This window comes from Ovis aries, chromosome X, assembly GCF_016772045.2.
Source record: "Ovis aries strain OAR_USU_Benz2616 breed Rambouillet chromosome X, ARS-UI_Ramb_v3.0, whole genome shotgun sequence".
Lineage (NCBI taxonomy): Eukaryota > Metazoa > Chordata > Mammalia > Artiodactyla > Bovidae > Ovis > Ovis aries.
In genome coordinates, this window is record NC_056080.1 from 125,560,501 (window position 1) to 125,704,679 (window position 144,179).

Genomic DNA, 144,179 nt, shown 5'->3' on the forward strand with positions numbered 1-144,179 from the left:
GCTTTCTATTTTGTTCCATTGATCTATATTTCTGTCTTTGTGCCAGTACCATACTGTCTTGATGACTGTGGCTTTGTAGTAGAGCCTGAAATCAGGCAGGTTGATTCCTCCAGTTCCATTCTTCTTTCTCAAGATTGCTTTGGCTATTCGAGGTTTTTTGTATTTCCATATACAAGCAACTCATGCAGCTCAATTCCAGAAAAATAAATGACCCAATCAAAAAATGGGCCAAAGAACTAAACAGACATTTCTCCAAAGAAGACACACAGATGGCTAATAAACACATGAAAAGATGCTCAACATCACTCATTATGAGAGAAATGCAAATCAAAACCACAATGAGGTACCACTTCACACCAGTCAGAATGGCTGAGATCCAAACATCTACAAGCAATAAATGCTGGAGAGGGTGTGGAGAAAAGGGAACCCTCTTGCACTGTTGGTGGGAATGCAAAATAGTACAGCCACTATGGAGAACAGTGTGGAGATTCCTTCAAAAACTGGAAATAGAACTGCCTTATGACCCAGCAATCCCACTGCTGGGCATACATACTGAGGAAACCAGAATTGAAAGAGACATGTGGACCCCAAAGTTCATTGCAGCACTGTTTATAATAGCCAGGACATTGAATCAACCTAGATGTCCATCAGCAGATGAATGGATAAGAAAGCTGTGGTACATATACACAATGGAGTGTTACTCAGCCATTAAAAAGAATACATTTGAATCAGTTCTAATGAGGTGGATGAAACTGGAGCCTATTATACAGAGTGAAGTAAGCCAGAAAGAAAAACACCAATACAGTATACTAACACATATATATGGAATTTAGAAAGATGGTAATGATGACCCTGTGTGTGAGACAGCAAAAGAGACACAGATGTGTAGAGCGAACTTTTGGACTCTGCGGGAGAGGGAGAGGGTGGGATGATTTGGGAGAATGGCATTGAAACATGTATAATATCATATAAGAAATGAATCACTGGTCTAGGTTCAATGCAGGATACAGGATGCTTGGGGCTGGTGCACTGGGATGACCCAGAGAGATGGTATGGGGAGGGAGGTGGGAGGGGGGTTCAGGATTGGGAACTCATGTGCACCTGTGGTGGATTCATGTGAATGTATGGCAAAACCAATACAGTATTGTAAATTAAAATAAAGTAAAATAAAAAAATAATAAAATAAATAAATAAAACTTATAAAGCAGTTAAGAAAAAAAAAAAAGAACCTGGTAGGGCTCCAGGAGATAAAACTCACAAAAGTGTTGGGTCTGCCCTGGAGTTTTTAACTCATGGAATTTTCCACACTAAGCCTCCAGCAGTTCATCATTTACATCTCAGATTTTCCCACCCCAGTACCCAGTACAGGTTCCACCGGAGGTTTCTGCTTTGATAAACTGTGATTCTCTACATCCGCCTGTCTGTTTCTGCAATTTTCAGAGCAACATTTTACCCTGTGACCTCACTTCTTTTGTGGATCTAAGAAAAACTGTTGATTTTTCAGTTTGTTCAGCTTTTTACTTTTTGTCAGGATGGAATGCCGACTCCCAAGCTCTTTACATGTTAGACAGGAAACCAGAAGTTCCTGTTATGTTTTTAATGCCACCTTTTAGTGTAGATGTTATCTCTGCAATCCTTAGATAAAAACTTTAAAAACAAAAAAGTAATTTGATCTGTGTTAAAGAGTGAATTACTTATTGAAATCTTGGTAGGCTAGAATAATATGCACTTTGTTGTACATTAACTGTACAACTGATCAAACAGCTATCATTGCCCCCAGGCAAGAGTTAAGTTTTTTGTAAGAAAAGGACTTCAACTATAGCCCTATGATTAGGTCTCATTCTTTTATGAACCTGTACCACTGGGATATATAAAATTCACTGATGGTTAACTCTCAGATGACAGGGACTACACCCTAAGCCACTCTTACCTATGATTACTTGACTCCATCTCTGCATCATCATTACCTTCTCTTGTATTATTTAAAGATGCCACTATTGGCAGAGTCCCCCATATGCGGAAAAGTAATTGAAGAGGCTCAAAAGTGAGGCAGTTTTCTCTACACTCGTGTGTGTAAGGAGATGGACTGCAAATGAGAATAGACCTTTAGAGCTGTCAAAGGCCACAGAAATAACTATTTTTAGTTGTCTATTTCCATGATAATCTCAGAATGTTATGTAATGTTTCCATTGGTATATCTAATATATGACCTCAGTAGTATTTCTATTTATTTCCTTGATCATTGGCATATCATCTTGTGAATATTTTCATGGCACACATTTGGACTACAGGAGCACTTGGATCTTGTATGAATTATATGCTTATTGAGAAGAAGAGTGAAAGTTTACCCCAAAGACAAGTTTCTAAACCCCTTGCTGGGTTATGTCTTGGCTTAGCTTCCCTGGTGGCTCAGATAGTAAAGAATCTCCCTGCAATGCAGGAGACCCAGGTCCAATCCCTGGGTCAGGAACATCTCTTGGAGAAGGGAATGGCTACCCACTCCAGAATTCTTGCCTGGAGAATCCCATAGTCAGAGGAGCCTAGCAGGCTAGAGTCCATGGGGTTGCAAAGTGTTGGACATGATTGAGCAAGTAATACTTTCACTATGAAAGATAAAAATGGACTTATGACACAATCTTTTTTTTTATAGCCTTAGTGACTGAGGGGAATGTTCAGGATTGTTGTTCATTGCTCAATCACCTACTTGTGTCTGACTCTTCACCCCATGGACTGCAGCATGCCAAACCTTCTTGTCCCTCAGCATCTCCCGGAGTTTGCCCAAGTTCATGCTCATTGCATCAGTGATGCTATCCAGCCATCTCATCCTCTGACACTCTCTTCTCCTTCTGCCCTCAATATTTCCCAGCATCAGGGATTTTTCCAATGAGTTGTCTGTTCGCATTAGATGACCAAAATACTGGTGGTTCAGTCCTTCCAGTTAACACTTAGGGTTGATCTCCCTTAAGATTAACTGGTTTGATCTCCTTGCTGTCCAAGGGACTTTCAGGAGTCTTCTCCAGCACCACAGTTTGAAGTCATCAATTCTTTGGCATTCTGCCTTCTTTATGGTCCAGCTCTCACAATTGTATGTGACCACTGGGAATACCGTAGCCTTGACTACACAGACCTTTGTCAGCAGAGTAATGTCTCTGCTTTTTAACACACTGTCTAGGTTTGTCACTGCTTTCCTGCCAAGAAGCAATCTTCTTCTGATTTCATGGCTGCAGTCACTGTCCACAGTGATTTTTGGAGCCCAAGAAGAGAAAATCTATCACTACTTCCACATTTTCCCCTTCTATTTGCCATGAAATAATGGGGCTGGATGCGATGATCTTAGTTTTTTTAATATTTAGTCTTAAGCCGGCTCTTTCACTCTCCTCCTTCACCCTCATCAAGAGGCTCTTTAGTTCCTCTCTGCTTTCTGTGATTAGAGTGGTATCATCTCATATCTGAGGGTGTTGATGCTTCTCCCTCCTATCTTGATTCTGGCTTATAACTCATCCCCTTCATGGATCACTGCCTTGCCATGGCAAAGGAGCCTGCATAACTCAATGAAGCTATGAGCTATGCCATGCAAGGACGCCCAAGATGGACAGGTCACAGCAGAGAGTTCTGACAAAATGTGATCCATTGGAAGAGGGAATGGCAAACCATCTCAGTATACTTGCCATGAGAACCTCATGAACCGTGGTCATGGTGGTTTAGTTGCTAAGTCCTGTCCGACTCTCTGTGACCCCATGACTGTAGCCTGCCAGGCTCCTCTGCCCAAGGGATTTTCCAGGTAAGAATACTGGAGTGGGTTGGGTAGCCATTTCCTTTTCGAGGGTATCTTCCCCACACAGGGATCAAACCTGGGTCTCCTGCATTGCTGGTGAATTCTTTACCAACTGAGCTACCAGGAAAGCTAAAAAAGACATGTTCAGGATACCAATATCTATAATATAATTGACCATATTATTATGGGATATTAAATGGATATCATCTGAATCTTAGCTGTAAGACAGGGGATTAGGCTTCAAGAAATTTGTGCTAAATCTTTTGTCAGTGGATAATATGGTCTAGAAATCTTAGTGTTCATTGAAATTTTTTTCTGTATCTGTCGCAATGCAAAGAAAGTGAATGCTTGTTATTCCACAGTAAGTAAGCAGTTCAAAGAAAATGAAGAAAGGAACAAAATAATGTTATATTTATCCAAGAGTTGCAAAAGTCTGGGTTTTCAGCAAAGTAATGGTTTGAAGATGTCTGCTTTTATGAAAAGAAATACTGGTCATTGAGAGAAGCAAGTGGCTCCCTGTGTGAAGTGTTTATAAAAGGATATGTTTAGAGCTTACCACAGGAGATAAAAAGAATCCTTGTTGACTTAAGAGACTATCTGAGGAAGAGTAACTCTTGGGAATTTACAGAGGATAAGAACTATAGCCCATTAATATGACATTAGATAAGATAGCTCAAAGGACTCTCAATGAAAACTGTAGTGGAATTCCTTTAACTGTGGGATGGGAATGATGGCTTAGGCCTGGAGAAGTAGCAGTCTTCTATGATGGAGGTAAGCTTAAGAAGTGCGAGTTTTTATTAGAAGTGAGGGCTAGATAGCAAGAATTATGTAACACAAATATGCCAGATTTTTCCATTTGGTGAAATGAGATCACATGAATGCTACTATCCAAATTTCATCAGCTGCAAAGCCCCACCTGCTCTCAGAGGAATTTAATCTCCTTCCAAAGACTCTCCAGTTATTTCTAACCATCCTCTGCAGAAAGCTTTACCACATGTGCTTGTAACAATATCATTCATATTCTTATGGTCCAGCCTACCAGACAAGGCACCTCATCACTATCTCTGTTGCTGATACCCTTTGGGTAAATAACATTGAGCTTTCAGTCCTTGAGGTATTGAGATTGGGACCCTCACCTAACTTTATATTAACTTTATCAATTTGGCCCTAAACAGCAACATTTGAGCTCAGAATCACAGAAGGTCCTTCATGAAAATGGTTTGTTTGTTTGTTTGTTTGTTTTTCAGTTTTTGGCTCCATCTTCCATATTGAGCCTTGAATCCAAAGGGCTATCAGGAGCACCAACACTCTACCTTTCCCTCTGTTCATTGAAACTTTCTCTCCTCTTCTGTGTGCCCCAGCAAAAACCCAACAAACAAAAACCCAACTTATCACTCCTTTGGGCAAAACCAGAAAGCCTCAATGTGCACAGAATTATGCTATTAGATAAAGGAAATAATAGGGGTAGGTGTCATCTGATTTGTTTCAGAAAAAGTTCTATCACTAGCACCAGCCTAGTCAAGATAATATGTAACACATACGATAAAAACACAGGCTATGTTTCTGTTACATCCTGAGTGGGAATAGGAAGAGCATATCAAGGAAAACCGTGGTATAAAGGAACCACCACTTCAGAAAGAGAATTAAACCTTTAAAGAGTGATTGACTGTCTTTGTCATTCTTTCTTACTGCTCTCTTTCATTTTCTCAGCTTTAATTTCAATATTGAGTCAAACTCTTTTGTTCCTTCGTCTCCTTCATCTTTAGATACAGGAGAGGACAGAGATTAATTAGTATTTATAACTGAACAACCAGGAGTTAAGATGAATTTTCATTATGAAAGCTATGAAAAATGATTGATGACGTTAAGTTTGATAGACCTCTTTGCTTTAAGTTAATTCTACTTTATAGCCAAAGCAGAAGGCTTCTGTTCCATAATTCAGTGGAATATCTTTTTAGACAAAGCAGCCTTATAATGAGGACAAGATCACACTTGAACTATGATTATTGAAACAGTAAGGACATGCAAGTACTCCCCCATCCTGTTTCTTGGAGCAGAGGAAGGATTATTGCATGGCCATTCAAGGAGAACCAATGGCTCATATTCAAATGACCCAAACTCCAACAGTAGCCCTGTTAAATTAGTCATATCACTGAAGATTTTCATACCATAAAAAAGAACAAATAGTTGAATAATTATCTCATGTCTTGAAATGGAAGAATTTATAGACTTGATTTGTGAGATATTATTACCCATGAGGGAGATGACGATGAACCTCACTTCAATAGTTATGTTGTGGATTGCCAGACAAAAGTGGAGAGGAAGAAAGTTCTGGAAGCTGTAGGTGAAGACTCAGAAGATTTTAAAGTTTTAAGAAAAATTCTTGAACATCAAGAGTTGCTGACAACATAGAGAAGAATCTCGAACTTGGTAAAATACTATAAGATGTTGTTGTGCTGTTTAGACATTAAGTTGTGTCTGACTCTTTTGCGACCCCATGGGCTGTAGCCCACCAGGCTCCTCTGTCCTTGGGATTTCCCAGGCAAGAATACTGGAGTGAGTTGCCATTTACTTCTCCAGGGGATCTTCCCTACCCAGGGATCGAACCCACTTCTCCTGCATTGGCAGGCAGATGCTTTACCGCTGAGCCACCAGGGAAGCCCAGTACAGAGGGTGGAAGTGCTATAATGAAAAAGCAAATGATTAGATTGAGTTAGAGCTGTGGTTCTCAACTGAGGAAGGTTTTGCCCGCTAGGGGACATTTGGCCATGTCTGTAGACATATAAAAAATAACCTTTCAAATATTAGTATATCTTTAGAGTTACAAAAAAGTTACAGAGGACAGAGACTTCCCGAATACCTCTAGTTTCTCCTGTTAACCACCTGGTGGCTTGGATGGTAAAGAATTCACCCACAATGCAGGAGACCTGGGTTCCATCCCTGGGTTGGGAAGATCCCCTGGAGAAGGGAATGGCTAGCCAAGTCTAATATTCTTGCCTGGAGAATTCCATGGGCAGAGGAGGCCAGCAGGCTACAGTCTATGGGGTAGCAGAGTCAGACACAACTAAGGGAACTGTCACGTACTAGTATGATATATTGGTGCTAGATAGCATATTGAAAAGCAGAGACATTACTTTGCCAACAAAGGTCCGTCTAGTCAAGGCTATGGTTTTTCCAGTGGTCACGTATGGATGTGAGAGTTGGACTATAAAGAAAGCTGAGCATTGAAGAATTGATGCTTTTGAACTGTGGTGTTGGAGAAGACTGAGGGACTGAACTGAACTGATGATATATTATTACAACGAAAGAAACAATATTGTCATTAACTAAAGTGGATTCTTTATTCAGAAGTCCTTAGTTGTTATCTAACACTTCCTTTCTGTTTCAAGAAGCTACATTGTATTGATTGTCATGTCTCCTTAGCTTTCTCTAAGTGAAGGTTTCTCAGATTTTCCTCCCTTTTGATGATCTTGACAGTTTTGAGGGGTACAGGTCAGGTATTTTATAGAATGTTCCTTAACTGTGATTTGTCTGAAATTATTCTCAAGATTAGACTGGGGTTGTGGCTTTCTAAGGGGAAGAACAATAGAGGTGAAGTGCCATTCTTATCACATCATATCTAAGGTTATCAACATGACTTACCAGAAATGGTGTAGACCTAACAGAAGCAGAAGATATTAAGAGGAGGTGGCAAGAATACACAGAAGAACTATACAAAAAAGATCTTCATGACCCAGATAACCATGATGGTGTGATCACTCACCTAGAGCCAGACATCCTGGAATGTGAAATCAAGAGGGCCTTAGGGTATCACCAGGAACAAAGCTAGTGCAGGTGATGGAATTCCAGTTGAGCTATTTCAAATCCTAAAAGATGATGCTGTGAAAGTGCTGTACTCAATACGTTAGCAAATTTGGAAAACTCAGCAGTGGCCACAGGACTGGAAAAAGTCAGTTTTCATTCCATTCCCAAAGAAAGGCAATGCCAAAGAATGCTCAAACTACCACACAGTTGCATTGATCTCACACACTAGTAAAGTAATGCTCAAAATTCTCCAAGCCAGGCTTCAGCAATACGTGAACCGTGAACTTCCTGATGTTTAAGCTGGATTTAGAAAAGGCAGAGGAATCAGAGATCAAATTGCCAACATCTGCTGGATTATCGAAAAAGCAAGAGAGTTCCAGAAAAATATCTACTTCTGCTTTATTGACTATGCCAAAGCCTTTGACTGTGTGGATCATAACAAACTGTGGAAAATTCTGAAAGAGATGGGAACACCAGACCACCTGACCTGCTTGCTGAGAAACCTGTATGCAGGTCAAGAAGCAACAGTTAGAAGTGGACATGGAACAACAGACTGGTTCCAAATATGGAAAGGAGTAATGTCAAGGCTGTGTACTGTCACCCTGCTTATTCAACTTAAATATGCAGAGTACATCATGAGAAATGCTGGACTGGATGAAGCACAAGCTGAAATCAAGATTGCTTGGAGAAATATCAATGACCTCAGATATGCAGTTGACATCACCCTTATGGCAGAAAGTGAAGAAGAACTTGTGAGCCTCTTGATGAAAGTGAAAGAGTTAAAAAGTTGGCTTAAATCTCAACTTTCAGAAAACTTGGATCATGGCATCTGGTCCCATCACTTCATGGAAAATAGATGGGGAAACAATAGAAACGTGACAGACTTAATTTTGGGGGCTCTGAAATCACTGCAGATGGTGACTGCAGCCATGAAATTAAAAGATGCTTGCTCCTTGGAAGAAAAGCTATGACCAACCTAGACAGCAGTTTAAAAACCAGAGACATTACTGTGCCAACAAAGGTCCGTCTAGTCAAGGCTATGGTTTTCCCATTAGTCATGTATGGATGTGAGAGTTGGACTATAAAGAAAGCTGAGCACCAAAGAATTGATGTTTTTCAACTATGGTATTGGAGAAGACTCTTGCGAGTCCCTTGGACTGCAAGGAGATCCAACCAGTCCATCCTAAAGGAAATCAGTCCTGAATATTCATTGGCGGGACTGATGCTGAAGCTGAAACTCCAATACTTTGGCCACGTGATGTGAAGAACTGACTCATTGTAAAAGACTCTGATGCTGGGAACGATTGAAGGTGGGAGGAGAAGGGGATGACAGAGGATGAGATGGTTGGATGGTATCACTGACTGTATGGACATGAGTTTGAGCAAGCTCTGGGAGTTGGTGATGGACAGGGAGACCTGGTGTGCTGCAGTCCATGGGGTCGCAAAGAGTCAGACATGACTGAGCGACTGAACTGAACTGAACTGATCAACATGACTTATCACTAGTGGTGTTAATCTTGACCGCCTGTTCAAGACAGTATTTGTGAGGTTTCTCCACTGTAACATTATCCCCCCTCATCCCACCCATCTCATACTCTATCCTGTGGAAGCAAGTCACTCCCTTTTTGTAGCCCTCACGTGCAAGGTGAGTAGTTACACTGCATTGAATCAAAGGGGAAGTGTCTATGTAAATGAGTTAGAATTTTGCACAGGAGATTTGTCTCTTCTCTCATATTGATCTATTCATTGTTCAGTTACATCAGTATGGACTCCTGTATATTTATTATAAACATTTAGATTTTTATAATAATCTGGGTAGAGTGCTTATGGCATCTAGTGGGCAGAGACCAGGGATGCTGGTCCTGTATTACACAAGACAGACCTCCACAACAAAGAGTTGTCTGACCCCAAATATCAATAGCACCATGGTTAAGAAACCCCACTTTCGAGTCCTGGATGTTCTATCCTGCTAGAGATTGCATATGGAAATACAGGTCTAAAATCATAATTGAAGTTAATGAATAAAAGTTGTATTTTCAGAGGACTTCATTGGAATACATAAAAGGAATGATTCTTTTGGTGTTATAAAGACGTAAATAAAAGGCTTAGTCTCTCTAGGTTGTGCTCAAAATGAGCTGGAAACTTGAAGCAGCTACCCAGACTATTTAAATCCAGAGGTATAGTGACTCAATAGTCCACATAGATAGTGTGCATTGAATGAATTTACCGAATATTTACTTAACACCGATGTATAAGTTCTGGGAATCAAGAGATGCTTTGGAATGAGCCTGGAAATGGGAAGGTTAAACATGGTATAATGCACAGGACAAGCTCCTCTGTCCATGGAATTCTCTAGACCAGAATACTGGAGTGGGTAGCCTTTCCCTTCTCCGGGGATCTTCCCAACCCAGGGATCAAACCCAGGTCTCCCACATTGCAGGTGGATTCTTCACCATCTGAGCCACCAGAGAAGCCCAAATAAAGAATTATCCAGCTTCAAATGCCAATAGGGCCAAGGTTGAGAAACTCTGGACTAGAAGGGAAAACAACAATCTTTCGATTTGATCAAATTGATTTCTCACAGAGGGTGGTGTAATTATCTTGGATATCTCTTTTAAAATTGTGTGTGTATGTTTCACCAGCCTCTTTGTCCAGATGACTGCTGGTGCTGAAAGCCATTTCAGAGCATAGGTGCGTCTGAATAAAATCAAACTTCTTATGCTGGCCTATAAAACTGAAAAAATCAGGCCCTCCCCACCTTTCTGTCTTCTTTCCATGCTCTTATGCCCTTGGTTCTCTTGATCCATCCAACTGTAGAAGGTGCAAGCCCCATCTGACTTTAAAACCTTTGTACTTCATAATGCTTCTGCCTGGACCACTACTGTCTGAGACTTAAGCATGGCTTGCTTTCTTTATCATTCCCATCTCAACTCAAACATCACCTTCTCAGTAAAGTTTTCTTTTTCTTTCTTTCTTTTTTTTTAATATGGACCATTTTTAAAGTTTGTATTGAATTTGTTACAATATTGCTTCTGTATTATGTTTTGGTATTTTGGCCATGAAGCATGTAGGATCTTAGTTAGCTCCCTGACCATAGATTGAACCCACACCCTCTGCATTGGAAGGCAAAGTCTTAAACCAGCGGACCACCACGGAAGTCCTTAGGACTCAACACTTCCACTGCCATGGGCCAGGATTTGATTGCAGGTCAGGGAACTAAGATCCCACAACCTGAACAATGTGGTTGAAAAAAAATGAAATTATACATTATGTGACTTTTTGTGTCTGGCCTCTTTCACTTGGCATGATATTTTTAAGGTTCATCCATTATGTATCACATGTCAGTGTTTCACTCATTTTTATGACCAAATAATATTCCATTGTATGGTTATACCATATTTGTTTATCCATTCATAAGATGATGGATCTCTGGGGTGTTTCCACTTTTTGGACTATAATGAATAGTGTTACTTGAACGTAAGTTGTTCCTATATTGTTTGATTACCTGTTTCCAATTATTTGGGGTAAATGCCTAGTGGTGGGATTGCTGGATTACATGGTAATTCTATACCTATCTTTTTGAGGAACTGCTGAATTGTTTTCTACAGCTATACCATTTTGCATTCCCACTAACAGTATGGGAGGGTTTCAATTTCTCCTTTTTTGTTTTCCTTTTTTAAAAATAGCCTCCTTAGTGAATGTGAAGTGGTACCTCAATGTAGTTTCAATTTACATTCCCTAATGACTAATGAGGCTGAGCATCTTGTCCTGTGTTTATTGTATGTTTTCCATGCAGATTATTTCTGACTGTGGAGTATTTCTGAACTTTTACAGTTTCTTTTATATAGTGTGACGGACTTCCCTGGTGGCTCAGACAGTAAAGCGTCTGTCTACAATGTGGGAAACCCGGGTTCGATCCCTGGGTTGGGAAGATCCCCTGGAGAAGGAAATGTCAATCCACTCCAGGACTATTGCCTGGAAAATCCCATGGACAGAGGAGCCTGGTAGGCTACAGTCCATGGGGCTGCAAAGAGTCGGACATGACTGAGCGACTTCACTTATATAGTGTAGAAGACAGAAAGATCAGAAGCAAACAGGAACAAGAGAACTAGTGTTATAAAATTATATTTGGCAAATACCCCAAATGTCTTTCTTGCATCAACTCCTGAAAATTTCACATTTTCCGTAACACTGGGAAGTTCCCTTCTGATATCAGGTATTACCAGCCTTGAATATTTGCTGATACAGTTAAATGACATTGCAGGAATGTCATAAAAATGACAGATAGGAAATATGGAAGGCATCTATAGATGGGGCAAGCCATCAACTCCATGCCTCCATTGGGTAAGGAAGAGGTTGCAATCTGAAGTGGACCTTTGTAAAGCTTATTGACCACATTCAGATAAGCAGGAGAAGGCAATGGCACCCCACTCCAGTACTCTTGCCTGGAAAATCCCATGGACGGAGGAGCCTGGTGGGCAGCAGTCCATGGGGTCGCTAAGAGTCGGACATGACTGAGCGACTTCACTTTCAGTTTTCACTTTCATGCATTGGAGAAGGAAATAGCAAGCCACTCCAGTGTTCTTGCCTGGAGAATCCCAGGGATGGGGGAGCCTGGTGGGCTGCCGTCTCTGGGGTCGCACAGAGTCAGACACGACTGAAGCGACTTAACAGCAGCAGCAGATAATCAACAAACACATTGGAAGAGTTTGTTTCTTTCCCTTAACGAACTAGATTAGGGAGCAGAAATGATCTTTTCCCTCAAAATTTCCACTTGCTTTCTCAGACACGTTCCACATAAATTGAATAGACCACATTTTCTTGCTATTTTTAAAAAATGTATTCCTGATTTAAAAAAAGAAAACTGAGCAAATCAGGGCACTTTAATAAATGTGGTTATGGAAACACAACCTTTCCAATTTGCTTCAAATATCAAATGACCACAGAATGGTCAAATATACATACATACATACATATATATTTATAGAGAGAGAGAGAGAAAGAGAGAGAGAGAATGAGAGAGCGAGCGAGCGAGCTTATTGTTAGATCATCAAACCTCTGGCAAATTGATATGAGGTAGGCAATGTAGCAAAATAGGAAGGGCTTTGAGCACAGTCAGGAGATCCATGTTCTGGTCTCTAGTTCTGAAACAACTAGTTTTATAACCTTGGATAAGTTAAACTCGTGAAGCCCCAGCTTCCTCATTTGTAAAGAAACGAGTGATTGTACCCTAGATTAGCCTTCAAGTCCATTAGAGCTCTAAAATCCTGCTTGAAAAGTTTATGCGTTATGCTAAATTTCAGAAGCAATACATACTCTTTTTATGTTTGCATGTGTAAAAATTAAAACCATTGCCTCAGTTCAAACGTGTATCAACAGAAAAAGTTAAAAAGGAAAATAAATAAGGCCTAGGGACACAGGCTTTCAGATTCCAGAGCCACACTCTTCTTTGTGTACTGGCTAAATGCCTGGGTGCTTTCTACGTGTGATGGTCTGTCCTCTACCCTGAGGTTTCTTAATCTGCGTTTTGCAATGTGTGTCATAGATGTTTGTTTATCAAACATAACTGACTCACACAGGACATAGTACTCTTTCCTAATCAGTGGCTCAAATATTTCTCATCTCCTGAACTTTTCCAGTCTTAAATTCTGGTCTGAAATGAGGATACTTTGACTTTCACTTAATCTGATGACGCATTTTATTGTTGCAGGAAGATACTGGGTTTCAAAATGTTTTCCCCCACCCCCCTTCATTTGTAGGAAAACATTACATGAAATGGTAAGGTGATTCTGTTCTGTCACCCATAGAGTCTCTTTCCAGGCGCAAACCTGGGGAGCTCTGGGTCATTTCATTGCCATTGCCAGGAGAGTACAACTAGCAACTTTAGTCCCTGATGAAGAATCCAGAGCTTATGATCTCTCTGGGAAGGGTTGTGTTACATTTAGGTACAGTATAGCATGAAGTTGTTTGTAATCTTGGGATTAACATAAAGCCAGTGGAAGGGAAAGGGTGAAGCTAGTCATCTCAGATGAGAGAAGCTGACGTGGTCTTTGCATTAGCATTTATTTCCAATTCGGAAGATGTTCTCACATGAAAAACTGTCCTAGATAAGATAAAGGCTCTATCAAAATTTATGATCAGAGAACTCTATCAGAAAACTGATCTGTTCTGCACTATCTTAAGACTCATTTTTCATATATTTATTACCTCTTGGCTATTTCTTTTATGTTCATTTACAGGTGTACATTGCATCAGCGCTTTTCTTGGTTTTCTGTATTTGGTCTTTTAGCCCTAGGTCAGCTTGCGTATTTCCCAAAAAGCAGCAGCTTCTGCAAAATGCTGGCAAACAGGGTGGAGTATGGGGTGTGAAGGAGGGAAATGTGATTGAAGCTGAAAGGAACTTTTACAGTTAGTGTGTTCTGTTCAACTAAGCTATCTCTCCCTCGACTTTTTTCCTCCAGTAGAATGTTAAAATATTGTACTCCTGCCAAAAAATTTCCTAAACTCAAATCCTACACAAAAGAAATGACCTCTCTGTCCTGAACTAAGCTGTATTTATTTTGTTTGTGTCTTATTTCAAGAATCATTATATTTTATTTAGTTTAAAATTACCTTTGTGATTTTACAGCAGAAAAGTACATATATTTGTTTTCCTATTGGGGTCTATTGATAAATGGGACTATCATTACAAATCATTGTTTTCAATTTCTTTTTAAAATCAGAGGAAAATTGTTATGGTGATGTGAGTCAATTACCTTGAAATGCATCATTTGCTTCAATAAGTCTATATCTAGGAGTTATTCTAACAAAATAATTAGGAAGACAAATGTATGTCCAATAATGTTCACAACAACATCATTTATAGTACTGGGAAAATTTAAAAACCAACATAAATGTCTGGCAAAGAATAGGTTATTAGTTAAATAAATTATGAGTCTCATATGCTAGAACAGTACGCAATCCTAAACATTATTTTTAAATAATTTTAGCAAATGGGGGAGAGCTCATGTTATATGTCAAGTGAAAAAAGCACACAGTATCCAATTTTGGAAGAAACATGCAGAAGACAAAACTGATAAATATATATCAAAATATTAACAGTGGTTCTCCCAGGGCAGTAGAATTGTGGAATTAAACAGCATTCTTCATGCATTTTTGGTGTTTCCTATATTTTCTATGATGAATAGTCATTACATTCATAGAAAAATACAAATAGTTACCAAACATTTTAATGAAAGCCAATTGAACAACAATGAAATGGCATTACCTATCAGATTGGCAAGATTTTTAAAGATTGATACTATTCAATGTTTTCAAGAATATAAGAAAAATGTTACTCTTATACACTCTAAATAGGAGTATTAATTCATCTGGCCCTTTTGAAAGACAATTTGACAGTATCTTTTAAAATTTAGAATGCACATACTCTTTGACCCAGAATCATTTCCACTTATAGGGATCTACTGTAGAGATACTTAGACAAATACACAAAGCTATATGCATTGGGATATTAATTGGCATATTGTGAAAATTAGAGAAAAATCCTGACTGTACATCAGTAGCCCTTTGGCTAACCCATTATGGTATATCCATACTATGGAATACTGTGTAACAGTGAAAAAAAGGATGAGGTGTAATTCTTTAGATATCTATCTACACACAAATATAAAGACATGGGATAATGTTTGCGATGTATGATTAAATGCATAAAGGCAATCTGTAGAGCAATATGCATAATCTCATTTTGAAAAAATAAGTATATGAATGTACTTGTGCCCAACAAACATTCGGAATGATATATACCAGATTATTCATAGTTATCTCAGAGATTCTGTTACTTCATACACTTGAACCAAAGAAGTGAACATGCACTTTGTTTGTAAAAATTATAATAATAATAATAAAGAGACAATCAGTGGAAAATGAGGCTTGCTGTGTGAAAATCTGATTTATTAATAGCCTTTCAGGAATGTATTACAGTGGTATACAGCTACTAAGAGTTTGGCCACCTTAACCTAGGGCCTAATCTGTACCATGGCTCAATAAAGAGACAGAATAGTCTTAGGGAAAGAATTGATTCATAAACTGATCTAGACTTCCATACCTGAATTTTTCCCAGTGGCTACAAAGTCAGATTTGTTGAATTCTTTCATAAATACCATTGAAGTGAGCTTGCAGAGAGTTGAGGTTAGCCAGTGATGTTGAAATTTGCCTGCATAGGTGGATTAGATACATATCATAGCTAAAAATGACTCTTCTAACCTATGAGTTAAATATTTAAAAAAAATTCTATGTGTTCACCTTCAAGGTATTTGCTTTAAATTTCCTTTCGTAAGGGGGATTTTCCCTGGGTCTGATATAGAAGTAGGATGTTCCCAAATGAGACTTTGCTTCTCTTCTAGATAGGTTTATGTGATAATGAGATGGACATTGGAAGTTTTACTTATTCGATCATATGTATATTTCCTCTGGAATAAAAATAGTATCCACCTCATAGGCTCATTGGGAAGGTAAAATGAAATAACACATGCAGTGTTTGTGGCAGTGCCTGGTACATACTAGGTACATACTAGGTACTCAATAGCTGGTGGCCATCATTATCCAACCACTTTTCTATTTGAATAATAATAACTTGGCCTGAACCAGGTGCTATATATAGTCCGGGTGAAGGAGACAGTTTTCTTATAGTATTTTAGTTTGAAGAAGAATTGCTTTGAATGGAAGTTTGCCGGTTTAAGCAGAGTGAATATCCAGGTATAAAGATGGGGCTTGTCCATTTCATAGAAAGCATTAGCAAAGGCACATTTAGAAGACTGAAAAGAATGGAAGCTGGCTTGTAGGTCAGAGAGTGATTTAGTGAATGAAAGTGAAGATGGTGGTTGTAGATCACTTCAAAAGGGATTTAGCCCTTGGCTTTAAAGAAAGTCACTCAATAAGTAGGATAATCTGGAGAAAGACTGGTGGAGTATAATTGAAGGATATGAGTTTTGGTACTAGCTTTTTTTTCAAATCTGTAAAATGAGGTCTAAGTTGGTAATGAATAGCCCCATTTTCTATATGCTTGTCATCAGTTCAGTTCAGTAGCTCAGTCCTGTCCAACTCTGCAACCCCATGGACTACAGCACACCAGGTCTCCCTGTCCATCACCAACTCCCGGAGTTTACTCAAACTCCTCTCCATTGAGTTGGTGATGCCATCCAACCATCTCATCCTCTGTCATCCCCTTCTCCTCCCACCTTCAATCTTTTCCAGCATCAGGGTCTTTTACAGTGAGTCAGTTCTTCACATCACGTGGCCAAAGTACTGGAGTTTCAGCTTCAGCATCAGTCCTGCCAGTGAATATTCAGGACTGATTTCCTTCAGGATGGACTGGTTGGATCTCCTTGCAGTTCAAGGGACTCTCAAGAGTCTTCTCCAACACCACAGTTGAAAAGCATCAGTTTTTTGGTGCTCAGCTTTCTTTATAGTCCAACTCTCACATCCATACATGACTAATGGGAAAACCATAGCTTTGACTAGATGGAATTTTGTTGGCTAAGTAATGTCTCTGCTTTTTAAACTGCTGTCTAGGTTGGTCATAGCTTTTCTTCCAAGGAGCAAGCATCTTTTAATTTCATGGCTGCAGTCACCATCTGCAGTGATTTTGGAACCCCCAAAAATAAAGTCTGTCACTGTTTCCATTGTTTCCCCATCTATTTGACATGAAGTGATGGGACCAGATGCCATGATCCAAGTTTTCTGAAAGTTGAGTTTTAAACCAACTTTTTCACTCTCCTCTTTCACTTTCATCAAGAGGCTCTTTAGTTCTCCTTCACTTTCTGCCATAAAGGTGGTGTCATCTGCATATCTGAAGCTATTGATATTTCTCCTGGCAATCTTGATTCCAGTTTGTGCTTCATCCAGTCCAGCATTTCTCATGATGTACTCTGCATATAAATTAAATAAGCAGGGTGACAGTGTACAGCCTTGACATACTCCTTTCCCGACTTGGAATCAGTCTGTTGTTCCATGTCCAGTTTTAACTGTTGCTTCTTGACCTGCATACAGATTTCTCAGGAGGCAGGTCAGGTGGTCTGGTATTCCCATCTCTCTCAGAATTTTTCAGTTTGTTGTGATTCACACTGTCAAAGGCTTTGGCATAGTCAATAAAGCAGAAATAGATGTTTTTCTGGAACTCTCTTGCTTTTTCAATGATCCAGCAGATGTTGGCAATTTGATCTCTGGTTCCTCTGCCTTTTCTAAATCCAGCTTGAACATCTAGAAGTTCATGGTTCACATACTGTTGAAGCCTGACTTGGAGAATTTTGAGCATTGCTTTACTACTAGCGTGTGAGATGAGTACAGTTGTGCAGTAGTTTGAATATTCTTTAGCATTGCCTTTCTTTGGGAATGGAATGAAAACTGACCTTTTCCAGTTCTGTGGCCGCTGCTGAGTTTTCCAAATGTGCTGGCATATTGAGTGCAGCACTTTCACAGCATCATCTTTTAGGATTTGAAATAGCTCAACTGGAATTCCATCACCTCCACTAGCTTTGTTCGTAGTGATGCTTCCTAAGGCCCACTTGACTTCGCATTCCAGGATATCTGGCTCTAGGTGAGTGATCACACCATCATGATTATCTAGATCATGAAGATCTTTTTTGTACAGTTCTTCTGTGTATTCTTGTCACCTCTTCTTAATATCTTCTGCTTCTGTTAGGTCCATACCATTTCTGTCCTTTATCGAGCCCATCTTTGCACAAAATGTTCCCTTGGTATCTCTAATTTTCTTGCTTGCCATGGTTTCTTGCTTCTTGGTTTATGCTTGCCATAAACCAGACATTTTATGATCATCCTTTCATTTAGCCCTCCCTCAGAAAAGCCTGTGGTACCATAATGAATGTGGTATCATTATTATCCTTGACTTACAGATGAGCAGGCTGTTGCTCAGAAGAGGTTATGCAACTTGTCTAGGGGGGTCTAAGTCCAAAGCCCATAGTTTCTCTCCTGCTCCTCTATGTGACCTCCTGACTCCAGTAGTCAATGATTCCCAGTAAAGGACATTAAAGAAAACACATTTGTTTAGTTATGTTTGCCCGTGCTGGCCTTCATTGCGGTGTGGGTTTTTCTCTAGTTGCAGTGAGTTGGGGTGGGGAGTGGCTATTCTTCTTTGTGGTGCATAGGCTTCTCATTGCAGTGGCTTCTCTTGTCGCAGAGCATGGGCTCTAGGGCTTCAGTAGTTGTGGCTCCTGGGCTCTAGAGCACAGACTATAGTTGTGGTGCATGGGGTTTAGCTGCTGTGTGGCATGTGAGATCCTGCAGGACCAGAGATCAAAACTGTGCCTCCTGCATTGGCAGGCAGATTATTTACCACTGAGCCACCAGGGAAACCCCAAGTAAAGGAAAACCTGGACTCGTATTTTAAGAATGGGTAAAGAAATCAAATCTTCTTGCATGTGAAAAGGAAAGGAAAGTCAAGATTTAAAGCGAGTTAAGATATTGATGACCTTTTGTACACACTGCTATATTCAAAATGGATAACCAACAAGGACCTACTGTATAGCACAGAACTCTACTCAATGTTATGTGGCAACCTGGCTGGGAGGAGGGCTTAGGGGAGAATGGATATATGTATATGTATGGCTGAGTCCCTACACTGTTTACCTGAAATGACCACAATATTCTTAATTGGCTATACCCCAATACAAAATGAAAAGTTTAAACTTTGAAGAACTAAATAAAATAAAAAGGAAAATTCTAAAAAAAGAAAAAGATATTGATGACTTTTCCCTCTAACATTACTAGGCTAGAATCACGAAGAAAATGGGCAAACTATAAAAAAGGTAACTTTTTGCAGATTTGAGGACTACCACTGCACATTCAATTTGCCTCTGGACTTATGGATAAACATAAATATTTTGTTCCTTTTTTCTTTCTTTTTGGGAAGGTTGCAAAAGCAATTTGCTAGGATACTGCAGAGGATTTTATCTAGAGGGGATAGAATTCATTTTTAAGAAGACAGAGTTAATGAGAGACATAGAAGTCAAATTTCATTAAAACCTTGCTGGGATTTGGTTTGGACTGGACGATCTATACAGATGAATTTGGGAAGAATTGGGTCTTTACTGAGTTTTCCCGTCCAGATGAGTTCAATATCTTTCCATTTGTTTTGCCTTTTCAATTAGTTTAAAAGCCAGTGGAATGTACTAAAGTAACAAGAAATTGTGGTCTGATAGATAAAAGAGTTGTTTCTCAAAAAATGATATTAATCTAGCTACGATGGCAATGGTCATTTTTGAAAGGATTAGCTTAGGTTATTATTTATGTTCACAGTTAGATCAGCTTCTGTCTAGGTTTCTGATTTCACCAGTTGTTTCAGACACGCCACTGAAGACAATATTTGGCTTGGTTATTGGGTCTAAAAAAAATAAGGTCTCATGAATGACAAAGCATAACATCACTTGGCTATGCAAATATTATTATAAAGTCCTGCTGCTTGTAGTGAGACCAAAAAGGAAATTATTATTTTACAAACATGTGGAGTATGTTTAACATGCAAAGGCTTGTTACACAGTCAACGAAGAACAGTTGTTTTCTGCCCTTCCATAAATAACTAATGCCAAGAGCAGCCTGGCTATCTGTTTCAGCTTCTTGTTACAGGAGAGTAAAATCGGCAAGGTCTAAATATCAGTACCTGCTAACAGAGCTATCCTGTAAGTTGTTTGCCTTCAGTTTAATTTCCATGCTTTTTTATGTTGTATGTTGAATCTGTCAATTGCACTGTACATTTTCCTAACTTTTCTCCATGTTCTTATGTTTCTCTCTTCTGTTTCTAATTGGACTGGTTGTCCTGGGTAAACTTATTACCTAGGAAGCCTGATGTAGTGCAAGCACCCTGGTCTAGGAATCATAATTGTGATGGGAAATCCAGGCAGGCTCTGCTACTGGTTAGTTGTATGTCTAGACAAGTCGTTTAACCTGCATCTGTTTCTCTGTCTGTAAAATAGGGATAATAATCCCATGTCTTCCAAACTAGTAAACAGTGATGCAAATGTTCTCTCTAAAATGTCAGACAGGTGGCTTGGGGGATGTTTTGCTTCTGGGTAGTACACTTCTAGAGGGTTTCTGATGACAAGAAATTAAGCAAAGTTTATTTTGACCTTGAAAAATTGAAAAAAGAGCAGCTAGAAACTGTGTGGATATACTTGGTTTCCTTTTTGGAGATCTTCTATCCTCTTCGTCCTGAGTGTGGTTAACTAGAAAGGAAAAGGTGAGAAAAGGCAGATGATAAAGGTAGCCAGAACTGTTAGCATGGATGACTAGCATGTGATAAAGATCTTGAAAACACAACTAGTTTCTTGGTCTGATAAATATCTCTACATCTGTATTTACAGACATGCTTATACATAGGTATGTACATGCATAGATTCATACGTACAAACAAAAATTGATAGCTTCAGGCTCTTTCCTTTACACCTTCTAAAGCTGGAGGAACATTAGCAACCTGTGCTGACTCAGTGTTCAGAAAAAATTACCCAGTTGAAAAATTCTGGGCTAAATGCCTGCTAGAATCCCATGGACGGAGGAGCCTGGTAGGCTGCAGTCCATGGGGTCTCGAAGAGTCGGACACGACTGACCGACTTCACTTTCACTTTTCACTTTCATGCATTGGAGAAGGAAATGGCAACCCACTCCAGTGTTCTTCCCTGGAGAATCCCAGGGACAGGGAAGCCTGGTGGGCTGCCATCTCTGGGATCACACAGAGTCGGACATGACTGAAGCGACTTAGCAGCAGTAGCAGCAAAGGAAACTGACAAAAGTATATACTTTCATTACGAGTTTTTTTTGTTTGTTTGTTTCATTTTGGTCTGATTTATGTGGTCTACTGGGTCTGTTCTCTGTGTTTTCATTCCATCACTAGACCCTAAGTGTGTTGAAGGCAGGGATGATCATTTGTTTGATTTCGTTTGTGTTTACTATACTTGACAGTCCTCTGTACGCTGTTGGTGCCCAGTGAATTTTATAGATGACAAATGATTACTTATTTCTGCTATTACAACAAGATCTCATAAATAAACATGACAATTAAACTTGTTGTTTGAAGTCCTGAACTTTCTAGGTCAGTCTTGAAAAAAGAAGTTAGATGACTGCCATAGCAATATTCATAGGCATATTATATATAAGTGGGTGGGCCTGTTGAAAATTGGATGAGTAATCCCACTTCAAAGAAGTAACATATACAGGCTGCAGCTCTCAGCTCTCCAATTGCGGGCTTCCAACCACCTAGAGTGTCACCATCTGCTTATTAAAGATTCAAATTTCTCAGTCCCACTCAGATCCAGGTATCCATACTTTAACAAGCACCCCGGATGATTCAGATGCACACTAAAGTCTAAGGACAACTGTAGCCTGTAATCTGAGTTGGCCACACACACACACACACACACACACACACACACACACACGCGTTGTTACCTTCCATAATTATATGGGAAAATGAAAAACAGTGAAATGACATGTCCATGCCTAGCAAGAAAAGGAAGCTAGTTCTCCATTAAACATCAGGGAACTGGAAGAATACTGGCATTTTCTTTCTTTGGGTGATAAATTCTTGGCAGTTTGTCGTGGCTTATTTACAATTACGGTCTCTTTTGAAGCCCCGAGACAGTTCGCCAGCATTTTATTTTTAACAGCAATTTCTTGAATCTCTTGGGAAGATTATTTGTAGGACTGGCTCAGAAGCAACGATTAGGGCCAGTAAGATGTCACAGTGCTGCGGTGACATTTCCTTATCGGTTGTGAGCTCTTTTTGCCATGACACCATCGTAGAAACACAAGGCATAAAGTGAAAACCCTGTATTCTTGTGATATTTCATAAGTGGGGATCGCTGTATGGGGTCTTAATGCGGAGAGGCGCGATAGAGAGGCGTTAGGTGGGGCTTGGAGGGGCAGGATGTCTTAGGCAAAGAACGTTAAGATTCCTCTCTAAAGAGTACTTAAGTCCGAAGATGAGTATCTTGAAAGGGCAGCTGGAATATGACCCGAGGGCAACTTTCATTCTTGGGTGGAGTCCTGGGAAAGCGAGCCGCAGGTACGGGCGTGGGCCCATGGGGTAGCTCGCGGAAATCAGATAAGCTCCGGAACCTCTCCCAAACAAGCTCCATCACCGGGCGGCGGGTGCGGGAGCTGGACCCTAAGGCGAGCCCGCGAGGAGCCGTTAGCCGACTCGGTTCCCCCGCACCTCCCCCCGCCCCCCGCGTTCTAACGGCCCTCGCCGCCCCTCCTTTCGGCTGACGTCGGGGTGAGCGGAGGCGGGAGCGTGGGTGGGCTGAGCGGGCCGTCGCCCGCGATTCGGCCGGCTGTGCCACACCACCGCGCGCCCCCGCTCCGCCCGCCCCTCCGGGCGCGTCTTTTCCGGGCCCGCGCGGCGCTGCGCCTCGCCCCGCCTCCGTTGGCCCTCCGGGTGCGCGCGCGCTGCTGCGGCTTTTTCTCCGGCGTCCGCGGCGCGCCCCTCCTCGTCCCAGCGCTAGCGGGCACGCGGCTCCTTTCCGCCGGCTTCTGGAGTGCCGAGCCCCCGCCGGCTGCGAACACGCCACAGGCAGCGCCTCGGGTAAGTAGCCGTAACCGGAGAGGCTCCGGCCCCGGCACCCGTCCCCCGTTGCTGTGTCCCGGGCCCCCCGCTCTGGCCGCGCCACCATCCCACACCTGAGCCCAGAGGACGTGGGCGGGGGGGGGGGGGGCGTTCCTGTTCCCGAAATCCGTTCGCTTTCTTCCAGAGCCTGGGCGGTTTACCCGCCCGCCTCCTCCCGGGCTGGGAAGATTTCCCGAGATGCCGGCATCATCTCCTTTGCTGAGGTGTGGGGTCTTCGAGACCCTGGTCTGCCTCTTCATGCCACTAACCGCCTCCTCGAGGGCCAAAAGCTCTTCCTGATCGGGGTGCTAGGCTTTGCCATGACCTTTCCCCAGTGAGCACACCAGGGACTCGCCAGACCTCCAAACGACCTTTAGGACGCCCCCGGACCTCAACTCCATTTTGTCCGTTTCGAGTCGCTCTATGTCTGGGAGCTTGGGACTCTTTCTGGCTCTAGAAGCATCCGCCCTTCGAATTTGAAGGATGCCCTAGGTTCCGATATCCTCTTAGTTTCCTATCTTTAGGTGGGTTAGAAAACGACTGGTTTCTAGCAGAAGCGTGCTCTTATTTTTTCCTGTCCTACCTATCTACATCCCTGCCCTCCGTGGGTGCTGTATATTTAGCATCAGCTTTATTCACTTCCTCTTCCTCTCATTCGAGTGCCCTACAGAAAGAACTGTGGTCGATGTCTATAGCACAGAGAAAAATCGAGGAGAATATGATTCACTGCCTAACCCCCATTAAGGGGTTACATATTTTAAATAAGACGTCATTTCTCCTCTTCACTCCAGCATCTCCTCTTTCAAAGGCATTTTTTTTCCACTCTCTTGAAATGACTTTGCTCTAATCGCTCTTTTCACGTTAGAAGAATCAATCATCGCCCTAAGAAACAACGGCGAAATGGCATTTAAATGAGTCCCTCTGAAAAAGTAAGCAGTCTGCTCTATTGGTTAATGGTCTAATCAATGCCTCAGTTAGCTCATTTACAAAATTGAGGGTGTTGAACGAAGGTTCCTTCTAGTATTTTGATTTTAAGACCTGTGAATTCATGCTTAGTATTGTAACGTGTTGCAGCATAAGGGAGATTTAACCTGATGAAATCCATGTTTCCCAGTAGTTGCTTGTCACATTAGGTTTTCTTTTATATTACTTATAACAAATCCTTTTAATTGCTCTTGATGCATGCGTTTGTAGGCAGATAGCCAAAGACTGTACTGTCAATGAGCCTATCAGTTAAGATTTGCATAGTGTGAGGCCTCTTCCTTGAATTCTAAAATAGCTCATCTTTTAGATTGAAAAGAAGTGTGAAACACCTAAAACTCCTGTAAGAATTAATACCCTCTCTGCCATTTTGGCAGAGGATGAAACACTGAACTGTAACTCTTCTCCCAACGTAGAATAAAATACCTTATTGTTCTGCTAGAAGTAATTTGACACCTAAAAATCCACAGAAAGTGTAATGCAACAATAAACATCTTGAATAAATTCAATTTTTTCCCCTAAGCACCGATTTTAAAAATAAGTGATTCAGAAGAACATTTTTGAGTGTTTTGGGTAGGGGCAGGATGGGTGGAGAAAGGAGAGGCTTGCCCAGTTCGGTGGGAAGAGAAATGAATTGGGACTCTGGAGAGGCTGATGTGCAGTTCCAGTGGTAGCTAAATGTATAACCTTGAACAAGTCACTTTACCTCACTTCATTTTTGCATCTGTAAAAGGGTCTTGATGTTGTCAGAATACTCTGCATAAGTCCCCTAATTTGACAATACATATCTATCACAGTTTGCATTAAGGCTGTGCGGTAAATCATTAGTTAAGTCCTAAGTTATTTAGAACATTCTTCTCAAAGATCTGCTTATGCCAGTTCCAGTCTATATATGCATAATTCTTAATTCATCCATATCAAATGAATAACTCTGTGTGAAAGTCTATATATTGGGAAGCATTCTACAAAAGTCAGGTATTGTTCACTTCTGCTCGCAAGTGATGGGTGTGCATACCGCACTTTATTTTTCTTTAAAGGCTTTTAAGAAATCTGTATGGGAATGTATACAGACTGCCTTGTAACTGTAATTGGCTAGGCAACTTGAAAAGAATGTGCAAGCACCTCATTCATTCATTTGTTTGTTCCTTCATTCAACTTATCTCATTCCTCCATCTGTCATTTATTCTGTGCCAGGCCTCTAGGGTATGATGGTTGAGAAGACAATCCTCTGCCTCCAAGGTTTACTTTTATAGTCCAGGATGCAGACGATGGTGGTGAGGGTTGTGGAGAGATAGTTTTGTGTGTCAGTTTATTTTTATTAACAACAGTCAAATCAGGGACATAAAATCCTGGGGAAGTTAAGGCTCCACAGGGGAGGAAGAGATAATTGTGTTAACTGTAGCCTGTAGACTCTCTTCTTGGTGTTCCTTTTCTTTCTTTCCATTCCTTGACTTTCAATTACTGAGACTTTAGCAAAAATGAAAGATTTGGTTTTTTTTTTTTTTCACTCCTGCTGTTGACTGGTTTTATATATTCCTTTCATTTGTTTCTCTTTTAGCTGTTTAAGATAGTTGTACATTCTTATACAATTGTAAAAAACAATACCCTTTAATTTTCTTAGTGGTAACGTCTGGCATAACTGTAGCGTAATATCACAAGGAGATTGAAGCAGGTACAATCCATCCACCTGATTCAGAGATCTCCAGTTTTACACGCACTCACTTGCGTGTGTATACTTAGTTCTGTGGGCTTCTCTATAGGCAATATACATAAGCAATATATAATGGTAAAGAATCTGCCTGCCAGTGAAGGAGACATGGGTTTGATCCCTGGGTCAGGAAGATCCTCTGGAGAAGAAGATAGCAACCCACTCCAGTATTCTTGCCTGGAAAATCCCATGGACAGAGGAGCCTGGCCAGCTACAGTCCATGGGGTTGCAAAAGAGTTGGGTACAACTTAGCTACTAAACAACAACAGTTTGTCTCTATGCAGTGTTAGCACATGTAACCACCACCACAGTCAAGATACAGAACAGTTCCATCACCCCAGAGGTCTCTGATGTCCTTTTATAGCCATCCCACTCCCTTCCTGACCCCCTGGCAAACCCTAATGTGTTTCCTTTGTCTGATTGGTGTTTTTTCACCCAGTGTGATTGTGTGGAGATTCTTGCAGGGAATATATCTTGTATCAATAGTTCTTTTCATTCTTGAGTTGTATTCCATGCTGTGGATGTATTATAGTTTAATCATTCACCCATTGAAGGATATCTGGTTCTTCCTTGTACTTTGTAACCTGTTATGAATAAAGCTCCTATGAACAGTTATGTACTGGTTTTTGTATGAACATAAATTTTCATTTCTCTAGGATAATTGCCCAAGAGTGCAATTGATGCTTGTATGGATGTTTAGTCTCTTAAGGAACTGCCGAACTGCTTTCCAGAGTGACTGTGCTATTTTATATTCCCTCAGCAATGTATGAATGGTTCTCATCTTTGCCAGCACTTGGAGTTGTTACTATTTTTTATTTTTAGCCGTTCCAATAGATATATATACGGTGATATCTTGTCATAGTTTTAATTTGCATTTTCCTAATGGCTATGATGTTGGACATCTTTTCACGTGCTTATCTGCTATCTCTGTATTTTCATCAGTGAAATGTATGTTCATGTCTTTTCTCCATTCTCTAGTTGGATTTTTTTTTTTTTTACTGTTCTGAGAGTTCTTTATATAATTCTCAATACTAGTGCTTTGTTGGCCACGTGGTTTGCAAATATCTTCTCCCAGCCTGCAGTTTGCATTTTTGTCCTCTTCATAGGCAAGTTTCACAGAATAAAAGTCTTTAATTTTGATGAGGTCCAGTTTGTCAATTTTCCCTCTTATGGATAGTGTGAAGGAATCTTGTGTACCTTTGTTATTTAATTATATTCCTTGCTGTTCTGTATAACATCCAGTACTTCTGTAAGCAGTGTGAACATTTTTTCTTTGGGCATTCCTGGAGCTCAGATGCATTCTTCAAACAAGTGACCTTGATGGCTTAGAGTGTGAATCCATACTTACACATGTTCTCACTGGATTAAAATGGCTGCCATCCTTTTGTGCCTTCAATATATAATTTCTGTCTTACCAGGCAGTCACCGTAACATTAAAATTAATATTTTAAAATTAAGTATATGCGTCATATGCCAAGGAGATTTTTGGTTTCACTTTCTAATTTTAAAATATTTTGGCAAAACTGTGTAGTTTCTAATCAACATTTCTGGTAAGTACTCCAAAGAAAAAAATTTGAGTTCTCATTTAAATATACTTTGAAAGTCTGCTTCTGCATTTTGAGTAGTGAAGTTGCGAATAGGATAGATTTAGTAGGCTTGTTCTGCTCAGCATAATGAATAGAATGTTGAATTTGTCTGTCTAGACTGTATATTTTTCTTTTATAGTAGCTACTTAATGTTCATTTTAATTATCTTTGAAAATAAGCATTAGTTTTAAGGTAGCTTACAAGTACCTTATTCTGAAGTACCTATATTCTTACAAGGTAGCTTATTCTGAAAAATAAATGTGCTCATGTTTGAGAACTTACAGGAAAAGCTTAGTGATTGATTTTTAAGAGTATTCATTTCTGTAAGGGGGCACTGAAATTATTAATTGTCCCTTCAGTGTCACAATATTTGCTCAATAAATGTATAGCCAAGATAGTGGATTCCTAGTTGGAAGAGGTCAATCATTGGTGTGAGACAGTGGTGGGTAAAGTACTACCTGTGACGAAATCCTGCCCACCACCTGTTTTTGTAAATACGTTTCTGTTGGAATACAGGCACATCCATTCATTTATGTGTTGTTTGTCTGCATTCAAAATACAGTGTCAGAGTTGCAACAGAGAACTTAACGGCCCTGAAAGTCAATTTACTCTCTGGTCCTTTACACAAAAGTTTGCCCAGAGATAAAGCAACCTTATAATAAATTATTGAGTCTTTATGCTTTAAAGGAAATTTAACAAATGTTACCTTGACTTTTAGTACCTTTTAGGTATATTTCCATGTGGAAATTGTGGTTTGGAAGAGCGTATTCATTTTCTTTATTGTGTCCAAAGGCACTGATCTAGGGGCATCGTTAAGGAATGGATGAAGAGTTGGAAAAGTTGATTTTTGTCAAGTGTGGGCTATTTCAGTGTGAATGTCAGTTTGCAGGTTTGCTAACTGGTGAGATTCAGAAAGAGGCCTATCTAGTCGCGATATCCTTTGGAGATTCTGTTGTGTGCCAGAGTGGTAATGACAGAGTATGGCAGTTCTGTTGCTCCTCCTCCCAAAGTTACTGTGCTCTTTAAATACATAGCAGTTTGAGCCTGTCAAGCTGAACTTAAGACTGTTGGTTTATTATTTTGTGTGCACAGCTTCCTTTTGTAAGTTAGAAGTTCATACTTTAGTTCTTTTAAATGCCCCACCTACAAGTAAGGTTGAAAATGGAAACTGAGTTTGCACTGTTTCACTGTATATTTGGAAAGAGATGGGTCCCTGCCTCACATCATACTCCAAAATAAGTTAAAGGTGTATTTTTTAAAATCTATATAGATATTTTAAAAACTTCTGGAAAGCACAACACACCGTAACAAAGTTGAAAAGTCATATGACAGGCTGGAGGGAGGAAAATAATTTCTATATATGCCATGGAAGCTTTTATTGACTTCCACTTAACTGAACCACCATATTAAATGACATTCGTTTGTTTTGTAAAACACACTATGAACTGAACACTTGCTATTAGTAGATTGGTATCTGGTACGCCAGGCTTGTGAACCCACCAGTACAACAGATGCTTTTGTTACTCAATTATTATGAATTAAAATAATTAAATTAAAATATGAAATATTATTTTATTATAATTACTGTGCTTGTTCTTGTTTTTGTAAATATAAAATTTATTTTCATATAACTTGATACAATCTGAGTAGTGAGGAATTGAAGTTCTTACTGAAAATTTACATATGAAATGATATGATGTCTGGGATTTTCTTCAAATTATACAGAAGTTGAGGTTCAGAGTGCATAGAGATGTGAAAGAAATAAAATTCAGCAAATACAGATGATAGTTGAAGTTGGGGGATAGGTTTATTGTAACAAAAATAAATGGTGTATTTTGAAATGAGTTGATGAAAGCAAGTTGTAAGTTAGGTGTGTGTAAGACAATGATAAAAGATTTGTATAAAATATATATATAAATCTGAAGGGTGCTCCACTAATAGTTCCTTGCAAGTATCTTCTAAGTTCTTTGAAGTTCTGCATTATCTAAGAATTCAGTTTAAATTTCTTTACAGTCAGTGGGCCTGGAGTTAAAGAAAGGTTTTGGCCTTCTGGCCCTTTATCAAAAACTTGTTGAATGAGTGTACATTTACCACAGATAAAATGAAGATAAAATGAAATGTTTGTCATGAGCATATTTTTTTATGATTGTCCACCTTAGTTGACTTTGTTAATTAGATAAATCTGTTCCAAATAAAATTAGGTTAAAAGGTTTCTACTATGTAATATCTATGCTATGTAAAGAGCTCCTACAGATCAATAAATAAAAGGTACCTGTTAGAAAAAGTGGCAGAGGGTTGTGATTGGCCTTTTACAAAAAAAAGAAAAGAAATTGAAATAATGATTCAAAAAGAAAAGATGCTCAACTTCACTCTAGTAATTAGGGAAATGAAAACCATTTTTTTTACCAAATACATTGGCAAAAACTGTAATATCCACTTTTAGAAAGGAATGGGCACTGTCATACACTTTAATGAGAGTGTGAATTGTGTAGCTTTTTGATAGAGTGCCAAAATCCTCTCATTTTTAAATGTGCATATATTTTTGACCCAGTAATTCTGTAGGAAGCTATTCTGGGTAAGTATCTGCACATTTGTATAAAAATAAAACAAGATTTGAAAGCAATGAAGCTTGGTAACGGTGAAAACTTGGCAGCAACCTAAATGTCCACAAGAAGGGGAACGACTTAAATAATAACATGCTGTTCTGTGGAATAATATGAAGCTATGAAAGGAAAGAAATCCCTTAGACCTATATAAATGGACATGGGAGTTCCAAAATATGTTGTTAACAGGTGGAGAGAATTATATAACACTCCATATACCATGATTCCACCTATCTAAAAAGACAAAACCTTGCCATGCATATGGATAATACAGAGGTGTGACTGATTGATAGGCACCGTGCATTGTTATCTCTAGGGCAAAAGGGACTGGTGTTAGAGGAAGGCATTATAGAGATACTTATACTTTTTACCCTATACAATTCTATAATGCATTTTAATATATGATTACCCTTTTGATAGTAGTTTTACAGATTCCTCATATGCAACATTACACATTGAAGGATGTTTACAATGCAGTTTCTTCATTGTGCTTTATACAATAACATTGTGCTAGAAATGGGGTGAGTGCCTTGTATTTAGAGAGTACTTAGTACTTTAACCAGAGAAGGCAATGGCACCCCACTCCAGTACTCTTGCCTGGAAAATCCAATGGACGGAGGAGCCTGGTAGGCTGCAGTCCATGGGGTCACTAAGAGTCGGGCACGACTGAGCGACTTCACTTTCAGTTTTCACTTTCATGCATTGGAGAAGGAAATGGCAACCCACTCCAGTGTTCTTGCCTGGAGAATCCCAGGGACAGAGGAGCCTGGTGGGCTGCCGTCTGTGGGGTCGCACAGAGTCGGACACAACTGAAGCAACTCAGCAGTAGCAGCAGTAGTACTTTAACAAAGGAAGAACATTATTTTTAAAACTATTTGTATTTTCTGAATGTTCTGCACTGAAAATATAAGTATAAAAAAAGAATAAAAACACTATAATCCCATACCCAGGGAGATCTATTGTCAGCTTTTGGGCACACGTGTGCAAACATATGTATCTTCTTTCTACAAAAGAAGGGTTCTTAGTGTACATACTGATTTGTAACTTGCTTCCTTTAACTGGACTCTATACAGTGAGCATCTTTCATGATCGATAACTGTAAATAAGTGAAAAAGACATACTAGTGGGAAAAAGAACAACCATGTGCCAGGTAAATGCAGTGTTCCACTTAAAATAACATTTCGGGGACAAACTATAATCTTCAAGCAAAGTCATGGCCACCAAAAGTAAATAACCAAGGAATGAAAAAATTTTCAATGTTAAACCAGTTCAGTTCTGTTTTGAATTTATGCATGTTGGTTAAGTTGTAGTTACTAGTAATGATATATAAGTACAGTATATTAAAAGGTCATTAGGCATCTTTTGGGTGGGGTTTGGTTTTAATGAAGATTTTAAAACTGAGCTTGAACAGTTATTTTGGTTCAAAGAAAAACCAACTGCTCTGACTAATTTTTGGTGAATGTGTGGGCGTAGTTGTGCTCTTTCACAGCTTGTAAAAGTAAAGAAAATCTGGGTGTCTGTGGCAACATGAAACTTTGTCTATGGTATCTCAGTCTACAGTAAAATTGAACATTAGAAGTGTGTTGCAGGACCAAGTTTGATTTGTATAGTATGTATTCTGCTTATATGTCATCGAGAAGCATTTATTAAGCACATCTGCTATAGGCTCATTATAACCACTTCTGGGTTTATACTGTGGGATTTAGAGGTGAAAATACCTTACTTTATGATGAATTCAATAGAGTATTTAACAAAAGAATATTCTACCTTGTAGACAGTGATGTTAATGTGACGGCCCAGTGTAGCTGCTCGTATTTTCATTACGGCAATTGAAATAGCATCCCCATTCTCCAAGGCCTTTCTGGAACTGATTTTGCAGCAAGAGGATTTTTTTTTCATAGGCACTGTGAAGTTAGAAGATTTTATAGGGGAGTAAAAATCCCATGGCCAGAGGAGCCTGGCAGGCAACAGTCCATGGGGTCGCAGAGTCAGACATGACTGAGCCACTAAGCGTGCACGCAGAATAGAGTTTTCCCATTTCTCACAGGTGCGTGTGTGAATATAATAGAATAGATGAGACTATTAACAGAGGTATTTGAAACATTTATGGTGGCTTCTAGCGATTGTTAGGAAGTTAAGGCAGTGGAAGGCATGGTGAAATACCTGTTTTCTCTTAGGTATTCTCTTTATTACCTTCAACATGTGCCCGAAGCATTCTAATACTGTTAAAAAAAGAAATGACAGGGTTTTGGAGGACCACTCCCCTGGGGGTACCCCGGTGATGTCATAAAAAAAAAAGGTCTGCAAAAATGGGCAGAGCTGCTCCCTCTGAAATGGTGGTCATTCGTTTTTCTCAGAATAGATTAGTCATTTCTGCTTTTCAAATGAACTGCAAGCTGAAAACTTCCCACAGACAGGAAACAGAAACTTGGTTGAATGAGCTTAAAGTTCAGTTATGGCTTTGGAAACAGAAGAGAAGACATAACTAGCTAGCACTAGTACCTCATGGGATGCATCCAAGTGAAAGGTGCTCTGTTCTTCATGACTGCTGAAGATGGTAACTCGAGAAGTAGCTTCAAAGAATAGTTGAAAAACCGTAACTTGACTCAGGGCTGGAACTGAGCAGAACTAGCCATAAATAACTGTCAGATGAATGTGTTTCAGACAAATAGAGTAGAAAAGAGAAAAGCAGGCCGGGATAATGGTTCTTATACTTGGAACCACAGAAACCTTTGAGATTTGGTCAATTGCAGCTTAGTCTAGAATGGTCTAAAGCCTTTGATAAAATATTTGGGACTCCATCTGTGCATTTCCTTACAGAAGTAGGTTAGAATATCTGTGAAGAAAGTGATTTCCATACTCTGGAAACTAGAAAAGGCAGGGCTCAGGCTCACTGTTTGGTGAATTATAGCGACCTGCAGATGGGAAAGTATGTAGTGTTTATTTCCCTCAGTAGAAAGAAATGTCAGTATTAGCATATTCATTCAAATATAGTTACATGTTATACATTTTTAAGCAAAATGACTGAACTTAGAAGGATATTATACAACTCAGATTTTCCACCAGAAATTTTGGGATCCCTTTCCTTCTATTTTGTTTTTAGTGTCAAGTGTAAAGGCCAGGATTTTTCTGTAAAAGCAGGTTTTTAATTTATGCCCTTATGTACATTAATTTTAATAATCTCTTGATCACCAGGAGATCGTTGAGAATTAAACTGTTAATAAGGGAGTAGCTTTCTTTAGGAAGTATCCTCCCAAATAATTTACTTCTTACAAGTAATTTTAGAAACGACAGCTGCAAAATGGAAACCTCCCTGGTGAATCTCCATTCTCTGTTTTTTATTCTTGTTTTGAAATGGAGTTCCCCAACCTCACTATTCCAGTCTTTCTTTTAGGACTGAGTAGAATTGAATCAGGGATGATGATTCTCAACCCCGGAAGTACAAATTGTTCACTGAAGTTGTAAAGACACGTGCACTAGTCCTGCTGGCTGACTTGAATCCTAGCTCAGTAGGGTCCTTTTGCAGTCACTGTAAGTATAAGGAGTCTGCAAAGGAAGACTGTTCTACCTGGCTCTTGGGAGGAGAATATTCCAGTGCTCAGATAGTTACCTAATCTCTGTCTTACGTCAGTGGTACCCTGCATTTGGGCCATTGTTCTTTGGTTATATGAAATGTTTGTGTGGAGTGATTGGCCTATAATTGCAATGATATACATGTGGTGAAATGGCAGAGTTGTTCCTAACTCAACTTTCAGACCACTGATCTTTTTCTCATAAAGCCCCCAACCCTTAACGATTGTGAGGTGTTGTTTTTTTTTTTTAACTTCTTAGGGAGAACGTGTGTTTCCCTGGTGGCCCAGTGGTAAAGAATCTGCCTGCCAATGCAAGAGACTCCAGTTTGATCGCTGGGTTGGGAAGATCCCCTCGAGGAGGGCATGGCAACTGACTCCAGTATTCTTGCCTGGGAAATCCCATGGATAGAGGAGCCTGGCAGGCTATAGTCCATGGGGTCACAAAAGTCGGACATGACTTAGCGGCTAAAAAACACAAGGAGGAAGTGCTTCCTATTAGTCTTGCTTCTAATTGTCCTCAACTGATGAAGACTGTTGTCCACCTCCCTCTGTGCCTTTGATTGAAGGGCCATGTTGCTTAGGGCATTGCCCACAGGAAAGAGGAGGTGGATGCTATACTAGGGCATGACCAAAGGAGTGGGAGGTGGCTGTGAGCATAGTCTCTAGCCAGAACGTCTCTTGAGTTTTGAAAACTAGGAATCGCAACTCCAGTTTAAAAGACATATTTTAGAAACCAGCTGTAGCCTATCGAATCCCTAAACTAAGAGAATATTGAGAAGCCTTGCAGTGTTTAATCTGATGATATCACAGTCCTCAGTGGAAATCTGCAAAATTGAGTCAAAATTCTTTTTGTCTTCTTCAAATCTGGGATTGTTATGATACACTTATATGTTACTTTAATGACTTTGATGAGATGCACGCAACTCATTTTGATGCAGCTAATTCTGGTTGAAAGAATTACTTTTCAACCCAGACTAGATTTCTTCACTCTTGCATTGTTTCTAGCTGTTGTAACACTAAGGTCATTTTATTTGTCTGATCTCTTCTAGATGTCATAACATTTTGTCATGAGATCATGAGAAATGTTTCTTCTGCTTTGAGAGGAGTGATTAGGAATCTGTTTAGGATGGAAAATCTATTCTTCGATTTGTTGCCTCTACTGCTTACCTCTACCTGCTGCATGAAAGAAAATCAATAATGTCTCAAAGCCTCACAGTTACGTATTTGAGTTACATAAAATTGTTCTGTGGAAGAATTTGTTTTGAGTTTGGTACTTGGCTGGCTCTGAAGCCATGTTTTGCTATTGCTTGACCTTAAACTTTTTTTTTTCTTTTTTTTACTGGCACTGCCCCATTGCTGATGAAAGATCAGGATGTTGTCTAGGTGGGCTTGGCACCAGGTGCCAAACCTCAGTACCTTTCTCTTCTATTCTCAGGCACAGCAGCCCTGGAAACCATCAAATTGAGGTGCTGGAAGCATTTTGATAATATCTTTTCTTATTCTTTAAAAATCTGGCCCGTCGCTGTCACAGAACCATCAGACCTCAACATGTGTGCTTAACGGAGAACGTTTGTTTTCAGAACCACCTCTGTGTTGACCTTAGTTTTGCTTTTGAAGAAGAGTAAGCAGTGTATTGCCCCATGCAGTACATGAGAAAGCAAACCGCTTTTACTGCTCCTCATATTGTTTGCAGATGTTTGTAGGAGGATTGAATTATAACTTAATTTAAAGATGATATACTTTTGCTTAACAATTCACAAAAATAACTGCAAAAGGATGTCTTAAAGGTGGATTACATTGCAGATACAGCAGAAATTAATTGCTTTAGAGATAAATGGGTGATTTCTACTAGTAGAAAGTATCAACACTGTTGAAATTGCAGCAAGTTTCTTGGCTGACCTTTTTATGGGAGCACATAATAGCCCTTCCTTAAGCACTGTTCCATTGAGATGGGAAAGACTTCTGCTCTGCTTGGGAGTTCTTAGTACACTGGTGCTTCTTTTTAAATCTTTTTTTTGAAATTCTTGTTTTGGGTCTCATCTGCAGAAATACCTTATTGATGCATTTGCAATACTCAACTAATGAAACTTCCAGGTAACAGAACCTCAGTTGGGTGTGTTTTGCAATGGCACTAACCTACTCCAAATTTTACACTTGCCAGAGTAGTATTATAACCAGAAGGCTGTAACCTGTTTGTAAGAGCTGGGTAGCAGTCTGCAGATGAAATTGATCCAAACCTTTTAGTTTTCTGTTTGTGTACTTCAGCTCTGCATTTTCTTTTCCTTTATTTCTTTCAGAACCTCACTTTCATCCTTTGGCTTTGCATAATTCTTCTTGCTCCAATATTTAAAGATTTAAAAAAAAATACATTTTGAGCAAGCCAGCTGGTCCCTAAGCAGTAACAGGTACAACTGGATAATTCTAGAGGGAAGCTATTAGTATTAGCTTTTTATTAATAAAAGGTAAGATGATCATCTGATTGGGCACATAGGGTTGAGGGTTGACTCCTGGGTGATACTCCTTTCCTGTTTCAGGTGTATGTCTGCTCTCTGTGTTAGTCTCATGGCCTCTTTTTAAAAAAAGTTTTTAAAGATTTCTCTGATGTGGATATTTTAAAAGTCTTTATTGGATTTATTACAATATTGCTTCTGTTTTATGTTGTGTTTTTTTAGCCACGAAACATGCAGCTCTTAGCTCCTGGATCAGAGATTGAACCTGCACCCCCTGCATTGAAAGGCAGATTCTTAATCACTGGACCACCAGGAAGTGCCTAGTCTTAGGTCCTCTTAAAATGTTATCTATTGAACACTAAGCTCCGGAAGGAGAGGAGGGCATAGTAAATGTTCACTGGATTTTTCATGAATGAATGCATGTTCATGTACCTGTAGCTGCCTGGAATTTGACAAGTAGAAATACTACAACTAAAAATATTACAAAAGAAAAGGGTTGGGACTTCCCTGGTGATCCAGTGATTGAGAATCTGCGTGCCAATGCAGGAGACATGGGTTTGATCTCTGGTCTGAGAAGATCCCACATGCCACGGGGTAACTAAGCTGGTGCGCAACAACTGCTGAGCCTGCGATCTAGAGCCTTTGAGCCACAACTACTGAAGCCTATGGGCCTAGAGGCTGTAGTCCATGCTCCGCAACAAGAGAAGCCACAGCAGTAAGTCTGTGCACCACAACTAAAGAGCAGTCCCCACTCACTGTAACTAGAGAAAGCCCGAGGGCAGCAATGAAGATCCAGTGCAGACAAAAAGTAAATACATTTTTTTTGAATTAAAGGTTGTTACTGGCTGTACTTTTAATTCCTTCCCTCAAATGTTCTTATGGTGGTTGGTCTTCAGCAATGATGATTACAAAATCAAAGAAAATAGAGACTCAGCCATTTATTTCCAGCTTCAGTGAGTCTTTGCCTAATAGGGTAACTTCACTTTCATATTATGAAAGGCGATGCATACGTTGTTGAGTCTTTATAGCTTTTGGTTGTCATGCTAGAAGGCATACCTTCTTCAAAGCTTCTATCTATGAAAGAAGTTTGATTCCACAATATTATTCTTTAAATGTAGGAATCTTTTTAACCAAATGGATTTTTTCTTCTAGGTTTAAAAGGTGTGATCTTAATACATGGTTTATTTTTAAAAATAAGTATTTCATGTTGGAATAATGTTAGATTTACAATGAATTTGTGAACCTAGTACTGATGTTCTGGATATCTTTCCCCCAACTTCCCCTAAGGTTAACATTTTACGTAACAGACAGTGGCACAGTACTTTACAGCACAGAATTTGTTTGGATTTTCCTAGTTTTTCTACCAAAGTCTTTATTTTTCTTCCTGTTCCAGGATCCAGAATTGTTATACATGTTTCTAAGAAACGTGTATGGATAAAAAGACAAAACAAAGTAAGAATAACCCCCTACCCAGAGACATCTATTGAGATTTTTAGTATATATCCTTCCATATGCCCCCAAACTTTTTGAATGCCCCTAAAACACTGGGTCTTAGAAAAGACCCTGATGCTGGAAAAGATTGAGGGCAGGAGGAGAAGGGGATGGCAGAGGATGAGATGGTTGGATGGCTTCCCCGACTCCACGGCCATGAGTTTGAGCAAGCTCCAGGAGACAGTGAAGAACATGGAAGCCTGGCATGCTGCAGTCCATGGGGTCGCCAAGTCAGGCACGACTGAGTGACTGAGCAACAACGACAGAACACAGAATGTGCTTTATATACTGCTTTGTAATTGCTTTTTACACTTAGTATAGCATTTACTTTTTTGGTGAACATGTTCCCACGTCTGCTATTTTTTAATATAGTTTAATCTATTCCCTACCCTGAGGGTTTTTTTTTTTTTTCATTCTATGTGGCTTGCAGAATCTTAATTCCCCAACCAGGGATTGAACACATATCCTCAGCAGTGAAAGCACCGAGTCCTAACCACTGGACTGCCAGCAAATTCCCTGTCTTTAGTTATTTTGTTTCCATTTATTTGTTCCATTAGCTCTTCATGATTAAAGAGAAACCGTATGTATTCTCAACCTTTTTCCCCCAACAAACCTGAGAGATAGGACACTCTTATCAGTAACAGTGGCTCACTAAATCAGTCATTCTAAATAGGTGTGTATTTGGTTGAACTGTTTGAAATTGCTATTTGGGGGGTTATGCAACAGTTGACTATCAGCAATTTTATATGGCTCAACTTAATAGTTTTTTTTTTAGTTAAAAAGAAAATCTTTATTTGTATTTTGAAAAATTTCCGATAAAAATCATGTTCATTTACTAAGACAAAATATATTCTTTATTTCTACTAAAAGTGGTTTAAGAGGGACTAAAGAAAAACTGCCAAAATCAGTTCATGAAAGTTTATTTTAAAATGTGGGATAATACCACCTAATAGTTTTAAAAATAGCTTTCTAAGTCATTCTGATCCGTTTCCTTCCTTATCACTCCACTCAGAATCCCTGGCATCTCACTCTGAGATTCTCTGCATTTAGAATGATAAGCTGACCCTGAAAAATTTCACCAGGTAAAAATGTTGACAAACCACCTTCTAGGTGTCTCTGATAAAAAAAATCCTTAAAACCTATGCCTGTGTTAATAATATATGCAGAGAACTTGAAATCTGGTGAATTGTATCAGTATGCTGAAAATAAACTTCTGAGCATTTAACCTAGGCTCTGCAAGATGCAGGCTAATTGGTGGCTCTGCCTCCTGGTTCCATATCTGTATTGGAGAAAGCCAGGGGCACTGGCGCCACCCAGTGGTTCCTTGTAGAGTAGCAGCTGATGTTGCTCTTAATGCTGCTGCTGCTGCTTAGTCGCTTCAGTCGTGTCCGACTCTGTGCGACCCCATAGACGGCAGCCCACCAGGCTCCTCTGGTCCCTGGGATTCTCCAGGCAAGAGTACTGGAGTGGCTTGCCATTGCCTTCTCTGCTCTTAATACTACTTTCAGTTTTTTTTTCTTTCCTGTTTTCCGTGTTCATGGTCTCACCTTCCTTTGCTTCTCTCCATCTGTGCCAATTGCACTAACAGATTTCATTTAGCCCAGCTGATGAGAATCAGAGCAGTACCATAACCATATAATTTTGCTGCAATATCCTTATATCAGTAAAGGCTTTGGAATATGAGACATGAAATCATAGATGTAAACATCCTGAACAGACTGTTACTTGCTCTGCTTGTGAAATCATTATTCCTACCCAGAATGGCCATAAGCTTTGTATTCTACCAGAATGTGGCATGTCTCATGTTTAATTTCAAACTTCTCAATAGATGAGAGGAAGTATTCCTATACATCTCAGATATGAAGAGGCATACATTTCTGCCTAGCGTGAAAGATTTAAGTGGGAATTCATTCTTTAGTCTCCTTCCTCTTTAGCGTGACTTGTTATTTCAGTACAGAACTGTTTTGCAAGCACCTACTGTGTACCTGTACTGTGCTGGGTTCTCGGGATTATAGCGGTGATGGAGACAGACATGACTTTTGTCCTTAAAGAGCTTATAGCCCAGCTGGGGAACAGAAACTTGAATATGTTTAGGTGTTGTGCGATATGAGCACTGGGAAGACAAACAGCAGAGGCACCTGACATAAAGTGGGGAGGTCAAGGAAGGCTTTTTAGAAGTGTCATTTAAACTAAGACCTAAAGGAAGCCAAGAAAAGGGAGAAGAGAATGTTCTTGGCAAAGAGAAAAGCATGTGCTAGATGCAGAGGTGAGAGATTAAGCTTGGTGCTTTTGAGAACCTAAAAGAAGTTCGTGATGGCTGGACCTGTGAGATCAGCTCATTTCAGCTTCACAGCAGTCCCAGGAGGTAGGAGCATTATTCCCTCCATTTCAGGGTTGTGGCAAATGAGGCGCAGAGGGTACATAACTTGCCCGAGGTCACTCAACTCTAGTAAGTGGCACCACCAGGAACTGGACCCAGGCCGGCTGGCTCCAGCACTTTGGTTCACAATTGCCCTCATCAGGGCGGTGTGTTGTGTGTACTGGAGCTTCACTGTTGAAGCATAGCACCTTAGCCTTTTCATCTGTGGTCTTTTTTTTTTTTTTTTCTGATGGGCCAAATTAAATAAAATCTTTCTTAGTAAGCTGAATATTAGGCTGTCCTGGATACAGCCTCTTCCAAGAACTAAAGCTTATAAACAGGTGAAAAATTCCTTAAGCTTACAGCATCTGGGTTAGCCTGGAATGTCTCCTGTTGGCTTTAGTCTTTTATCACTGGGAATCAAATACCTCATTCGATATGCAGCTCTATGGTTGCTAACCTGTATTTTCCAGAAAATCTTCAATGGCAAGTTATAGTCGGTTGTATTGTTCAGAAATGAGTATCAGATTTGTATTGCCTGCAAAGTTAGAATTTTTGTTTGCTCAATCCGTGGGGTCGCAAAGAGTTGGACATGACTGAGTGCCTAAGCACAAGGTTGGTTTGGCAATAGATTAATTGCCAAATTAACCTATTTGATTTAGGTTAGTGAAAGGGTAAACACAACTTCTTAAATAGGATTATAGTCTTTAAAAGTCATAAGTTAAAAACCTATTTGTGGAGGTATTTTCTTAAAATGGATCTGATTTATCCTTTATGTACTTAATATACAAGTGTATGCTTTGTAAGATGAGGAATTGACTTCAGTTAGAAATTACCAATTAAAATCTAAGTAGATTTTAGAAGTGGGATTATAAATATTTGGTTGTAGATAAAATATTTAAAGTTATCATAATTTGATATTGTTGAAACACTTGGAATAAAAAGTCACGTGTCTGTTTAATGGCACAAAGCTGATTATTTCATTTACTTGCCCATTTGTATATGACTGTGGGTTCAGTCAGGACTTAGTACATGGAGGTGTCTTTCCAGTTGTGAAGGTTGGCTTCTGCTGATGTAGCCATACATTCTTACCTTGTTCTCTGTGGGACCAGAGTTAGGGTTATTACTGGGTTATCACTAGGGTTGTCTCTCCAAAAAAGGAAAAAGGTTGGGGCGGGGAGGGGGGGACGACTCTGATAAGAATTCTGGTAAGAATCTGGGACAACACATGACAAGCAGGGAACATACATGAGCAAGCTGAGAAATGTGATTGCCTTTTTTCACCAGTTCATGGGCATGTGAGCTTGGTCACTCAGTTGTGTCCAGCTCTTTGCAATCCCATGGAGCTCACCAGGTTCCAATGTCCATGGAATTTTCCAGGCAAGAATCCTGGAGTGGGTTGCCATTTCCTTCTCCAGGGGATCTCCTGACCCAGGGTTCACACCCTCATCTCTTGCATTGAAGGCAGATTCTTCACCAATTCACACAGGGCTCAAATTTGTGAGCTTAGCTTCAGAAGCACTGGCTCAGCTCAGTTGAGTTAACCAGCAGCCACAGATAGCTTTCCCTTTACTTTAGAGTAAAAACATTAATTTTCAAGTAAATTAAAAACATTAATTTTCAGGTAAATTGTATATTGCAGCGGGATGTTATGCATAGCCGCTGTGTGCCTTTTATCATTTTGAGCATTGTGAACTCAGTGCCACTAGGCCCTGTCGAGGTTATTGTAGGACACAGTTGGAGCTGTGTGGGCCTTTACAGGAAATGAGATTACTTAATGATACTTTCCTGTTGCCCGAAACATTTTGAAATGAAAACTTTGAGGGAAAGAAATGATTCAACCCTTTCTGCCTTCTACGGCTTTTTGAAGTCAGCTAGTACATATTAGTAACCTGATATCACAGTTGATTGGAATGTCTGAAGCAAGACAGTCTTAGGTAAGATGAGATCCTCTAATATTCTGAGCCACTGGTCCCAGAGTTCAGGTTGTAAACAAGTGGGTACTGATGGAGAGTTTACTTCTAAAATCCCCTGCCTGTATCATCCCTCCCATCACTGTGTAGAAAGCAAAGAAAGGATACTCATTTGCTGCCTTTTGCCTGTGATGCTTTCACCTGGGGGCAGGCAGGCCTCAATTCCCGTTAGGGGGCTGATTGATGTTAATATTATATTAATTAATAATATATTAGTATTAATATACTTGGGCTAGCTGAAAAATATTGTCTTTGTGGGACAGAAGAATGCCAGTATGACTTTCTCATATCTCTTAAATCTTTTGCCAGTGTCACCTGGCATTGGAATTCCTGTTTGTTTTAATAGGATAAGTGGGTAGAACTGTGGGCATTAAGGAAATTATTGATATTTCCATCTGTGCAGAACCTCTCGTGATTATCTGGCTTTTTGATATTGCTTATTCACTTGCCAATGGGCTTCCCTGGTGGCTCAGACGATAAAAATCTGTCTGTAGTGGGGGGGACCTGGGTTCAATCCCTGGGTCAGGAAGGTCCCCTGGAGGAGGAAATGGCTACCCCAACTCCAGTATTCTTGCCTGGGAAATCCTGTGGACAGAGGAGCCTGGTAGGCTACAGTGTAGTTACAGCAAGAAAAAAAAAAAAACACTTATTTTGCTTCATAGATCATATTACATGAGCAAAAGAAGTTTCTTTTACTTTGAGTCTGGTTTAAAAACTGAAGTATCTAATCTTCTCTCTACAGTGCAGTTATGTCAGCAAAATAGCATCACTTCACCATGTCAATAGGGCCAAATGCCTTATGGGCCATGTTCATTGTCACTTATCAATAACCACATATAAACAGACACACACTAGAATTAATTGACACTGGTGCTATATTTTTTACTTATGTATTGAATGATAAAAGTAATATGTTCACTGTAGCAGTTTTAGAAAATGTAGGAAAAAATAGGACAAAACTAAAAATCACCTGTAATTCTACAATCCAGAGATGAATATTTCAGCTGGTAGCCTGCATATATTTGGTTAAGTTTTGTCTTAAACCAATTTCACTTATTAATATCTTGACTGTTTTTTCATATCCTTAAAAATCTATGACAATACTGTGTTTGATGACTGTAGTGTTAAATCATGAGGATACATCATTATTTTACCAGTCTCCTTTTGGATATGTGCTGTTATTTCTAGTTTTCTGTTATTTTTATCACAGCAGTGACTGTTATCTATGTTTTTTTGTGTGTGTGCATTTCTATTTCCTTAGGCTAGTCCTGGAGAAGGCAATGGCACCCCACTCCAGTACTCTTGCCTGGCAAATCCCGTGGATGGAAGAGCCTGGAAGGCTGCAGTCCATGGGGTCGCTAAGAGTCGGACACGACTGATCGACTTCCCTTTCACTTTTCACTTTCATACATTGGAGAGGGAAATGGCAACCCACTCCAGTGTTCTTGCCTGGAGAATCCTAGGGAAGGGTGAGCCTGGTGGGCTGCCGTCTATGGGGTTGCACAGAGTCGGACGTGACTGAAGAGACTTAGCAGCAGCAGCAGCAGCAGGCTAGTCCTAGAAGTAGAAAGTGAAATTACTCAGTCATGAGGTATGTATGACTTAAAGCTTCTGAATGCCTATTGCCAAATTACTTTCTATAAAACTTGTACCAATTTACATTTCTGTCAATGGGATATAAGGTGCCTTTCTGTATACATTTGGCAACACTGAACAATTTTTTTATTCTTAATTGGCACTACTTTCGACAGAACTCCAGTGCATTTTTTCAGCAAATAAAAATTATTTCTGGCAGAAACAAAAGTGGCGCTTGCAATACTATGAACAGTAGTACCGCCAGGAACTGGTGGCCCCAGATACTTTGAGAGTCATCAAAACAGGCCATATTTTAGCTCTGAGTCTGTATTTCTAAAAATATATTCTCTTTTCTCAAGTGGTTTATCAATCTCATCTTTAATGTAGAAGAAAATGCTAATGTTTTTCTCCTAAAATGATTGCTTCATGAGTACTTATTGTTCATTACCTTAGTGCTCTCTGTGTGTTTATTTATTGAGTCATGTCTTTAAAAACAAAATGTAACCTCTGGCAAAAATTACCCAAGCTTTTGGAAAGTTTTGATTGTTACACAGCAGTACTTTCTGGTCAAGATCTCTTAAAGTAACAAATACTTCTTTCAAGCATTGTTCAGTTCTTCAGTATTTTAATAAAGGCCTTGTAAATTCAGAATTACCCATGTATCAACACACTGCTTGAGTAAACTTGAAAGGAAGAGATGTGGTAAGTCCAATGTTTGATATTATGCAATCAATTTGTTCAAAACACTTTTAAATCAGTATTGGAAGATTGTTGTTCCTAAGTCAAGAAGGTAATGGCATCCCACTCCAGTACTGTCGCCTGGAAAATCCCATGGATGGAGGAGCCTGGTAGGCTGCAGTCCCTGGGGTTGCTGCGAGTCGGACACCACTGAGTGACTTCACTTTCACTTTTCACTTTCATGCGTTGGAGAAGGAAATGGCAACCCACTCCAGTGTTCTTGCCTGGAGAATCCCAGGGACAGCGGAGCCTGGTGGGCTGCCGTCTATGGGGTCACACAGAGACGGACACAGCTGAAGTGACTTAGCAGCAGCAATTTTCAGCTATTAAAACAGTTCTTCCCCAGTGATTGCCTCCTAATAGTCAAGCTATATCTTAGGTGGATCTTACAAATAGGATTCTTGATATTTGTGACTTTAAAATTTTCTTATTTAAATGCAGTTGTTCTATTGAGAGCATTTAAAGAGAATGTGCCTTTCTGTCTTGATACTGTTAATTTCATCCTAGATAACCAAAAGGTTAGAAATAGTGTAATTTTTTGCTTTCTAATATTCTCACATTTCATCTCAAGAGTAAAACTAATGAACACTGATTAGAAAAATTCTTACATTAGCCATATAGGGAAGCATATAAGAGGCTTTCCTTATGTTCTAGAAAATAGATCCTCTCTTAGCTCCTGTGATCATTTGGAAGGGGAGGGAAGAGAGTTTCTTTTTAGAGACTAATTACTCTCATTTTAAGGAGAAGGAAATGGCAACCCACTCCAGTATTCTTGCCTGGAGAATCCTGTGGACAGAGGAGCCGAGAGAGCTGCTGTCCATAGGGTCGCACAGAGTCGGACATGACTGAAGCGACTTAGCATGAATGTATGCATTGGAGAAGGAAATGGCAACCCACTCCAGTGTTCTTGCCTGGAGAATCCCAGGGACAGAGGAGCCTGGTGGGCTGCCGGCTATGGGTCGCACAGAGTCGGACACGACTGAAGCGACTTAGCAGCAGCAGACTCTCATTTTAAAGCCTATTTCAGCTTTGGAAGTCTATAACTTTGTAGGTAAGGAATGGTATTTATATGCATATAGTTTATCTTCCTGTTCCAGGTGAGGTCTGGTACTTACGCTGTAGGTAGATACTTGTCATTTTTATACATACACGTAATTTGCATATGTGTGTGATATGCAAATTGTATGTGTGCATGTATATATATATATAAAGCCATGCTAATGATGAAACTGTCTGTGTATATAATTCATATAATTTACCATACTAATTATAAGGGGGAAAGTTATGTAAGAGAATGGGTGATAACAGAATTCTTCACTAGAGTTGAAGTATTTCTCTTAATGTTCAAACTGGACTCTGTCTTTGAGCTTGGGTAAAGACAATGAGTAGAGTATAAATAAACATTGCTTCAAAACTGAGAAAACGAAACAAAGAATTTACTCCAGAATACTGCAGCTCTAACTACGTAAAGAAATATTCATTGTTGTCATGGATATGCAATTTATATATTGTTCTAGCACTGAAAATAATAATTTCTGACTGACGAGTAAAACAAAGGATTTTCTCTTTGGTTAAAATTGATTATCATTGTATCATTGTTCTAAAATATAATGGTAGTTTTTTGTTATAAGTACTTTTCCAAAATAGTTGCTGAAGTTGATAATGTAAAAAAAAAATCCTGTCTTAAAAATAGTTACTAATGAAGTGAAAGCTGATATTAAATGTGAAGAAAAAAATGACTTAAACCAGCTGTATTCTCTGACAGCTGTTAGTTTCCTTTATCCATTCCAACAGATTTTTAATGCTCTTTCAAGCCAAAATAGATGCAGAGATAATAAGACACAGTCCTTGCCCTATATGACCTTCTGTTTATGTTTACTTAAGTGATTAAGATAAATTCATAAATGGTATAAGGTGCAGTAAACCTAGCAGTTTGACTTAATAATTCTTCTAGAAATGTATCCTATAGAAGGGCTGGCATAAATATATTGTTAAGGGTGTTTATTGCTATGTTTCTAATGATGAGAAATTAGAAAATCCCAAATTCCCATCAATAGGGAAGATTGGTGGAGAAGGCAACGGCACCCCACTCCAGTACTCTTGCCTGGAGAATCCCATGGATGGAGGAGCCTGGTAGGCTACAGTCCGTGGGGTCGCTAGGAGTCAGACACGACTGAGCAACTTCACTTTCACTTTTCACTTTCATGCATTGGAGAAAGAAATGGCAACCCACTTCAATATTCTTACCTGGAAAATCCCAGGGATGGGGGAGCCTCTTGGGCTGCCGTCTATGGGGTCGCACAGAGTCAGACACGACTGACGTGACTTAGCAGCAGCAGCAGGGAAGATTGGTAAGACTTAATTTTGACATGGCCATACAGTGGAATACCATATAACTGTTAAAAATTTAAAAAGCAATAACAAAGTAGTATTATATTATATCTATGTACTCTGACATGGAAAGGCATGTAAGAGCCATTTTTTAAAAAGAAAGTTGCAAGCTTGTATAGATAGTATAATTCAGTTTTTAAAAATTGTGTGTGTGTATTAGAATATGCTTAGAAAAAAGTCCCCAAGGGTATTCACCAAACTGTTAAAGCTCTTGTTTCTAGAGGATCGAATGAAAAAGAGTTTCAGAGTCAGACATGACTGAGTGACTAATATTTATTATCAATAACAATTTTAAAGGTGAAAAATAAACTTGTCCATCACTAATAAGATTCACAGTTTTGGCAAGATAAGGAAAGAAAATTCTAAAGAAAGGAAATAGCTTAAATGATTTTGATATGTGTACATGTATTCGGAACTCACTATAGTTTTATCATTAATATGTTAATATATACTTTAGTTTGGGGGCATTTGTTGGTATTTCAATTTACAATATAAATTCACGTCCAGTTTATAAGGAATAATACATAAAATAAATATATTTTATAGAAATATAATGATTGAATTGTGGCTATAAAAACCTTTAACTTGTAACTAAATTTCTCCTTTCCCCTTCCAAAATGAATAGCTTTTCAATTCAGTGAAATATAATTTAAATAATATTCGTAGAGCTTGTCATACAGTTTACCCTAATTTTTATTTTTTTTCATTATTTTATTTTTTTTCCAGTTATGCATGTGCTTTTATTTTTATTTTTTTTATTTTTTTAAATTTTAATATCTTTAATTCTTACATGCGTTCCCAAACATGAACCCCCCTCCCACCTCCCTCCCCATAACATCTCTCTGGGTCAAACTCAGTCATGTCTGACTCTGCAACTCCATGAACTGTAGCCTGCCAGGGTCCTCTGTCCATGGAATTCTCTAGGCAAGAACACTGGAGTTGGTAGCCATTCCTTTCTCCAAGGGATCTTCCTGAACCAGATTGAACTCAGGTCTCTTGAATGCAGGCAGATTCTGTACCATCTGAGCCAACAGGGATGGGGCTTCGCTGGTGGCTTAGATAGTTATTGATAATAAAAATCTCTAAATTTACTTACCTTAAATAATTCTTTCATTTCTCTGAATTCTTAGAGTGTTTACTGACTACGACTTCTCTTTGAAATTTAGCTGATGTTGGTTTGTATTTTAGTTATCTTTTATAGGGGCTTCTCTCGTGGCTCAGACAGTACAGAATCTGCCCACAATGTGGGAGCCTGGGTACAATCCCTGGATCAGGAAGATCCCGTGGAGAAGGGAATGGCACCCCACTCCAGGACTCTTGCCTGGGAAATTCCATGGACAGAGGAGCCTGGTGGACTACAGTCCATGGGGTCACAAAGAGTCAGACACGACTGAGTGACTAACACCCACTTACTCGTCTTTTATGTGTTATGTCTCTCCCAAAAAATCATAAACTCTTGGATCTTGGGAACTGAGTCTTATAACTGTATCCCCTGGGCCTCACATGGTATCCAATTGTGATTATTGGAAGTCAGAGGAATTCACTACAGAGTAATGGATTTTGAGGCTTCATTAAATTGTATGATGATTGGTAAGAAGAAATCACAAATATACATATACATGCTTTATTGTTGTACTTTTGTTTATGTAATGTCTTCATGTAATTTGAGGGGGAAAAGATAAATAAAATGTGTATTTAAAAAAAAGTTTCAGTTGTATCTGATAATTTGTAATATTTGTTTTTCAAGTAGATTTTTGAGACCATGAATATTTTATAAACACTTTTTGGTTTTAACTTTTCCATGAAGCAACATTATAGTCTATGACTAGTCTGTGACTAGTCTAGAGTCTGGAATTACATCCATACTCTTTTCATGATAGATTCTGGGTAGTTTTACTTAGATTATAACATTTCTTTAATAGTTTTAATGTTTACAAATCAAGTGACCCACAATCTTAGGAGCATTTAAAGCTCCTGGACCACTCATATTCAAGTATATTTTTAAAGGGAAAAGAAAAGATTCTATTCTAGCTTAGACTCTGAGCAGTACCTCTGGTGATTTGACTACCTTATGACTGTCATGTAGACCTTTTAAATGAGTCATTTTCTTGTTCCTTTAGGATTTTGAAAAATTTATTTTTAAGTAAGCAACTTTTATTTCTGGAAACTTTGGAAGATACTAAATCAAAGAATACACAACATAAAATTAGTAAAGCATGTAAAATTCCCCTTTAATTGTACTATGCAATTATAGCAGTAATATTTGGTGCATGTCTTGCTAATTTTTCTACAAGTATGTGCCTTCTCAAATATGTATGTATATATATAATGATAGACTCATACATACTGTTTGTACCTGTGTTAGTTTTTATTTCAACATCTCTGACCTTTAAAATATATGCTAGCATGGCAGCTTTCATCCATTAGTATTTGCCGGTATATAAATTTTGTACACATAGATTTATAAAACACTGTTGCTTAGGGAATTGTTTTGTAAGGGACTTTCCAGGATTTACTTTTAGATTTGGACACAATGTGCGTAGGACTTTGTTAATGTTTCCCACTCTTTCCCGAAACATTCTCTTTTAAACTAAGATTGGTCCTTGAGTCATTAAGGAAAGAATGATTGATCATGCCTGAAACATTTCCATCTGATGCTATCACATTTTTAGTATATGGACTTTACTTTAGAAAAATGTTTCCAAAATATTCATTAGCAGACTAATTTATTTACAGAAAGGGCAAAAACTAAACACATTAATGGTTTGTTATGAAATCTGTCTCAAAACATGAGGTTGAAAACACTGCCTTCTATTTGTATTACTTTTTCCCTCAGTCACTCTCTTGTTAGCTGCAAGGACACTGTTATGCTCCCTGATATTTAGTGGGTAAGGCTTTCTCAGAGCTGCCTCATTCCCTAATTGAAAGATGATCAACTCTAGATGCTGTACTACTTTTGTTCATGCCACCAAGTGACTATAAAGTGGAAAGAAACCATGTTATATGCTTCAGTCTGTTTAAAAATTTGCTATGCTAAGGATTTCCAACTTCCTTATGTTGCAAAAGCTTGCATATCCGTGAAAGTGAAAAGTATGACTCAAATTTGCATTGTAATTTTAGCCAGATCATCCATATTTCTGATCATCTGTAAAGAGAACCTGCGTGATGATAATCCATTTAGTTCTTTTATATCAGATTATTTCTTCAGTTTAACAGGATGACTTAAAGAGGAGGATGCTGTTTTGTAGGGAGGAGGCGAGAGAGAGAGAGAGAGAGAGAGAGAGAGAGAGAGAGAGAGAGAGAGAGGCGAGTGCCAGTTTTTCTGTTGTGTAGAGAAACTTAATTAGGCTCGGTTAGGAAATGTGATTCGGAGAAGGCAATGGCACCCCACTCCAGGACTCTTGCCTGGAAAATCCCATGGACGGAGGAGCCTGGTATGCTGCAGTCCATGGGGTCGCTAAGAGTCGGACACGACTGAGCGACTTCTCTTTCACTTTTCACTTTCATGCATTAGAGAAGGAAATGGCAACCCACTCCAGTGTTCTTGCCTGGAGAATTCCAGGGATGGGTGAGCCTGGTGGGCTGCCGTCCATGGGGTCGCACAGAATTGGACACGACTAAAGCGACTTAGCAGCAGGAAATGTGATTTGATTCCCTTTTATCATACTGGGCAGCTGTTGCTTACTTGCTTTTTTTGTGTGTGTGATGAAAGAAATGTCCTTTACTGAGAAAAATTATGTCTGTCTTTTGTATTAAAGAACATCTGAGAGTTACTTTGTCCTGCCCAATTGATTGAGGGCTCTCAGACTGGAAATTAGCCAGAGGTTGGTATGGGCCTCTCATCCAACTGAAAGAGTTCTCTTATACTTTTGAGTATCCTCTCCAGCCTCTCTCTCTCTGTAGGACCAATGATCAAGTGTCAAGTCTCCCTTGGAAACTTTCACTATGGAAATTATTTTTCAAATTACACAAACTATTGGATAGTTTTGTATCCCGTCCCCACTCTGCACCACCTACAGATGTTCACGTGGTTTTATGAAAGGTTTGTTTTTTGTTGTTTGTTAGTTATCTGAATTAAGCTCTGTGTGGGGGAGGAAATACATTCATTTGTATAAGAAATATGGAGTTTTTCTTCCTCAACGTTCTCTTTTTGAGCTCTTGGGACTTTGTTTTAACAGGAACATGCAGAGATTTCCCCTCTTGGTGTTAATATCAAGTCCCTCAGGGAGGAAAGGAAGAAAATATAAAATAGTGTGTCTTTTGTTTATAAGTATTCTTAACCACTTGTATTCGCACAGGTACTGATACTATTGTCAGAGCCCCCTTTCCTAGAGTAGATTGTGGGTATTAACTTGAAGTTGAAAAGTAATTCGATTAAGCCAAACGAGAGACATACTCAGTTAGAATTGATCTGGGTATAAACATTTGTTTTCTTCACCCTCCTGATGGTAGCAAAAGAGAAAACCAACTGTTTTGAGTTAATACCAGCTAGTTAGTATGTAGATTAGTTATATGGATGTTTGATTTGCAGCTTCCATTGTGGTATCTAGAGTAAAAAATTTGTTTGAATGTTATTCTTATAATCATATGGAAGTAGTACCGAGTACTACTGGATGGAAAGAAAACTGAAGCATAATATGATGCCCAGTTGTGTTGAAATGTAAGTAAACAGTATCAGTTACTGGAGAGCTTTATTTTACTGTTACTAGTATTCAGATGGTAAGAAGTTTTCTCCTGCATTTTCCAAAATAGACTAACCCTCAATTATAAATGGATCCTAAGCCTTCACAGTGTATATATCTTGAAGGATGTCACAAGACTATCTCTTGATTCATTGAAGGAAGATAAAAATTATCTCTCATTTCTACTTAGACCAGTGCTGTATTTGAATTTGGAAAGAGCCATGTATTGTTTAAAAAAAATAGTTTGTTTTTAATGAGAAAATAGCTGGGTGCCTGTGGGCATTGACGTTGGGGTTAACCACTCAGATTGACCTACTAGTTTCCTATAGTCAGACTTTGTCTTTGAACTTGGCTTCTATCCTGACTATGGGAGAAGAGGTAGAAATAAAACCATTAATATCATGACTCCTGCTCCCTGTCATTAAAAAAATTGTGTGTATATATATATATATATATTATTGAGATATAATTAACACACAACATTGTATAAGTTTAAGATGTACAATGGGTTGATTTGATATATATTATACTGATTACTACCTTAGTATTGGCTAACAACTATCACATCATGTTAACTATCATTTCTTTTTTGTGACAAGAACATTTGAAATCTAATCTCTTAGAAATTTTGAAGTATGTAATACACTATTGTTGATCATAATTACTGTGCTGTGCATTATAGATCTCCAGAACTTATTCAACATTCTAGTTGCAAGTTTGTATCTTTTAACAGCATCTCCCCAATTCCTCCACTACCCAACTCAGCCCCTGATAACCAGCCTTCTAGTCTGTTTCTTTGAGTTTGACCTTTCCGGATTCCATATAAGTGATATAATACACTATTTGTCTTTCTTTGACTTAATCTAACTATAATGTCTCAGGGTCCATCCATGTTGTTGAAAATGGCAGAATTTCCTTCTTTTTCATGACTGAATAATACCTCCATTGTGTGTGTGTATCTGTGTGTGTGCACGCATATCACATGTTCTTTATCCATTCATCCCTTAGCAGACACTTAGGTTTTTTCCATATCTTGGCTAGTGTGAATAATGCTTCACTAAACATGGGAAGGCATTGAAGAGATCTTCAGTATCCTGTTTTCATTTCCTTTGCATATATAAGCAGAGATGGGAATGCTGGACCATGTGATAGTTGTAGTTTAAATTTTTGAGAAACCTCCATACTGTTTTCCGTAGTGCCTGCATCAGTTTGCATTCCCACCAACAGTGCGCAAGAGGTCCCTTTTTCTCCACATCCTCACCGACACTCATTATCTCTTGTCTTTTTGGTGACAGCCATTCTAACAGATGTGAGATGATAACTCAGTGTAGTTTTGATTTGCATTTCCCTGATGATTAGTGATATTGAGTACCTTTTTATGTACCTTATTGACCATTTTCTTTGGGAAAATGTCTATTCAGTCCTCTGCTTGTTTCTTAATCTGCCCTTTTCCCATAGGGTTTTGACTACTGTTTCTTAGAGCCAGGCTCAGTTACTTTTGTAAGATCCCAATAGTACTAGTTCTCGTCATTTCTTGTTTTTCCTTTGGTACCTGGCTTATCATGAACTAAGGTGCACAGGTAATGTGAAAAAGCAGATGGGTTTCTTTTTAGAAAGGATCTTTTCTTATGTCACCACACACATAAATATTGTCTCTTATTGCAGATTCAAATCCAGAAAGATATACGGGTTCTTCTTAAGAAAAAAAGAAAAAATCTGTAAGTATTTGTCCTTTAAAAATTCCAAATTTGCAATCTTGTCAGCTTTTGGAGAAAGTTCAGTGACCAAACTAATAGACACTTTTCCTCTCTTTATATTGGAAAAGCCCTGCCAATATTTATGTATTAAAAAGGCATTATTTGGAAAAGTAAAATATGAGAACTTTTTACTCTGGACAGCTTCTAAGATTTAAAACATCTGTCACTCATTTATGAATGGGGAAGTGATAATTAAAGTCTAAATATAATCTTTTTTTTTTTAACCAAAAAGTGGAGTCACGATTGGAGTTCCAGTTCTGACTCCTGAGGCAATGTGTCTCTGAAAAAGTTATTTAGTTTCCCTTTGCCTCAATTTCTTCATCTGTAAAATGAGCTTAATAGTAAGTGTCCAGTGAATGGTTCATTAATATTGATGAAGTTGAATCTGTAGTAGTGTATACTTTATCCAATAAATTGAAGCTTAATTTTAGTTACCATTTCTTAAAATGATTTAAATATATTTCTAATCTTCAAAAATCTAAGCATCAGTGCTATCCTTCATGTTACACCTACTCTAGACTATGATATAGAATGAAAGAAATAAAACAGAGCACCTAAAATTATAATTTTAGTGTTTGAGCCTTGGACCTTGAAAATTACCTAGTTCAGGAGTTCCCAAACATTTACTTTTAGACAGTACCCTGATCAGTGAAGACTTTTTACTGGTCCATGGTGAAGTGAGGGAAATAAGTCCCACAGGCCATGAGATTTTTAAAGCTGAACTTTTTCCATTTGAAAAATTGCTGCTTATTATAAGTTATATCCTTCTAATTTTGAGGAGTTAGACCTGTTCTGTATTTTATGAAATGATGGTGATAGTACATGATAGGTTTTTGTTTTTTATGATCATGCTTGGCCAAAAAAAAATTGACAGTTGTGTCATTGCCCTCACCATCATTCTTTGTTTATAAAACTTTTACTTGTCTATGATATCTTAAAATCTGAATCCAACTTTCTCATGTAGATGAGGAAATAGACAAGAGGTAATTTAATTTGTTCCAGGTTGTGCAGCTCGTCAAGCTGCTGAGCCAGGACCAAAGCCCCATATACAATGCTGTCTCTCTTGTATTTCTGGTCTTCTAAGAATTGCTCTCATTATAATAGATTATGAAACTGAAACAAAAGAAATAGTAGTTTTTATGTGCTCATAATTATTTTTGAATCCAAGTATAAAGAAATTCAAAAGACTTAATGTGCTTGTATAGCGAAGATTGCTACAGTTGACTGATTAGGCTGCATTAGAAAAATCTTGAACATGAACAAAGATTTTCATCAACAGACCAAAATTAGTTGTCTCCGAATTCAGCTACACAGGCAGTGTGCTATCCCATGATTGACAAAGGAGATAAGGTAACAGATTTAGTGTTTCTTTTGGGAAATAGACCATAGTGCAATTGTATGGGCTGTAGGATTCAGGCTCCTATAGTTATTTATACACAGAGAATCTATTTCCTGTTTCTTTTTCCCTCTCCACCCTCATCTCACATGTCCCACACACATAAAAATTCATTGTAATTGGCCTGCAGCCCACTTAGATGTGTAAGAGAAAGAACTACCAAGGTGAAGAGCAGGAGTTTCCAGAAGCTTTAGCAAGAGTATCTGGCCAGTTCAGGAGTCAACAGACACTTTGGAGAGAGTTCTTCAATTGGCATAGTGCCTTGCCTCTCCCAAAGTACACTTCAAAATAGAAATAGCTAATTCCCTTATCTCACTCACGTTTGTGAAGCTTGCATGGGTCAGGTGAACAAATGAACATGAAGAGAGAACAGAATGGAAAATATTCCTCATCCCTAACATGGAGACATTACCTCTCGGAGTACTTTTCCATGGCTTCTTGTATTTGACTTCGTGTGGCATCCTTCTTTAGTTAAGAATTCTTTAATTTCTCAAATGTCGGGTACACCCATAATTCAGTGTAAATAATTTAACTATGTATTGCATTAATAATAATGTTAATAATAAAAATACGTATTGAATTTTTTCATTGTCTTTGGAATATCCATGCCCTTTTCTTTACTAGTGCTAATATTTGAGTTAACTGAATGGCTATAAGATTTCAGTCTTCAACAGATTTATCAGTCACTGAACTCTTTTATTAATCTCAGTTATAAGATATATTTGCTACTGAAGAGCAAAGCAAGGTTTTGTTGTTTTATTTTGTTTGTTATTTGCCACAGTACAGTTTCACATTATGGTGGCCTGGTAGCTGAATCATAGTGACTTATTTAGCCATTTTGTAAGAAGTGGCTTAAGACTACCTTGCTGCGTAACTTTTTAACAGCGTGAGTACTGGGAAACAACATTTATAGAGAACCAATCTATTAAACTGGTCCTTCCTCTAGCAAAAGCCAGAGGATAGGGCATGTAGCCAAAAAAGATGTAAGTTGCAAAATTCTCCCTGTAACACAAAGGCTGTGGGAAATAGCAACCAGGTTAACAGATTTTTTTTTTAGCCTGTGCTCAGGGTTGGCAGCTCACAGCTGTATTGATTTATTATAATTAGTAGATAAGATGATAGGAGACAGATGTGTAACAAATAGCAAAGCTAATAGTCTGTATATTTCTCATTCAGATAACACATTTATAACTGTGAGTTAATTTGTCAGATATGTAATCCGATTGTTTTTAATTAACTTATGTTAAGCTCATAAAGAAAAAAATACCTAGTACACGGAAGACTTTACAGACAAAAAGTCTACACCATGCATGATGGACCGTTTAATGTAGTAGCAGGGTTTTGTCTAGAGGGACCTATAGCAGATCCTCTTTAGCAGCAGCTGTAGGGATTGGGGTTGTCATTGTCGTTGTCTGCTTCCTTTCTGCAGCACTGAACCCTTTATATTTCTCTCTGAACACATAACTCCTAGAACTTAGTTTCTCTCCCATTTTTCATGATGTCTGATAAAGTTGAAGCTGATGTCTGATAACATCATGTCTTGTTGGCAGGTGCCACTTCTAGCATGATATATCCTCAAAATTCCTTATATGTAAGCTTTGGATTAAATTATATCCAACCCACTGTCAACTTTGGAAAGCTTTAAAAAATCAAGTGTGTTTTTGAAAATAAAAATCAAGTGTGTTTCAATCACTTAAAATGAGGAAGATAAATGTACTTGTACTCAGTGTGAAGTGTGTAGGCACAGCATTGTATGAGGCTCCCACATTTCAACACACGACATCTCCTTATTTCAACATATGTAGATAGGATCCCAATTATATATCCTGTGACCTAGAAAAAGCATTATCTGATGCATACTGGGCATGTTCTTAACGCATTATGGGAGGGAATGCATGCTTGAGCAAGAAAGGGCATTTTCAACATGGCAGCTGAGGTGCTTTCTTTGCTGGGGAAAGCTGGGAAGAGACTAGCAGGATGGCGACTTCAGAAGTTAATATCCATCCAGGTGATGAAACAAACAGGTTTGGTTCATCTTGTTAGAGATGTTACCAAAGATCAGTCATAGTTGTGAGACTCTTCTAGTCAAACTAGCTAGGCAGGCGTACAGTGTATAGAGCGTCTGTCTAGTCATCCTAGGTGTTTGCTTTTCTTTTGCTTTTTTTTTTTCAGCTTTCAAATGTATTATAATTACTGTATACTTCAGAAGTTTGACTGTATAAGCTATTTCATATTGATTAGATTGACTTACCAACTTTGAGTCACATGAGACTTACGTAGAGCAGCCAGATTATATTTCACACGATTATTCAGTCCTACAAACTGTCTGAAAGCAAAAGATCGTACTAGCTACTCTTACTGCCTTTTATTTTCTTAAAATATTAACATTTAAAAAGTTTTAATATTGAAATATAAGGTTAATTATGTTGTAATGTAGTACCTATGAAGTTTGATTTCATTAACCAAAGCAACTGTTTTCTTCAATGTGTATATAACCTTTCTCCTATATGTTTTTAAATCACTTGAAACTTTTTAATAGTGTGTGAAAGAAAATAGGAATTTTTAAAAAAGCACTCCACCCCTTTACAAAAGTCTCGTTGATGCAATGTCTATGTCGAAGTATGATCTTTTAAAGTGCGACAGGTATGCATATCTGTTTTAATCTCTTGGAATTTTTATAATTGTTTTCTGATTTAGTGTTTAGTGGATATAGGCTTATCCTTTTCAGAAGGCAAATTATCTCTTTATTTGGTATTTAAATTACTCTTAACTGATGTGTGATTTGAGAATGTGATTTCTTAAAGTAGCACTGACAGTTAATCATTGATTATCACATTGCTGTCTCTTACATTTTCATAAGGAAATATATCAAGGACAGATGAAGTATATTTGTCTCTACCACATGTCTCAACTTGGTAGATGCATGGATCCTTGCTTGGTTTAGACTGTTTTCTAAAACTTTCGGAAAAAAAATATCTTGGCGTTGACTTTAGTTTATTATATTTTCTCTTTCTTAAATGGGTGTTGTGTCACATGCTACTGGGAAAGATGATGATTTCTTTTAAATTCAGCCTTTAATCAGTATGTCGCATTTGTTTACATTGTGTGCTGGAGCTTCATGTATTACTAATGCTTTTTGTGTTTAACCTAACTGTCTCAGAGTGTTTGAAGTAACTGGAATGAAATACTTCATTAAACTTGGCCTCAAAACAAGAAGCAAATTAAAATTACACCTGATTTTCACTTATACTTCTAGGATGTACTGGGCAGCTTAAGGGCTCCCTGCCCCGCCCCCACTGCTATAAAAATGCCTTAGACTGTAGGACAGATCAGTGCTCAAAGTTGTCATCAGGATTTTTTCATACACAAAGTTTGTCACTCTTAACTGTTTAAATTATACCAGTATGACCCAGGTCACAGACAGTACAGCTAAAAGCATGGACTTCAAAATCCAGTAGACCTGGATCAGAATCCCTAGTTAGCTGTGTTATCTTGGTCAGATGATCTGTCTGAGACTGTTAGATCATCAGTTATAAGTTATATCCCTAGGGTAATTAGTTCAAAGAGTGTTTCTGAAGGATTAAAGGAAATAGTGTATCTAAAGGACTGAGCACAGTCCTAGCCCGTAGTACAAGCTCAATAAATGGTTAATTAATCTGATTCTCGGGCTTCCCAGGTGGCTCATTGGTAAAGAATCCCCCTGCCAATGCAGGAGATGCAAGAGACGCAAGTTCGATCCCTGTGTCAGGAAGATCCCCTGGAGAAGGGCATGGCAACCCACTCCAGTATTCTTGCCTGGAGAATCCCATGGACAGAGAAGCCTAGCAGGCTGCAGTCCATGGGGTCACTGAAGAGCTGTACACAACTGAGTGAGCATGCAATCCGATTCCCAAATGGAATGCTGAACATCAACAGGAATGATTGGCTATCCCCTGACTGAAGCTGACACCCTGCCCTTTCCAGCTGCAATACAAGTGCATCATTTGATTTTAAGGAAGTGCAACTCAGAGTTCATGTCCTCCTGGTGAGACAGCAGTATCCCTCATCATACATGGCAGGACAGCATTTGTGAAAGGCATCCGTGAAAAGGCACATGATACAAATTCTATAATCCTCTTGCTTTTGTAACAACTTGTCTTTTTCCTCTGTGGAAAAGGCAGTTTGTCCAGTTTCATGTTTTCTATCAAGCAACTAAATACATGTTCAAGTTAATTACCAGGGATTTTTAAGAGTATACCATTTCCTGGAGTGTTGGCCTAGACAAGTGATTTTTTTAAAAGATGACTAAGATTGGTTGTCTTCTGGCTATTGCCCTTAACATCCATTTTTGCTTTATAGTTTCAGAGCAATCCCATCTCCATTCTTATTTCAGTCAGCAAGTTTATTGAACACTTCGTACACAGAGGTACAAGTGTAGGAAGATTCAGCAGCGAACAATAACCTCTGCCTCACGGAACCTTTATGTTCTAATGGAGGCCTTGAAAATAAGCATGAAACATAAAGCATATGAAGTAGTAGTATTAAGCACTAAGAGAAATCAAAATGGGCTGTGATTTTGGAGTGACTGGAGAAGGCCTTGGGCTTCCCAGGTGGCTCTGTGGTAAAGAATCTACCTGCAATGTGGGAGACACAAGAGACCTGAGTTTGATCCCTGGGTCAGGAAGATCCCCTGGAAGAGGGTATGGCAACCCATTCCAGTATTCTTGCCTGGGAAATCCCATGACTGGAGCCTGGCGAGCTATAGTCTATAGCATCACAGAGTCGGACATGACTTAGCATCTGAGCACAGAGAAGGCCTTACTGAGGGGATGATACTTGAATAAAGGCAAAAAGGAGATGAGAAAATAAGCTGGGCAGGTATCTTGGAAGAACATTCCAGGCAGAGAGAATAGCGTGTACAAGAGCCCTGAGGCAGGGTCATGCTTCTTGTGTCCCAGAAACATCAAGGAACAAATGGCATAGTAGCAGAAGGAAACGGACAGTGTCGCAGATGAAGGCAGAAACTTGAGGTGGGGGACAGGTCCCTTCTCATAGATCAGAGTAAGGACTACATTTTTTTCTGAATGAGTCACATGGGGATTCTTTGAAAGGTTTTGAGCAGAGGAATGACAGGATCTAGCTCACAGTTGAACTAGAGCACTCTGGCTGCTGAGTTTGGGATTTGTTGTAAAGGTGGAAGCAGGAAGCTCACATTGGCTATTGCAGTTCTCCAGGTGAGAGGAGACAGTGGCTTGAGCCAGGTTGGTATGTGTGGAGCTGGTGAGAAGTAACCAAATTTGGTATCTGTTTTGTGAGTAGAGCTGGTAGGATTTGCTGATGAATTGGCTGTGGAATTGTGAGGAAGAGAGGGGAATGAAAGTGAACCTGATTGAAGGCTTTTGGTTAAAGCAACTGGAGCTACAGAGACGGGCAACACTGAGTGGGCTATTTGTGGAAGGATGATCAGCAGCTCAATTTCCTATTAATACATATGTATTAAATGAATATGTAACTGATATCTAAATGGATCTGTTGAGGAAGCAGTTGGATATACAAACCTAGTGCCTAAGGGAGACTTCCAGGCTTAGTGGAGAAACTTTGGGATCATCACCATACATATGCTATTTAAAGCTATGAGCCTAAATGAGATCACCTTGGGAGTGAGCTTAGATAAAGAAGAGGTTCAAGGACTGAACACTATAGTGTTGAGAGGTCTGGGAGATGAGGAAGAAGCAGCAATGAAGATGGAGAAGGAATGGTCAGGGAAGTTAGAAGAAAACCTGAAGAATGGGTTCTCCTGGAAGCCAAGTGAAGAAGTTTCCAGCAAGAAAAGAGGGGTCAACTGGGCTATAGGCTGGTGGTGGGTCAAGGGCGGGTTGAGGCCTGAGCTTTAACTGACCTTGGGATCTGACAACATGGAAGTCATTGGTGACCTTGAGCAAAGCAATTTTGTGGAACAGGAGGAGGAAACCTGAGCTAAGTGGGGTCAAAAGAAAATGGGAGATAACTGGGTGACAGGGCATAGGGACAACTCTTTAAAGGAGTCTTACAGAGAAGGAGAAGGTTTCCTAGGTGGAGCTAGTGGTAAAGAACCCACCTGCCAATGCAGGAGACTTAGAGACACAGGTTCGATCCCTGGGTTGGGAAGATTCCCTGGAGAAGGGCCTGGCAACCCACTCCGGTATTCTTGCCATGGACAGAGGAGCCTGGTGGACTATAGTCCAAACAGTTAGACATGACTGAAGTGACTTAGCACACACACACAGAGAAGGAGAAGAAATGGAACCATAGGCAGCGAATAAAGTACGAGAGAGGAAATGGTTTTTAAGATGAAAGAAATCATAGCCTGTTAGGATGTGGGTGGGACTAGTTCAGCAGAGCAGGAGAAATTAATGAGGCAGGAAAAGGAAGAGTCAATAGAGCAGCGGGACGCGGGAGCCTGGTAGGCTGCTGTCTATGGGGTCGCACAGAGTCGGACATGACTGAAGCGACTTAGCAGCAGCAGCAGCAAGGTCTTTCTAGTCTAGACAAGGGCTTCATGCATGAGTGAAGGGGTTGCCTTGGCTGGGCGCATCACCAGCCCATCTCTAGTCACAGGAGAGAGGAGAGACGTGGCCACAGATGCAAGTAGTTGCAGACACACTGGTGGGAGTCGGTGGACGTTCTCTTCAGACGGTTTCAGTTTTCTCAGCCAAATGGCAAGCCAGGTCAGCAGCAGAGGTTGAGGACAGTGAAGGAGACTCAGTGGTCTGAAGAGAGAAAACAAAGCATGAACTCCAGGAGAGCAAGCCTGTGGATGGCCTAGGGCAGGGCAGCATGGCTTCTCTGCAGCTTCAAGGGGCCATTTGAGGGAGCAGCCATGGATCTAAAGGGGGATGTTCGGCTCTGTTGGGTGTTTTCTCCAGCCAAATTCAGCTGCATGGGGAAGGGTGCAGATGAGGTGGTGAAATGGATTTAACCAGGTCGTGGTTTAGCCGAAGTGGGAGAGGGGCAAGAGGGTTGAGAGTGTATTCCAGGGACCAATACCACACACCCATGGAAGGTGAAGCTGGATCAGACAGAGGACTTTCCCAACAGTGCCATGAAGTAAATAACAAACACAAGCAGTATTCCCAATTACACATGGATGCTGCTGGTACAGAGCTTTTACGTGAGAGGTCATAGGTCTTGTCCAGAGTCACATTTAAGAGCAGATACTGAGTTGAGAAGCCAGATCTCCTTTGATTAGGGTGTTTACCACCCAACCTATCATTAAGCTTTCTTCTAATATAATAGCAGGGTGTTTAATCTTGAGTTACCAAATCATTATACACATGTGTCTCTTGTAGTGACATTCTAGTAGCATTGACTCTGAAATAATATGACTTAGATCACAAAAGGGAACCAGCACTTTAAAAGCAGAAAGCTCGAAAGCATCTGCTCTGCTGCTTGCTGTTTTCTGATACATCCTGCAGTTCTGCCGCCAGCCATTCCCTAGTCCATGAGGACCATCCTCATTTCCCAGTCTTTGTCCTCTCCTTTTGAAAACATCCCCATCCTTTACACCAAACCAAAATACTGTGCTTTTTTTGGGAAACCTTCTTAGACGGTTCTCCTTCCTCCTTCATCTCTCCCCTGCCCCTGCTCCCCAAACTGGGTGTAATCTGATCCCTTTTTTGACTACCTTTTCTTCTTGCTTCTCTGATGGGATCTATCATAGTCTACTGTATATGTTTGTGAACTCATCTCCCTGCCCCCTACCATACATATGGACATGCAGGTGTGCATGCAAAGGATTGAGAGCATGTTTTACTCATCTTTGTATTATGTGCTCAAAACGTACATAGTAGGTGTTCAAATTTTTTAAAAAAATAATTTATCAGCAGACTGTGTGTAATGCTGGAAAATTTTTGATAAGGATTTTTAAATGATAGGCCAAAGTGGGCAGAGGCTGGCTGGGAGTGGGGGGTGCTTGAAAGAGCACCAAACTTGGGGACAGACCTTGGATACAATTTGCACTGTCACTCATTCACTTCCCTTGGAGATGAAAGATCAGACAGCATCAGTGGCTCAAATACTCAGCTGAAATGGAGGTTCCATGGAGTCCCCCTTCAGGAGCTTACACAGCTTCCCCAACTGAAGCAACTCTGCTTTTTTCTTTTATCTATACTTGTGTTTCCATGTCCATATAAGATTTTATTCAAATGAGTGACCCATACCCACATCATGCCCCCAGCCTCAGCACCACCAGAAAAAATTAGAAAACTTCTAGACTAAATGATCTCTCTTTACCTCAGTGTTCTTTGAGCCTTGTGGGGTGTGTGTGTGTGTGTGTGTGTGTGTGTGTGTGTGTGTGTGTGTGTGTACTATGAGGATTAAGTAGATGTTTCCCTACGTCTAAGACTTAAGGGAAATCTGTGTAAAAAATTAAGTGTATATAACAATACAGTTGACGAAAAGCATACAGCGCAGTTTAAATCCAGCTGGTTTGTAATATTGTCAAAAGCTGTCTTCTGCTTCTTCAGCCCCGTTTTTCAAATGAGAATGAAGTGATACTCCCCACTTAGGGGGATTTTATCAGTCTAAAGACTTGTTTGTCTTCTGGTATTGTCCCTGAGAATTTATGTATTGAAATAAGTATTTATTTTGAATTAATTTCCTTTCAGTACTTCTTTATATTATCAGTAAGGAATTATTTTTAAAACTGTGTAAGTAGACTATCATCTCTGAGTACCCCTTAAGGTTTATAAAGGAGTATTATAAAATATTTGTTATAATAAAGAGGTGCTGGGTTTGATAGGGTTGAGAACTACTAGTCTGTGCTGCATACTTAGATGCTTAGATGTTTAAAAATGATGGCATAATCAAGGATCAGAATGAGTGGTAGACATTTCTAGTGATGTGGGAAATTAGGAAAAGGAGAGATTATCATGGATTTGGGTAGTCATGGAATGTTTGAGGAGGAGAGGATTGTTAGAGGATCAGGCTGATCCTCATACTGAGGATCAGGCACTATGATAGACCCTTGGTGTGTTCTATCTTGAAAAAAAAAAGGATGACGAGACTTGTCAGAGAGATGGAGAAAGCAATTTCTAGGTATATTATTGTTTAGTAACTCAATTGTGTCTGGCTCTTTGTGACCCCATGGACTGTAGCTCTCTAGGCTCCTCTGTCCATGGGATTTCCCAGGCAAGAATACTGGAGCAGGTAGTTGTTCCCTTCTCCAGGGGATCTTCCCAACCCAGGGATCAAACCCACATCTGCTGCATTGGCAGGCAGATTCTTTCCACTGAGCCACCAGGGAAGCCCTTTTCTAGGTATAGTAAAGCATAAAGTTAAAGTTGCAAGGGCCCCAGGAAATTGTAAGGGTGGTGTCAACCTTTGGTGTTCATGGATGGATTCCAGGGAATTCAGGAATTCCCTGAATTTGAGTATACCATTTTGCATCTCTCTCTGAGGAGAACTGGGTTTATAGTTCTCATTGAATTCTGAAAGTGGTCCATCACCCCTAGGAAATTAAGGCCTGCTGATCTAGCCAAATCTTATGCTCAGAGGCTTTGCCCAAGGTTACACAGCTAGTCAGTGACAGAGATGGGGCCTGAATCGTGGGTCGTTTCATCTGTAGTTTCTTGCTCATTTCACCACGCTCAGTTGAACAACATGAACAAAAGCAGAGCAGGTTTAAGGATTATGTTACCATTTTATAGTAATTGGTGTAAAAAGGCACAGCTGGCTTGGGGTCAGTAGTCGATCTTCATAGGAGTTGCAGAAGGATGCACTTTACTTTGGCTCCTCAAAGTGAGCTAATACTTCCTTTACTTTTTCTCGAGTTGAAATATACGGCTACTCACCAAAATAGCTTTCTCAACTGAAGGCAAGCTCCTGGAGAAAGATTATTCTCCACGAGGCTGTTTCTGCAGTTCCTTTCCAGTTGGCACTGGTTTTCTGACCTGCAGTGGCCTCCAGTTTCCTGCCAAATCAAATGAAAACTACTTCGCCTGATTTGTCAGATCGTGTACTACTGTGGCCTGTACTGCTGTGGCGAGTGCGCTGTGCCCCAGTCAGGCGAGTGTCCTTCCTGTTCGCACTCCTTCCTCTCCTAGATTCATTCCTTTCTTCATGTGGTTCCCCAGACCAGAATGACCTCTGTCCTTTTCCTTTGTTTCCAGATCCCCAACATAAGGTCCAGCTTAAGTCTAATCTCCACAAAGCTTCCCTTTGGAACTGTGGACCATTTTGCACTTGCTCTGAACTGCTATCACATTAATTGCTTGCACTGCGTACCACAGGACTTAGGCATTTCTACAGACTCTTCATTGGAAAGAAGGTCGAGTGGTCACTTTGGGAATGGGGTTCCAGGAAGTCCAAGGTGGGACTCAGGGCACCCCCAATCCCTGCTTCAGCCAGAGCAATTCCACTTTAGTGTTTACTCCACTTTAGTGTTTACAGATGGGAAGTTTTCACTCGTGTTTATTTGATGAAATGGGTTAGCTGCCCCTTTCTCCTGCAAACAAAGTTTGAAAAACACTGGATCTCTCTTGTGTGCTGATGACCTCATAACTGTTAACTCATAATGAGCAGGAGCCCGGAGACTTACACTGCCTTGGACTTAATACTGCCACTCCTGGGCAACTGGTGCAATTTGAGCACAAAACAGACATGTAGGAAATAATTTTATGATTATATTAGTCCAATTTGGGGGATAGGTGATAATGAATAGCATTACTAAAAAATTATCTTAATAAAGAACTCTGGGTTGATCATTGAGAAATAAACCAAAATTGGTGGATTTATTTCCCCTCTTTTGAAAAAGTCAAATACTATTTAAAGCTGTTCAGTTGACATATGCGTATTGAAGAGAAACCTCAGTATTGGCATTCTCTACTCTCCTAAAATTTAGCCAAACTTAAATATCACATGCATGTGCTTTAGTTGCTATAGTGTTATACAACGGACTTGTAGAGTCACGCGAAGTATACCAGATAACCTACAAAAATTACATCTAAAATTTATGGCCATAATGATTAAAACTGGAAAATACCAGTCTTTCAGACCAGTTATTTCCGCTTTCTCGTATCAGATCAATGATAGAAACTAATAAAAACCTGGGTATTTAAATCAATGGTGCTATCAACTTGTTAATACTCTCTTGTTTTTGTTTTGTTTTCCCTGCTCTCTGCCTGGTTCATTGTCTTCACCTGCAGGTGTACTTTGTTGTCGGCTTCCAAAGATTACTAACTCTTTCTGTATCATTAAAATTGAACTGCCTTGACTATTCTGCTACTCTTACTGCTGCTCCCATTATTGCCTTCTTCAGCAAAATCAGGCTTTCCGAAGCCAAAGAATAACAAGAAATAAACACCATTTTAGAAGCCTTGCCACCATGAAACTTAAGCAAAGTGTGCTCACCATTATTTTGCTGCCTATCCACCTGTTAATAACAATATACAGTGCCCTTATATTTATTCCATGGTATTTTCTTACCAATGCTAAGAAGAAAAACGCTATGGCAAAGAGAATAAAAGCTAAGCCCACCTCAGACAAACCTGGAAGTCCATATCGTTCTGTCACGCACTTCGACTCGCTAGCTGTCATAGACATCCCCGGAGCAGACACCCTGGATAAATTATTCGATCATGCTGTCTCCAAGTTTGGGAAGAAGGAGAGCCTGGGAACCAGGGAAGTCCTAAGTGAAGAAAATGAAATGCAGCCAAATGGAAAGGTTTTTAAGAAGGTAAAGCATTTTGGGGCTTTCTGTTTTTTTTTTTTTTTAAGGGGAAGGTACACTTGACTATAAATCAAGTGCATTTTAAACACACCAACATTTCATTACAGTGCCTGTAACTAATTCTCCAAAGGTGTTCCTAGTGTCTGTATATTCACTTAAGGACAATTTTGAGTTCTCCCCATTGAACAGTATTTTAATTACTTGTTTGAGTACATGTGCTAATATTACACCATCTCTCACTCTGACAGTTAATTCTTGGGAATTATAAATGGTTGAACTATCTCGAAGTGAACCGCAGAGTGAATAACTTCGGCAGTGGACTCACTGCACTGGGACTGAAGCCAAAGAGCACCATTGCTATTTTCTGTGAGACCAGGGCTGAATGGATGATTGCGGCACAGACCTGCTTTAAGTACAACTTTCCTCGTAAGTGCCTGGTGGTTTTGGAGGGAGAGAGTGGGCTGTGCTTACACATGAAACTGTCCTCGGATCCTCTTATCTTCCAAGCAAGTGTTAAGCTAGAACCTGTTGACCTTGAGAATCTTAACTGATGAATTTGTGCCCAGTTTGTGGCACTTTCAGTATTTTCCAGTTTCTTTAGGTTTAAAGAGTTAGAATCCTGAGAATTTGTAAGACACATTTGTGACTGCCAGGAAGTTTGAGGCAAGGTGGAAGGGTAAGAGCAGAGACTATGAAATCAAATTAGATTATAAAATATATTCATGTCTGTGAGTCTACCATTAAAAGTTGGCTGAAATAATATATCTAAGAAATGTTTATCATTTAATGTTTGTGTTTATTTTTTATTATGTAGTTGTGACTTTATATGCCACCCTTGGCAGAGAAGCTGTAGTTCATGGGTTAAATGAATCTGAGGCTACCTATCTGATTACTAGTGTTGAACTTCTGGAGAGTAAACTTAAGGTAAATATGACATTTTCTTTTAATTTATGGTAGCATTTGACAGCATAGGAAAATATTAAGTAATGAAGTTGATTGTGGGCCCATATTTAATAGCTGGATTTTCTTTCTGTTGAACAGACTGCATTGATAGATATCAACTGTGTTAAACATATCATTTATGTGGACAATAAGGCTATCAATAAAGCAGAATACCCTGAAGGATTTGAGATTCACAGCATGCAATCAGTAGAAGAGTTGGGATCCAAGCCAGAAAACTGTAAGTAAAGCAAACAAATTTATTAATCGATTCAAGGCTTATTATTCCAGTAGATTAAAGAAATAATGCAAGTGAAAACTGGTAAGTCCTCTGATTTAAAAAAAAGGTTTGTATAACTCAATAAAAAAATAACTTTAAAAATGTTTGAAAACTATCAAGACCATATAATATTAAGATTTTCTCTCTCTCCTCAAAAAGGTAACCACTGTTTGAAAATTTACTAAAGTACTGGGAAGTATTCAATGGTTCAGGGCTTCCCTGGTGGCTCAGATGGTAAAGAATCCGTCTGCAATGCAGGAGACCTGGGTTCCATCCTTGGGTTCAGAAGGTCCCTGGAGAAGGGAGTGGCTACCCATTCTAGTATTCTGGCCTGGAGAATTCCATGGACAGAGGAGCCTGGCAAACTGCAGTCCATGGGGTTGAAGAGAGTTGGACACAACTAAGCATGCTTGCATTCAATGATTCAGATTTATGGCAGCTGCTGCCTAACTTTCTTTCCTTTTTTTTTTTTTTGTTTGTTTGTTTGTTAAAAACCTACTGTAACCTTCTAATCTGAACCTCATGTAAGGGACAGATCTCAGGCCTTCCATTCAGTAAAATTTTCCTTTATTTTTTTAGTGTTAATGCTACTGATTTTAATCATATCTCTGAGGATACAAACCATAAATAAAACCACACTTGGATTTATTTTACCACCGATATAGTAGTATTCCATTTGAAATAAGTTAAGTGTGTCATATCAAAATGTCAGTTGGTCAATAGGTCAGAGAGGGTTGAACAGTTGAAATACTTCATTTAAATTATTTTCTTTCACATGTTTAATGAGAAGATCACAATACTCTGCTAGATGACGAAGCCAAATCTTTTATAACAGGCAGTCAGCATGCCTGCCCTTTGCTCTGAGGAAAAGTATTTTCTTTATTGCACTGGACAGTGAGCATGCCTGTTCCTTGCTCCAGAGGGAGACACTCTTTGTATCTTCCAAGGCTGTTCACTGTGGAATCATCCTTCAAAAGATAGTCCAGAATAAAGTCTCACAAGATGTGCAGAAACTCAACAGACCCATGGAGAGTTGTGTCTCAACACCGGGTTGACACTGCAAGACTGGGATAAAGTTGACTGAGAACTCCTGATTGGTTGGGATTTGTTGGCATAAAACTATGGGAGGTAGGGGTCCTCATAATTTTGTGTGAGCCATAACATGATATGCCACATATCCCACCTAGTCTACTCATCTCTACCTTCTTTTATTGTATTTTACAAATGCATGCATCCATAAATTATTAGAGGGAAAAAAAGTCCTCATAGCAGATAGTTTGAGAAGCACGACTCTAGCAGACAGGTTAACAAGCTTCAACTTTTAAATGAAGTTGGATTGGAACACAGTCACATCCATTTGTTTTAACAACTGCCTATGGTTTCCTTCACTCTCCAGTAACAAACCTGGGTAGCTTTGGCAGAGAGACCATACAACCCTCCAAGTTTAAAATATTTACTCTGTGGTCCTTCGCAATGAAAGTTGGCCGATCCCTGCTCAAGACAGCTGACTGTAATCTGTTGGGAAGACCTCTCTATTTCTTTCCCCCAATCATTCAACAAGCAGAGACAGCACTGGGGCTCAGGACACAAGATGATTAAACGTTCCTACCTACAGGCAGACGGCAAGAAGAAACAAAGTTTAAAAACTGTTTAGATATTACCTTTGGTGGGAAATGAAGGGCATCTAAGCCCCTCTAAATTGTCTCTTTTTCTTGGTTTCTTAAAATTCCTGTCTGATTTTGATTAAAAAGAATTGAAGTATGATCTGACCCTGATAGGGAAAGAAGCATTAATTCTGGAAGACCCAAAAGAATCCCCAGTCCAGACACATGCCAAATATTCTAACTACAGGCATGAGTGAGTGTGTGTGTGTGTAGCAGAGAGAGAAACAATTTCCTGTTACAGTTTTTATGTCACTGTACTTTCAATAGTTTCAAGAAATGATTTCCTATAGAGATTTCAAGAAGCAACCATCAAAACACAGACATCATTTTGGTTTGATGTCCTTTGGATTGTATTTGCTACTTGGAATCTAATTAAAAATATGTTAAATGTATAATGGTTATCTTATTGTTATCTTATGCAACATCCATGGTTCAATTATTTTTTAAAATAAAATTATTTTTCTAAAAAGTTGAAAAAAATCAAGTCCAGTTGGTTTTCCAGTGTGTATGAGTGTCATCTATGGAGCCTGTGATCCATTCCAGACATACAAAACCAGAATTTACTTAAGTTTCACAGGTGATTCTTATGCCCACCACTGGTTAAGAACCAAAGTTTAGTCCAACCATTTCATTTTAGACATGAGAAAACTGAGTCTTGAGGACCTCATACATAGTACTCTATCGTCCTAATTCTTCAGATCTTAGATATCTTTCCACAACAAAACCCTGTAAACAGCACTGTGGAGAGGGATTAGGCTGAACATTCAGAAAATGGGCCAAATTAAGTTTGAAGTTCTCATTGCAGGTAACCAGAATTGGATAACCATTTTCTTGTTGATGATCAATAGGGAGTATTTGTTTTAAATAGTTTATCATTACATCAGAATCTAAAAATCTTATCTTTGTTTAACAATTTAACTTTTAAACTAAAGGAAATGTGCTTTTTCATTCATTTAGTGAGCAGTTCTCCAAATAGACCAACTCCTTCAGACTTGGCTATTGTCATGTATACCAGTGGATCTACTGGCCGCCCTAAGGGAGTGATGATGCATCATAGCAATTTGATAGCTGGAATGACTGGCCAGTGTGAGAGAATTCCTGGGCTGGGGTAAGAGAAAATTATTAAGTGTTCTTAGAACTCATGTTTGACATTCTCTAAACTCAGGCTATAGTAAAACAATAATTGATGTTTCTAATTTACAGTGTCTTTTTCAGAATGGCTAAAATCTTTCTCTTACTTTGTTTTAGACCAAAGGATACGTATATTGGCTACCTGCCTTTGGCTCATGTGCTTGAGTTGACAGCAGAGATCTCTTGCTTTACCTATGGCTGTAGGATTGGATATTCTTCTCCACTTACACTCTCTGACCAGGTGACAAGCTTTTCAGTCTATTGACATGATCATATTAAGTTAGTGTTCAGCTGAGAACAGTTTACTAAAACATGAAATATTTTAATTCAGCTAAAACTTTTTCCTTGGCTTCAAAAATAGCTCCCATGAGCAGTATGTTGCTACAGAAAATAACCTTGAGCATTTGTTAGCATTGCTTTATCTATATATTTTAAAATTATTTTGAGACTGATAATTACTTTCATTGTCTTCAGTATTTTATCAACCAAAATGTTACCAAAATATTATTTCTATATGATGCTAGTTGATGTTCATAGAGATGACTTTGAGATGTGGCTTTGCATTTTGGCTGATCAAAGAAAGTTAAAATTTTTTTCAGTTTTGTTTTAGTGTTTGATCTACCTTAGTTTAGGTTTTTCACCTTTTTTTGTTTTTGTTTGAAAGTGATGGTCTGTGCTATGTGTGATATGTTATTAGTAAAAATGCTCAGTTTACAAAAATACCCCATTTTCTTTTATCCTGGATCAGAGTTTCTCCTGTAAGAAAGACTGAAATGTGCTAGAAGAAATCATCTACAGGACAAAACACTAATGTCCTCATACCTCAGACTTGTAGGTTATGATAGTTGGAACAGATAACTCATAGAGCAGTAGAGAGCAATTTCCATGTGTAAATGTTTGTCTTTGCTCTTCCTAATACTTAAATTATAACCTTTTTTCTGCTAAGGTTTCTTTCCTTGATCCTATTTACTTTTTGTTTACTCTAGTCCAGCAAAATTAAAAAGGGAAGCAAAGGAGACTGTACTGTACTGAAGCCTACACTCATGGCTGCTGTCCCGGTGAGTATAGCATGTCAGTGTCATCCATGGCCTGCACTTGGACTTTAAAAAAAGTAACCCTCTTAAATATTTGTCAACATTTTAAAACAATTTTATTTTGTGGAAATTACAGTAAAATGTGTCCCTTAAAATCTTAGATAAGCATCGGGAAAAGATGAAATGGCAAACTTCTAAAGTGGATGCCTGTAAGGGTTTGCTGATTCTTGAAAATTAAGTGATGAAACTGACCTAGCTCAAATTACCTAGTCTAAGAATTGGTCATAATATTTTAAAGATAGATGACACTCCAAAGATCATTTAGTTTAGTCACTTCATTTAAAAATGAGGCAACCGAGGCCATCCTTGAGAACTGGGGCAGTGTATCCAAGGTTACAGAGCTGGTTCATGGCAGAGCTGAATCTAGAATCCAAGCCTGCTGACCCTTATGGTGGCTAAAGATTAAGGAAACTGTCACATGAGAGAACTCCCAGAGAAAAAAAGTTGAATTCTCAGTTCAGTTCAGTTACTCAGTCGTGTCTGAGACTTTGTGACCCCATGGACGGCAGCACGCCAGGCTTCCCTGTCCCATCACCAACTCCCAGAGCTTGCTCAAACTCCTGTCCATAGAGTAGGTGATGCCATCCAACCATCTTGTCCTCTGTCATCCCCTTCTCTTCCTGCCTTCAGTCTTTCTCAGCATCAGGGTCTTTTCCAATGAGTCAGCTCATCACATCAGATTGAATTCTAGATATTCAAAATCTTTCTGTGAAATACTGCCTTTAATAAAAATAAGATGTTACATTTTATAGCCTTGTAATAACAAATTATTAAATATTTAACAATGTTTCTAACTTGTATAGTCAAATATATTCTAGCACTTCAGGCTTTAGAAACTCCAGTGGGTGTATCACTACGGCTTGTATTATGATCAGACTTTACATCTTATCCTATTATCTTTCTAAGAATTATTTTTGCATATGGAAAGCCTGTGATTAGATAATATGTCCAGTCCAAGTTTTTCTAAGAATTACAGATGGAAGATAATTTTTTTCCCTTCAAATTACCAAAATAACCAATTAGATCAGAGTAGCATTTGCTTTTTTATTTAGAGGTGCTGTAGAATTCAGCAAGTTTACAAACTGAAAGGAGAGTCTTCTGATTAAAAGCATAATAAAATGCTGATAATAGGCTTCACAGTACTCAACTATGTTCCAGACACTGTGCTAAGTGGTTTAGATGGATCATCTCACTTAATCCTCCCTAAGACTCTGCTGTTGCTGCTGCTGCTAAGTCACTTCAGTCGTGTCTGACTCTGCTAGGTGGGTCCTTTTATAAAGAAAAAAAAAATACTTGCCAAAGGTCACAGAGCCCATAGGTGGTAATTAAAAATTGAACTGTGATGGCAGAGACTTCTTAACCACTGTGGCTGTCTATTTAGGATTGTCTTTGGGAAACAGTATATTGGGTTTATTACCCAAGATTGGGTTCTTAGGAAACAGTATCAGAGGACATAATTAGGGAGGGGGAAGGACTGAGGAGTCTAGGAAATAATGTCTGAGTTTAGGCCTGAAAGATAAACAAGAGTTAGCTGATATGCTGTGTATCTTTTAATTACCTGTTTTTTATTCTTTATTTTGTGTCTTGGGAGGCTAACTCCAGGAGGATTTGCATGTGTTCTGATTGTTGCTGGGGCTTAGCCACTTGTTGGTGCTCATGAGAGATCAGAGGATGGAGAAAGAGGTCTGCCTGTTTACTGACTTTGACTCTTCCCTGCTAAGCTGCCATTTTTGGTAGTTGTTGCCAGTGTTCATTGGACAGTCTCTTTCCTATTGGCTCTAACCAGGTCTTTCCCATGGCAATGGTCCTCCACCAGATTCCAGTAATACTTCTATCCTCTCACTTCTTCAGACCTAGAGATAGTAAACTATCTCCTATGTTACTAGTTTACTGCTGTTTCACCATACCTTATTGGTTCCCTTACCTCCTTCCACTCCTCTTTAAATAAGCCTTTTAAAAACCTTTTTATTGAGAATTGTTTCTGATAGACTCTATTTTCTCAGTTTCTTTCCTGAGTCAGAATAAAAGATACATTTAGTATTGTAATATTCACATACATGATGAGAATTCACAGTAAATCACTGCTTATAAGTAATGACTATGGAATGTTATGTAATATTATTAGGTTGAGTTAAAGGACTGAATGTGCTAACAATAAACCCTGCCAGTGTGTTGCAACTCTGTTGATTCTTTACTCATTAAGGCCTTTCTGTATCTGTGATTGGTATCTAGTGATGGAAAGAGTGGTGAAAGTAGTTCTCACACATCTGTCTCACTCCTGTATGCTCTTTTCCACCCAACATATTTTTTTTTTTTAATGACTTATACGTGATTTTGCTGTTGGCCATCTGGTGATGGCCATGTGTAGAGTCTTCTCTTGTGTTATTGGAAGAGGGTGTTTGCTGTGACCAGTGCGTTCTCTTGGCAAACTCTATTAGCTTTTGCCCTGCTTCATTCCATATTCCAAGGCCAAATTTGCCTGTTACCCCAGATGTTTCTTGACTTCCTACTTTTGCATTCCAGTCCCCTATAATGAAAAGGACATCTTTTTGGGGTGTTAGTTCTAAAAGGTCTTGTAGGTCTTCATAGAACCATTCAACTTGAGCTTCTTCAGCATTGGGGCATAGGCTTCAGATTGGGGCATAGGCTTGGATTACTGTGATATTGAATGGTTTTTGCCTTGGAAACGAACAAAGATCATTCTGTCATTTTTGAAATTGCATCCAAGTACTGCATTTCGGACTCTTTTGTTGACCATGATGGCTACTCCATTTCTTCTAAGGGATTCCTGCCCACAGTCCAGTTCAGATCAGTCGCTTAGTCGTGTCCGACTCTTTGCGAACCCATGAATTGCAGCACGCCAGGCCTCCCTGTCCATCATCAACTCCTGGAGTTCACTCAGACTCATGTCCATTGACTCAGTGATGCCATCCAACCATCTCATCCTTTGTTGTCCCCTTCTAAAGAGGCAGGTCAGGTGGTCTGGTATTCCCATCTCTCTCAGAATTTTCCACAGTTTCTTGTGATCCACACAGTCAAAGGCTTTGGCATAGTCAATAAAGCAGAAATAGATGTTTTTCTGGAACTCTCTTGCTTTTTATAATGATCATCTGAGTTAAATTCATCCATTTCAGTCCATTTTAGTTTGCTGATTCCTAGAATGTCGATGTTCACTCTTGCCATCTCTTGTTTGACCACTTCCAATTTGCCTTGTCTCATGGACCTGACATTCCAGGTTCCTATGCAATATTGCTCTTTTCAGCATCAGACCTTGCTTCTATCACCAGTCCCATCCACAACTGGGTATTGTTTTTGCTTTGACTCCATCCCTTCATTCTTTCTGGAGTTATTTCTCCACTGATCTCCAGTAGCATATTGGGCACCTGCCGACCTGGGGAGTTTGTCTTTCAGTATCCTATCATTTTGCCTTTTCATACTGTTCATGGGGTTCTCAAGGCAAAAATACTGAAGTGGTTTGCCATTTCTTTCTCCAGTGGACCACATTCTATCAGACCTCTCCACCATGACCCATCTGTCTTGGGTGGCCCCACAGGGCATGGCTTAGTTTCATTGAGTTAGACAAGGCTGTGGTCCCTGTGATCAGATTGACTAGTTTTCTGTGATTATGGTTTCAGTGTGTCTGCCCTCTGATGCCCTCTCGCAGCATCTACCATCTTACTTGGTTTTCTCTTACCTTGGACGTGGGGTATCTCTTCACGGCTGCTCCAGCAAAGTGCAGCTGCTACTCCTTACCTTGAACTAGGGGTATCTCCTCATGGCCGCCCCTCCTGACCTTGAACGTCGAGTAGCTCCTCTTAGCCCTCCTGTGCCCGCTCAGCCGCTGCTCCTTGGACGTGGGGTAGCTCCTCCTGGCCACCACCCCTGACCTCCGACATGGGGTAGCTCCGCTGGGCATGGGGTAGTTCCTCTCCACTGCCACCCTGACCTCAGGCATGAGGTAGCTCCTCTTGGCCACTGCCCTGACCTTGGGCGTGGGGTAGCTCCTCTCAGCTGCCGCTCAAATTATGAACTCCTTATTGCCAAATTCAGACTTAAATTGAAGAAAGTAGGGAAAACGACTAGACCATTCAGATATGACCTAAATCAAATCCCTTATGATTATACAGTGGAAGTGAGAAATAGATTTAAGGGACGAGATCTGATAGATAGAGTGCCTGATGAACTATGGAATGAGGTTCATGACACTGTACAGGAGACAGGGATCAAGACCATCCCCATGGAAAAGAAATGCAAAAAAGCAAAATGGCTGTCTGGGGAGGCCTTACAAATAGCTGTGAAAAGAAGAGAAGCAAAAAGCCAAGGAGAAAAGGAAAGATATAAGCATCTGAATGCAGAGTTCCAAAAGAATAGCAAGGAGAGATAAGAAAGCCTTTCTCAGTGATCAATGCAAAGAGATAGAGGAAAATAGACTAGGAAAGACTAGAGATCTCTTCAAGAATATTCAAGGGAACATCTCCTGCAAAGATGGGCTCGATAAAGGACAGAAATGGTATGGACCTAACAGAAACAGAAGATATTAAGAAGAGATGGCAAGAATACACAGAAGAACTGTACAAAAAAGATCTTCATGACCCAGATAATCACAATAGTGTGATCACTCACCTAGAGCCAGACATCCTGAAATGTGAAGTCAAGTGGGCCTTAGAAAGCATCACTATGAACAAAGCTAGTGGAGGTGATGGAATTCCAGTTGAGCTATTTCAAATCCTGAAAGATGATGCTGTGAAAGTGCTGCACTCAATATGCCAGCAAATTTGGAAAACTCAGCAGTGGCCACAGGACTGGAAAAGGTCAGTTCTTATTCCAATCCCAAAGAAAGGCAATGCTAAAGAATGCTCAGACTATGGCTCAATTGCATTCATTTCACATGCTAGTAAAGTAATGCTCAAAATTTTCCAAGCCAGGCTACAACAATACATGAACTGTGAACTCCCTGATGTTCAAGCTGGTTTTAGAAAAGGCAGAGGAACAGAGATCAAATTGCCGACATCTGCTGGATCATGGAAAAAGCAAGAGGGTTCCAGAAAAACATCTATTTCTGCTTTATTGACTATGCCAAAGCCTTTGACTGTGTGGATCACAAGAAACTGTGGAAAATTCTGAGAGAGATGGGAATACCAGACCACCTGAGCTGCCTCTTGAGAAACCTATATGCAGGTCAGGAAGCAACAGTTAGAACTGGACATGGAAAAACAGACTGGTTCCAAATAGGAAAAGGAGTACGTCAGGGCTGTATATTGTCACCCTGCTTATTTAACTTATATGCAGAGTACTTCATGAGAAACGCTGGACTGGAAGAAACACAAGCTGGAATCAAGATTGCCGGGAGAAATATCAGTCACCTCAGATATGCAGATGACACCACCCTTATGGCAGAAAGTGAAGAGGAGCTAAAAAGCCTCTTGATGAAAGTGAAAGAGGAGAATGAAAAAGTTGGCTTAAAGCTCAACATTCAGAAAACGAAGATCATGGCATCCAGTGCCATCACTTGATGGGAAATAGACAGGGAAACAGTGGAAACTGTCAGACTTTATTTTTTGGGGCTCCAAAATCACTGCAGATGGTGATTGCAGCCATGAAATTAAAAGACACTTACTCCTTGGAAGGAAAGTTATGACCAACCTAGATAGCATATTAAAAAGCAGAGGCATTACTTTTCCAACAAAGGTCCGTCTAGTCAAGGCTGTGGTTTTTCCAGTGGTCATGTATGGATGTGAGAGTTGGACTGTGAAGAAAGCTGAGCACTGAAGAATTGATGTTTTTGAACTGTGGTGTTGGAGAAGACTCTTGAGAGTCCCTTGGTCCAACCAGTCCATTCTAAAGGAGATCAGTCCTGGGTGTTCATTGGAAGGACTGACGCTATTGCTGAAACTACAATACTTTGGCCACCTCATGCGAAGAGTTAACTCATTGGAAAAGACCCTGATGCTGGGAGGGATTGGGGGCAGGAAGAGAAGGGGACAACCGAGGATGAGATGGCTGGATGGCATCACCTCACATAGTTACTATTTGTGTGTTTATGAAGAGAACATTTAAGCTTTTATTTTACCAACTTTCAAGTATACAGTCTTATTGATCATAGTCACCATGGTGTACATTAGATCTCTAGACTTATTCATCTGGAAGTTTATACCCTTTGACCAACCTTTTCCCATTTCCCTCACCCCCTAGACAGAGGCAACCACCAATTTATTCTCTGTTGCTATGAGTTCAGCTTTCTTACGTTTCACATATAAACGAGATCACACGGTAGTTGGCTTTTTCTGTTTGACTCATTTCACTGAATATAGTGTAAGGGCTGATTCTGCTCTCATTTGAGAATGACTCTGTTCTAATATTGAAAGAGTCATCCATAGAGTTATTCATTGTAGCACAGCTGAATTTATATTACTTGCTATTTTGAATATTTAAATTATGTATAAATATGTATGCTTTATGTAATAATTCTTGTTGATTTGGTCTAAGGAATGCCAAAACAACATCACCTAGTGATACAATGATAGTTGGGGCTTTTACTGGTTGGTTGGTTGGTTTGTTTTCTGTTTTCTACTTATTAGCTTGGGAGTTAGTATATCCCAAACCTTGAACTACTTCTAATTCTCCACAGAGCTGTGAGCAAGAATCCTTTTTTTTCTTGTTGTTGTTGTTAACTTAGCTTCTATTAAGATGGAATAGGAATGCCTCATGTATAGGGAAATAATTTTAAGAAACTGTAAAACTCTCTGCCAGGCTATAAGAGTTACAAGGTGGTAGTAACAACATTAGGATTGTTGGATGTTTTAGTGCTATTTGAGAACACGTCAATATATTTTAAAGAAAAGAAATATTTTAAAGTTATTTTTATGTGACATGTGGACGGATTATTTATACTTTCAGTTCAAGTCAGTTCAGTCGCTCAGTCATGTCTGACTGTGACTCCATGGACTGCAGCACACCAGGCCTCCCTGTCCATCACCAACTCCTGGAGCTTGCTCAAACTCATGTCCGTTGAGTTGGTGATGCCATCCAACCATCTCATCCTCTGTCGTCCCCATCTCCTCCTGCTTTCAGTCTTTCCCAGCATCAGGGTTTTTTCCAGTGAGTCAGTTCTTCACATCATGTGGCCAAAGTATTGGAGCTTCAGTTTCAGCATCAGTCCCTCCAATGAATATTCAGGACTGATTTCCTTTAGGATGGACTGGTTTGATCTCCTTGCAGTCCAGGGGACTCTCAAGAGTCTTTTCCAACACCACAGTTCAAAAACATCAATTGAGTCAATAGATTTATTAATTGGCCACACCACATGGCTTCCAGGATCTTAGTTTCCCAACCAGGGATTGAACTCAGGGCCATGGCAGTGAAAGCACTGAGTCCTAACCCTTGGACCTCCAGGGAATTCTTGTAAGAAATTTTAGATAAAGTTAGTGTATAGAAGTGAAGAAACCCCTATACTTGCTCTTAGTGTTTTTGAAATGGTAAACAAGTTAGTGAAATTAATTGTTTAATAAAGTAAGTATTTCCATTATGCTAAAGACTTTAGATTTTGTAAATAGAGTATTTTCAACTAAAGGCTATCTCAGTGTTCGTGTAGTTCTTTTCATATTATTTAATATGTTGCTTACCTTTCAGGAAATCATGGATAGAATTTATAAGAATGTTATGAGCAAAGTCCAAGAGATGAATTATATTCAGAAAACTCTGTTCAAGATAGGGTATGATTACAAATTGGAACAGATTAAAAAGGGGTATGATGCACCACTTTGCAATCTGTAAGTATATTTCACAGACTCTGTAGTTTGAGCCTTTAAATCTTTTTGTGTTTTAATATCTGGAAGATGAATAAGTAAATGACAAGTTAATTTAGTTTGAGCATTGCCACCATGATCATAACATTGAATTTCTCTCTTCTAAGCTTTGTTGCTTATATAGCAAGCAGAGGACCTTGAACTCTAATCTTGGCAGTTTAACAAATTTTAATAATTGGTGTACATATTTAAGATTTAATTATAAAATTTGGTCTCATGAAGAAAAACTAGAGTAGACTTTTTCTCAAGATAGTTGAGAAAAAAGTGATCTAACTAAAAAAGTGATTTTCAATATTTATTTTGTATGAAGGTTTCTGATTTATTGTATTCATAAACTAGCATATTAAGCATATGAATATAATGGTTACTGTAAATGTAGTACTGGTGAGTCAAGATGGGGAAGCATTTTTCATTGGAAGGGAAATAAGATAGATGACAAAATGTTCCAAAGATAACTTCACATTTTTTTCCTTTGACATCATCCTTTTCTTTCATTTGCTATGCTAAGTTACTTCAGTCGTGTCCAACTCTGTGCGACCCCATAGATGTCAGCCCACCAGGCTCCCCCATCCCTGGGATTCTCCAGGCAAGAACACTGGAGTGGGTTGCCATTTCCTTCTCCAATGCATGAAAGTAAAAAGTGAAAGTGAAGTCGCTCAGTCATATCCGTCTCTTAGTGACCCCATGGACTGCAGCCTACCAGGCTCCTCCGTCCATAGGATTTTCCAGGCAAGAGTCCTGGAGTGGGGTGCCATTGCCTTCTTTGTTTCTTTCATTTACTATGTGTCAAAGCAGTTTCCCAACACTGTACAGTTTTCTTTTTGCATTTTTCAGAGTTTTTCTAGCATTTTTTAAGGTGTTACTAGTTGTTGCTTTGATCACCTCTCATTATCACAATGGTCCCAAAATTTAGATGTTCAACCAAAGTTGAGACATCTTTTCCAGAGGCTTTGAATTATGCTGCTTGTTGCATCACCAAGAATAATCTGTGCATACATTAAAATATAGATAGCCAGTGGGGATTTGCTGTGTGACATGGAGAGCTCAACCCAGTGCTCTGTGACAACCAAGAGGGGTAGGATGGGATGGGAGATGGGAGTGAGGCTCAAAAAGGGAGGAAACATATATATACCTGTGGCTGATTCCTGTTGATGTATGGCAGAAACCAGCACAATATTGTAAAGCAATTATCTTCCAATAAAAGATTTTTAAAAATCATTTTTCGCCCCTTTTTATCAAGGATACTGTTTAAAAAAGTGAAGGCTCTGCTGGGAGGGAATGTCCGTATGATGCTGTCTGGTGGAGCACCCCTGTCTCCGCAGACACAGCGATTCATGAATGTCTGCTTCTGCTGCCCAGTTGGTCAGGGTTATGGATTAACAGAAACGTGTGGTGCTGGGACAGTTACTGAAGGTAAGTATTTTTTTTTAAAATTAAAATTTATTGAAGTATAGTTGCTTTACAATGTTGTGTTTGAATGTAAGCATTTTTAACATGGCAAATAATTATATAATTATAATTGCTGTTGGGAACCGTGGTGACTTTATACCTCTTAAGTAATATTGGATTTAGTGCAAGTCTACATATTTTAGTTTTAGAAACTTTTGGTTGAGTCATGTGTACCCTTTATTTGTAAGCCTCATAAATATTTATGACACATTGTCATTCCCCAAAGTTCTGTTACCCTGGTCTCTAAATCTGTCTCTAAAGTGATCACTTCCCTCAGAGCACTGCGCTCTTGGATTAGGTATCGGTATTTTTTTCCTCCCAGCTTTCTTTTTTTATTAATTGTTATTGGAGTAGAGTTGCTTTATGATGTTGTGTTAGTTTCTGCTTTTCCACTTTTGTGCTCCTTCTTGAACCTGTGTTCCTATCCTGACTTCTTGTTTGCTTTCTTTTCTATGTTTTCAATAGCCTACAGTAGGGTTTCTCAACTTCAGCACTGTTGAGATTTTGAACCAGATAATTCTTTATTGTTGGGACTGCTCCTGCATGTTGTAGGATGTTTAGCTGCTACATAGCCGCCAGATGATGTGACAATGAATTATATCTTTAGTTGTTGCCAAGTATCCCTGGGTTGTGAAACAATGGAGTAGAGCAATTCTTTTTTGTTATCTCGCTTTCACTTTAAACTCCTGTCCAAAGTCTATGCCATTGTCCAAAACCATCTGTCCATTGCAAGATTGTGTATGACGGTGTTATTCAGTTCAGTTCAGTTGCTCAGTCGTGTCCGATTCTTTGCGACCCCATGGACTGCAGCACACCAGGCTTCCCTGTCCATCACCAACTCCCGGAGCTTGCCCAAACTCATGTCTGTCGAGTCAGTGATAAAACCATTCAGGGCATTAGCTTGGAAGTCATTGGATTGTTTATTTTTAATATCTTTAAATTTCACTCGATCTCCCCATTTTTTTCATTGGATTGCTCCCTCCCCTGGCTGCCACCTTTGGCATCTCACCTTTTGTTACTTCACCATGTCCTGAAGTAACAGTCAACTGCTGTGTCTGCCTCTATTATGTCACTTCTGATTCATCCTGTATTCTTCTGTTAGGCATGTCCACCTCAAACACTGCTTCATATCTGGTGAACCTAGATTTCAAGCATCTCTAACCTGGCACCATTGTACCTATTCATCATTATTTCCCGCCTGTGTATACACCTGGGTTCTTTTCTGCAGACAAGCCAATCTTCTTACTCTGTCTTGTGTTTTCTGTTCCCTTCTCTTGGAATGCCCCTTTTGCTGTCTGGTCCCAGCCTTCTTCTCACATGCAACTCTTCAATTAAATCTTTCCCAGCCATTTCATTGTATGTTGATCTTTCTAGCCTCCAAGGTGCTAGTATGCTCACCTTCAGAACCATGCAGTTTACTATTTAAATGTGCTCCAAATTTTTTAATGTCCTTTTCTCTCCAGGTAGTTTGTTTGTAAGCTTGGTGAAGGCAGGGTCTCCTTACCTTTAATGTGTTTTTCTCACAATGTTTAATGTAATGCTAAGGTACATAATAAGTTGTCCATAAATACTTGATTAATGCACGCAATAATCACATACTACAAAAGGACAATATCAGTGAAATGTCATGCACTAATTAATATCCTTGTTACTCTTTCCCTTACAGTTACTGACTATACCACTGGCAGAGTTGGGGCCCCTCTTATTTGCTGTGAAATTAAGCTAAAAGACTGGCAGGAAGGTAAGCATTTTATGACAAACTCTAGTGTTTCTAGATATGCTGAAAATCACCATGAGCCTCTAGACTTCCATTTTTCTTAAAGTGTTAGGTTGTCATTGGTAGCAAGTGAGTCTTTGCTCTTGCTTGTTTTTTGTGCTTTCTTTTTCTTCAGTAACATCATTAGGTTCCCAATAGAAAAAGAAAGTCTCTAGAATCTAGGCATGAAGATTCTGAACTTGGGAATACTTGATGGATGGTAAAGAGGAAAATGTTCTTAATGGGGCATTCCCTGGGTTCAGAGAAGGATATATTATCCTATCCTTTGAATCTAGAGATTGCTAGTGAGTAGATTTGGGCTGAGAAATGAAACCCCAGATTTTCAGGGGAGATAGTGACTAATCACACACACACTCCCCCAACTTCTTAGCTCTTGACCCCAGCAAACATTTTTATAGTTGAGAATCCACTGTCTAGCTTTGTCTAGTTTAATTTTTATAAGTAACTATAGAAGGTGAACCACTTAGAGGAGACCTGTGCTTTACAGACATTAGTGATAATCCTTTTCTATAAATCAGCTGAAGGCAAAAATAAGGCAGTCTTCCTGTGATGAAATTGTGAAAAAACATTAAGCATATTCATTAACTGCAAAATAATTAACAACCTAGCCATGCCAGATGAAGAGTAATTAAAAAGTTTAAGATTTCCTTCTATTTTTAATTTACTGTATTTGGTATATAATATGCAAATTGAAGACATACAACATGTTATTTTGGTACCTTTATATATTGTAATATGATTGTTGCTGTACTGACATTCAGCATCTCTATTACATTACATAATTGCCTTTTCTTTTTAGTGGATGGGATAGTTAAGTTTTAGTCTCTAAGCAAGTTTGATGGATATAGTACAATATTATTGTCTGTTTAAAAAAAAATCAAAGCTTAACATTTAAAAAGGGAGTATTCACCTTAGGATGGAGCCGTAGACTGAAATTTTAAAGGACCAGTTATTTTGTTGTACATATCCCTTAGGTTGTTCACACCCAAGAAAATGAATGTGCTTTGTCTGATGTAAATTTGAAGTTTCTAAAAGTGTTCCTTCTATGTGACTTTTTAATTATGTGCATTATTGTTGGTGCTCTATGAACAAACAACCATTTCTTTTTAAATACCATGTTGAAAAGCCAGTTTCATTCCCAGGTGTTTTACATCTTGGAAATAAGACTTCATTCTCCCATGGTAGTGCCTTTCCAGCTTTAAAATGAAAATTTGAAAAAATATAGGGGCTGTGTGTCTATGTATATTGGGCATCAGCATCAAAATTGCTGTATTCAGTGGGTTATTTATTAAGCAGTGGAATCAGAGAAACAAGGTATATTATAAAACTTGGAAAGAATAATTTTGCCTTTAATTTTTATTTTCTGATTTTTCTGGTACTGGGCTTTAATGTTAGTTTTGTGGGGAGTGGGTCCATGTTTGGAGTTTTCCTTGCTATGAAAGAATCTTTGCTTTATATAATATGAATGATGTTCATGCTTTACATACAGTGAGTTTTATCATATTAAAATATTGAATTGTTTTAAATTAATAAGAGTAGCTAACAGTCGGAACTGCTTTTAATTCTTTTATGACCTAAAATCTAACCAGCATCTCAGTTGATCAATTAGAATTTTTGTGTATTTTCCTCACAGTAAGCTTTGTTCAGTAATAAACAAGTAATGAGTGTGATAAAATGTTTCATTACTCATTATCAGTGATTTTGGTGTTTTCACTTTTAAAGCCATGACTGGCCAGAGGCAAAGTGAAGAAAATAACGTTTCCCTCTCACTTCATAGCTTCTCTGGTGGCTCAGGTGATAAAGAGGCTGCCTGCACTGCAGGAGACCCAGGTTCGATCCCTGGGTCAAGAAGATCCCCTGGAGAAGGGAATGGCTACCCACTCCAGTATTCTTGCCTGGAGAACTCCATGAACAGAGGAGTCTGGCGGGCTACAGTCCCTGGGGTTGCAAAGAGTTGGGCATGACTGAGCGACTAACACTTTCTTACTTCATGGTGTTGCCTTTGAGAGCACTTACTCTCAAACTGCTCTCTTTGATTAAAACAATATATTTGAAACACATTTGATATCAACATATTAATAATTTATTTATAACAGCTTCAAATATTATCCTACTCGGGGGTGATTTTATTTTAGTATATGTTTGTGAACCCTAATGCTATCTGTGAGGCTTCAATGATGTTCTGAGTGTGAAATTTTATGGTCCTGGGAAGGTTTCAAATGGATTGATACTTCTGCAGTCACAGTCACCCTCTATCCTCACACAAATCTCAGTAAATATTAACTACTGTGCTCCTGTAGAGTGAAGTAAAATTTGACCAGCAAAAAATATTAGCAAAGGCTCTTTAAGAATTAATGCAAGTAAATTTTGTTTTGGAACAGTAACTAAATAGCTTTTATAACCTCCAGGCGGTTATACAATTCATGACAAGCCAAACCCCAGAGGTGAAATCGTAATTGGTGGAAAGAATATCTCCATGGGATATTTTAAAAATGAGGAGAAAACAGCTGAGGATTATTCTGTGGATGAAAATGGCCAAAGGTGGTTTTGCACTGGTGATATTGGAGAATTCCATCCTGATGGGTGTTTACAGATTATCGGTCAGTGTGTTCCCTTTTTGTGCTTTTCTGTAGTTTTTGCAGCTTCAACAACTATGAAAGGTAATATTGGTCAAGTCATTAATAACATTGATGATGGTTCCATTGGTTTAAACTTCAGACACATTATTTAATTAATGTCTGTGCTTCCCCATCTGTGAAATAGGGACAGCAACACTGACCTGGCAGGGGTTTCGTTAGGATGAAATGAGTTTGTATAAAATGCTTAGAGCAGGGCAGTGCCTTCACCTTAGTAAGTGGTAGTAGAAGCAACATTAGAGTGGGCAGACATAAATTTGAAGTTTCTGAAAGTGTTCCTCCTATGTGACTTTTTAATTATGTGCATTATTGTAGGTGCTCTATGAGCAAACCACCATTTCTTTTTAAATACCATGTTGAAAAGCAGGAAAATAGCAGTTGGTGATGAGAAAACAAAAATTACTCAGAAGAGGGATTTTTGGTTGTTTCTTTGTGGGTGTTTTTCCTTTTTTTGGTCAACTACATTTGGTTACATATAACCATGTACTGCAACATACCCTATTCTAGGGCTTCCTCGCCATTTACCTCCCCACCCAAGAGGCATTGTGGATACATTATTTTCCCTAGTGCCCACTTATATGACTCTAACTAGCCTAGACTCTTAGAACAAAATTTTTGGCCAACACATCTCAGTTCTCAATGTTAATCTATTCTGAGATTGTCAGTTGGCTTGGCACTGCCTTTATTGAGCCTACTAGAATAGACTTTGAAGTTCAAAACTACTCCAAAATAGCCCTTACACTACTCACTTTAATCAGGCAAAAGTTAAAAATTTGACTAGCTAATACCAATCACAGTGTTGGGTCTCATTCAGGCCCTTTTCAAGCCATAAAATTTCCTCAGTCATATCTCCAGTGGTCCATTTAAATCTGTCTCTGGACCCATATGTGACCTGAAGAGAATTAGAGATTTCCTGAGAAAAGCTGGTTTTTCACCTAGAAGTTTGATCTGCCAGGGAAATTTCCTGGAAGCATGGCTTGATTTAGAACCAGTAACAACCTCATTGCCTTTTCCCCCTTGATCCTTAATTGTGCTGGAATCAAAGGTTGGCTCTGTTGGCATGTAGAGTGGGTTCCAAGCCTATGGGTAGGGATATGAGACAACTTGATGATTAGCCACGCTGTGCCATCATGTGCCAGCATGTTATTAGAGCACGGTCATTTTAACAATAAAAAATTGAAAAACTTTTGGTGTGGAATGTAACATTTTAGCCAGTACTTCTTTAAATAGGCATTTTCTTTTTAACTGATGTGTGTGAGCGGGCATTCTATGTAACAAGATTTTAGAAGTATCTTTATAACTAAAGGTTAAGGCAATGGGATGGAAAGGAAATCAAAATTGTACATACCTGTACTGTGCGTAAGCTAACATGCTTCATGCTTACAGACCGTAAGAAAGATCTGGTGAAGTTACAAGCAGGAGAATATGTGTCTCTCGGGAAAGTAGAAGCTGCACTGAAGAACTGTCCACTCATTGATAACATCTGTGCTTTTGCCAAAAGGTAATTTTAAAGTCGCATTTGTTTTATAAACTTACAGTTACAGGATAATTGGGAAAATATTGATACAATCATAAGGGAAACATTAAACTTTCAGAGTTGGGGAATGTTATACATTTTATGAAAGTTCTTGAATTCAACAGCTTAAAGGTCATTTGAGATAATCCAGACGTTTTAACCATTTATGGACCACCTACAATGTCTTGCTATGCCTCAACAGTTATTTGGTTTAACATCCATAACAACTGAAACTTAGCATAAGTAATTTTCCTAGGAAGGTGACACAGCTAGTATAAGTTTTCTAAATAAAAAGCCTGAGAGACTGAACCATTTTCTTTCTTTATATGTTAAGATGGTTTATTTTTCTGGACTTTATTACTCCCTTTAAAAAATTTAATTGTAAGAAACAAAACCTAAATTTACCATCTTAACCATTCTTAATATAGTTCACTAGGGTTAAGTATACTTACATTGTTGTACAACCGATCTCCAGAACTTTTCATCGTGCAAAAATGAAACTCAATGTCCATTAAACAACTCCACGTTTCCTCCTTCCCCCCATCTTCCCCACCCCTGTCCACCAACATTCTCCTTTCTGTTTCTGTGAATTTAACTACTCTAGATGCCTTAAATAAATAGAATCATACAGTGCTTGTCTTTTTGTGACTGGCTAGAATATTATTCAGCCTTAATAAGGAACGAAATTCTGATACATACTACAGTATAGATGAACCCTGAGGGAAATTCTAAGTGAAATAATCCAGTTACAAAAAGATAAGCACCATATGATTCTGTTTATTCAAGGTATCTAGAGCAGTCAAATGGCAGAATCTCTTTCTTTCTCATGGCTCAGTAATATTCCATTGTACATATACACCACATCTTTATCCGTTCATCCACTGATAGACACTTGTTTCTGTATCTTGGCTATTAGGGACTAATGCACGCAGTCCATTACATGGACTATGCAGCTGTGGACATGGACCAGCTATCTCTTTGCTATCCTGTTTTCATTTCCTTTGGACTTATACCAAGAAGTTAGATTACTGGATCACATGACAGTTCCATTTCTAATTTTTTGAGGAGCCTCCATACTGTTCTCTATAGTGCCTGCACCAATTTGCATTCCTATCAACAGTGCACAAGTGTTCCTTTTTCTTCACATCCTCCCCCAAACTTGTTATTTCTTGGCTTTTTGATAATAGCCATTTTAACAGGTATGAGGTGATATCTTATGGTTTTGATTTGCATTTCCCTGATATTGAGCACCTTTTCATGTACCTGTTGGCCATCTGTATGTCTTCTTTGGAGAAGTGTTTATTCAGATCCCCATACCTATTTTAACTGAATATTTTTTGCCATTGAGTTATATGAGTTCTTTATATATTTTGGATATTAGCCTTGTATGATATGGTTTTTCAAATACTTTTCTCCCATTTTGTAGGTGGCCTTTTCATTTCGTTGATGGCTTCCTTTGCTATGCAGAAGCTTTTTATATGCTCCTACTTGTTTTTGATTTTTTTGCCTTTGCTTTTGGTGTCTAATTTAAAAAGTCATTACCACACCTATGTCAAAGAGCTTCCACCTTTGTTTTCCTCTAGGAGTTTTATGGTTTCAAGTCTTCGCCCATTTTTTAATAGAATTATTTTTTTGTTGTTATTGAGTTGTATGAATTCTTTACACATGCTAAATATTAACCCCTTATCAGATATATCATTTGCAAATAGTTTGTCCAGTTCCATAGATTGCCTTTTTATACTCTGTTGTAACCTTTGATACACAAAAAGTTTTTTATTTTTCTTGTACTGTTCATCTATTTTTTCTTTTGTTGCCTGTGCTTTTGGTATCATATCTAAGAAAGCATTGCCAAATCCAATGTCATAAATCTTTCCCCTTGTTTTCTTCTAGGTGTTTTATTATTTTAGCTCCTACATGTTTAGGTCTTTGATCTATTTTGAGTTAATTTTCCTATGTGCTATAAGATACAGATCCAGCTTCATTCCTTTATAGGTGGATATCCAATTCTTTCAACACTATTTGTTTTAGAGACTGTCCTTTCCCCATTGAGTGGTCATGGTGCTCTTGTTGAAAATCATTTAACCGTATATGCAAGGATTTATTCTGGGCTGTATTCTATTCTATTGGTCTATCTATATGTCTGTGTTTATGGCAGTACTATGGGTTTTATTACTTCTTAATGAACTTGTAACAAGAGAAATATATATTTGGACTTACGTGTATTATTTTCATTGAATCTATGTTTTAATTTCTGTTCTGCTTTATTATCTAAATTTTTAGTGACCAGTCCTATGTGATAAGTTTTGTGGTTCCTAATCAGCAAAAGTTGACACTTTTGGCACAACAGAAAGGGGTAGAAGGAACTTGGGTTGATATCTGCAATAACCCTGCCATGGAAGCTGAAATACTGAAAGAGATTAGAGAAGCTGCAAATACCAGTAAGTAAGAAATTGTTTGTCTGCTGAAGTCCTCAAAAGTTATTTAATGAAGTCCTATGCATTAGGCTTTTCAAGATGTCTATTTGTTTTGATAATAAAATACAAGTTAAAAAAAAAACTCTTATATATAGTGAATTTTCTTGTTGAAAGGATCTTTAAATGTTATATGGTGAAGTAACCTATCTAGTTCTTTATTGCATGTCACAGCATCCCTGTTAAGTGATCATCTAGCCTGTGTTTGGAATGGTCTGTCTTTGTTCTCATTGGGCATCCCTGATAGCTCAGTTGGTAAAGAATCTGCCTGCAATGCAGGAGACCCAGTTCGATTCCTGGGTCGGGAAGATCCCTTGAAGAAGAGAAAGGCTACCCACTCCAGTATTCTGGCCTGGAGAATTCCATGGACTATATAGAGTCCATGTGACTATAGGGTCACAAAGAGTCAGACACGACTGAGCAACTTTCACATGTGCCCTGGTGTGAATCTTTTATCATTTGCTATTATGTATACTTACTTGGTGTGGGCCCTTTTAATCTAGAGATCTCTGTTCTTTGTTTCTGGGAAATATCCATTTACCTTTTGTTGTGTGTTTGCTTTTCATAGTCTTTCCCCCCTTTAAGTTTCAGATTCATGTTTTTATCTGGCACTACTTTTATATGACTGTTGACCTTCTGCATTCATCCTCTTATTTTCTTATCTATTTTTTCTTTTGTATTCTGTCTGGTCCATTTTGTTTTATATTCTGGCAGATCCCTCAACTTTATCATTGCTTCAGTATGTTGAATTTCCAGCTTCTAATATCAGGATTGAGATTTTCAAGAGCTCTTTCCTGCTTTCTCAGTGTCCTTTCAGTAGCATCCAGTTGCTCTTTCCTGGGGGCAGTCATCCTCTGAGGATAACTTCTATGACGTTTTCTTCTTCTGTTAGTGTTCCTGTTTCCTCCAAGTTCCACTTTCTGCTTGCTTTGGTTAGCCTCACATACATCTGCTGACCTTTGTCCATTCATATTTGAGAACGAGCTACTAAAAAGCTGTTTGGAAAACTTACTGGGCTTCACTGAAAGGTTACTCAAATGTTAATGTCTTGGGTAATACTGTTGCTGCAAAGACTTCTCCACTGTCTTCCCTGGAGTGATATTAACCCAAGTGTCAGTATTCTGGCAGCCACAAAAGGGACTCGGGGCTGGGGTACGTAGATCTTCTCCTCACTGAATTCTTAGGTTTTCAGCTTTATTCCCTCCCTCTACTGTACCTGGTTTCCTTGAGTCCAGAGTCTCTAGTTCAGTTGGGGCTTCCCAGGTGACACTAGTGATAAACAACCCATTTGCCAATGCAGGAGACTAAAGAAATGCAGGTTTGATCCATGGGTTGGGAAGATCCGATGGAGGAAGGCATGGCAACCCCCTCCTATATTCTTGCCTGGAGAATCCCATGGACAGAGGAGCCTGGCGGGCTACAATCCATAGGGTCACAAAGAATTGGACATGACTGAAGCAACTTAGCACACATGCACGCCTATCTCCAGCCTGGTTGGGGACGAGCAGAGTAAGAGAGAACTGTCCTCTGAGGAGGCGGGGGTCAGCCCTCCTGTTTTCAGTGTGCCTCTCATCTGTTTCTTTGGCCCCTGTAGCTTCTGTCTATGGGCTTGGGAAGTCGGTTTGCCTCTGTCAGTGTCCTTCAATGTCAGCAGTTAGCTTTTTAGCCCATTTGCTTTTGGTCTTCTAAGATTTTCTTGAGTCCTCTCACCCACTGTCCTCTTTCTCGTGATTCTATTTTTTTTCCTGTGAGGTTAATACCTTTTTAATATAAAAAATTATTTTCAGACTGTTTATTTTCCAGGGGAACCTGTATAAACTGTGTACTCTGCATGCTTAATTGGAAGCTGTTAACCTAGTTTAACCTGTTACCTTCCCTTCAAAAAATGAAAATATAATTTTTCTGAGGACAAGTTTCCTACATTCATTCTAAACTACTGGACAATACAGAAAATTTAAGGGAGGAAGCAAAAATCACTTGATAGTAGTTACCTTTGGATGATGACATTACATTCTGGTATATATACTTAACGTATCAATGCCATCTACTTTCTTCTCAGTCAGTAGATATAGAATTGCATTACCATTTTTTTTTTTAGCTAAATAGTATTCCAGGGTAGGAGTGTCTACTTGTTAGACTTTTTCCCTCTACTGTTAAACAAATAGACCCCCACCTGTTGTCGCCTCCCAGTCAATTTATTTTTTTATGTAATTATTTTATTAGTATGAATCCTTAGCCATTGAATTTCTTTTTAAAAAATAATTTTATTTATTTCGTTTTGCCTGTGCTGGGTCTTTATTGCTGTGTGTGGGCTTTGTCTAGTTACAGCAAGTGGGGTCTTCTCCCTGCAGTGGCTTCTCTCGTTGCAGTGCACAGGCTCTCGGCAGTGGGCTTCAGTAGCTGCAGTCCCTGGTCTCTAGAGCACAGGCTCAATAGTTGTGGTGCCTGGGCTTAGTTGCTCTGAGGCATGTCGGATCTTTCCAGACCAGGGAGTGCACTTGTGTCTCCTGCATTGCCAGATGGATTCTTTACCACTGAGCCACCAGGGAAGCCCCAGAAATGAAATTTCTGAGTTAGGGAAAATTATATTTTAAAGGCTTATGGTTTACCTTAGACTTCCCAGGTGGCGTTAGTGGTAAAGAGTCTGCCTGTCAGTGCAGGAGACATGAGACGAAGGTTCTGTGTCAGGAAGATTCCCTGGAGCAGGGCATGACAATCCACTCCAGTATTCTTGCCTGGAGAATCCCATGGACAGAGGAGCCTGGCAGGCTGTACTCCATAGGATCACACAGAGTCAGAAGCAACTTAGCACACATGCCTGGTTTACCTTATGTTGCGAAATAACTCCCTCTTCCCCCAGAAAAATTGGATTAGTTTATACTCCTGTTAGAGATACATGAGCACACCTATTTCCCTAGCTAGGGTACTCTCTATTTTTTTAGATTACCTACTTGAGTTCCACTTTGGTTTAAATAAAGAGTTTGCAACATTTGTTAGCAAGTTGAAGTTAAAAAACTATTTCCCCCAAGAAGAACATTCTTCTAGTTAACTCTGGTCACTGTAAAGTTTTAGAAAACAGTTATTAACATAATCTAAAAAGTATGTTACTTTATAAGCATAAAGACAGTGGCTTAATTTTTTCTTAAAGTTGGTTTTGTTGTAGTATTATTGACATATCACACTTTTTATGTTAATATCACCAGGCTTCCAGAATTTTCTTTGACACAAATCCTCATTTTTTTCTTTAAATGTAGTATTTTAAAAACAATTTCAGTCAATAGGAGAGGCTGTTAGTCACTCTCAAAGTACTAATGGACTAGAATGTGACTTGAATAATTCATCATTGAATATTTAACTGTGTGAAAGCAATAATGGGGGAAGTTTTTCAGGCTGAAAAATGGAATAAAATTCTAGGACCTAATACATCTACATAACTTTCCTATGTTTGGAATAGACATGAAACTGAACAGTTCATGATTTGGTTAATGAACAGTAATCATGAGTTAAGTCTGTATAATTCATGAGCTTGTCTGTGCCACAAAAGATTTATTTTACTAATCTTTTGCTTCAGATTATAATTTCAAAAAGTGAAAGTGTTACTCTCTCAATTGTGTCTGATTCTTTGTGGCCCCATGGACTGTAGCCCACCAGGCTCCTCTGTCCATGGGATTCTTCAGGCAAGAATACTGGAGTGGGTAACCATTCCCTTCTCCAGGGGATCTTTCCAACCCAGGGATAGAACCTGGGTCTCCCATTCTTTAACTTTTGAGTCACCAAAGAAGCCCTAATTTCAGAGACTAAAGCAAAAAAGTATGAAATAGTTTTGATTGGTCTCAGCTAAATCTGCCTGAAATCATGCATTGTTCATAGCAGGCCTCTTCATGTTTTAAATATAAGTGCAAGGTATTGATAAGAATGCAAAATAATTGTTTTGGGGTGATTTGACAATTAATCACTGGCTAAAAAACCTGACATTTGCTGCCACCTGCAGGTCACATTTCATAATGTCCTAGGTAATTCTGATAAAATGCCATGATTAAAATTGTCTTTTTCTCTTCCCCTAATCTTTTTCACTTGTTGGCAACTTTTCCTTTTTATAGGAAACTGTGTGATTGCCTATTGTTCTCTATAACTTGTGGTACTAGATAATATTTAGGCATTTCCAAAACTTGGAAACCTCTGATGCAGCATTTAAAATATATATATATATATATATATATATATATATATATATATATATATATATATATGCTTTATTTGCTTGTGTGCAATTGAAATAATATGCCTGTTTTGTCTCATTGTTGTCAGTGTTTCTGGAATAGGACCTAGGTAAGTAGGGAAAGTAATACCAAAAAAAAAGGTTCTGGCGCCTGATCAATACTTGAGTTATTCCCTTGAAATTCAAATTTGGCCTTATTTCAGGGACCTCTGTGTAACTGAGCTGTAATGTATCATCAGAGTAAATACAGTTAATTTGAACAAGTTTTGATAGTGTTAGTTGCTCAGTCATGTCCGACTCTTTGCGACCCCATAGCCTGTAGCCTGCCAGGCTCCTCTGTCCATGGAATTCTCAAGGCAAGAATACTGGAGAGTGTTGCCATGCCCTCCTCCAGGGGATCTTCCTGACCCAGGGATCAAATCTGATCTCCTGCCTTGCAGGTGGATTCTTTACCATCTTAGCAACCAGGGAAGCCACCAGGGAAACAAGTTTCATATCCTTTTATTTACCTTTTTAGGCATCACTTTTAGGAAGTTGGTTTTAAGTAGTTCAAAAGATTACTTTTCATACTCAGCTTTATATTTTTCTCTTATTTTAATGAGAAACTCACTAATTCAACCAAGCTTTCATAAAACTTAGACTAGCCTTATAACAAAAGCTTCATTGAATTTGAGTTCCTTGTGCCTATCACTAAAACCAAGTTATCCCTAAAGTTACCTGAGGCTGTTTAGTAGTAGTTTTAAAGCATGTGGATGTTTGTGTCTTCAAAACTGCTGTTTTAAATAATAGCATATAAAATAAAGCTCATCTGTAGATTAACATTACTGTTAGTAGTGAGCCTTCAGAATCTTAAAGAAGACGTATTAATAACAAGTAACTTGCCTGACTATAACTTATTGAGATTTAAAATCATTGAGTACTATATTGATTGCTTCTCTTTATTTTCACCATTTTCTTATATTTCTTTCAACAAGTGTTGTCTAACTCAAACCCATTATGTGCTACATCAGTTCTTATATCGTTTAAAAGTATGAAATTCACAACCCCCTTTTGATTATTTGAATTATAATAAAGTTTCTGAAGAACAGTTATCTAGAGGCTAAATTTCTGTGGAATGAGTGAATAAATATGTATGTGCTTCTTGAGGGCTCAATATAGCCTGTGAATGGCAGTGAATAGAACAAAGCCCCTGCTTTCATGAAGCTTACATTTTAATAAGTGAGACACCTATACAATGTATGGGGTGGTGATAAGTATTTTGAAGAAAAGATAGCATAAGGGGATACAGAAAGACAAAGGGACTTCTGTTTTGTTAGGAGTGGTCAGGAGGTGACATTTGAACAGACACTTGGATGAAGTAAGGAAGTGAGCTGTGCAGCTACAATAGGGAAGGCCATTCCAGGCAGAGGGGGCAGCAGATAGACTCTAAATAGGAGGGTGTCTACACCCTACATGTGTGTGTGTGTGTGTGTGTGTGTGTGTGTGTGTGTGTGTGTGTGTACTCAGTCATGTCCGACTCTTTGCAACCTCGTGGACTGTAGCCCGCCAGGCTCCTCTGTCCATGCGATTCTCCAGGCAAGAATACTGGAGTGGGTCACCATGCCCTTGTCTGGGGAATCTTCCTGAGCCAGGGATAGTACCTGCATCTCCTGCATTGGCAGACAGATTCTTTACCACTACATCGCCTGGGGACATATATATTAGGGAAAAAAACTGCACAGACCAAAACCATACAACTGAAACAATTGATGTGTACTTTGAGAAGTATAAAATGAAATTATAAGGTGGTGGTATTAATTAACTATAACCTACCATTAAGAAAGTTTATCTCATCACCTGCATCATCTAAATCCTGCAAAATTCTTGTTTTATTAATTGTTTCTCTCTCGCGCTCTTCCCCCTCTCCTTTCCTCCCTTTCCTCTCCCTGCCCCTACACTTCTCATTTCAGTGAAACTGGAGCGATTTGAAATTCCAATCAAGGTTCGCTTAAGCCCAGAGCCCTGGACCCCTGAAACTGGTTTGGTCACTGATGCTTTCAAACTGAAAAGGAAGGAACTGAAGAACCATTACCTCAAAGACATTGAGCGAATGTATGGGGGCAAATAAAATGCTGATCTTGTATTTACAGTTGTGCAGAAGGTGGCTTGGTGGTTTTTTTGGTTCTAGAGTTTTAAGCCTCGCATCATTGAACTGTCTGTTAGAATGTAAAGTGTATCGTTCTAAAGACATAGTAACAAAAAATCAAAACCAAAAGAGATTAAGTCCACTTTAATTAGTTTCCATAGTTCTAGTGAAGCTGAAATTGAAAAGTTATTTCCCTGTAATTGTGTTATTAATTTTAGAACAAAACTTCTGTTTTTAAAAATTAGCCTAAGATTATACTCATGGGGTCGCAAAGAGTCGGACACGACTGAGCGACTGAACTGAACTGATACTTGTTTCATTAAAGAAAAAAATTTAATGTTGAACAAAATAAATTAGAGCTGGAGTAGAATGTAGTTTGAGGAAATTTGCAACTTCCAACGTCTACTGTCTTCCTAGTTCAGAAGATGCTTAAATATTAAGCATGACCAAAAAAATGTATTAACACTACTCAAAGCAGAAGTGCTGCAGGGCTTTAAAATTCTCTTCCAACCATTTGTCTTGATTTGTAATGTAATATACGGAATCAAATAAAAACATTGGAAACCATTTTAGGATTCATAATTGTTGTGTAGGTTAGACGTAGAATCATTATAATATTGTGAATAATTACAGTGCCTGAAGTTAGAATAAAAACATATAAATGCACCAAAAAATATCTAGTAATACATTTAAAGGAAAATTGAACTGTTGTTTGAAACTTGGAGATTGAAAATCAGTAACTGTAATTATTTGAATGGCTTAAGTATAAAAGTACATCTTCAAACTGCTGAAAATTGCCTTTCTCTGTTCAAAATAAGACTGAAACCAAGAGTTAAAATGATAGGAATTTAATCAAATTTTAGTGGGAGCATTTTCTCTGTTAGAAAAGGTGATGAAATCCTGAGTATTTCTTATCCTGACCCTTGCATAGCATTGAACCTGGGAAAGGATTTAGACTCTGAATTTATCTTTAATAACAGGGATTGATTTTAAAGTATATTAAATCACACTCATAATTTAAGGTCTGTTTGCTGTTGCTGATTTGATTCTTGATCAGTTGGTATTTCTAAAAGCATTGCATTTTGCTTTAATTTTAGCAAGGCAGATTATGATAAATGAATTCCCTGCTGTCTTGTTTAAATCTATGAATGATTAATTAACTTGGATGAATTTGGGGAAGTTAAAGGGAAGAACACACTGTTACTACTTTTTTTCCTATTTGTAAGAAGAGTTTAGAAACTGGAAATGCTGGATTTGGGAGAAGGGAAGTTACTCAATAAGGGACTGATATTTGTGCAGTAACTTTGTGTGTGGGCTTCTTGTTGAATCTTTAATTGAGATCTGGGATTATATATCCCTGAAATATAGTCACACTTGAACCATAGTTACTGTTAAAAAAAAAAAAAAACCACAAAACTTCTTAATACTGTTATTCTTTGCACTTTTTTCTTAATCATTTTATATATATATACATATATATATGTGCCTATATATATATGTTGCTTATATTGCTTTGTACAGTTGTGGGCCACCACTGCAACAAAACACATTCTTTTTGCTCTAGAATATTTATAAAGAAAATATTTAAATGTTATGTATATGGTGGTAAAAAGGAAAAATCATCTGGTGTTATTATAAGCAAGAATGAAGGTTTTTGTAAAGAATGTTCAGTGTCTGCAATGTAAAATTTGAAGCAAGGCCCCCTGAAGTTATGTGTATGTGAGTATTCTCATTCTTCCCAAATTGCCTTTGAAGTGTGAAAAACCATTCTTACCAAGTAGACTACTATTCAGCTTCTGCTGTTCTTGGCCCACTGTTGACCCTCTAAGGATGATGTACTTAGACTTTTTCAGTATGTGACCCCCCCCTTTTGGAATGGTGATTTTAAATGTGTGAGTGCATGCATACATACTCAGATATTTGCACCCCAACCCACTCCCATCTCCCAAAAGCTAGAACACTGCCAACTAATCTGTTGTATGGGTCCTTTAGAAACACGTAATTAACACTTAAGGATGGGTGCTGCTAATTCTTTGTGAAAATCCAAATATTGTTAAGGGACCAGGGAGATGCCACTACCCCCCGATTTTTCATCAAAAAATACACTTGTTTATGTAAACAGATCTTTCCATATTCATAGTGACTTTTCAAGTATTTGAGCCTAAAGATTTTGATCCTACATTTTTATACTGGTTTAAATCGTTCACTGTTATTATTACATGTCAGCCATCAAATAAAGTTGTACTTTAAAAATTTCCTACAAGTATGTACATTTCTAAGATGAACACCTGTGATTTTTGCTTTAATTACATGAAAGGATCTTGCCTCCAAAATTTCCTACAAGTATGTACATTTCTAAGTCAAACACCTGTGACTTTTGCTTTAATTATGTGAAAGTATCTTGCCTCCTTGATATTTGTATTGATTCTTTTTTTTCTGGAGTGGAGGTATAATTGTATCACTTTTTGGAACTGAGATACAGATGAATGATTCAAAAAGCCAGAAGTTAAGAATGATGTTTCTGTGGTCATAAAGATTGATTAATAATCTTTGCCTATATTTTCCTGATGGCATGTTACAGATGTTTCTGGAATAGCAAGATGAAAACAGATTAAAGATTGTGGGGTATTTGGGATTTGGAGAGAAATATTTTAATTTTCAAATGTAGTTACAAATTAGAATGTATTCATATTTGTATTTTCTGTTAAAATGCACGATTGCAGGATTGTTACTTAGATTTTCGTGTTTTCCTTGATGAAAGGCTTTGTTCTGGTTTTTAAGTTTGCACTCGAATCTTAAGAAATAAATCCACCCATGTTATCAAGCCAATTCGTGCTTAATTATGTGCCAGGATAAAATCTGCAAATTTGAGGAATGTTAACCAAACTTTTAAACACATATTTCAAAAGTATTCATCTCTAGGTTTATCGAATTGCATTAGCAGATAACCTGGTTTGTACAAATCACATCCATTAGTTTGGAGGATTGAACCCAAAGCTGTTACTTTCATACAGTTAATAGAGTAAAATTCCTTTGTAGCACTGATACTGTGGGACAAAACATAGTCATGTTGTGTGCATTGTTAGCATGTGCTAATAAATAATTGTTACCTTCAGGCTAATTAAAATTTAGGGAGAAATTAAGTTACCTGAGTTTACGAGGGTGTATATAAAATGGTATTAGAGACCGGGAACCATTGCCTGAGTCTATTTCCTGGCTTTGCCACTCACTAGGTGTGTGACTGGGCAAGTTCATTAACATCTCTCCACTGCATTTCTCCTTCCTGAAAAATGAGGTTGATTGATAATAGGATGGTTGTGAGGGTAAAATGAGTTAAACTGTTTAAAACATAGTAAGCATGTGTTACCAGCACCAACAAAAACATATGTTAGCTGTTATCATCATTGTTGTATCCAGGTAACATTCATCAGTCAAGTTATTTAACGTATTGGCTGGCACACTCAGGGACTCAAAGGACTGCTAACCCCTGAAGACTTGGTAGAGAGAGTTCTGGATTTAGAGGTGAGGAGACCTGGGCTCACTCTGTCACTAGTTTTGTAGCCATGGACAAATCTCGTAACACTCCCTTAGCTTTAGTTTCTTTTTCCTATATCAAAGAAAGAAAGGGGGAAGACTGGACCAAAAAAAAGAAAAAAAGCCCTTTGTAAATAGAGAAAAATGAATGACAGAAGAAATAAGGAGTGTAATTGACCCTAAGTCCCATCACATCTAGCTTTCTTATTGTGATTTTGCTATCCCAAGGTGATTTTTTGTTTTTTTAAGATGCCCTCAGTCCCAAGTTTCCTATATGGATATGAGGCTGTAGATGATGCCATGCTACTAGGTACCAAGAGTTTCTGTCACTCCTAAGTTCTCTCCTTAAAAAGCAGGGCTGTGCACACACAATTCAACTGTGCTTTCAATTTTTTTTAAACATGATCCACGATGCTGTGACCATACACTTCTGTGTATCCTGCTCGTGCTCAGTCCCTCGGTTGTGTCTGACTCTGTGATCCCATGGACTGTAGCCCACCAGGCTTCTCTATCCATAGGACTTTTCAGGCAGGAATACTGGAGTGGGTTGCCATTTCCTTCTCCAGGGGATCTTCCCAACCCAGCGATCAAACTTGCATCTCCTGCCTTGGCAGACCGTTTCTTTTTACTGAGCCACCTGGGAAGCCCCTGCTTCTGTGTATATGAAACAATATTTTATGACAATGTTTATGTGGAAAAAACAATGAGATGACCAGTGATGCTATTTCGTTTATTTAAATGCTGGTTGTCACCCTCTACACTGATTTCATGATCCCACAAGATAGTGCTGTCCGATGGGACTCTTGAGTTTGGAAATGTTTTGTATCTCTGCTATCCATTATAGTACCACTAGTCACGTGTGGCCATCAAGCATTGGAGATGTGGTTAGTGTGACTGAGGAACTGAGTTTTTCATTTCATTTCCATGCTGGGTAGCACAGCTCTAGAGAGTCTGCAAGCCACTCTTTGGAAAGCACAGGTTGAAAGTCAGCTATCATGTGAAGTCCATGAAAGAAAGCTATCCCTTACCCTCATCCTCCCACCTCCTCTACCTCAGAGACAACCACACTGTTAGATCTCCCAGTCAGTGCTAGTATTTTCTTCTTAGATGAGAAGGCAAGGATTACCTTTGAAAACTAGAGAAAAGAGCAAATTGGAGTAAATTGGTTCTGTAAGATAAAAAAATTTTCACAAAAAAACTTGAAAACTCCCATTAAAAAGAGCAGAGAGCTGCAGAAAAAGTAATGTATAGAAAACAAAGCCCAGCTCTTATTATAAATATGATGGCTAAAATGGAAAATTGAAAGAACTGGTAGAGGAACGTTCTCAGAAAGAATTTTTGCAGGGGCCAAAATGTCATTTTTGAGTGTGCAATTAGGTGGTGGTATATTCACAACAATGTTGTGCCACTATCACTACTACCTAATTCCAAACAGTTTTTTAAAGATGAAAAATAGGAACAAAAAGGTAAGGGTATTAAAGAGTCAGTCCAGGTGATTCATCATTTGAACAACAGAACTTCAAGAGAGAGAACCAAAAAAAGGGGGGGGGGGTTTCAAGTATTCAAGAAAATTACCCAGAACAACATGGGCAGAGTTTGTTAAAAAAGCTTTGCTGTAAGGTGATGTTGGCTGAACCATTTGGGAAACCCCATGTCAGCACTATTCATAATGACCCACAAATTGGAAACAACTATAATGGCTATCAACAGGAGAATAGATAAACTGTGGTATATTCATACAAGGAAATGCTACATAGCAAGTAAAAAGAATAAACTGCTACATGCAAAGATACGGATGAATTATATTCACAGATAATTATGCTATACGAAAGAAGCTATTCACAGTACATTATGATTCTATTTATATGAAGTTTATATGAAGAATGGCCACAACAGTGATAGAAGCCAGAATAATGGTTTTCTCTGAAGAAAGTGGTGTTGCCTAGAAAGGGGCATGAGGGAATCTTCTGGCATCCTGAAAATGCCCTATATCTTGTTTACACGAGCATCCTGAGTAGGATCAGACATGTCTGGCCTGAGGAGGCAAGATTGATAGGAGAAGTTGAAGGTTGGGTGTGTTGGAGAAGAGGATGAGCCAATTAGGCTCATAATTCTGTCCAGCATATACTGGACAGAATATCAGACTGATCTCAAGCTGATCAATTTTGGGAACAAATGTGTTTAAGGGTGTGGGAGAACCTGAAAGGCTCATCTGATGAGTAACATCTTTGTGAGCTTGAATAGGAGAAAGCAGACGTAGGCAGCTGTGAAATAGGGCACAGACAACTTGGGTGAACTTAAAATACCTGGAGTATGTCAGTATATTTCACTGTTTGCATCTGCTTTCAGTCTCAGTTGGGCTTAGTTTTGGGGAGACTTGACCTCATGTACCTGAAGTTCATTTCCTACGCTCTTCCCACAATTACTACCATAGATCAGACCTTCACTACTTCTTACCTCGATCAGCTGTGCATGCCTGAGCACTTAGTCACCAAGTCTTCTCTGACTGTTTAGTACCCTCTGGACTGTAGCCCGCTGGGCTCCTCTGTCCATGGGATTCTCTGAGCAAGAATAACAGAGTGGGTAGTTATTCCCTTCTCTAGGGGATCTTCCCAACCCAGGGACTGAGCCTGATATTCCTACATTGCAGGCAGATTCTTTACCGTATGCGTCACCAAAACAGCTACACTAACCTCCCAACTAGTTTCTTCAGTTCAGTCGCTCAGTCGTGTCTGACTCTTTGCGACCCCATGAATCGCAGCACGCCAGGCCTCACTGTCCATCACCAACTCCTGGAGTTCACTCAGACACGTGTCCATCGAGTCAGTGATGCCATCCAGCCATCTCATCCTCTGTCGTCCCATTCTTCTCCTGCCCCCAACCCCTCCCAGCATCAAAGTCTTTTCCAATAAGTCAACTCTTCGCATGCGGTGGCCAAAGTACTGGAGTATCAGCTTTACCATCATTCCTTCCAAAGAAATCTCAGGGCTGATCTCCTTCAGAATGGACTGGTTGGATCTCCTTGCAGTCCAAAGGATTCTCAAGAGTCTTCTCCAACACCACAGTTCAAAAACATCAATTCTTTGGCGCTCAGCCTTCTTCACAGTCCAACACTCACATCCATACATGACCACAGGAAAAACCATAGCCTTGACTAGATGGACCTTAGTCGGCAAAGTAATGTCTCTGCTTTTGAATATGCTATCTAGGTTAATCATAACTTCTCTTCCAAGGAGTAAGCGTCTTTTAATTTCATGGCTGCAATCACCATCTGCAGTGATTTTGGAGCCAATAAATAAATAAATAAATAAAGTCTGACACTGTTTCTCCATCTATTTCCCATGAAGTGATGGGACCAGATGCCATGATCTTTGTTTTCTGAATGTTGAGCTTTAAGCCAACTTTTTCACTCTCCTCTTTCACTTTCATCAAGAGGCTTTTTAGTTCCTCTTCACTTTCTGCCATAAGGGTGGTGTCATCTGCATATCTGAGGTTATTGATATTTCTCCCGGCAATCTTGACTCCAGCTTGTGTTTCTTCCAGTTCAGCATTTCTCATGATGTACTCTGCATATAAGTTAAATAAGCAGGGTGACAATATACAGCCTTGACGTACTCCTTTTCCTATTTGGAACCAGTCTGTTGTTCCATGTCCAGTTCTAACTTGCTTCCTGGCCTGCACACAGATTTCTCAAGAGGCAGGTCAGGTGGTCTGGTATTCCCATCTCTTTCAGAATTTTCCACAGTTTATTGTGATCCACACAGTCAAAGGCTTTGGCATAGTCAATAAAGCAGACGTACATGTTTTTCTAGAACTCTCTTGGTTTTTCCATGATCCAGCGGATGTTGGCAATTTAATCTCTGGTTCCTCTGCCTTTTCTAAAACCAGCTTGAACGTCAGGGAGTTCATGGTTCACGTATTGCTGAAGCCTGGCTTGGAGAATTTTGAGCATTACTTTACTAGCATGTGAGATGAGTGCAATTGTGTGGTAGTTTGGGCATTCTTTGACATTGCCTTTCTTTGGGATTGGAATAAGAACTGACCTTTGCCAGTCCTGTGGCCACTGCTGAGTTTTCCAAATGTGCTGGCATATTGAGTGCAGCACTTTCACAGCATCATCTTTCAGGATTTGAAACAGCTCAACTGGAATTCCATCACCTCCACTAGCTTTGTTCATATTGATGCTTTCTAAGGCCCACTTAACTTCACATTCCAAGATGTCTGGTTCTAGATGAGTGATCACACCATCGTGATTATCCAGGTCATGAAGATCCTTTTGTACAGTTCTTCTGTGTATTCTTGCCATCTCTTCTTAATATCTTCTGCTTCTGTTAGGTCCATACCATTTCTGTCCTTTATTGAGCCCATCTTTGCATGAAATGTTCCTTGGTATCTCTAATTTTCTTGAAGAGATCTCTAGTCTTTCCCAATCTGTTGTTTTCCTCTATTTCTTTGCATTGATCACTGAGGAAGGCTTTTCTCCTTTGCTTTTCGCTTATCTTCTTTTCACAGCTATTTGTAAGGCTTTCCCAGACAGCCATTTTGCTTTTTTGCATTTCTTTCCCATGGGGATGGTCTTGATCCCTGTCTCCTGTACAATGTCATGAACCTCATTCCATAGTTCATCAGGCACTCTATCTATCAGATCTAGGCCCTTAAATCTATTTCTCACTTCCACTGTATAATCATAAAGGATTTGATTTAGGTCATACCTGAATGGTCTAGTGGTTTTCCCTACTTTCTTCAATTTGAGTCTGAATTTGGCAATAAGGAGTTCATGATCTGAGCCACAGTCAGCTCCTGGTCTTGTTTTTGTTGACTGTATAGAGCTTCTCCATCTTTGGCTGCAAAGAATATAATCAATCTGATTTTGGTGTTGACCATCTGGTGATGTCCATGTGTAGAGTCTTCTCTTGTGTTGTTGGAAGAGGGTGTTTGCTATGACCAGTGCATTTTCTTGGCAAAACCCTATTAGTCTTTGCCCTGCTTCATTCCACATTTCAAGGCCAAATTTGCCTGTTACTCCAGGTGTTTCTTGACTTCCTACTTTTGCATTACAGTCCCCTATAATGAAAAGGACATCTTTTGGGGGTGTTAGTTCTAAAAGGTATAGGTCTTCATAGAACCGTTAAACTTCAGCTTCTTCAGTGTTACTGGTTGGGGCATAGACTTGGATTACTGTGATATTGAATGGTTTGTCTTGGAAATGAACAGAGATCATTCTGCCATTTTTGAGACTGCATCCAAGTACTGCATTTCGGACTCTTGTTGACCATGATGGCTACTCCATTTCTTCTGAGGGATTCCTGCCCGCAGTAGTAGATATAATGGTCATCTGAGTTAAATTCACCCATTCCAGTCCATTTTAGTTCACTGATTCCTAGAATATCGACGTTCACTCTTACCATGTCCTGTTTGACCACTTCCAATTTGCCTTGATTCATAGACCTGACATTCCAGGTTCCTATGCAATATTGCTCTTTACAGCATTGGACCTTGCTTCTATCACCAGTCACATCCACAGCTGGGTATTGTTTTTGCTTTGGCTCCATCCCTTCATTCTTTCTGGAGTTACTTCTCCACTGATCTCCAGTAGCATATTGGGCACCTACTGACCTGGGGAGTTCCTCTTTCAGTATCCTATCATTTTGCCTTTTCAATATATCTTGGCAAGTCTTTTCTTTCCATCACAGCCAGTATACTCAGTATACTCCATCTTTTACAGAGATCTGTCAGACTAACCTTCTTAAAATATTACCTTGTTGATACTGTTTTTATTCAAATCACAATGTCTTGGTATTCAAGTCCCTGAATTAGAAGCTCTCTCTTTACTTGTCTTACCATATCTCCACAACAGAACCCTTCCATTCTCTTTCATTTCTGTGTTTTCCAATCTGCCAAACTCATCCCTCCAAGTTGTTCTTCATCCTGCCTTCACTTAGGAATCACATGGGAAGTTTAACAGCAATAACAACAACCAAAACCCAAACAAACAAAAAACAGTATCCGTGCCTCATCCTCTCTCATTGGTCAACAGTGACCTTTTCCCTAGATCTGTAAATTCCTTTAACACCTGTCCTTAGATTAAACTATTATACAAAATAATTCATAGAAGAGAGGGCAGTCTTCACAGCTTACCAAGATAGGAGGCTCCCGGTTAACTGTTGGCTCCCCTAACCCTCTACTGTTGATATGGGATTGATTTTTCTTTTATATGACAGATTATCTATTTCTTTTGACACCTGAAAACGTGAGAGATTCTGAGAGAATGAAATCTTGAATCAGTTTGTTTCTTGGAAGACACTCTAAGGGTATCAAGAATCAGAAATGGGTTTTAGTGGTGGGACCACTTGGAAGTGCTAACCATCAACTTTATCTAATTCATATTTTTGCCTTGGGGCTGTGAGAAATCAACAGCAACAACAATAATAATAAGAGTCAAGAGACTCCTAGGGACAAGGAAAACGAGAAAAGAAGAGATAATATGTTGACCTATCTGTGTGTCTCTCCAGAGAGACTTTTTGAAGCAGAAGTATGAAAATGATTCTTTTGAAGTCAGGAATTTCTTCTTGTGGCCAGCTTTTTGCTAGCTCATGGAGTTATAAGAAGCTTAGAATCAGATATATGTATATGTGTACATACATATCTATTACAGACATGTCCACACATATTTTCTTTATGGCCAACAGCTCTACCTTAGCCGTATCTTTGACATTCCTTAGGATGGGGCACTCCAATGCCCAATTTCAATTTGGGATGATGAACTGTACTCATCAACATAGGAAAATAGCAATGTAGCTCCCCGAGAATGGGGGGAGGACCTTCCCTAGTGCTCTAGTGGCTAAGTCTTTGTGCTACCAGTGTAGAGGGCCCAGGTTTGATCCCTGGTCAGAGAACTAGATCCCACATACCACAACTAACAGTTCCTGTGCTGCAACTAAAGATCCTGTGTGTGGCAACTAAGACCTGGCACAGTCAAATAAATAAAATAAATATTCTAAAAAAAATTGTTTAAAAGAATGGGGGAGAGACGGGGCCAGAAAGGGAAATCAGGAAGCCTCCTTGTCTAGTGACTGAATCATGAACTATTTGAGCAGGCAATGCAGAGATGAGTTAAAATTTGTCACATTTGAACCCCAGCCTTCCTCAAGATCACATCATTTCTCACCCAAATCTTCATTTCATTGGCCATTAGGATTCATGATGGTGAGAGAATTAACTTTTCTCAGGGAGTCCAAGGGAAGGAAAGGATGCAGACTCTTCTGTTTCATTTCAGCAGGAGTCTTTGTTTTCTCAGCAAGACACCCCTTGGGCTCTCTTTGCTTGTGAATTCTTCCCTTTTGCTTATGATATAAACAATAGCTCCCTCGACCCTATCTCCTGGGGTTGTGGGATATCTTGGTTGACCTTTGGTTGTGTTCTGAGAAGAAAAACTCCAAACTGGCCTGAAGCTGTGGGGCTTCAGCATCCTGTTTCCAGGAAGAAGGCCAATTATTTCATTCTCTTACAGCTTTGGGACTTTCTCAAGTTTTAAAAGATGGCTTCAGCACTGAATGTTTCTTAGATAACAAAGCTATTTGTATTTTAAGACCCTCTTAAGTTCCAATAAGATTTCTTTGGTCTTGAAACATGGCGCTGAAGAAGTATTTCAGCGCCCTCTCTTGTATAGCACTGCTTGATGCTATAGGGGAGACGATGTTCTTGTGCCGTCAGCACGCAATAGCAGACTATGTGGGTGAATTAGAAGTTGAACTGTGAGCTGAAGACAGTCAGTATGGAGGAATTTGGAAGAAGCAGAGAATCCTTTTAGGCTTCAGTTGTCCAGGAAGCCTTCCTTGGAGGCTCCAGTCTAAAACCTAATGCTGAAGAGGCATAAGTGACTCTTACCAACTTCTAGTTAATAACAAAGACTGTGTATTCATCTGCAGCAGCATCCCTTCTGTGCCCATCAGCCTACAAGGACGAGGTGAGATGAGAGCAACAACAATGCCATGGGTTATAACTTGAGATTCTCAACCAGAGATGCTAGGTATGCCTGAGATATTGGTGCCCTCTGCCCCTGGAGTGGCCAGAGCTCCCTGGCAGGCTACTTTCTTACCCATTTATCCTAGGGGTCATATATGTTATCTATGTGTGCTATGTGAAGAAAACAATTGGAAAGCACTGTTTTAGACAGATCCCTCCTCTGAGAAAACTCTGGTGACTCATGGTCACAATGCTTTGTTTTCATGTCATAGTTCCAGGCAGACTGTCGGCTCTGGGAAGGCAGACAGACTGTGTCTGTCTTGTTCACTGCTATATCTCTGGTGTCTGCCGCTGTGCCTGGGACATAGTACATTCTCAGAAAATATTTCAGGCAAGTCAAAATCGCAGTGAGCTACAACCTCACACCTGTTAGGATGGCTATTACCAGGAAGACAAGAAATAACAAGTGTTGGTGAGGATGTGGAGAAAAGGGAACCCTCGTGCACTGTTGGTAGGAATGTAAATTGGTGCAGCCACTATGGAAAATAGTATGGAGGTTCCTCAAACAATTAAAAATAGTATCGAGGTTCCTATCATATGATTGAGCAATTCCACTTCTGGGTGTTTATCTGGAGAAAATGAAAATACTAACTTGAAAAGATATATGCATCCCCATGTTCACTGCAGTATTATTTACACCCAAGATATGGAAACAAACTAAGTGTCCTCTGATGGATGAATGAAAAAAGAAAATGTGGTGTATATGTACAATGGAATAAATCAAATAAGTCAGAGAAAAAGAAATACTGCATGATCTCATTTATGTGTGAAATCTAAAACAAAAGAAAAACAAGTTCATAGATACAAAAAACATTGGTGGTTGTTGGGAGGTATGTGGGAGAAAGGGGTGAAGAGGGTCAAAGTTACAAATTTCCAGGTATAAAATAAATATGTCCTGGGGATGTAATGTACAGCCTGGTGACTATAGTTAATAATACTGTACTGTATATTCATAAGTTGCTAAGGAAGTAGATATTACTTTCATCACAAGAAAAAAATTTGTAACTGTGTGTGGTGACGGATGTTCATTCACCTTATTGTGGTGATCATGTTACGGTATATTCAAATATCAAAGCATTATGTTGTACACTTATAACTAATAAATGTTATATGTCAATTATACCTCAATATAAAAAAGAAAATATTTCATGAACAAATGAGAAAGTCTAGACCATGAAGGATGAGTAAAATTGGGACAACATAGAAGGCTTAAGAGTTTGCAGGAAAAAGAATATGAATAGAACCAGTTGTGGTCATGATGTGGGCCAGGCACAATTTGGAGAGCAACAGAGGGGCCCAGAAATGTTCATGTTTTGAGGCAGTGGGAACTTACCTGGCTCCAGCCTGCCTATGTTGGGTGAATAAAGAACCAGTGAAGCACTATTTTCCCCAAAGTCAGAATTAAAACAAATACCAGTTGACACAACTGGTCTTGATTTTTCTTTTAGTATCTAATTTCAAGTCAAGCTTTGCTTATCCATTGTGGGAACCAATTTCTCACTTGGTCTGGGTCCCAAACCCAATAATTCTTAAATGTTCCCACAGCATCTTCCAGCTCAGAGGCCCTCACTGAAGCCCCTGGCACTCCCGAGACAAGGATGCTGTGCCAGCCCTTCATGATGCAGGGGCGAGGGGAGGTGAATGCTGTTGTTTTCCTTACCCACATGTTGCAGACATTGCTTTCCTTGTGGAGGAAGGGTCCAAATGACTTCCTATTCAAGACATCCCAAATGTCACATCCGCAGGGATGGCTGCTATGAGCTCTCTGAGGATGAGCTAAATGCCCCTCCTCTGGGCCCCACAGCACCATATGCTTATCTTTAATGATGAAGTAACCATGTCTGAGGGCTTCCCAGGTGGATCAGTGATAAAGAATCTGCCTGCCAGTGCAGGAGACATAGGTTTGATCCCTGATCCGGGAAGATCCCCCCCTGGAGGAGGACATGGCAACCAACTCCAGTATTCTTGCCTGGAGAATCCCATGGACAGAGGAGCTTGGCGGTCTACAGTCCATGGTGTTGCAAAGAGTCAGACACAACTGAGCATGCCTATAACCACGGCTGACATTCTTAAACATTTAATATGCTCAAAGCACTATTCTCAGTGCTTTCTCAGCATTATCTTATTCAATCCTGCCACAAAACCCTACAGTGAGCACTTCTATTATTATCTCCATTTTACAAAAGACGAAACTGGGACACAGAGAAGTTAAGTGACTTTGCTCAAGGTAACAGAGCTGGTAGGTGGCCAACCCAGAATGAAAATGCAAGTTTGCCTTATTTGTCTCTAATAGGACTTTTACCACACAGTGTTGTAAGGGTTTGGGTAACCCCCACACCGTAGAACGTTAGCTTCATTACGGGAGGAAGCGAGGCTCATCTGGATCCTCCACTCCTAACCCAGGAGCTGGCACAGAAACCGGCAATAAACCTGTGAACAGAAAAACGAAGAAAAACAAAAACCCAAGCCTTCCACCAGATGGCGCTGTGGCAGTCCAAGAGAAAAGTGCCCCCGGCTTCTTCCTTTCCAACTCCTTTCCCACAGAATACCTCAAGTCTGCACATTTGTTTTCTTTCCTTTTCCAGAGAAGACTGAGTGGGCGGGAGAAACATTTTTCAAGATAATGTTTAGGCATGAATGACACAAATTTGACAATTTAATTTGTGACCTTATGTTTTGGCCCTAAAGGGAAGGTCGACCCTACTCCATTCTCTTATATTCACACACTTCTTTCAGAGATCTCAAAATGGTTTTCAGATTCTTGTCATCATTAAAAAGGTAGAAATAAAATCCGAATTGCCCCAAACATTGAAGGAGGCTGTGTACTGGAGTGGAAAGATTTCCTGACTAGGAGGTAGGATTCTGATGGCTGTGTGTGTGTGTGTGTGTGTGTGTGCGCGCGCTCCATCATGTCTGATTCTTTGTGACCCCACAGACTGTAGCCCACTAGGCTCCTCTGTCTATGGAATTCTCCAGGCAAGAATACTGGAGCAGGTTGCCATTTCCTTCTCCAGGGGATATTCCCAACCCAGAGATCGAACCCTGGTCTCTTGTGTCTCCTGCACTAGCAGGTGGGTTCTTAACCACTGAGGCACCTGGGGACTTCAGTCAAGTCTTTCTCCTCTCTGGACTTCCATATTCTCAGCTGAAAAATAAAGGGGTTGGGAGTGAACAAAGAAGTTCTTTTTTTTTCCTGTTAGCCTCTGGACAAAGGACATTAGACAGCAGCATTGTAGCACAGTGGTAGTACATTACGGGTGCCTTTCCCTGTGGCTCAATGGTAAAGAGTTTGCCTGCAATACAGGAGCCTCAGGAGATGTAGTTTCAATCCCTGGGTTGGGGAGATCCCCCGGAGGAGGGAATGGCAACCCACTCCAGTATTCTTGCCTGGAGAATCCTATGGGCAGAGGAGTCTGACAGGCTACAGTCCATGAGGTGGAAAAGAGTTGGACACAACTGAAGTGACATGGCATGCATGCAGCACATTACAGACTCAGCTTTAAGTCGTGGCCACCTACAAGCTTGTGACTCTGAGCAAGTTAACCTCTCTGGGCCTCAGTTTCCTCAACTGTACAATGGGAATGATATTGTACCTACCTCACAGGGTTCCTGTAAGGATTAAGTCAGATAATGCATATAAAGTGTTTAACACAGTGCTGGGCACATGTAAACTTTCAGTAAAAGCTATTATCGCACAGAGTTGACTCACATTCTAGCAACTCCATCTAGAGACTGGATATACATTTAGTACTCAGCAAAATGGGTGACGGTGGCGGGGGGGGGGGGAGACTTTAAGTAATAAACCACAACAGGCCTGGCCCTATTCTAAGAGTAAATGCATGTCATGGGTACAAGACAAAGCTAAGTATGGGATTGAAGCAAAGAGATGGAAAAGTAACCACAAACGATTGTAATCCTCATACATTATTGGTGGGAGTGTAAAAAAATACAACCACCTTGGGAAACAGTCTGGCCGTTTCTTATAAAACTAAATCACATCTTCCCTGTGACCCAGCATTTTTCTCCCTCTGTACTTACCCAAGAAAAAGGAAAATATATGTTTACAAAAAGACTTGTATGAGAATATTCATAGCCACCTTACTCTTAATAGACAGAAACTGAAAACAATTCAAGTGTCCATCAGTAGGAGAAAGGATAAATGGATAACTGATACACAAACTGTGGTATTGTCACACAATGGGGTGCTATTCAGCAATAAAAAGGAAAAAATTTACAGGTACATGGTTGGATGATTCTCAGAAACCTCAAACTGAGTCAAAGAAGTCTTTTCTTAGCATGTATCTTTTCAAAGAAGTCTTATACAAAAGAGTTCATGCTATATGATTCCATTCGCATGAAGTTCTGTAATAGGTAAAACTAATCAATGATGGAAAAAAAATCAAAGCAGTGGTTACTTCTAAGAGTGAAAGGAGAGGACTGCTAGGGAAGGGGCAATAGGAAGCTTAATCTTGAGTGGAAATAATCTTCTACATCTTAGTAGGGAGCTAAGTTACACAGTTACATTCGTCAAAACTCAGCAAATGTACAATTAATGTAGATATATTTTACCTCAAAAGTAAGAAAAGGGAACCCTCCTACACTGTTGGTGGGAATGCAAACTAGTACAGCCACTATGGAGAACGGTGTGGAGATTCCTTAAAAATTGCAAATAGAACTACCTTATGACCCAGCAATCCCACTGCTGGGCATACACACCGAGGAAACCAGAATTGAAAGAGACACATGTACCCCAATGTTCATTGCAGCACTGTTTATAATAGCCAGGACATGGAAACAACCTAGATGTCCATCAGCAGATGAATGGATAAGAAAGCTGTGGTACATATACACAATGGAGTATTACTCAGCTGTTAAAAAGAATTCATTTGAATCAGTTCTGATGAGATGGATGAAACTGGAGCCGATTATACAGAGTGAAGTAAGCCAGAAAGAAAAACACCAATACAGTATACTAACACATATATATGGAATTTAGGAAGATGGCAATGACGACCCTGTATGCAAGACAGGGAAAGAGACACAGATGTGTATAACGGACTTTTGGACTCAGAGGGAGAGGGAGAGGGTGGGATGATTTGGGAGAATGACATTCTAACATGTATACTATCATGTGAATTGAATCGCCAGTCTATGTCTGATGCAGGATGCAGCATGCTTGGGGCTGGTGCATGGGGATGACCCAGAAAGTTGTTATGGGGAGGGAGGTGGGAGGGGGGTTCATGTTTGGGAATGCATGTAAGAATTAAAGATTTTAAAATTTAAAAAATAAAAAACTAAAATTAAAAAAATAAAAAAAATGCATCTGCAATAAAAAAAAAAAAAAGTAAAACAAAAGAATAACAAGCAAATATTGAACCCTATCCCCTGGAGTAGGAAATGGCTACCCACTCCATTGCATGGGAAATCTGATGGACAAAGGAGCCTGGCAGGCTACAGTCCAGGGTGTCTCAAAGAGTCAGACATGACTGAGCACACGCGTGCACGTGCACACACACACACACACATCTGGAAAGTGTTTAGGAGTAAAATGTACTGATACCTGCAACTTAAGAAAGAAAGGGCACTGGATAGACAGACAGATGGATAGATAAGGGATGGATAAAGCCAGTATCAGAAAACTTTATGGTAGGATCTGGTTAATAAGTTACAAGATGCTGCTGGCAAATTCTTTCAACTTGGCTGTATGTTTGAAATTTGCATAATATTCTCTTTTTTGGGGGAAAAAATGCATCCACAAAGTTCCATATCCTGAATGGAGCCAATTTCTTTCAAACTTATAAGGCTTCACTGGAAGAAGGCAGACCTCAGACCCAGGTAAATATTTCCTGATCACCTACTGCATGCCAGACACTGTTCCAGGCTAGACAAAGAATACGAAGAGAAAGAACACAGCCCTTGCCCTCAAAAGGATTGTTGGGACCATCTGACAAGCACACATATTACTGGTATCCTATGCTGTAGAATTGCTAAGGACGGAGAGATGTTATCTAGTTGAAAACATGTCTTAAAAGCTCTCCCCACCGAAAAGAAATGATCATTATGTCAGGTGATAGAGGAAGATTTAGCTCATGTTACAGTAGTAATCATTTTGCAATACAAATGTACCAGATAAACATATTTGACACCTCAGACTTACACAGTGTTATATACTAATTACATCTCAATAAAAATAAGTTATAAAAAAAGAGAAGAGATTTCTGGTATTGGAGACATGTTGGGTAGTTATTGCTTCAAATATGACTGGAAGGCATCTTCAAGCCAGAGCACAGAGAGTTTTGATGGCCACACTAAGGTGATAATTTGTCAAGCCAATGCGGCCCATTCAAGAATTTTGAGCCAACAAGTGGCATCCTTAGAAGACTGCTGGGAGAGAGGGGCAGCTGCAGTAGATATCATTGCTTTAGAGGAGTCAGTAGGGAGGGATATTTCACGTACTTGCTGTGAACACAGGGAGCAGTGGAGGCAGCAGCAGGGAGGAAAGAGATTCAAAATGACTCAGGACAGCTGTGAACCCCAAGGAGATGAGATCTTCGTTTCGTCTTCTGGGAACTAGGAAGCTCTGTAGTCTGTGCCTCTCTTCTACTTCTTTGCCCCATGATGTGGCTCTGTGAGGCTATATTGGTTGTTTATAGTCAGCATCTAAAACCTACTCCAGTATTCTTGCCTGGAGAATCCCAAGGACAGAGGAGCCTGGCAGGCTATAGTCCATGGGGTCACAAGAGTCAGACACAACTTAGCGATGAAACCATTCTGATTGTTTACTTATCCATCAGTACCCAAGACATAGTGCTGTTAAATATTTTTAATAACAACCCTACCCTCCTCATAGGGTTGTTGTGAGGTTAATTAATAGCACATGCTAGGCATTTGAGACTTGAGAGTCCCTTGGACTGCAAGGAGATCAAACCAGTCAATCCTAAAATAAGTCAACCCTGAATATTCATTGGCAGGATTGATGCTGAAGTTGAAGCTCCAATACTTTGGCCTCCTGATGCAAAGAGCCGACTCATTGAAAAAGACCCTGATGCTGGGAAAGATTGAGGGCAGGAGAAGGGGGCGACAGAGGATGAGATGGTTGGATGGCATCACTGACTCAATGGACATGAATTTGAGCAAACTCTGGAAGATGGTGAAGGACAGGGAAGCATGGTGTGCTGTAGTCCATGGGGTCTCAAAGAGTCAAACACAACTGAGTGACTGAACAACATCAACAGGCATTTGATAAATGAGATCAGGGGCTCCCTGATCATGCTCCCATATGTGGCCTGGATATAGGGTAACCTCAGCACAAGCCCATCTCCAAGAAATCTCCAAAGTAGGCACATGAAGCCCCTGGGGTTCATTTGAACCCATAAATATTGATTTTATCAAAGCACAATCCCTCTACCCCCAATACTGCACACAATCCCATGAAGCAACTGAGAAGTCCCAGTGTGATCCAGGAACTGTCTCATTTATTCTCCTCCCTCTTTTGAATTAAGGGGAATCTTCCTTTTTTTAAAACAAGTCTTTGGACTCTAATTCTTAGGTCCAGACTCAAAATTCTCTCCCAATCAGAATTCTGGCTATCCTTCATGCCCACCTCTCATCCCATTCCAGATCCTGGCACTCCCTGATTTGGCCCAGTTCACAAAGAAGTGTCTGTGAACCGTCAAAGCCACAGCCAGCTCACGGGTGTGACTTGTTTGCTGAGGTGTCTCTAAGATCCAGCACAGTGCCTTGCACAGTGTAACATGCAACAAGTATTCATTGAAGAAATGAATGAATGAATGATTCTCATTCTGTAGTTGGTGCTTCATGAAGCCTTCTTTCCTCCCCTCCCTTGGAGCCCATTGTAGCTTTGCCAGCCTCCTGGACTCCAACAGTGCTTACCATCTGTGCCTGTCCTTTGGCAACTAGCCAAACTCAACTCAGTTCAATTCAACCAACTTCCATGGAGCTGCGCTATTGGCAGGAAACATTCACAGTTTCAAGGAATGGTGAAAGTGTTTCCTAGCCCATGGCGCCTCAATTGTACTTTTAAAACAACCCTGGCATGGAACAGAACCTTTTCCAAGACATTTTTGAAAGTCTAAACACATGATTATAAATTCCTTCCCTTTGTCAACACACTTGATTACCAGTCAGGAAATAAGTGAATTCTGGACAATGGATAAACAGATGATTATGTGACAGGTATGGGACAGGTGTAGAGGGGATGGAAAGCTGGGGAGGAATGAGATTCAATCCTTGTCTGCTGGATTCACAATTTCATTAAATGTAGGGGGTTGGAGGGGGTTGGCATCTCAGCCATTCAGGGCTGGGGTTGTAGGGCTGTCCAGCAGCCAGCCCCTTGAGTGAAAAGAAAGCCAGAGTCTCCCCCACACACACCTGTTGTTTTTTTCAGAGGGTTGGGCCTTTTTAAATTTTATGACTAGTCTCCATTCCTGTTTCCACCCCCTTCTAAACATCTCTCGCTCCCTATGCCAGTCTTCTGTAAATGTGTAACTTGCTTTCTCTCTGGTAATTATTTCCTTTAAAGGAATTCGAATTAGCCTTGTATGTATTCATGAAAACATTATCTTTAATAGCAAGAACCTGGAAATTAACCAGAAATCTTACAATAAGAGCTCATTTAAATACATCATAGAAGGTCCATAGTCCAGAATACTGTGCAGATAATAAAATGTTATAAAAATTAGTTATTGACATGAGGAAAAATCCCCAGTATCTTGTTAAGTGAAAAAGGCTACAAAATAATGATGTATGTATGGTGTGTGCCTGTATGTGTGTATGTTCATGTGCAACATTTGTGCGCTCTTGGGGATTCTTTTTCTTGGTGTTTTTCTGTGTTTTCCAAATTTTGTGCATTGAATACTGTACTCTGAGTTGGGGCACTTTCAGGCAGGGTGTGTTGTAAGGACTCTGAGGACACAAATAGGGGTATCAAGCAAGACTTCCTTTTGTCAGTGTATTTTGAGGAAGATGAAAGACTCAGAGTATTGGAGAGGAACACCAGGAATATGCTATTTTGCAAGTGCAAAGGTGGTGTCTATTGGTGATGAGGACTTCATACCCACCAAAGAAGATTGGACTCCATTAAAGAAGCAGTGGGGAACAATTTTGGGTTTCTGAACACAGGGGTGAATGGATGGAAGTGGTGTTGGCGGAGAATTATTTCAGTCATAGCAAGGTGGACTGGGTTGTAGGCAGGGTGATCTGACATAAGACTCTCAGTTTGCATATTTGACCTGAGGTAATGAGAGCTTGGATTAAGCTTGTGGTGATAAAACCAGAAAGGAAGGAGCGGATGGATCTAAAAAATGTTACCAAGAAAGAATCAGAGCTAGAGATTCAGATTTGGCTAAATAAATACCATGTGGTCGGTGAGACCATGTAAGGAGACACTTTCCAAGGAAATAGATGTTAAGAGAATGGCTGAGGACTGAGTCTTTGGGAATTTCAACAGCTAATGGGAGGAGGAAAGAACAGGAGCCAGCAAAAGAGACAGAAAATGATGCATCAGAGAGATAAGAAGAGAAACTTGAGAACGCAATACCACCAGAGCCAAGGGTAGGACAGGAAGAAGTGGGCGGTTGATGGTATCAAATTCACCCTTGAGGTCAAAGATGCAAACTGAGCAGAGACCCTTAAATTCGGCCCTGAGGGTGTTGGTGAACTTACTTACAGAGAGTAGTTTTGGCCAAAAGTGCTGGACTCTAGAAGGTTCCAGGAATGGAAAGGAAAGGGAGGGGTGAGAAAATGGAGGCAGCTCATGGATACCGCCCATGTGACAAGAGGCGTGTGTTATGACATAGAACAAGGTCAAACTAATTATTCTAGTCCTGATGCTTAACCATTTGAATCTACTGGCTTATAAGGCTGTTGAAAGTAAAAGTTTCAATGATTGTATACATGCTACAGTGAAGAGGCTTCTTCCTCCCACTCCCCCCCCAAAAAAATCCCTAGATATTATGGTCATGTTTTAACAGATCAGAGAGGTTTTTTAGCTTAACAGTTCTGTCATTAGGTTGGTAGTGCTTGAGAATTTCCTAGCTGTGTCCTCTAGCACTAGTCATACCAATTCACTTGAACAGTTCTTCCCTGAGTCCCTCTGAAGTGAGGACATTGAGGCAAGGTGATTAGGAGGGATGCAGTGGTCAGGGTCACGTGGAATGTCTCTAAGAGGTATGTAGAGGCTGCCAAGCAAGGTTCTGTTTGAGACCCTGGATATGGTTTGGTACCACCTTGACTCCAACATACAGAAGGCTACAACCTTGCAGTGGCTGACCCACTAGTTGAAGGGTGGCTGAAGCAGAGACATCAGAAAAGCATCTCTTTTTAAACCCATGGTCCTTGAAGATCAAATGGCCCCTGGACTGAATGGTCTTAAACAGGCAGCTTGATTTGCATGGGGTGCATACAGGCATATAGCTTTTTAAAAAATTCCTTTTACTCTTACCTAGCAATCATATACAAGACCTGACCAACAATACTTCATTTTTTTTCCTGCTTGCTGTTTAGAAATCAATCCTTTGAGCAGTTTCTCTTTGTGAATCCCAGTCTGTTTCCAGTTGGATATACTATGAACTTATCTCTGTCTTAGTGCCTTGATTCCCCCTAAAAGAAGACTGTTGTTGTTGTTTAGTTGCTAAGTCACGTCCAACTCTTTGTGACCCCATAGACTGTAGCCTGCCAGGCTTCTCTGTCCATGGGATTTCCCAGGCAAGAATACTGGAGTGAGTTGCCATTTCCTTCTCTAGGGGAACTTCCAGACTCAGGGATTGAACCCACACTGGGAGGCAGATTCTTTACCACTGAGCCACCAGGGAATACTCTATGAGGGAAAAAAAAAAAAGACTGCTGCATGACCCAGCAGGGCCAAGACTTGTTACCAAGCCCCACAGAGGCACAGAGCTGGATATCAGGCTAATTGGGTGTGGAGGTCAGCATATTCTCTAGAATTGGCACTTTTCAGATCCTGAGATGTCTAGAGTGTAGCCTTTTAAATGTCCCTGCTCCTTTTAATGGAAGAACTTGGTTGCATTTCTGGGAAGATGACTTGCTGCCCAAGGGAAAACAGGGTCACATAATCGATGCTACACTCACATGCTAAGATGTGGAGGCCCCTCTAAAAATGTGATAGCAGATCAGAGCAGGGGTACTTCCCAGGAGGCTAGTATATTATCAGAAGCCTGGGGCATCCTACTCCACTTCAGTCACCTAATTTGTCCTGAGCATCTTCTGAATAAGATGCTCACCTCCTCCGTCCAGGGGAAGCAATGATGACTGGGAAGCTAGGCCAGGGTCCTTGGCTACATCAGTAATCACCAGCTCTGAGAGGCGGACCAGCGGTCTCTGCTGCCACGTTCTGTGAGAGCTGATGGAACCCCCGCACAGGGCCGGCCTTGCAGGGGGTGGGCAGATGCTGTAACTGGGCCAAAACTCAGGGCAGGTGGCCAGAACTTAGAAGGAGTTCTCTTCCGCCGCAGCCTGGGGTCCAGGCTTGGCCCCAGTGAGCCGCCCGGCCAGCCTTGGCCACCCGGGGGCCCCGCGCATTCCACGCCCCCGCCCCCTCCGCCCCTCTCTTAGCCTCGTCCCCTCCCTCGTCCCCTTCTCCTCCCCCCACCAGCTGTCCCCTGTCCCCCGGGCGGCGAGACAGCCTAGGAAGAGGCGGCCTCGGGCCGAGGGGGCGTGGTGGGGAAGGGGAGGAGGTGCGGGGCTGAGGGAATAAGGAGGCCCGGGCGGCGGGGCCCCCCAGCCACTCCGCCGCCCGCCCGGAGGAGCCGGGTACCGCCGCCGCTCGCCCGCCCGCATCCCCTCGGCCTGGACCGGGGGCAAGGTCAACAGCGATCTGGAGCCGCCGTGTCACTCCCCGACAGCCATGAACTGCAGCGAGAGTCAGCGTCTGCGGACCCTGCTGAGCCGCCTGCTGCTGGAGCTGCATCACCGGGGCAACGCCAGTGGCTTGGGCGCCGGCCCCGGCCCGAGCATGGGCATGGGGGTCGTGCCCGACCCCTTCGTGGGCCGCGAGGTGACCAGCGCCAAGGGCGACGATGCCTATCTCTACATCCTGCTCATCATGGTCTTCTACGCCTGCCTGGCCGGCGGCCTCATCTTGGCCTACACCCGCTCCCGCAAGCTCGTCGAGGCCAAGGACGAGCAGTCCCAGGCCTGTGCTCAGCACGAGTGGCTCCCGGGAGGGGCCCCCGCCACCGCCGACGCCGAGACAGTGGCCGGCTCGCCCGGCGAGGGCCGCCGACAGCTCGCCCCCTGCGGGCTGCCCGCTCCGGCCCTGGCCCGGGGCACCGAGGGGGTCTAGAACCGCCACCCAGCTCGCTGGCTCGCCCGGTCCCTCCTCAGCTCGCTCGTCTCGCAGTGTCCTCTCCTCTGCTTCCAGGACTTGCCTCACCTGAGGCTCAGAAGACGTTGAGGCCAGGAGACCTTGTCTGGAAGGCCGTGAAAGAAGCATTACCCTCCAGGCCGGCCTCTCGCTCCTCTCCCACCACCCCAGACCCCCACCCCCACCCCGCACATCCCACCACCCTAAACTGCCTCTGCTCGTGTGTCTTCAGACAGCCCCGACACCAAGCTCCAGCCCCCTGGGAACTGAATCCAACACGTCCAACACTTGGCATTGAACTGAAGCAGTGAAGTCTACCTGAACTCTGGGCCGTCTAACTGGCAGCTGCTCCAGGGGCTCAGACTCTGCAGAGCCAATGCGCTTGCCACCACTGCCAGGCCGGCCACTGCGGCTCCAGCTTCCTGTTGCCTTAGGGACAGAGACAAAGAAAATGAAGAGACCTCAAGATGTCTTTTCCCTCCCTCCTCCTTCAGCAGGGAGCTAAGCAAGACACTAGGACCAGTCTGTGGTGTAGAACGGACTTGATGGGGACTGGTAGCGGAGGGGGCTTAGGGGTGGGGAAGACGTCCGAGTCCCAACTGTATGGTTTTCTTGCTTCCACTTGTCATCCCAAAGGTAACTTGTCTACTTTTGAGCAGCTTTGCCATCTTCTGCTGTGGATAAACATTGCTGGGTGTATTACTCCAGTACTTCCCCATGCCTCTCTTATCTTGATTCAGTTATTAGGGGAGCTATCTGCTTCCTCCATGGAACACAAGGCTCAGTTGCCTCCTGTTCTGTAACCTGGGGAATGTCAGAGGCAGGTAATAAAGGTCGTTTAAAAATGGCTTAAGACTCTTTTCTCAAAGATCCCAGCATTGAGACTCAGCACTATATACAGAATGAATTATTTTTGCTTTTTGGAAATAATGTTTAGATTTGGGAGTTGGGTTGTTGTGATATCCAGTTCCAATGCCATAGATGTCACTGTGGGTGAAGAAAAAGCTTATATGTGGCTAAATGGGTTGTGTGGGTTTTTTTAATGTTTCCAAGTTATAATGGCTTTATTCTCCTTTTCCCTTAATTCTGAAACACTTTCAAATATCACAGTGCTAAATAAGGATTTTTCACTTGCCTTTTGCAGTTTTTTGGCATAGACCTTTTTTTTTTTTGCATAGACTTTAAATGAAAGCAACATCTCATACCCATCTCTATTAGCTATTATCAAAGTTAATTTTTAGAAGCCACATTTGTAACTCTCTCAAAGAAGTGGCTTATTTAAAAGAGAAAAAGCCACCAAAGAGTGTAAATCTTAAGTCAGAGAGGAGATGCTTAAACTATCTTAACCAATGATGGGTAAAGTTAGAGGTGTATGTTTATTGATTTATTCTCCTCTGAAGGTCATCAGAAACTTGCTTGCTTAGGGCTTAAATGCTTATACCTGATGATGACTGTTTGAGCCTCATCAAACAAACATGAAGTCACCTGAGCATTAAGTCAACTTGCTTCAAGACAGCTGGTTTCTCAGTAGTAGCAGGACAAAGATATTATGGATTACTTAAATGCACTGAAAATACACAAGCCTCATTCAAGGCATTGGTTTTGACCTTGTAGCCCATATGGTATTTTACTGGAGCTATTAATAAATTAGATGAACTTACTTTCATTCCCAGGATACACTCCTTGAAGATATACTGGCCTTGCCCCACTGGCTCCTCTCCAGTCCTAGTTCCAGCCCTAGAAACTTGCAGGTGGCGGCCAGGGATTGGGCAGTGATCCAAGACAATGAGAGAAGAGATGATGCTGTGAGAGTCATCTCAGGGCCAGGCAGGAGGGCCTGAATGGGATATGGAGGGAGGACACAGATATCCATCCATGCCAGGGGCATGGCAGGGGAGGGGGAGCAGTGGCAGCCCTCAGCCTTGTATTAGTTGGCCAGAAAGTTCCTTCAGATTTTTCTATAACATCTTATGGAAAAATCAGAATGAACTCTTTGGCCAACCCAGTATTTGGGGTACAAAAACGTCCCTCACTAATCTGGCATAACTGGGGACATGAGGTTGTTTGATAATGAAGCATCAACACTGCTCTAAGTGTTGAAATTTTATAAACATCTGTACTATTTTTTCAAAGACATTAAAAATATAAGGGAGCAGTTAGGATAATGTCCATAAAAAGCATGAATGTGCCAGCTGTGGGAAACAAACCCCATTGCCAAACTATTCCTGCTTTTAAACACATTTTAACCTTTTGTTTTTCAATTTCATTTTCTTTTAATTTTTTAAAAATTAATTTATTTTTAATTGAAGGATAATTGCTTTACAGTATTGTGTTGGTTTCTGCCAAATAGCAACATGAATCAGCCTTAGGTATACCTATGTTCCCTCCCTCTTGAACCTCCCTGCCATCTCCCTCCCCATCCCACCCTCCTAGATTGTTACAGAGCCCCTGTTTGAGCTCCCTGAGTCATACAGCAAATTCCCATTGACTATCTGTTTCACATATGGTAAAATATGTTTCCATGTTACTCTCTCCATACCTTCCACCCTCTCCTCACCACCCCCAAGTCCATAAGTCTTCTGTTCTCTGTCTGTGTCTCCATTGCTGTCCTGCAATTAACATTTTAACCTTTTCAGGATGATGAGGGTCCTCATTAAGTTCATGTGAGATTAGCCAAAGAGCTTTCCCAGTGAGAAAAATGAGCTGGATGGGGGAGAGTGATCTGCTTGACTGGCCAGCCACTTTTCCCAAGCACTTTCAGGAGTGCAACTGTGTCCCAGATAATGAAGTTTCCCACATGTCTGGACACTCGACTCTCTACCACTTGTGGGGGTGTTAACAGCATAGAAGTGCTCACACTGTGGTCAACAAGAACTAGAAGAAAGAAGGCCTTAAGGGACCTGGCCAACCTGTAGTTCTAATAATGTTTTCCTGAATAGCACTAGCTGACTGTACAAACTGGGAAATTTTTTCACCTTCTCCTTAATGTGATTCTAATCAATTAGAGTGATTTTTTTTTCAATCTACCCCCCAACAGCAGGCTCTTTCTTCTGTGTGAGTAGGTCCCATTTCAGTTCAGGTTCAGATCTTTGCTCTATAATAATAATGAAGAATGCTTCCTTACTTGTAACTTGAGGCTTTCAACCAAGTGGGGCTAGGAGATGTTTTGAGTTCCAGTGTCTGGAAGTGCTCATTGACAGTACAAAAATAAACAGAAGCTTTCCTCCCATTACAGACATAATCCTGTGTTGTCAGTTCACTTTTCTAGAGAGATATAAACGGGGTCTTTCATTTGTCTGCAGTCACCATCTTCTTTACAATTTGCCATCTCCTTTAGAAACCAAAGATCCGCACACAATTTGTATCAATAAGAGGAAAGGGACTGGGCTGCTTTCCAAACAATCTTGCCTGACAGCTAAAGCAAGGACAAGAATCTGGGAGAACTGGGGTCCAGCCCCAGATTTGCCACTTAACAGGCTTTGTTTCTCAGGGTTAGCTACTTAACCTCTCTGGGTCCGTCTCCCGCAGCTGCAGGGAACTGAGGATCAAGTGAAATAGCATACGGGAAAGAAGTACAGCAACTAGAGAATAAGATGTTACATTTATATTTTCCTTTTCCTTCTTTGGGGGCGTGCTCTTGGGAAGGTGTGTGGGGAAAGTGAGGAAGAGAAAATTCTCTGCTGCGTTGCTGTTGTTTAGTCACTCAGTCGTGTCTGACTCTTTTGTGACCCCATGGACTGTAGCCCGCCAGGCTCCTCTGTCCATGGGATTTCCCAGGAAAGAACGCTGGAGTGGATTGCCATTTCCTTCTCCAGGGATCTTCCTGACCCAGAGATTGAACCAGAGATTGAACCTGTGTCTCCTGATTTGGCAGATGGATTCTCTACCACTGAGCCACCAGGGAAGCTCTCTCTACTGTGTGGTTCACTTTTATTGTTCAAAGAAGAGAACTGCAGTTACTTGGCCACTAGCTCCCAGATTTTTCAGCCTTTCCCCCCAATCTTGGAATCTTGGATAACTAGGAATCTGTGCAAAATGGTCTCACATTCCTGCTCCTATTTATCAGTAGGCCTACAAGTGCCCTTAAAAAAAATAATACTGTATTTTCAGGGATTCACCAGGACTAATGTCTAGACTTTGAAGACACAGGTCAGGGATTAAGAGAGGACATAAGAGAAGAGAATGAAGGGACATAATCACAGGCTGTGGGCTTCATGAGGGACTTAGGAGGAAGAGCAATCTAGAATGTTATGTGAAGGCAAGGGAGCATGAATGAAGACCACCAAGCATGCATAGATTAGACTGGTTAATAGCCAAGCCTTGTTGAAGAACCATCAGAATGGCTTTGGGAGAAGAAGTTGGATGGAAAGTCACTTTTTAGCTCTTTTTGTCACTTAACCTACCCTGCAGCCTATCTAAGAAGACAAATAATGTGATTAAGGCAAGTCTTCTTTGCTAGATCTCAGCATGAGACCAGGTGACCAGTCCCTCATCAGCTGTTTTTTTTTTTAATTGAGTAAAAGATTCTTTATATTCTATAGTGCTTCATAGTTTTCAAAAGTTGCAAACATAATTTCATATAATCCCACAAATACCCACATTTCCCCCTATCTTGCCCCCTCCCCCTTCCCTCTCCCCTCTGATAACCGCTAGTTTTTTCTCTATATCTATGAGTCTCATCAGCTGTGTTTTGAGGCAGGCAGGGTCTTGGTACAGCTGTGGCCTGGGCCTCTTCCTCTGAAGAGAGTGTAGTCAGAGCAATGGGGGAATAGTTCAGATACATTTTTTTTAGGAAAATTGTGGTAAGTTACCCACAGCATAAAATTTAACATCTTAGCCACTTTCAAAAGTATATAGTTCTGTAGTGTTAAGTACATTCATATTGTTTCCATCACAGTGCCCTTGAAGTCACAGAAGGCAAGCAGCTAAATTATGTAGAAGAAGCAGGGCTTAATCATTGCTTCATATGATTCACCCTTTAGGGTATTCACACTTTATAATAGACCATTCAGGGCGATGTAAAGGTGAAATCTGAGGAAAGAATCTCGAGTTGTGAATTTCAATGGACTCTGAAAGGAGAGCTATCCAGAAATGTCCACGCAGGATGGGGAAGGTGTTTGGGGGAGAGGTAAACAAAGGAGAAGCCCCAGTAAGATGGTAGGAGGGGCGAAATCACATTTAGAATTGAACCCCATATCTGCCAGAAATGCTCAGAGGGCTCAAACAAACCTTGGACCGGGACCCAGAGACCCCACACAGACTGAGACAGGACTGTGTTGACTGTCTCCTGTGGAGGTGCAGGTCAGCAGTGGACTGCCACAGGGGCAGGGGCCCTGGGTGCAGCAGACCTGGGTATGGTGTAAGGCCTCTTGGAAGAGGTCACCCAGACTTGCTCATAAGTGTCCAGGAGTCTCCAGCAGAGGCGCAGGTCAGTGGTGGCCTGCTGCAGGGCTGGGGGCACCGAGTGTAGCAGTACCTGCATGGGACCTTTAGAAGGAGGTCGCCATTATCTTCATAACCTCCACCACAGTCTGGCCCCAGGCAAATAAGAAGGAGGAAACATAGCCCCAGCCATCAAGAGAAAACTGGATTAAAGATTTACTGAACATGGCTCCACCCATCAGAACAAGACCCAGTTTCCCCCTCAGTCAGTCTCTCCCATCAGGAAGCTTACATAAGTCTCTTAAGCTTTTCTATCAGAGGTCAGGCAGACTGAAAACCACAATCACAGAAAACTAACCAATCTGATCACATGGACCAAATCCTTGTCTAACTCAATAAAACTATGAGCCATGCCATGTAGGGCCACCCAAGACAGATGGGACATGGTGGAGAGTTCTGACAAAATGTGGTCCACTGTAGAAGGGAATGGCAAACCACTTCAGTATTTTTGCCTTGAGAACCCCATGAACAGCATGAAAAGGCAAAAAGATAGGACAATGAAAGGTGAACTCCCCAGGTCGGTAGGCGCCCAATATGCTACTGCAGATCAATGGAGAAATAACTCCAGAAAGAATGCAGAGACGGAGCCAAAGCAAAAGCAACACCTAGTTATGGATGAGACTGGTGATGGAAGTCAAGTCTGAAGTAAAGAGCAATATTTCATAGGAAGCTGGAATGTTAGGTCCATGAATCAAGGCAAATTGGAAGTGGTCAAACAGGAGATGGCAAGAGTGAACATAGACATTTTAGGAATCAGTGAACTAAAATGGACTGGAATAGGTGAATTTAACTCAGATGACAATTATATCTACTACTGTGGGCAAGAATCCCTTAGAAGAAATGAAGTAGCCATCATAGTAAAAAAAAAGGCCAATATGCAGTACTTGGATGCAATTGCAAAAATGACAGAATGATCTCTGTTCGTTTCCAAGGCAAATCATTCAGTATCACAGTAATCCAAGTCTATGCCCTGATCAGTAATGCCGAAGAAGCTGAAGTTGAATGGTTCCATAAAGACCTATGAGACATTCTAGAACTAACACCCAAAAAAGATGTCCTTTTCATTATAGGGGACTGGAATGCAAAAGTAGGGAGTCAAGAAATATCTACAGTAACAGGAAAATTTGGCCTTGGAGTACAGAATAAAGCAGGGCAAAGGCTAATAGAGTTTTGCAAAGAGAATGCACTGGTCACAGCAAACACCATCTTCCAACAACACAAGAGAAGACTCTACACATGGACATCACCAGATGGTCAACACTGAAATCAGACTTATTATATTCTTTGCAGCCAAAGATGGAGAAGCTCTATACAGTCAGCAAAAACAAGACTGGGAGCTGACTGTGGCTCAGATCATGAACTCCTTATTGCCAAATTCAGACTTAAATTGAATAAAGTAGGGAAAACCACTAAACCATTCAGGTATAACCTAAATCAAATCCCTTATGATTATACAGTGGAAATGACAAATAGATTCAAGGTATTAGATCTGACAGACAGAGTGCCTGAAGAACTATGGACAGAGGTTCAGGACATTGTAAAGGAGGCAGGGATCAAGACCATCCCCAAGAAAAAGAAATGCAAAAAGGCAAAATGGTTGTCTGAGGAGGCCTTACAAATAGCTGTGACTAGAAGGGAAGTGAAAGGCAAAGGAGAAAAGGAAAGATATACCCATCTGAATGCAGAGTTCCAAAGAATAGCAAGGAAAGGTAAGAAAGCCTTCCTCAGTGATCAATGCAAAGAAATAGAGGAAAACAATAGAATGGGAAAGACTAGAGACTTCTTCAAGAAAATTAGAGATACCAAGGGAATATTTCATGCAAAGATGGGCACAATACAGGAAGAAATGGTATGGACCTAACAGAAGCAGAAGATATTAAGAAAAGGTGTCAAGAATACACAGAAGAACTATGCAAAAAAGATCTTCACAACTCAGATAATCACGATGGTGTGATTACCAACCTAGAGCCAGACATCCTGGAATGCTAAGTCAAGAGGGCCTTAGGAAGCATCACTATGAACAAAGCTACTGGAGGTGATGAAATTCCAGTTGAGCTATTTCAAATCCTAAAAGATGATGCTGCGAAAGTGCTTCACTCAATATGCCAGCAAATTTGGAAAACTCAGCAGTGGCCACAGGACTGGAAAAGGTCAACTTTCATTCCAATCCCCAAGAAAGGCAATGCCAAAGAATGCTCAAAGTACCACACAATTGCACTCATCTCACACACTAGAAAAGTAATGCTCAAAATTCTCCAAGCCAGGCTTCAGCAATAGGTGAACCGTGAACTTCCAGATGTTCAAGCTGGATTTAGAAAAGGCGGAAAGGAACAGGATATCAAATTGCCAACATCCGTTGGATCATCGTAAAATGAAAAGATTTCCAGAAAAATATCTACTTCTGCTTTATTGACTATGCCAAAGCCTTTGACTGTGTGGACATGGGAATACTAGACCACCTGACCTGCCTCTTAAGAAATCTGTGTGCAGGTCAGGAAACAACAGTTAGAACTGGACATGGAACAACAGACTGGTTCCAAATAGGGAAAGGAGTATATCAAGGCTATATATTGTCACCCTGCTTATTTAGCTTATATGCAGAGCACATCATGAGAAATGCTGGGCTGGAAGAAGCACAAGCTGGAATCAAGATTGCTGGGGGAAATAATCAGTAACCTCACATATGCAGATGACACCACCCTTATGGCAGAAAGCAAAGAAGAATGAAAGAGCCTCTTGATGAAAGTGAAAGAGGAGAGCGAAAAGTTGGCTTAAAACTCAACATTCAGAAAACTAAGATCATGGCATCTGGTCCCATCACTTCATGGCAGATAGATAGGGAAACAGTGGAAACAGTGACAGACTTTATTTTTAGGGTCTCCAAAATCACAGCAGATGGTGACTGCAGCCATGAAATTAAAAGTTGCTTGCTCCTTGGAAGAAAAGTTAGGACAAACCTACACAGCATATTAAGAAGCAGAGACATTGCCGACAAAGGTCCATCTAGTCAAAACTATGGTTTTTCCAGTAGTCATGTGTGGATGTGAGAGGTGGACTATAAAGAAAGCTGAGTGCCAAAGAATTGATGCTTTTGAACTGTGGTGCTGGAGAAAACTGCCGGGGGCCAGCGTGAGGAACTCCGCCCATGGCAAGGGTCATGAGGAAGGAGGCTTGGCATATTCAAAGGTGTGATCAAGCCTCAGGAAACCCCCTGTTCCCGAGCATCAACCCCAAAACCAGAGTCTGTTTTATGCTCTCACCTACACCTCTGACTTTATAGGGGGCTCTCCCCCATAACCGTTTCTCTTGGAGTAGGAGTAAACGTGCAGCTCCAAGGCAATAAAAATTCCTGGGTGTGACAAGAGTGTTTCAGCTTACGGACTCCTCTGAAGGTTATCTAGCCCACCTGTATAGGTTCGTCCGGCCACATGTGATTGTTTACAGCCTCCCAACCTGAGAGGCACGAGATGTTTTAGACTTACTAAAGGCATATTCTTTTGGGGAGTTGGAAATTATTAGTATAGTGGGTTGGTTAGGAATTATATTGGTGAAGGGTTTTTCATTTGTTGTGTCAATAATTGCTGCTAATTCTCTGCTCTGGGTAGGACAAGGATGTCTCAGGTCAAACCTCTCTGCTGACAGACTAGCTTGTGTGACAGGATTATCCATACTCCTGCCACGTGATTGTTTACTACCTCTTAACCATAAACAGCACAGAGAGTTTTGGAGTATTTTGAGAGTCTTAATTAGCACAGGGCTTTTTCTTCTTGTTGAGTCAATAATTGCTGCCAGGCCTCCATATCTTTAGGCACCTGGGAATATATTAATCAATGTATTTGGAATATAGAAAAGGAAATATAGTAGTTTTTAAGGTTAGCAATACTAGACTTTTTGAGTTAATGAATTTTCTCTTTTGTAATAGATCACTGTACTTTGTTATAAATCACTGTGTCCTTGCTATGTGAAAATGTAACTTTATCACTATCTTAAGACTAAATAGATCTTAAGGGAAACATTGTTGAAAGGATTTTCATTTGTTGGGCTGATGTTTCCTGCTAAATCTCCATATTCTCTGCCCTTATAATGAATATAACTAACATATAGGAAAAATAAGTATTAACCTTTAAGCATATAGGAGAAATAAGTATTAACCTTTAAGATTAATCATGTTAACCTTGGGTTAAATAAATTCCTTTCTTGATTGTAACTCACTACACCCTCACCCTATAGGAATGTAACTTTATTTGGACGGTGGTGCCTGGTTTAAGAAAAAACACCCTTGGAAGAAATAAGTTTTCTGGTTATCAGAAAGAAAGGATCATAAAATGTCAGCAGGTCTCACTCATGGCCAGAAGATGATGTAATATCCCTAAGACCTTTTTTTATACATTTATGTGAAGCACCTGATTTTGATAAAGGTCAAGACTGCTGACCCCCATGTGACTCTGTATTCATCCCTATGTGTAACAAAAGGTATATAAGCAAACCCAAAAATAAAGAAATCAGATCAGTTTCCGGAAAGACTGATACCCCCATGTCGTTCTTTCTTGCTCCCTGTTTTTCTGGCTGAATTCCCATCTGGAGCATGGATGCTATTCCACGTAGACCAAGTTATTCAGCCTCTTTTTCTCCACTAATCTTCCTACTACACTATCCGTTTCTATTCTCTCTATATATCTGTAATTAAATATGTCTTTTTCCAAGGACGCCAACTCCGTCCCCACCTTCGAATCACCCTGGATCCACCGGGGCTGGACCCAGGCAAAAGACTCTTGAGAGTCCCTTGGACTGCAAGGAGATCCAAACCAGTCCATCCTAAAGGAAATCAGTCCTGAATATTCATTGGAAGGACTGATGCTGAAGCTGAAACTCTTAACATTTGGCCACCTGATGCAAAGAACTGACTCATTTGAAAACCCTGATGCTGGGGAAGATTGAAGGCGGGAGGAGAAGGGGATGCTAGAGGATAAGATGGTTGGATGGCATCACCAACTTGATGGGCATGAGTTTGAGTAAGCTCCAGGAGCTGGCAATGGACAGGGAGGCCTGATGTCCTGCAGTCCATGGGGTCGCAAAGAGTCAGACATGACTGAGCGACTGAACTGAACTGTACTGAACCTGCCACAGCTTCTCAAGTCACATCCTTGTCTGCCTGCCAGATGCTGTTAGGACCCTGTGGAGGACCATGGTGGCCATGAATGACAGGATTTAGCATGAATGTGCTGAATTTCTGCATACCTGACTCAGGGACATCCACTCATGAAAATATTTCAGGTCCCTAGAAGGACAAGGGGCCTTCCCTTGGCTCTTTCAACTATCTAGATATGCTCTAGCAGGGGTTGCATCTTGAGTGGGCCTGGAAGAGAACGAATGGAGAGAAGAGGGCACATTAATTTTGCTCCTCTTCTTGTGTGGCCACTCCTCTGGGGATACTTGTGGTCGGGACCAGTTCTTAGTAAAACTATGGGACTGATATTTATCTCATTTCCCCTTGTCCTGTTCCAGTCTTCCCTTGGCCATTCCTAGTCTTCCAAAACTGTTTCTTCCCTATTGCCAGAGTCTGCTAAAGCTGAAACTCCAGTACGTTGGCCATCTCATGCGAAGAGTTGACTCATTGGAAAAGACTCTGATGCTGGGAGGGATTGGGGGCAGGAGGAAAAGGGAACGACAGAGGATGAGATGGCTGGATGGCATCTCCAACTCGATGCACGTGAGTTTGAGCGAACTCTGGGAGATGGTGATGGACAGGGAGGCCTGGCGTGCTGCGATTCATGGGGTTGCAAAGAGTCGGACATGACTGAGCCACTGAACTGAACTGAACTGAATGATCTTATTCATTTACATCTAATCTGCTGCTCATTCCAGTGATGATCCTAAGAGTGTATCTTTTCAAAAAATTTATTTTTAATTGGAGGATAATTGCTTTACAATAGTGTGTTGATTTCAGCCATACATCAACATGAATCAGTCATAGGTCAAGGAGTGTATCTTTAATGGTGGCTTTTAGACACTGGATCAAGGAGAAAGATGTCAAGGGGGACTTGTCCTAGGACACCCAAATCTGATTTGAGTAAGACCGCTCCAACAGTCACATCGTTTTGGTAAGCTCGAGAAGAGAAGTTTGGCTCTTTCTCTATCCTCATTCCTTCTAGGGGGTGTTCAGAAGACTTGAAAGTGAAGTCGCTCAGTCGTGTCTGACTCTTTGTGACCCCATGGACTGTAGCCTACCGGGCTCCTCTGTCCATGGGATTTTCCAGGCAAGAGTGCTGGAGTAGGGTGCCATTGCCTTCTTCAGAGGATCTTCCTGACACAGGGATCTAACCCAGGTTTACCTGCATTGCAGGCAGACGCTTTATCCTCTGAGCCACCAGAGAAGCTTAACTTTAGCCATGTAGGAGGGCACCTGCATTTCCAGGTGAGTCTCTTGGGGTTGGGGGGAAGGGTGGGATGGGTGTGGGGATAGGAGTAACTGGAACAAGCAGAAAGATGAGAAACCCTTTGCCTACTTTTCAGTTAGGTCTCAATGCATTGGGAGGCTAATTTAACAAATAGGACACCAGAGAGGAATGGCTAAGGTGAGTGAGAAAAGAAATATTAGGATAGATACCTTCAGAACTGTAGGGATGGAATTCCTATTGTTTGTCTGTCACTGCCCTATACATCTGTGCCAAACCAAGGCCGTGACCAGCTAACAAGCCCTGCTAAGAGGAGGCTGCTCTGCCATCAGCTGGGTTAGTCTCCATCCCAGCTCGAAGTAACTGGTACCATCTCTCAGAGACTAGGATTTCCCTCCAGCAAGTCCAGGGTGCTGGTCAGTTCAAAAGCCCCCACCTTTTGACTTTCTCTGTCATCCAGGAAAGTAGGATGGTGTAGTGCATAGGGCATGGACTCTAGAGCCAGGCTGCCTAGGGCCACATTGATGGTCTGCCTTTCATCAGCTAGGTAATGTCAGGAACAGGACTTCACTCTCTCTCAGCTTTGTTTCTCCATCTGTAAAATGGATGGAAGAATAATGCCTACCTCCCTGAGCTGCTGTGAAGATTGAATGCTTAACATAGTACCTGGTTCTGGGTAAAGGTTCAGTAATCATAGCTTCCAATCTTGCCCGGATTACATGCAGGGTTGTCACCTACACCACACCAATGAAACAACTTTGTCATTGGTCACTGATGACCTGCATGTTGCTGAATCAAGTACTGAATACTCAGTCCTCATTTTCTATGATACTGGGCAGCATTTAATGCAATCGATCACTCCTTCCTTGAATCTTTTTTCCTTAACTTCCAAAACACCTTAGTCTCCTGTTTTGCCTCCTTCTTCACCAGCCCCTTTCCTTCTTAATCTTTCTTTTCCTGGTTTCTCATCTTCTCCTCAACCTCTCAACGTTGAGTTGCCCAGGGCTCCATTCTGGGACTTCTTTCCTTTTTCATCTATTCTGTCCCCCTTGGTGATGTCTACTAGTCCCAACATGCAAAATATCATCTTCATATATGAATACCATCTTTATAATGACGATTCTAATATATATACATATTTATCCCTGAAATCCCCTACTTTGAACTCCAGGGTTTAATATCTGACTGCCTATTTAACATCTCTATTTAGGTATCTATACCTGTCTCAAAGTTTACATGCCCAAATCAGAGGTTTTGAGTCCCTTCCCCTAAAATTTACTCCTCCACCTGAGAATGAAAGTTTCCTGCCATCTGGGAATGGGTCTGACATTTCCGTCTAGGTGTCACTGTTGGTTAGAAGCTGTTCACAGATAGGCCATATTATTCTCCTGTCAGACAGATATAATCTCACAGAACACCATATTAGACAGGACATGTTTCTGTGACCGTGATGGAAAGAGACAAAATAAGAATGTTTAATAATGTTATTTAAGTACTGACAAAAATAAGGTTACTGTGAAACTCACAAAGCACCAGACAGCATCCTTTCCCAGCCAATCTGAGTGACTGCTACTTCTCTGTCCATCACTGCTTTAGTCTTGCTCTAGCTTTCATTATTTTTGGATAAGATTTACTCAATTATAGACTCACCCTCACTGCCTAATAGCATCCAACTCAGAGTGAACACTTGCTTCCTTGGACCTTCCCTAAAAAAACCTAACATAAGCTCCAACCCAATAATAAGTCCTTTCTAACACTTCTTAGTTAGATACTCATGGTTTGCCATGCTATGAATTCTTCATTTCTGCCATGAGTAATAAAGTCAGCCTGTTCAAATGAAGGTTTGTTCCTGGTGATTGTCAGTTGGAGGGCATTACCACATTAATCTCTGCCCCTATTTTTTGTAAATGGTTAAGCAAAAACAAGAATCACATTGATTCTACTCTTTCCCTCACCCTTCCACAGTTAATTTAGAAGCCAAGACCTTTGAACTCTACTTCCAAAAGGGATTGTACATAGGACCTCTTCTCAAGATCTGCTCTTCTACTACCCTAGTCTACACCCACATCATTTCTTCCCTGAACTAATATTACATTTTCTAACTGGTCCTCTTGTTTTTACCCTTAGTTCTCTACATAATAGCCAGAACAATATTAAAGCATAGAGAAGAGTATGTTCTGTCTCTACTTAAGGCCCTCCATTGGTTGACCCATCCAATTAAAATACAATGTTAATGCTTTACCATGGTCTATAAGACCACATGCAAACCAACCCTTGCCAACCTCATCTTATGATACTCTTGACTTCCTCATTAAACTCAGGTTACACTAGTCTTCTTGTTGTTCTTTAAATACCTCAAGCTCATTCCTGCTTCAGAGCTTTTGCATGCTCTGTTTCCTGGAATATTCTTCCTCCAGTCTTCTCAAAAAAGCAAGAGAGTTCCAGAAAAACAGCTACTTTTGCTTTATTGAATATGCCAAAGCCTTTGACTGTGTGCATCACAACAAACTCTTGAAAATTCTTCAAGACATGGGAATACCAGACCACCTGACCTGCCTTTTAAGAAATCTGTATGCAAGTCAGGAAGAAACAGTTAGAACCGGACATAGAACAACAGACTGGTTTCAAATCGGGAAAGGAGTACGTCAAGGCTGTATATTGTCACCCTGCTTATTTAGCTTATATGCAGAGTACATCATGAGAAATGCTGGGCTGGAAGAAGCACAAGCTGGAATCAAGATTGCTGGGGGAAATAATCAGTAACCTCACATATGCAGATGACACCACCCTTATGGCAGAAAGCAAAGAAGAATGAAAGAGCCTCTTGATGAAAGTGAAAGAGGAGAGTGAAAAAGTTGGCTTAAAACTCAACACTCAGAAAACTAAGATCATGGCATCTGGTCCCATCACTTCATGGCAGATAGATAGGGAAACAGTGGAAACAGTGACAGACTTTATTTTTAGGGTCTCCAAAATCACAGCAGATGGTGACTGCAGCCATGAAATTAAAAGATGCTTGCTCCTTGGAAGAAAAGTTAGGACCAACCTAGTCAGCATATTAAAAAGCAGAGACATTACTTTGCCAACAAACGTCCACATAGTCAAAGCTATGGTTTTTCCAGCAATCATGTATGGATTGAGAGGCGGACTATAAAGAAAGCTGAGTGCCAAAGAATTGATGCTTTTGAACTGTGGTGTTGGAGAAGACTCTTGAGAGTCCCTTGGACTGCGAGGAGATCCAACCAGTCCTTCCTAAAGGAAATCAGTCCTGAATATTCATTGGAAAGACTGATGCTGAAGCTGAAACTCTTAATACTTTGGCCATCTGATGCGAAGAACTGACTCATTTGAGAAGATCTTGATGCTGGGAAAGACTGAAGGCAGGAGGAGAAGGGGACGACAGAGGATGAGATGGTTGGATGGCATCACCGACTCAATGGACATGAGTTTGAGTAAACTCCGGGAGTTGGTGATAGACAGGGAGGCCTGGCGTGCTACAGTCCATGGGGTCACAAAGAGTTGGACATGACTGATCAGCTGAACTGACTGACTGACTGACATCTTCTCAAGGCTGTTTTCTTCTTATCATTCAATCTTAGCTCAAACCTCACTTCTGCAGAGGCCTTCCTTGATCATCCTGTCTGTAGTTGCTCTTTTTATCTGCTCCACTCCATTCTCTATTCCATTATCCTATTCATTTTAAATTCACACAACAAAGCACTATCTAAAAATACTATAGTTTACTGTCAATCTCTCCCATGTAGACTGCAAGTCCCATGAAAGCAGGGATATTTTAGGTCAATTAAAATTCCTTCAATTTATTTTTGTTATGTCATTGAGGTATAATTAACATGAAAAAGTGCACAAATTTAAAATACATAACATGGTTGATTTTGACATATGTATACATCTATGAAATCATCATCAGAGTCACATTAATGAACATACCCTTCACCACCAAAAGTTTCCTTGTGATCCTTTGTGTCCTCTTCCTTCTGGTCCAGATAATCAGTCAACGATCTGCTTTTCATTGCTATTGATCAATTTGCATTTTCTAGAATTCTATATACATGTAGTCCTACAGTATGCACTTTTTTTTTCCTCAGCAAACTGATTTTGAGATTCACCCGTGTTGTTCCATATATCAAGAGTTTGTTTCTCCTTATTGCTGAGTAATTATAGAAATGTACCACAGTTGGCTTATCCATTCACCTGTTGAAGGACATCTGGTTGTTTCCAGTTTTTCACAATGATGAACAAAAACTTCTATTAACATGGGTGTGCAAGTCTTTATGTGGATCTATGTTGAAGGCAGGGATTTTGTGCATCTGGTTCTTTGCAAGTCTCCCATGCCCAGGCACCTGTATATTATTTATACAGCATGTGTTTGTTAAATGCCTGTTCAATGAGTAAGTGAGCCCTCCTTTTTAGCCCAGGTTTGAGGATGTTTCCACTGTTTCTGTGTCTACCCTAGGGTCCTTTACCACCATAACTTTTGTTCTTCTCTTGCCTTTCCAATCTGCAGCCCTGGGTGACCCCTTGAGTGGAAGGTGAGTGTTTCCACTCTTGGCCTGTGGGAGAAACCCTGCTCATCGTGTTTGCTGCCAATGCATGCTCTCTACCCTAAGCTGGCCCCTCTGGCTGTTCAACAATCCATTCATTCCTCGCTTGCTGACTCCCTATCACATTCCCCACAGCAGCTGCTCCAAACTTCCTGTGCTTTCCTCAAGCCCCCAGCCCCAGCCCTCCCCCTCATTCTCAGGAGATGACTTCACCTCCTTCATTAGTGAGAAGATTGAGGCCAACTGACAGGAGCTTCTTCGGCTTCCATCAGAGCCATCTTTACATCGCCATCTCAAACGCTTCCAGCTCTCAGGAAGATGTGTCCCTTCACCTTGCCAAGGCTAAGCTCTCTGCCAGTGAGCTTGATCTGAGTTCCAGCTTTAATGATATTAATAATAACAGCAGCAAAACAAAAGTATTTAGCTCTGGATATGGACCATGCACTTGGATAAGTACTGATAAAACGACTGATGTTCACTGAAAAACTGTGTTTTTAACATGTATCCTTTCCTTTTTCTAAGTTGAAAAGTGCATTTTGAAAACAAAAGTATTGTACTTGCTGTGTTATCTAACTTAATCTTCACAAACAGCTTGTAGCATAGTACCATTTTAAAAAAAATTAATAAGACTGGTGATCAGAAGGGTTATGTGACTTACTTTGGGTCTTAGAGCTAGTAAGTGGTGAAATTAAGATTTAAGCTAAGATCTAAATCTTGTTCTTCTTTCCTCTCCCTGTCACTTTCCCTCTTGCTGTCTCTCTTTTTCCTTGAAGTTCAGAGAGTTCTTCTCATCCTACTCCTCAGGTCATGGCCAATTATCAACCTTGGGCAAAATATAAAGTAACTATAGGAAAAGTAAAATATAGGGCAAAAGAGACACACTAAAGGAAGGCATGAAGGATCTTTTGCCAGACTAAGGAGTTTGAACTTCATCCTGTAGGCAGTGATTCCCCAACTTCAGGCAGCCCTCTGTGGGCTGCTTGTTAATAGCACAGATTTCCAGGCTCTACCTTCAGACCTACTAGATCAGTACCTCTGAAGGTAGGCTAAAGTGGGAGCATAAAAGACCAGTGAGCAGGCTATGAGAGTATTCCAGAGGAAATGACAGTGGCCTGGACTACGGTGGTGGCTATGGAGGTGGACCCTTTGAATCATTTTAAAGTATACAATTCAGTGATATTTAGTACATTCATTCACATGGTGTGCAATGGCCAGCACTATCACTTTCAAAACATTTTCATCACCCAGATTGGAGAATTTGAAAAGGTCCAACTGGCAAGGCTGTGTAATGGATTGAATAAAGATGGTGAATGAGATGGATGGGTCAAGTTTGTTAGGCTTGGTTGGCATGCTGATCAGGATAATGGCGATCTGTAACAGAAGTGAGTGAATAGAAAGTGAGACTGTGCACAAGTAGAAATGAAGGAAATATGAAGGCAATTATAAACATGTTGAATTTCTTAGAGACCTTCGGGGCAGATATGAAGCAACTAGTTGGAATGGATCTGGAGCACACAAGTGAAAGTTCAGGCCTGGGGGTTCAGACTATACAACAGCAAACACATGAGGCTCACTACTTGTTAGAGACTGGTCCAAATCCTCTTATATACATGATCTCAATGGATCCTCAAAGAAATAGAGGAAAACAACAGATTGGGAAAGACTAGAGATCTCTTCAAGAAAATTAGAGATACCAAGGGAATATTTCATGCAAAGATGGGCTCGATAAAGGACAGAAATGGTCTGGATCTAACAGAAGCAGAAGATGTTAAGAAGAGGTGGCAAGAATACATGGAAGAACTGTACAAAAAGATCTTCATGACACAGATAGTCATGATGATGTGATCACTAATCTAGAACCAGACATCTTGGAATGTGAAGTCAAGTGGGCCTTAGAAAGCATCACTACGAACAAAACTAGTGGAGGTGATGGAATTCCAGTTGAGCTGTTTCAAATCCTGAAAGATGATGCTGTGAAAGTGCTGCACTCAATATGCCAGCAAATTTGGAAAACTCAGCAGTGGCCACAGGACTGGAAAAAGTCAGTTTTCATTCCAGTCCCAAGGAAAGGCAATGCCAAAGAATGCTCAAACTACCACACAATTGCACTCATCTCACATGCTAGTAAAGTAATGCTCAAAATTCTCCAAGCCAGGATTCAGCAATATGTGAACCATGAACTCCCTGACATTCAAGCTGGTTTTAGAAAAGGCAGAGGAACCAGAGATTAAATTGCCAACATCCGCTGGATCATGGAAAAAGCAAGAGAGTTCCAGAAAAACATCTATTTCTGCTTTATTGACTATGCCAAAGCCTTTGACTGTGTGGATCACAATAAACTGCAGAAAATTCTGAGAGAGATGGGAATACAGACCACCTGACCTGCCTCTTGAGAAATCTGTATGCAGGTCAGGAAGCAACAGTTAGAACTGGACATGGAACAACAGACTGGTTCCAAGTGGGAAAAGGAGTACATCAAGGCTGTATATTGTCACCGTGCTTATTTAACTTATATGCAGAGTACATCATGAGAAAGGCTGGACTGGAAGAAACACAAGCTGGAATCAAGATTGCCAGGAGAAATATCAATAACCTCAGATATGCAGATGACACCACCCTTATGGCAGAAAGTGAAGAGGAGCTAAAAGCCTCTTGATGAAAGTGAAAAAGGAGAGCGAAAAAGTTGGCCTAACAACATTCAGAAAACGAAGATCATGGCATCCGGTCCCATCACTTCATGGGAAATAGATGGGGAAACAGTGGAAACAGTGTCAGACTATTTTTTGGGACTCCAGAATCACTGCAGATGGTGACTGCAGCCATGAGATTAAAAGACACTTGCTCCTTGGAAGAAAAGTTATGACCAACCTAGATAGCATATTCAAAAGCAGAGATACTGCTTTGCCGACTAAGGTCCGTCTAGTCAAGGCTATGGTTTTTCCTGTGGTCATGTATGGATGTGAGAGTTGGACTGTGGAGAAGGCAGAGTGCCGAAGAATTGATGCTTTTGAACTGTGGTGTTGGAGAAGACTCTTGAGAGTCCCTTGGACTGCAAGGAGATCCAACCAGTCCATTCTGAAGGAGATCAACCCTGGGATTTTTTTTGGAAGGAATGATGCTAAAGCTGAACCTCCAGTACTTCGGCCACCTCATGAGAAGAGTTGACTCATTGGAAAAGACTCTGATGCTGGGAGGGATTGGGGGCAGGAGGAGAAGGGGACGACAGAGGATGAGATGGCTGGATGGCATCATGACTCGATGGACGTGAGTCTGAGTGAACTCCGGGAGATGGTGATGGACAGGGAGGCCTGGTGTGCTGCGATTCATGGGGTTGCAAAAAGTCGGACATGACTGAGCGACTGAACTGAACTGAACTGAATGGATCCTCATGTTACAGATGTGCAAACAAAGGTACAGAGTAACTTGCCAAAGTTATAGCATGTGATGGGGGGTTCGGAACTCAAGCAGACTGATTTTAGGGTCACTGCTCCCGGCCCTCTGTGCTGTGCTGTCTCTCTCAGGGACCATTTCATCTGCAGAGAGAGAACACTTGAATCTAGGACAATAGAGGCAAGGCTGAAGGCAGAGACTTTAAGAAAAATCTACATCTATAAGGAGAGAGTAATATAAGAGGAATCTGCTGAAGAAAACAGAGAAGAAGAGATAGGAAGCTAACAGGGAAATGGGGAAATTGTAGAGGCCAAAGGACACAGAGTTTCAGGAAGGAGGAGGGTGTCTGATCCTGCTTGTGATTGTCACTAGTAACCTTCCAGATGACTATTTAATGGGGGACAGGGAAAGCCAGAGGGAAAGAGGTAAGGAGTGAGATGGTGGTAGGAACAGAAAACAGTTGTATGGATTATTCTTTGGGGAGTGTTGGAAATGAAGTGAAAGGGAATGATAATTGATTGATAAAGTTTCGGAAGGAGTCAGCATAGCCTCTTGGATCATGCAGACAGATCAGACTTCCTGTTCTGCCACTTGCTTGCTGGGTGGCCTTGGGTAAGTGAGTTAACTTCTTGGAGCCTCAGTTTCTTCATAATAATAACAGAAATAATAATTATATATGTGTGCATGCATGCTAAGTCACTTCAGACATGTCCAACTCTGTGCAACCCTATGGAATGTAGCCCAGCAATCTCGTCTGTCCATGGGATTCTCCAGGCAAGATTACTGCAATAGGCTGCCATGCCCTCTTCCAGGGGATCTTCTTGACCCAGGGATCAAATATGTTTTCCCTAGGGAAAAATCTGCCAGTGCTCAAGGCATATAGTGGCACTTGTGAAGTTCATCTCTTGGGACTGGCAGCTAGCATCAGTGCCTACCTCACAGTGATACAGAGAGCAAATGCTGACCCAATGCTCTCTGAACAATATGTCGACTCTGGCTTCTAGAAACTTCCATCTGAAAACAACTAACATGGGAAGGAATGTTAGGCTTCTTCTCTGCATTTCCCCTCTATCCCACCCATTTCTTTAGCTCCCTTTGCCACTGGTCTTCTGCTCCTTTCCATTGAATCTTTGGAGGGACCACCCACAATTACAACCCTTCCTGCCCTCTCATCTAGGTCAGTCTCAGAGATGTTTCTAGTTGGAAGGATCACTTTCTCAAAGCTGACGTTGCTACCTATGCATATCTGGTGACACTGACTTGAGCTTTCCTAAAAGTGGGAGTCTATGTCAACAGAGAACTGGAATTCAAGCAACATGCCTGGAAGGGGAGATGTAGGGGCAAGGGTTTCCTATAGCAGATTCAAGGACATGTGCCACTGAGCACTGGCAGCTGATCTGAAGAGAGTCCCCAGCTTTGGTGAAACAAACCTGTTCTCATCTAGCTAGAGAAAAGTGGCATTTCTCCTTTAAGACCAGGCCCAGTGCAAATACAATATGCAGAGTCTGGCCGCTGGGCCTTCTCTTCAGTGTGTGCTGATCGCCTTTTGAAAAAGAAGAAAGGATGTCTTCACAAAAACAGAAACAGACCAACGGAACATGATAGAAAGCCCAGAAATAAACCCATTCTCCTACGGTCAGTTAATCCATGACAAAGGGATCAAGACTACACAATGGTGGAAAGACAGTCTCTTCAATAGATGGTGCTGGGAACACTGGACAGCTACATGTAAAAAAAGAAACTACAATATTCTTTAATACCATACACAAAATAAGCTCAAAATGGATTAAAGACCTAAATGTGAGAATCTCTTAAAGGAAAATGTAGGCAGCACACTCCTTTTCTTTTTTTCTAAATCGCAGGAATATCTTTTTCAATCTGTCGTTGAGTCTAACAGAAATAAAAACAAAATAAACAAATGAGACCTAATTATACTCAAAAGTTTTTGCACAGCAAAGGAAATCATAAACAAAATGAAAAGACAACTCACAGATGTATAATGATATACAATGTTAAATGGACTTCATTCAAGTATAGGCTCAGGCAAATGTGGAAGTCTCAGGTATACACAGTGGCATAATTATGTAGAAGAATAAAGCCTTTTGTTCTTGTTCTTATTCAGTTGGTAAGTCATGTCTGATTCTTTGCTTTCCCCATGCACTGCAGCATGCCAGGCTTCCCTGTCCTCCACTATCTCCCAGAGTTTGCTCAAATTTATGTCCACCATCTCATCCTCTGCTGCCCCCTCTCCTTTTGCCTTCAGTCTTTCCTAGCATCAGGGTCTTTCCCTAGTGAGTTGGCTCTTTGCACCAGGTGGACAAAGTACTAGAGCTTCAGCTTCAGCATCACTCCTTCTAATGAATATTCAGGGTTGAGTTCCTTTAGAATTGACTAGTTTGATCTCCTTACAGTTCAAGGGACTCTCCAGCACCACAATTTGAAAACATCAATTCTTTGGCATTCAGCCTTCTTTATGGTCCATCTCTCACATCCATACATGACTACTGGAAAAACCATAGCTTTGACCATACAGATCTTTGTTGGCAAAATGATGTCTCTGCTTTTTAATACTTCGTCTAGGTTTGTCATAGCTTTTCTTCCAAGGGGCAAGTGTCTTTTAATTTTCTGGCTGTAGTCACCATCTGCAGTGATTTTGGAGCCCAAGAAAATAAAATCTGTCTCTGCTTCCACATTTTCCCCATCTATTTGCCATGAAGTGATGGGACCAGATGCCATGATCTTCGTTTTCTGAATGTTGAGTTTTAAGCCAGCTTTTTCACTCTCCTCTTTCACTTTAATCAAGAGGCTCTTTAGTTACTCTTCACTTTCAGCCCTTAGAGCAGTATCATCTGCATATCTGAGGTTATTGATATTTCTCCCAGCAATCTTGATTCCTGCTTGTGATTCATCCAGCCTGGCATTTCACATGATGTACTCTGCATATGTTAAATAAGCAGGGTGACAATATACAGCCTTGTCATATTCCTTCCCCAATTTTGAGCTGGTCAGTAGTTCCATGTCCGGTTTTAACTGTTGCTTCTTGGCCTGCATATACTTTTCTCAGGAGATGGGTAGAGTGGTCTGGTACTCCCATCTCTGTAAGAATTTTCCACATTTTGTTGTGATCCAAGCAAAGGCTTTAGTGTAGTCAGTGAAGCAGAAGTAGATGTTTTTCTGGAATTCTCTTGCTTTCTCCATGATCAAATGAATGCTGGCAATTTGATCTCTGATTCCTCTGCCTTTTCTTTTTTTTTTTATTTTTTTTTATTTTATTTATTTTTTTAATTTTTTTTAAGATAAAATATTTTAGTTTTTATTTTTAAAATTTTAAAATCTTTAATTCTTACATGCATTCCCAAACATGAACCCCCCTCCCACCTCCCTCCCCATAACATCTTCCTGGGTCATCCCCATGCACCAGCCCCAAGCATGCTGCATCCTGCGTCAGACATAGACTGGCGATTCAATTCACATGATAGTATACATGTTAGAATGTCATTCTCCCAAATCATCCCACCCTCTCCCTCTCCCTCTGAGTCCAAAAGTCCGTTATACACATCTGTGTCTCTTTCCCTGTCTTGCATACAGGGTCGTCATTGCCATCTTCCTAAATTCCATATATATGTGTTAGTATACTGTATTGGTGTTTTTCTTTCTGGCTTACTTCACTCTGTATAATCGGCTCCAGTTTCATCCATCTCATCCGAACTGATTCAAATGAATTCTTTTTAACGGCTGAGTAATACTCCATTGTGTATATGTACCACAGCTTTCTTATCCATTCATCTGCTGATGGACATCTAGGTTGTTTCCATGTCCTGGCTATTATAAACAGTGCTGCGATGAACATTGGGGTACATGTGTCTCTTTCCATTCTGGTTTTCTCGGTGTGTATGCCCAGAAGTGGGATTGCTGGGTCATAAGGTAGTTCTATTTGCAATTTTTTAAGGAATCTCCACACTGTTCTCCACAGTGGCTGTACTAGTTTGCATTCCCACCAACAGTGTAGGAGGGTTCCCTTTTCTCCACACCCTCTCCAGCATTTATTGCTTGCAGATTTTTGGATGGCTCCTCTGCCTTTTCTAAACCCAGCTTGTACATCTGAAAGTTCTCAGTTCAAGCTAGCTGAAGCCTAGCTTGAAAAGTTTTGAGTGTAACCTTGCTAGCATGTGAAATGAGTACAATTAGTTTGACCATTCTTTGGCATTGCCCTTCTTTGGGATTGGAATGAAATGTGACCTCCTCCAGTCCTGTGGCCACTGCTGAGTTTTCCAAATTTGCTGACATTTTGTGTGCAACACTTAAACAATACTATGTTGTAGGATTTTAATAGCTCACTTGGAATTCTGTCACTTCCACTAGCTTTGTTCATAGTGATGTTTCCTGAGGCCCACTTGACTTCACACTCCAGGATGTCTGGCTCCAGCATGAGTGACCACACCATCACAGTTATTGAGGTCATTAAGACCTTTTTTGTATAGTTTTTTCTGTGTATTCTTGCCAACTCTTCTTAATCTTTTCTGCTAATTATTAGACAAATGCAAATCAAAACTACAATGAGATATCATTTCACACTGGTCAGAATGTCCATCATCAAGAAGTCTACAAAAAAAATAAATGCTGGAGAGGGTGTGGAGAACACTTTTACACTGTTGGTGGGAATGAATATTGGTGCAGCCACTATGCCACTATGGAGAACAGTGTGGTGGTTCCTTAAAAAGCTAAAAATAAAGCTACCATATGATCCTGCACTTTCAGGCCTGGGGATACATCTGGAGAAAAACATGATCCAAAAGGATATATGCAGCCTAGTGTCCACTGCAGCACTGTTTACAACAACTAAGACATGCCATCAACACAAGAATGGATAAAGAAGATGTGGTATATATGTATGTATATATATATATATGTATATATATATATATATATATATATACACACAATTAATATTTTGTTGTTGTTTAGTTGTTAAGTCATGTCCGACTCTTTTCTGACCCCATGGACTGTAGCCCTCCAGGTTCCTCTGTCCATGGGATTTCCCAGGCAAGAATACTGCAGTTGGTTGCCATTTCCTTCTCCAGGGAATCTTCCCTGCCAATGATCGAACCCACATCTCCTGCATTGGCAGGTGGTTTCTTTACCACTGAGACCCCAGGGAAGCCCACAATGGAATATCACTCAGTCATTAAAAAGAATGAAATAATGCCATTTACAACAACATGGATGGACCTAGAGATTGTCATAT

The 144,179-nt window shown here is 40.2% G+C and overlaps 2 protein-coding genes across 22 annotated transcripts; both read left to right on the plus strand.

Annotated features, from left to right (window-relative positions):
• The first annotated feature begins 13,351 nt into the window (after window positions 1–13,351).
• On the plus strand, window positions 13,352–98,067 carry ACSL4 (acyl-CoA synthetase long chain family member 4). 21 transcript variants are annotated; one of them, XM_060408079.1, is made up of 17 exons: window positions 20,195–20,271; window positions 52,964–53,016; window positions 56,991–57,094; window positions 65,727–66,143; window positions 66,386–66,563; window positions 66,952–67,061; window positions 67,179–67,317; window positions 69,978–70,128; window positions 70,269–70,392; window positions 71,138–71,209; window positions 78,875–79,014; window positions 80,291–80,463; window positions 82,166–82,240; window positions 84,685–84,876; window positions 86,299–86,413; window positions 88,709–88,866; window positions 95,068–98,067. In XM_060408079.1, the coding sequence occupies exons 4-17, from the start codon at window positions 65,793–65,795 to the stop codon at window positions 95,223–95,225; spliced, it is 2,136 nt and encodes a 711-aa protein (XP_060264062.1). In that variant the 5' UTR covers window positions 20,195–20,271; window positions 52,964–53,016; window positions 56,991–57,094; window positions 65,727–65,792; the 3' UTR covers window positions 95,226–98,067. The 21 variants fall into 21 exon arrangements, with proteins under 21 accessions (XP_060264075.1, XP_060264076.1, XP_060264074.1 ...); XM_060408077.1 differs by lacking the exon at window positions 20,195–20,271 and adding an exon at window positions 22,998–23,168; XM_060408084.1 differs by lacking the exon at window positions 20,195–20,271 and adding an exon at window positions 23,344–24,118.
• Window positions 98,068–118,561: 20,494 nt separating this feature from the next.
• Window positions 118,562–119,992, plus strand: KCNE5 (potassium voltage-gated channel subfamily E regulatory subunit 5). The gene has a single exon (XM_027962878.3). It carries the CDS (start codon window positions 118,687–118,689, stop codon window positions 119,122–119,124), a length of 438 nt encoding a protein of 145 aa, XP_027818679.1. The 5' UTR covers window positions 118,562–118,686; the 3' UTR covers window positions 119,125–119,992.
• The last annotated feature ends 24,187 nt before the right edge of the window (window positions 119,993–144,179 follow it).

What these genes read in the sequence shown, in the direction of transcription:
- ACSL4 (XM_060408093.1), top strand. Translation starts at nt 65,793, where the DNA reads ATGAAACTTAAGCAAAGTGTGCTCACCATTATTTTGCTGCCTATCCAC. An exon ending in ATGGAAAGGTTTTTAAGAAG is followed by an intron (nt 66,144 to 66,385) that starts GTAAAGCATTTT and finishes TCACTCTGACAG; the next exon opens with TTAATTCTTGGGAATTATAA. An exon ending in GAGAGAATTCCTGGGCTGGG is followed by an intron (nt 70,129 to 70,268) that starts GTAAGAGAAAAT and finishes ACTTTGTTTTAG; the next exon opens with ACCAAAGGATACGTATATTG.
- KCNE5 (XM_027962878.3), top strand. Translation starts at nt 118,687, where the DNA reads ATGAACTGCAGCGAGAGTCAGCGTCTGCGGACCCTGCTGAGCCGCCTG.